This window comes from Saccoglossus kowalevskii, chromosome 20 (assembly GCF_978046115.1).
Source record: "Saccoglossus kowalevskii chromosome 20, keSacKowa6.1, whole genome shotgun sequence".
In the NCBI taxonomy this organism is placed as follows: domain Eukaryota; kingdom Metazoa; phylum Hemichordata; class Enteropneusta; family Harrimaniidae; genus Saccoglossus; species Saccoglossus kowalevskii.
Window position 1 is genome coordinate 14,215,557 of NC_140660.1, and position 121,750 is coordinate 14,337,306.

Genomic DNA, 121,750 nt, shown 5'->3' on the forward strand with positions numbered 1-121,750 from the left:
CCTTACAAATAGCGAGACAACAATTAGAGATCCAGGAGTCATTTTAGCTTCTGATTTATAATTTAAGAGACATTTAGAAGTAACACGAAAAAAAATGCGTTTAGAGAGATTACGAGATTGTACAACGCACACCGAACGCATTTCTTTCCCAAGAGGTCGCTATAAGTTTAATTGGGGAGGAGTGCGGTGGAGTATAACTTGAAATAAATAAATAAATAAATAAATAAATAAATAAATAAATAAATAAATAAATAAATAAATAAATAAATAAATAAATAAATAAATAAATAAATAAATAAATAAATAAATAAATAAATAAATAAATATAAGCTCATTCCATTAAACAGACGATTAAATATTCGGCGGTACTGCATTAACCGTATTAAGCAGTCAGAAACAACAATAATATGGCCATTCACAGCAGCATGATGTCACTTCTCTGGTCACTCATTAAACAGGTCACGTGACTAATGAATACGCTCGTGGACCATGCGTATAGACCATGCATACCGAAACCCCTGACACAATTGCACCGTGACTGTCGGTTACTCGGTGATACAGCATTGCCGCAGAAGCTTGTTGGCGAAAACAATAATACTGTAGCCATTGGCAGCAGCGTGACGTCAGATCAATTAGTCACGTGAGCAGTGAATAGACTTGTAAATATTAGGAGGTCATGCATACAGAACCCCCTAACGCAATTTTACCGTGCCTCCAATCATACACACCACCTGTCAGTAACAAAACCACCTCTAGCTTGCAATTCGTTTCAACAAATCTACCAGCCACCCCCATATTGTCAAATGGTCGACCCCTTATTCATGGCTCACGCGACTTGTTCGTGTTCATGCGAATAGACTCGTACTCTGAAGTGTCAATGTGTAGTCATCACCGATGCGGTTTATTTTAGTAGCCGTGCCCCGGTCCGTGTGTACACTGCAAACTCTCGGATGCTCACATAAACACCCTCCTCCACACAACCCCATCACAGAAGTCCATCCAACCCATAATGGTCCTTAACACATGCCCGTGTTGTAATTGAGTGGTAACATAAACATAAACCCACTGAAAAAAAAACAATCATTGTCCAAGCAAGCAGCTGCCAGGTTCGTTTAGTAAAGCCTACGCTCACATCATGGAGCTAAAAACGCTCACACTAAGAGCATGTCGGAGGTTTTACTTTTACTTGAAAGTCGCAGCATGTCGTTTTGGAAAATTAAACACAGTATATAGATTAAATTGTGATAATTGCATGTTTAACTAGTACAGTCCCTCCATAGACAACGCTCATGATATGCACTCTAATCCGCAGGTGTGAATGGTTTATTTACCCACACGACGAGCCCTGTTTTAAAGAAAAACGGTCCGTTTCTAGACCGGTCGAGATAATGTGTTTTAACATATTTACGGGAAAAGGGTAATGCGACCAGAACCTCTATAATTTCGGGCCCAACTGACCAAATTTTTAAATCTGCCACGCCTGGCTGTAAATAATATACAATCATAGAGGTAGTCGGGAAGCGTCGCTAAAACGAGCGAGACATGTCAGGACATAGCAAACACATTGTACCTTGGACACGTGATGTCACGGTGGGGGGGGGGGGGATTTTGTCGACGTTATCTTGATCCACGCCGGGCTACCCCTGTTAGTCTAAAAAAAAACACACAAAGCATTTTAGTATTCAAGTTTAACCATGGAGGTAGAAAAGAGATCTTTTTTCTACTACCATAGTTTAACATATGTCAGTCTTTACAGGGGCGGATACAGTTTTTTTTATGGGGGGACCAAACTTTAAAGATTTTTGTATTATACAAAAACAAATTGAATATTTTTTTCAACGGGGGGGTCCCCGGACTCCAAGCCCCCTAGATCCGCCATTGCTTTAAAAACATCATTGGTAGTCTATGCAGGGAACTGTAATGAGACAGCTCCCTGGTCAATGCAAGTGTTATGAAAAGTCACCCCTCCTACAAATACAATCACTGTGGTTTTGTATATAAAAATAATAAATAATAAAAAAAATGTTGACACAGAAATACAATAAAGAAAGACACGAATATTGAGTTACAATAAACCGATTATGCCGGGGGTCTGTGGTTCAACTTCCGATTCACTCGTATCCTCCGGAGTTTTTCCGGAGTCATGTCTTCGTGGCTCGTGTTGCCGGAATTGTCGAAGGCATATAACGCAGTCAGGGAACACGAGCTGCTCTCGATGGACACAATAAACAAGTGTATGTCCGTGTCAACGGTCGAAATATTACAATATCGAATATCAATATTGCCGCTCCAATATCAGTTATTGGCAAAGCTCTAAAAATAACCCTAACTGCTTCCGTAGTTTACAATTGTATGCAAATTGCGTAAACAAACTAACCACGTGACTGCGCTTTGCCACGTCCATTTCGACATCATCTAATTAGCATAATTGCTATATTGTTCCGCGAAAGTGCTTAGGTACTCGCCAAGAAATCTCTAATATTGCATTATTAGGCTTTATGATTGTAAGCTCTGTTTTCACGTAGATAAACTTGTTTAAAATATGTTATATATTCTACAATCGATGGCTGTGAAATATCCGATATACGCATTTTTTTTCACATTTCCGGTTTATGTTTTTTGCGCATGAATACTACTTACGTGACGGATTGAAGTGTTGTGTGGCAGTCTGAAAATAATCAGTTGACGCTAGGATTCTGTAGAGGACAGAGCACATGTCTGTGAGTACACAGCCTGTTTATCGCCCACTAATTTCACCCACCGTGGATTTTGTGAAATTTTCATTAAGATTACGGTCTACCCATCGTGGGATGCCAAGTCTTGAGCGGCGTATTTCCGGAGAATTTAGTAAAATGGAAGCAGACGATCAGAGAATAGAATCGAGTGAATGTAGCCCCGACGAGACCGAGCGATCAAGAACCAGAAGAGGAGGGGCCACGAACAATAATAATCACCGCACGGAGACGAATGGAAATTTTGTTCCTGGGAAAAAGAAGCATCGCCGTGGAAAAAACAAAACCAAACGAAGATGGAAGCCGTATACCGAAATGACTTGGAAAGAAAAGAAAAATTTGGAAGACAGAGAAGCTAAACGCGCCGAAGAAAAACGTAAACATCGGTTGACACCGTATAACACAACTCAGTTTTTGATGGAAGACCACAAAGTCAACACCCCGGATTTCAATATGGACGGGACTTACTCGCGTCAAACAAGTATGGACTCTTCGGACGAGCTTTGCACGAGCGACGGGGAAGTACAGTTCTTCGAAAAAGATTTTAGTGAAACGTATGAACGCTTGCACGAGGAAGCGCTCCACTCTATGATCAAGACTGATTTAGTGAAGGAATTTATCCGCGTTGAAAACTATGTGACGGAACTAGAGGAATCGCTCAAACTGGAGAAACAGAAGCGACAACGTGATAAAGAAAGTCGTTTAACGGAGAAGAGGAGCTCGGAAAGAAAAGATAGGACGATTGAGGAGTTGAATCAAAAGATTGTGTTATTGACTGCGGAGTTGAATAAGGCAAAAATGGGACGAGAGCGTAAACACAGTACGTGAAAAACATGGACATCGCTGGCAGTCGCGAAAATGCCATTCACAATATTTACTGTGTCGGTAACGTGTGAACTTTAGTTATCAGAGAATTGAAGGGCCCTGGAATATGCTAATGTTTTCGCGCGTGTATTCTTCAAAGAAATTAAATGCCACTGAGATTGTAATGACAGTCTAACGGTTTGTTTGTAAATGAAATCGTTCTGTGGCTGACGTTTAGTCGGACTATGGAGCTCCATAGTTCGATTCGATATCAATGAATAGGCTTGTTTATTTTAATTCCTAAATGGGCAGTGTCCAGGTACTGAGATAAGAAGTCTAAAATTATACTGGTTTTTATTTACATTTCACCATAAAGTCTGTTAACTCTGATTTTTAAGATAACAAAATAAAGACATAAATTTCAGAACTGATGCACAAATATGCATATTTTGTATGAACTTTCATATAAAAAAAAGAAATTTCTAGCGTGTGAAACTAAAAATATAATTCTGCGACTCATCTGGAAAATGTTATTTGGGCCAGTATGATTTTGTACTTCTTCCTTCAAAAAAAGCCCTCAATGCCAGATATATGTTGCATGGAATTTTATTGGCTGTTGGAAGACTTTTATACGAATTCACTGAAAAACTGGAGTTTTAATTTGACTGTATCTGTAGAATTTGAATGAAATTTGTTAAAAGGTGAACTAGGAATTCAGGAAGATGTTTAGTTTAGCAAAATGTTACCAGCTAATGCTTTTTAATATATCTGAAAAAATATCTGAAGACAGAAACAAAAATGTTTGCTGCATTGAGAATGTTAATTATTGTACCTTTTGTTATCACCACTGATGGTGTGTAACTTTTCCCAAAAAATAGAATGATGCAGAAGGCAATACAGGCTATTTTCATCGCCATTTAAAGACTGAACTTGTGAAATCCTCATTAGGTCTGCCATTATGTTATTTTTGCAGTTTTTTTTCTGCTGTGATACAGTATTTTAAAAGCGTACATTTTCATCCAATTTGCGGTTAACATTTTTTTTTTTCAAATTTCACAAATTTCTAAATATTTGCTGCCAACAAACCTTGAAATAAAAACAAGATGACTATAAAATACCAGTGATAGTATAGAAAGCAAACAGCCAATGAAATGTCCTTGCTAGTTTTTCAAGTCGTGTTAAAACGTAGATTTTTCTAAGGTCTGTGGTTAAAGTTATATTGATTGGTCAAGTTCTGCAATGGTCATTGTCTGCAGTGTAAATGTACACCATGTTGATTTCAGAAAATAAAATATTCTGGCCAAAAGAAGATTATAAAGTACAATATTATATTTTTGTATGTTATTTTTTTTTAAAGAAAAAAAAGTCAAGTCAGAAAAATGCAGTATCCCCTAAATCAGGGATGTAAACATGTCCCCTCCTTATATGGGCATGAAAAATATCAGTTCACTTTTGCCACGACACAAATTTAAATACCAGGGGTTTCACAAATGCATTTATTCGCCACAAATAAATAAAAAGGCTCTCTGCAGGGCAACTGGTGTAGACAGTCGGGGTGGGAGACTAGAAAGTAGGCGGCTAATTTGGGCTTATATCAGGCCATATGGCCGGCAGCCGGCTCTTAACGAAACCCCTGAAATACTATTCAATAGAATGACCTAGGTGTTACTAAGTTTGGTTTATTGAACTACCATTCCTGGGTGTTGTTACCCCCCCCCCCCTCCTCCCCTAATAAACACTGCCCTATTACATCCTTGTAACTAAGAAAGCAGATATTGCTTCTTCAAGTTCAAGGTTGAGTTCTGTTGCTTTTCAACATTTTCATGTCATGAATTGGGGGGGGGGGGGCAACCTAAGACTGTATAGAGAAGGGGTTCCCGATTTTAATTTTGGATAAAAAATAGTCAAATGAGTGTGACAATAAAAACAATAGATGTAATAAACGTATTCTATTGTTATGTAAACTATTCTATCTTCTATGCTATTTTTCTGGGGAGAAGACTGATGAATGCACTTTTGCTATTGAACAATAATTCAAGACTTTCCTACTTCTCACATAATTAAATTTAACCTCCCTTCCTATGATCAAAATTGACAAAGGTAACTAACAATTCATGTCTCCTGCCCTACTCTGCCCCTATCAAGTAAATTTAAAACACTCCATAATAGGCGAGTGGATTCACAAGTTTAATGTATTGTAGCATACTACATAAATTAAATTATAAAAGATTTTCAAAAGACATCGCACTGGCGTTTTCCCATTATCCTAACAATCCAGTTTTGAGATGCCCCTACAAATTTTGGATTTTTTTTCCCTCCTTCGGCCGTAATCATTAAAAAGCTGAATTTTTTTTCACTAAATGAATCTGCATAATTCTGTCAATAACTTTGATTAAAAAACTTTAACCAATGGTGAAATTTGGTTCAAGAAATTACAGAAAAAATTGCCAAATGTTAGTATCAAATTAGGGGAAATTAGTAGACTGTAAATCATCTCTCCCGTGAGCACCATAAGTTCTGTTGGAGTACTTGAAGGTACAGAATGCCGAGTATGAAATGTGTGCAGATGCCTGCAGCACTCGGTTTTCGTACCTACTCTACTCAAACAGTACTTTACATCGCTAACAAAGAAACTAGATTTCCGTACAGTAGGTGAGGCGGCTGTCGACTAGTTATCTTAGCAGGTTTTTTTAATTCTTGCGAATCCCATACAATGCACACAAAATACATAATTGAAATAAAATTCAAAATGCATTCCTCTTTCCATTAATGTATTGTAAAATACTTTATTTTCGCTTGGAATACATTTTTGGCTATTTTAGCTGTAGGAACGATTCAGTGAAAATAAAATTCAGCAAATATACATTTTTTCCTACATTTTACATTGAACTTGCCAAAAATCAGTGATAATTAATAAATTCCATACAAATCAATTACAGCTAAAATATATAAAGTGGTAACAGTATATGAATCCATGTGAAAAACTGCTTGGGCCGATAAATAAGACTTTGGAACGTACAGAGGGAGATTTTTGGTGTTTCCAAATAAAACAAATGTTTACAGTAACTCTAAAATGCAAAGGCAGGAATTTTTCTTTTTTTATCTGTTTTGAAAAAAAAAATCCAGTCATAACATAATAATGTTTTAATGACAGATGTAAAAAATAGGTTACAGAATATATTCCTTAGTACTTGTAAAGTGCTTTAAAGTTGTTCACTACATAGAAGAAAGCGAATAAATTAAAAACAAAAAATGAATTTATCGATTTTACCCTAAAAATGAGTAGGTAGAGTTACCAGAAACACAAAATTAATTTTATTTGGCTGAACCTGACAAAATGCATTGAATGTCTGCTACCTAATGGCCACCCCCGCTTATATTATACTGACAACGTGAGGATGGATATTACAGTAATTATTCTCTGTTCAAATCCAAAAATTAATTTTGTGCAGAGCCAATATTTCATTATACATGTATTTAATAATTTTGTATCGATGTAACATAGATTAAACAAGTGACAAAATCATAGCATATGGCCCTTAAAAAAACTAGTATTGTTACCTAATAACAGGCCCTGTAATTAACCATGAACAACACGATTTTCCTCCCACATTTTTGTGCAACATTTTGCAAATTTTTCTGTAAATTTATATTCTTTGTTAAATACCACATGGGCATAATTTGCTATAGGTCGTCAAAATTTTTGAAAAAAAATAGCGAAAATTGATTAGGTTTATTTTATGAAAAGATGACTTTGAACTCAAATGGAAAATATTTCATTACCCTACTAAGCACCAAATTTCTTCCCCACTTACCCGTAAATTTGGTTAAATACATTCACATTTTATGTAATTTTTACTGAATTCATTTTTAATTTTGGACCAAACAGACAAATTATGACATTGTTTCTAGTTTTTGATCAAAAATTTAGAAATTTTTGCAACATTTCTGAAATGGAACTATTTTGTGGATGGTGCCTGAACTCTGATGCTTAAAGTGTTAATTAAATCAGGCTACTGTGAACTACTTTATTTTAGCTGGAATTAATTTTCGTTGAAAAGGCATTTTGGGTGTTTTGTAAGGAATTTATTTTCACTGATTTTTGACGAGTTGAATGTGAAATATAGGGAAAAAAGTATATTTGCTGGATTTTATTTTCACGGAATCATCCTTTCAGTGAAAATAGCGAAAATAAACTCCAAGCGAAAATAAAGTATTCTACAGTATACAAACTGAGTGTTAAAGATGTCAAAAAATGAAACTACTTCGTCCTCCACCCCAGAATATGTCATTAACCTTTAACCTTTTGTATACCAAAGTTCACTTTTTGTTGCATTTCATAAAACCTATCTGCGTGGGTAATTTTGTCAATTTTAAATAAATTTTATCAAGATCTATAAACAATGAGAGATTACGTCCATTCAGTCCAGAATAAAATTATAGAAAAATACCTAAAAATTTGCTGAATTTTGAACCAAATTTTTCCAGGGAAAAACTATACTGTAAAAGGGTTAATTATTCACTGGGTTTTAATTTTGCTCATTTCACTGTCTTCACAATGCGCTAAATTAAAAACCCAGTAAATATGTAAAATTGAGCATAGAACACATTATCTAAATGATAAAACTGTGAATTTTTAATACCCACTGAATATGCCTGAAATGATAAATCAGTGAAATTTAAACCCAGTGAAAATTAGTCATTGTACAGTAGTATTTAAAAAAGTTAAGAATTTCCTGTACTACAATTTGGCATTGAAAGTTTAACTTGACTTATTCTTGCTGTTTGAGTTTGGGGATTATGCAAAAAACTTGTCCTGTGAGAGAAAAAAAGGTGGGAGGAAACCCAAAAAAAAGGGTCTATGCTTAGACTCTGCTTCCACCCATCAAAGCATATTTACAAAAGTGAATTTGATTCGTTGAAAAACCTGTCAACAGACAAGCTTTTTTGTGATTGGTCGACAAGCTTTGCATTGACTCCATATTTTGGGCGACTGAAATTGTTGTAGTGTAGAGCATTAAATACCTATATTTTTACTTGATCAATTCGTCTAAAATAAGCCAATTTATTTAATATTTTCAATGTTTGATCAATTATTGCTGAGTTTGAGGGTGACAATTATACAATGCAATACAATAACACTTTATTATCACCGTAAAGAAATTACAATCTTTTTGGGCTCTGAGTAATAAAATTAAATTAATAAACATGAAAACAAATTATATATAGTATCAAAAAACAAAGAAAGTTACTAAATGCTTCTTTTCAATTAGGGCTAGAAGAATTGTGGAAATTTTTTCCTAATGTACAAGGTTAACACTTTTGAAAATTTTTCCTTCTCAAACTATGTTGCTGGAATTTTTTCATTTCAAATGTGGGTTGTAATTAAATATTTTACATCTTTAATATTCCCTATAGATTTTTTTTCCACAATTTTCTCGGTTCAGAACCTTTCCTCATCCACAAAGTTCTGATTCCCACCTAAGAATGATCCACTTACTGTAATTATTCACTTGGTTTTCAAAGTATGCAAGAAGACAGTACTGCAAGAGTATCGACCAATGGGCAGTGGAGGTCGATGCGCAGTGTACTGTCCTCATGCATACTTTGATGTATCCTCATAATAATCTTATTACTGTAAATGGATTAATTATTCACTGGGTTTTAATTTTGCTTATTTCGCTGACTGGAAAATGCGCTAAATTATAACCCAGTGAATATGTAAAATTCAGCATAGAACGCATAAACTAAATGATAAAACCATGAATTTAAAACCCACTGAATATGCCTGAAATGGTAAATCAGCTAAATTTAAACCCAGCGAAAATTAGTCATTTTACAGTATGTGAGTTCTGCCAAGCTGGTATATTTTTTATTCAGGACAATTCATTGATGCCAATTAAGTTTATTTTAGTAACAAGGGTGTTGATTGGTTCATTTATCATCTATTGTCATCATGCTCTTTTGTCTTCCTACCTTGTTGACAATACATCATTATAAATGAGTAGGAAAGAAAACCAAACCAAGATGGTTGATAAACTGGCCAAATGCCAAACTGGTGACTTATTCTGGGTGTGTCAGTAAATATTGTGGCTACCATGACGTGGATAAAGGCCATTTCAATTTATAGTGCCATATAAACTGAAGCTTCACGTATTGGGCCCTGTCAGAGTAAAAAACTTAATTCCTTTAGTCCCCCCCCCCCCCCAACTAAAAACTTAATTGATAAATATTGACCATGGCGTCAGACTACATTCACCATACAAATTGATAATCGGACAGTAGTATGCCATAGCAGTTGGTTTTCGGGTGGGTGTAAAAAGCCCTGAAATTGACCTCATTTGACGCACATATTTACACTCTGACCAAACCATTTTCTCGTCTTGGATGTGTTTTTTTTTTCATTTTCTGTTATTTTTGTCTATGATTGAGTAGAAAAAAAATGAATTACAAATACTCCAAGATTTTTTTGACTTCATTAAAAAATAAAATCGTTTTTGTAGGATGGAAACTTTTTGAGGTCACCCCCCCCAAAACTAAAGCAAATATCTGACATCGATCTTTTGACGTCATCCCTAACACTCACACACTGGTACCTCAAGTAACAGTATATGTTAATTATGTAAGTGGATTGTCCAAAGCATATATAGAAGGCAGAATTTGATTCGTCAAAAAAATCTCTCAACAAGCTTTTCTCTGATTGGTCTGACTGTTAGGTGTTATGATTTGGTAGCCAATTAGGAAAAACTGGATTGCCGGGATCACCCTATATCTTCCATATACAATACATATCTATAAAAGTCCACACACAAAAAAAAAATCTTTAAACCCCTTGAGCGCCAAAGTCAACTTTGTGACCATCAAAAATTTCGAAATTGAATAATTCTTTTATAATTTTTTTAAACTTTTGACCAAGACTTTTAGTCAATAGGAAATTATGTTGCTTTGGATCAAAATTATTTAAAAAAATATTGAAAAATACATAAAAACAGGAAAAAATGTTTGCTGGGAAATTATAGAGATCAATAAGATATAATAATTTAAACAAAAAAAATGTCCCCGTAATGGCGAATAATGGGAAAAAATAAAAGGTTTTCAATATTTTATTTTTCACTGCCTAAACCAGACACCAGAAAGTAGATTTTTGGCAAAAGTGAACTGAAATACCTGCCCCCCCCTGTAACGTTTCACTTTACTCTGCATTTGACTCTTGCAAAATAATAACCGTCATAGAAATTAATTTATAAATAAATCAATATATATATATATATATATAATATAGGTTGTCATGGTTTCTTCTGTATTAACTGAATTTGTTGCGTTTTTGTGAAAAACTTGTTCATGGATTGGGATGTTTTTGTGTGTGTTGCCATGGTGATAACATAAGAGAAGCAGTTAAAATTATCATCCAAGTGTTTATTAAACATTTCATCATTTGACAAGTGTTTCTCCAGCATTTCATCATTTGCCAAATGTTTTACTCTATGATGATAAGTGTTGTGTAGTTTTTGCCGTAAATATTCATTAATTAGTACATGTGTCTTTTTTAATGCTTCACCGTTATTTTGTCTACTCTCTACTACTGGTCAACACAATACCGCTAAGATATTATTTATTGGGGGGGGGGGATCTGCTTAACAACATTGCGCCAAAGGTGCAACCTTACAAGGGGTCCAAGGGCATGCTCCCTCTTAAAAAATTAGAGATCTACACCCGCTGAAACGCTACTTCCTGCATTTTGAGGGTCAAATTTTGCTGACACAAAGGGTTTCAGGTAAATTTTTTTTTGAGAGGGCGATCACCCCCTCTGTCTCCCCTGTGCCACCGCCACTGGAACAACTTATTTGCTCAAATGTCAACATGGTGACATTAAAATACCAGTGACCTTCAACTCTTTAACCATTTCCCTGCAAAATGTTATTGCAATATTCATCGAGTTCTTATGTATTTTTTTGATAATTTTGGACCAAATGGACATGTGTTTTAATTGACTACAAATATAGATCAAAATTTGGGAAAAAATGTGAAAAAATTATGTATGTTTAAAATTTGTCATTGGTGACAGAAGTTAACTTTGGCGCTCAGAGTGATAATAATAATAACGATTACTAGATCCAGCCACATATAAAGTCCAAATTTGCTGTTTAACCTCATAAAACCCATTGAGTAATACGTTGCCCATCTAAAATAAAGTGCAAATATTTTCACATTTTATAAAATTTTCACTAAATTTCGTCATCATTTTGGATCATATAAACAGTTTCAGATATTGTTTTTATTTATTGATCAAAAGTTTTGTCAATTTATATCAATATTTTATTCGGGAAGGAGCAGACTACAAAATCATTTTGCAGATGGCGCCAAAACGTTAAGGGCTGGCAAATGGCAAGATTCTAGAAAAATTAATTTGATAATTTTACTACAACAATTTTCATCTTTGCCTTGTGCCTTCTGTAAAGTTTTTTTTAGCAATTTTTTCCTGTAGAATTTTTCAGCAAAATTCTCTATGTACAAATTAGCAAATCTACCTTTTAGAGATTTTAATTGGGTTTCAAGAATTTTTTTGAATTTCAAGTCAGAATTTCCCTTCTTGCAGTTAATTTATAAGAAATGGTGACAATTCTATGGCAACGTGCGTAATATGGAAAGAATGCCTATATACTGAAAAACATGTTTAAATAGCTACATGCCATTTTAGCAAATTTGACTCCACGCATGAATGAGGGGAGGCAAGGGGGGTAGCTGGTACAGTTTTGCGGGAAATAAAAAGGGTTTTTTACAATTTACAATGAAAAAATAACATTTTTACAGTTTACAGTGTTAAAAAATGAAACATTGAATGGTCCGAAGAGCTCTCCAACTCAAATTCTCCACCATTGCTGCACCGTGTGTAGAGACGCATGCGCATATTACCTTCGTAATGCTCTTCATTCGGTTAGAGGGCTTTTTACGTCTTGACATTCAATTTTGTAGTGAATTGTATCATCTAGTCGTTTTACAGTTTCTAAAATGTAATTTCCCTGGATTATTTTTTAAGATTTTTTTATTAGGATGTAAATTCTTGTACGAACCGAGAAAAATTACACATTTTTACAGTGTACGAAAAAAATATTTGATTGATTACGTTGTACATCTAGCCGCTGATTACAGAATTACGGAAATTATTTTTTCTATTTACGTTGTACGAACAAAAAAATATTGCAATTACGTTGAACGAAAATAGCCCTTGCCCCCCTCATGAATTAACTGAATCTTAATTTAGCTAAAGTGTCAACAATCTCATTGTGAGATTATATTTTATTTTTACCAGTAGTGACATCTTGAATTAGCCTAATTATGATTACAGTAATATAAATTTATTACAGAATAAAAACAAGTTGGTTATATGAAAGCAATTGAGGTACTGTGAATTACTTTATTTTAGCTGGAATTAATTTTCGCTGAGAAGACTTTTTTTGGGTGTTTTGTATGGAATTTATTTTCACTGATATTTGGCGAGTTGAATGTAAAATATAGGAAAAAAAAGAAAATTCACTGTATTTTATTTTCACTGAATCATCCCTTCAGCAAAAATTAATTCCAAGCAAAAATAAAGTATTCTACAGTAATTGATAAATATATCCACTTTCATTTCATAATGTTCTAAATTGTGCAAACTGGAGCAGTAGCCATGGCAACCATTTAAAGATTTTACAATTCAGGGCAGACCATGACCATGAAGGGGGGGTTTTGAAATAATTAAGATAAACAAAAACAAATCTACAAATTCTGGTGTTTTCTGAGAGTAATGTTGCCCTACAATATCATTTGTTTCTATGATTTTACACATTTTTATACATCTGTCATCATAACGCCATAAGTTACAGCGTGCCGTAATTTTGCGGTATTTTATGGGATATTTTCATCCTACCATATAAGCAAATGGAATAATAAAAACAAACATGGCTGCCACCAGGGTTTGACCAGACTCCACACAAAAAAGTTCGCTGATTCTGGATTTCGGCATTCCCATGATGTATCCTTGGGAAGAAAAGATGTATAATAATAAAATTATTACGAGGATACCTCAAAGTACCCATGAAGACAGTACCCTATCGCATCGACCTCCGCTGCACGTCGGTCGATACTCGAGCAGTACTGTCTTCGTGCATACTTTAAGGTATCCTCATAATAACGTTATATTATGTTTAGCCCCAGCCAGACAAAGATGTGCGGAACGGGTGCTTTGGATTTTCGTGCTTACGTTCATTCATCATAAATTAGACATAAAAACAAAAAGATAGCATAAAAATAGATTGTTTAAAATAATATGAAAATAAAAAATCAATCAAATGTAAATATTAATTATATTAAGCTAGGAATATTTAGCTACTGTGGAATACTTTATTTTCCCTGGAATTAATTTTCGCTGAAAAGACTTTTTGGGCATTTTGTATGGAATTTATTTTCACTGATTTTTTATGTGTTTAATGTGAAATATAGGAAAAAAAGTATATTCGGTGGATTTTATTTTCACGGAATCATCCCTTCAGCAAAAATAGTGAAAATAAATTCCAAGTGAAAATAAAGCATTCTACAGTATTTGATTTTAGATGAGATGGAGGCTGTCTCGCACAAACAAAAAATATGAAGTACAATACAACTACCGGTAATAAATATAATGATAATAAAATAAATATGTAAACTAATTTTGAAAAAAAAAAATATATTACATAATTAAACTATTCTCTTAACATTTCTGGGCGTGTGTATATCTGATCATAACTTGGACATGCATGAATCAATTTCAGTGTAATAGGTGATATACTAGTATTACCCAAATACTTTGTTAGCTTCGCTGTTAACTTTGTCAACTTATTCTTGAAAACTACAAGCCTGATTACTTTGATACTTGGTGTACCATGGGTAGACAGACCTCACATAGATTTGTTCATTTCATGATGATATCTTTAATTCTGGTGAATATTTTTGGTAAAAAGTGATATTTTTGACTTCTTGTAAAAAACTGCATGTCTTATTGCTTTGACATTACATATACATATGTATAGGTACTACAGGTGGTCCACTCTCAGATTTTTTCATTTTGTAATGATATCTTTAGTTCTCTAATTTTGATGAATATTTTTGTCATTTTTGGTAAAAAGTGATCTTTTCGACTTCTTGTTAAAAACCACAAGTCCAATTGCTTTGATATTACATATATAGGTACTACATGTGGACCTCTCTCAGATTTGTTCATTTTGTAATGATATCTTTAATTATCTAATTTTGGTGAATATTTTTGTCATTTTTGGTGAAAAATGATATTTTTGAATTCTTGTTGAAAACAGCAAGTCCCATTGCTTTGATACTATACATAATGTTCATTTTCTAATGATATCTTCTGTTCTTTAATTGCCATGTTGTGCATTGCTAACAGCGGAGCTATCTCAGTCGACAGGCTGCTTGTTTCATTTTGTGATGATATCTTCAATTCTCTAATTTTGTTGAATACTTTTGTCATTTTTGATAAAAAGTAATCTTTTTGACTACTTGTTAAAACCTGCAAGTTTTATTGCTATGATATTATACATATACCCGGTAGGTACTACAGGTGGACCACTCTCAGATTTGTGATATCTTCAATTTTTTTTAATTGAAATGTACATTGCTATCTCTGAAATGTTTTGACAGGAAATTTGCTACAAGGGTGTATCACTAAGCTGTAAATATGCACACCAATTTTTGTTTTGAGATGTTTCCATGGTAACTAAGGTCTTGTTTCTAAATATGTAATTTTTGGCTAAAAATATGTTTTTTCCTTGTTTTCAGCAATGCATTGATCAATTTTCAAACTTTTTTTATAGGTAATACCAGAGTTACATTACTTGGGGTTTGAAACTACGGTGACATGATACCAAGACCCCGTTTCAATCTTGCTCCCGCATAAGCGTTCCAACTCAGAAAAATGCGAATGCGCATGCCCGAGGTTACTATGATACTGGGATGTCCAGGTAGATAAAATAGCTGCTCACGATATGACGAATTACGATAACTATATTTTCTGTACATTTTCAATGTATTACATTTTTTCACTATGAATGTGGTAATACATGTTTTATTATTTTATTACAAACCGCCTATCTCATGTCAGAAGGTCGTAGCATCAGTCTCGCTATCTACGAGATGAGACTTGAATGGGATCTTGGCATGATGTCACCATACAGTACTATGCGTGTTAGATACAATTTCACAATCAAGGGCTATTAAGTGTCTCATTGGACAAAATTATGTTATTTTTATGTTATGCTTTGCTCAGTTTTTTTCAAACTTTGTGTATTCTAAGGGGATGGGCTACATTCTACGTTGCTAAGACGCGCACCACTGTACCATGTATTTCTATGGGCTCTGTGTGAGCTGCTGTGGAAGGCCGGTCGAAGAGCCTGTGAAAATAGCTGAAGTCACGAAAATGGCACAAACTTAACTTGGAGACATGTATGCACATGTAGGGGTGATCTTGGTACACTGCGCAGGAGAGTCAACAACTAGCCCGAAGCAGAGTTTTTTTTCATTTATTTATTTATTTATTACACACAACATCCCCCGGAGGGGATGAAAAGGGTTACAAATCAGATATTAGTAAAAAAAATAACTACATACAAAGTAAAGAAACAAAAAACATAAAGAAAAAAAAAAGATAATAATTTGAATACAAGGAATGTATTACTGGCTTAGTTTATGTAGGTGCTGCTGTCTTGTATTAAAACAGTTTTTTAAATATTGCGCTAAAGGAATAGACATTTTCTCGTCACTTAGTAATGATATGAATTTATTTTCATTACTAAATTTGTCAAAATTTGGTATACGTTTATTAGCTACAATGTAAAGTTTTAATCTTATTTCATTGTAATGAGGACAATTTGTGACAAAATGTTGTTTATCTTCAACATGGTCATTGTTGCACATATTGCAGACTCTTGTCTTAAAAATCCAGTCCCGTTTATAGTCTGTACTTTCCTTCAGAAGATTGGGACAAAAATTGCCAAATTTTTTTGAGTAAAAACTGAAAATTTATCCAAATTTTGTCAGTTAACTCTAAAATTAGGATTCATTTACAGAAATACTTAAAAATATTAGAAAAAAAGTTCAGAAAAATTTGGGCGAGAAGGTCTAGTGGTGAAATGGTTAATATTTTTCCTTAAAAAAAATAACACTTCATTTCAATCTGTATACATCATACGAATCACGGTTACTAAAAAAGAGTAACTAGTAACCGTGTACGGATGGAATATGCAAACAGACAGTGGCGGCACATGGACCCCTGACGTATGCACTGAAAAACAGGGACCGTAAATGCGCGGCTTTTTTACACCCCAACCCATCTGACTCTCTATGGCCTCGCCAGGGGACGGGGTCGAACCGTCCTGTCAAGAAACAAGGCACGATGCTCTGGAACGTTAATTTCGAAGAAGTGTTGTTTCTCTGGTACCCCAGACTCCTCCGTCTGTTTATAGACTTCGCTACCGAAAATATTTCCACTAGTCTGAGCAGTAGTGAAGCGGAGAAACAGACGCCGAGGAGACAGGGTTAACCTTGCAGAAAAGCTTTGTGTACACGTCACGTGTTTTCTCGTTAATAATGCACTAGATTTCGCTTGCAGACTTGTTTTCAAATTTACTCGCACCAAGAAAAACAATCGACCTGTCCCAAAATCAATATTTTTCCCTTGCATGGTTTTCACTTTGGACCATGGCCTGTTTATAATCGTAGGTAAACAAGACATCAGCTCAATATGACCAAACCATTTACGGGAAGGGGGTGAAGGAGGGTGGAGACGTTGGCTGTTTATCGAATCGTCTAAACATGCCTCGGAAACAAAATATTGTATTGTTCTTGATTTTGTATTTATTTATTAATTAATTATTTTTTTTATTTATTTATTTATTTATACGTCCGAATTGCATGACGCGATGTAATGGCGTCTATTGACGTTTTACCTTTCCATAATGGAATATCCCGTGTCTTGTTTATAAGGGAAGCTGGAATTATGCAGGTCAAAGGTCATGGTTGTTTTTGAAACCTTGCCAAAACAATACTAATCCTCACGTGACTAATCCTGAGCTCAATCGCGGTTTAACCGTGGCTCAATCTTGGGTTGACCACTTAAGATGACCGGAGGGGCATATCGTTAGCACATACAATAAATACATACTGGAAAGTCAAAAATGTCGGAAGCGGTGGGATTTGAATAAGAAAAAATGCAATCTAGACACTGAGGGAAAATGCATGCTAAGAAAAACTGTTGACACAATCAAGTAACAGAAAAATGCACAGGTAAAACACCATGAAATACAAAAAAATACACGGGTAACACTCTTCCACCCCTCCATGATTTCATACGGGGATCCCACTGCGTGGTTGTGTAAGGGTTCCCTATTGACAACACCGGGGGGTGTCGACCAATACATTACCAATAAATACCAATAAACTGCGCAATGGCGATACAATGTAAACATAATTGGATAAAAAGAACATATTAATGTACGCAAAATTATAGCAGAAAATTAACTTCCAAACCCCCAAGTTTTTAAATTGGCAAATCCTCACAGGGCACAGACAATGATTGAGAGACTTTGCAGATGTCTCCATGGGCAGCTCCGAAGTCGCGCTCTGACCCCGAAACACGTGACGTATACAGAGTTCAAACAAAGGTATCACATGACACCGTGTTTACAAAATTGTTCTGTTTGTGAATTGCAAAGTGCAAAGTAAAGTTTGATATAATAATTAATGGTACTGTGAAATACTTTATTTCAGCTGGAATTAATTTTCACTGAAAAAGCATTTTGGGCGTTTGAATTTATTTTCACTGATTTTTGACGAGTTGAATGTGAAACATTGGAAAAAAGTATATTCGCTGGATTTTATTGTCACTGAAACATCCAGTCTCTTCAGCGAAAATAAATTATTCTAAAACAAATTTCAAGCGAAAATAAAGTATTCTACAGTATAATGTTCATGAACCTCGGACCTTTACATGTAATTTGTCTAGTTCGTGCCCAATGTTCATAATTATATGTTTTTCACCGTGCACAAAATCATATATATATTCATATTTTTTTTCAACAAAATTGCGAAAAACCTGAAGCCAATAAAAACAGAAATCAATTCGGGTCAAAATTAAGAACGAAATTATTGACAAACGCATAAAAAATGTGCAAAATGTTGTATTGCCATTTTGGCGGAAAAAATATGCACATATTTGCAATGTCGTTGAATGGTAGTTCGTTCACCTCCCAGTACGTTCATTATTGACTATGTTTTACTAATACACAGTCCCTTTATGAATAATATCAGAACACAGTCCCTCAACTTGAAGGTTACGGAGGGACTATGAGCAGATTTAACTCGTACGCCTCCCCCCGGGGGTTGTTTCCAGAGGAGCGCTTCATTTCCCTGGAATCGTACCTTAGGTTGTGGGATACATTCATCCCTGGTTTCTCATCTGTAAATTAATCATGTATATTTTCTCTCAAAGACCAACCTTAAAAAGGTATGTTTTGTAACAAAGATTGGTCACAATACGGCTTCCACAGGGACCCCCTCTAAATCCGCACTTCTTCAAGCATTGCAGTCCAGATATTAATCGCTTTTCCATCAGACGTTAAACACAAGATTCAGTTATGCTGGTCATATTGTCTGAAGTTGATTGGTGACGGTTCATGAATTATTCACACGCATCCGAGAGTTGAGTTGAGTTCGTTACAATGCCATGTTAAACTAGGTCGGGTAAGATTCAGGTCAGTAGTTCGACTTTTACATATTTTGACATATTTTTTTTTATTGGTGCCCGGCCGAATACAACAGTTGTTGAATAGCGACGAGAACTTGAAAGGGTTGGCCATCATGATTAAACAAAATGGATGTGGATGGAAGATTTGGTAAAAAAAATACAAGTAAGACACCGAGAGAAAACAATGCATACAATGTGTTTCTGGAACAAAATGTTGACACGTTAAAGAAAAATAAAGACACAATACATCGCGAAAAAAATGCACTAAGTACAGACCTCCACCCCCCCAACCCCCATGATTTGAAATGTTTGAATACACTGATGTGTTAATAAAGTGGACATCACAGATCTCTGATTTTGACTTTGTCTCATGAAAGTCTGTTCTACGTCTCTACACAACACAACCCTATCTCACCAGCACATAATACGCTGATTGTATGCTCCTCTGATTCACATTCAGTATGATATCACGTGACTTTTTAATAAGTGGAACTCAAAGATGTATTAGTATTTTAATTTGTAAAAAAATAGTTGGATTAAAAAGAAGATCGATTTATTTCCCGTATTGTTTATAATAAACACCCAATTCAATGTGATTTAAAAAAAATTATATTTTATTTTATTTAGATTATATTTCTATTATTTTGTGATGTTTGTAATGTCTTGTCTGCATTTAGACTTTATACTGCCTCTTCACGGGAATGTGTAAATAGCGAAATCCGGGATATCGCAAAAAAAAAAAAAAAAAAAAAAAAAAAAAAACGGTTACCACGATAACCCGGTATTCGCCATTTATTCACTCCCATATTTTATTTTATTGGAAAAACAAACAAAAACAAAACAATTAAGAGTCTGTATGCAAGTCTAGTCAGCATTGAAAATTGAGCACATTCTGTGGGCATAGTCTGGGACTGTACGCCTCGACTGCCACTAGTAGTTGTTCAGTAATTCAGTTTATCTGTTCTTTCCTTAACGGTACTGGTTTGACCTCCCCACACCCCCCCCCCCCCCCATGGCGAGTCTGGGACCGGGTTACATCAGCATGTTAGCAATGGACTGGAACGGCGTCTACAGTTTCTCAGGCTGACAATAGATGGCACTGATCATGATTTTAAGCACGACTGACTGAATTGAAGAGGTTTCGACCAATCAAATTGTCACCGTGAATCCGGGGGTGGCAGTTGATACATAGCTGAGTAGGGAGGTGTCCCTGAGTGCTCAAAAGTGTAATCATTTTTATACCAGGATAGTGGCAAAATCTATACCCATATTTATACTAAAGTACCATTTCTGTCAACACTGTTTATTTCAAATAAAATAGTTACCGTAATACGGACCCATAAGTATGCCAAATCGGAAAAATATTATTTATACCTATCTTGACCAGAAATAAGACCGATACAAAAAAACAAGACCCATTTCAAGTTATATGTACCCCCGGGCCGTGAATACGCGTTTGGTCAATTTGTCGCATATTCGGAGTTGCCGGTACCTTGATACAGCCATCGTCGCAAACTGCGACCCTTTTACGGCAACTGATTAGACTATGGGAAGTTTTTAGTCGAGCGGGAATAACTGCGGACAAACAAACAAGATACCCTGTCAAATCAGGTTCATAGCATATAACCACAGAAATTACAGAACGCCTCAGAGAAAAGGAATTGTATTCATTGTAATACCGGAACTATCGATAATAAAATACTTGTACATGCATTACTTGAATTTAACATCAAGTAATATCAGATACACGTTCTCAGTTCTACAAAAAACAAGACAAACTTGAAAAATTATTAGGTTCAAATGATATCTTCATTATGAACATCCTTACTAATTTTGTGAATTACATTTTTATGTTTTGTAAAACTTACGTTTTATCTGTCAGTGTCAATTTTATTTTGTTTATATACTTGACCTTAGATGTTATATTGCGTATATTTTTTATTTTATGTCAAATAAAATATTCTTTTCTGGTCTATTCTATTCTACGCCCACCCATAAATGCTCACCCTATGTCGTGTCTCACGCCCACTCGCGGATATTGAAATAAACGCCCTCAAGCGGTGATGCGCAAATGTTTTTATTATTCAAAATGGCGGCGCACATCGAGCGAGCATGTTTATTTTGATATTTTCACATTTTCGAAGTTTTTACCACTTTAAGACAGTATTAACTGAACTATTTTTTAACACATCGTGTTTAATGTGGAATGATCATGTGTACTGACGATGTTGACGATTGTCAGAAAATTTCCATTCAAATACGACGATGTAAACAACAAACGGATGATGTTTCTCGAGTGACAGCGAAATTTACAAGACTGCATGTGATCACGTGTGTCATCTCGGAAATCAGTTCAGAAACATGCACGGAGAAGTTGGTAAGCTGTTCGTTTATTAAATAACGTTCTTCGATTTTTTTTAGTTTCGACTTTTTAGGCTGAAGTTTAGTTGTAAAACGGTATTTAATAAATGTTCATGGTAAAGGTTACACAGCAAGGATCTCAAGGATTAATAAATCTCCCTGTTTTATTTTAAGTAAATAGAGATCACCGATACCGAGAAAGGGTGTTCTTGCTTAGAATCGCCAACAACTTTAAGGGTGAAGTATTTCTGTATCATAAACCACAATACTGTGGAATACTTTATTTTCGCTGGAATAAATTTTCGCTGAACAGGCTTTTTGGGCGTTTTGCTTGGAATTTATTTTCACTGATTTTTGATGAGTTTAATGTGAAATATAAGGAAAAAAAGTATATTCGCTGGATTTTATTTTCACGGAATCATCCCTTCAGCGAAAATAAATTCTAAGCGAAAATAAAGTATTCTACAGTATTACTTGGATTATTCTCAGTTTTCAACAACTGCACTAATGTATAAAAACAGCACAAAACATTGAACATGAACAAGAACTATGGGCAATGAGTTATTATTTCATGTGTGAACTAAACAGAATTCAAGATGTAGTGACGTCAAAACGTTGCGTGGGATTCAACAAATGCAAAATTATTTTTTGAGTTTTTCCACGTTTTAATAATAATATGCTAGACTCATTCGATGATGTTCATTTTGATAAAGTAAGAATATCTCATCACTGTATTTCCACCCGATTGACATTGAACTATGGGAAAAAGAAATTCAAGTTCAAAATAAAATCATTTGATTTTTGTGACAGACGTTCTGTCCACGGATTATGCGAGATCTTGCATTGAGTGGAAAATTTTATGTGTGAGTTGAGTGAGATTCAAAATGGCGTCATGTATGACTTAAATTAATATTGGATTGCTGCATTAACTGAATCAGCTAATTAAATTTTTGATATTTTCAAATTATCATCACAAATTCTACAAAACACTTAACTTTTCCATTTACTATTGACACAGTCCTTTAATTATATAAATATTTATAAATTTGAAATTGAACCAGAGTTTACTACTGACTGATGTGAACCGACATTGGAATATTTACAAATGAAATCATTCACACTGCACTCATTGATTGGCTGATTGGAATCAACTGACATTGAAATTTATAAATATTTATAAAAATGAAGTGAGTGGGATTGTTGTATTTCAGATGTTCTCAATTACTGAATGTACACTTCTTTCATGGGTATCTTGATTTACGGAAAAATATAAAAATCACTAGAAATATTACTACATTCATTGTCGGAATCGCACAGTTTCACTAAAGCCGGCCATTCATAACCAGCCCACGAACTCGTGCGTATCGTGTTAGGAAAAGCTGTATTTCACTGCAGCTAAATTGAGTCATTTGATTGGGCACGCCAAGGAGCTGGCGCCACCAATCAGAGTTACTGTATCATAAATGTGAAGACCGAGGAGCTCATCACAGATTAAAACAATGGCGGCATGTAGGCTTTGCACTGATTCACCCGGAATCAAGAACAGAAGGTCTATATTCATTTACACGTTTTAAAAATTTCTTATTCCAACTTTGAAAATTATTTGTGGAAAAGTGAATGAATGTGTTTGCTACAAATACGTCATTTGTTTCCTTTATAGCATCCCTATCTTAGTGGCTATTTAGATGGAATATTTCAACCACCATTGCTGTTCCTTGATGACTTCCTAACTCACTGACAATTCTTGTTTCCTTTATAGCATCTCCCCTATCTTAGTGGCTATTTGGATGGAATATTTCAACCACCATTGCTGTTCCTTGATGACTTCCTAACTCACTGACAATTCTTGTTTCCTTTATAGCATCTCCCCTATCTTAGTGGCTATTTGGATGGAATATTTCAACCACCATTGCTGTTCCTTGATGACTTCCTAACTCACTGACAATTCTTGTTTCCTTCATAGCATCTCTCCTATCTTAGTGGCTATTTGGATGGAATATTTCAACCACCATTGCTGTTCCTTGATGACTACCTAACTCACTGACAATTCTTGTTTCCTTAATACCATCTCCCCTATCTTAGTGGCTATTTGGATGGAATATTTCAACCAGCATTGCTGTTCCATGATGACTACCTAATTCACTGACAATTTATGTTTCCTTTTTAGCATCTCCCCTATCTTAGTGGCTATTTGGATGAAATATTTCAACCAGCATTGCTGTTCCTTGATGACTTCCTAACTCACTGACAATTCGTGTTTCTTTTATAGCATCTCCCCTATCTTAGTGGCTATTTGGATGGAATATTTCAACCACCATTGCTGTTCCATGATGACTACCTAACTCACTGACAATTTTTGTTTCCTTTATAGCATCCCTATCTTAGTGGCTATTTAAATGAAATATTTTCCACAGTATTTGTTACGTTTACACAATAACATTTCATCGGAGCTGAACTACTGCTCCTCCCACTGATTAACAGGAGATCTTATCTAATGCGTTTACACGTTTTTGGTTGAACGAGAGCCGAGAACTGCCCAAGTTTAATCCAGTTTGTTCAGAGCCGAATGTAACAGCGTTTTAAATTACTTATAAAAACAACATGACTGAAAACTATTTTGGTGTCATGTTTGGTGTCATGCATGTCAGTGTATTATCCTGTTGAGCTGAGAGAAAAAAGAAACAGTTATGAGTCTGAGACAATGTACTGATGTTATGATTTAGGTATCTCGAATAAACAGGATACACGGCAATCTGATTAAAATCTGATGTAGTGTATGGGCTTTAATTATTTTAGCTATATACTTATTTTAATTTTATTATTTTACTTTGATTTTGTGATTTTTTTTTAAATTCCGCCCTACATACATCTGAGCCTCTGCCTATGTAACGAGATTACAACGAGACCCACTATCGACGATTTTAGTCAGTGAATCACAGACCTCCTTTTATAGCGCACCTGATGACGTCACTGGGCAGAGTCAGGTCGCAAACACACTCAAATAAAATGCCAGATTATACCGACGTTAACGACGAAAACAATCGGGAAAAACACGACTTTTCGGTACATTTATCATTGTCAAATGCAACGAAAGTAATTTTTTATTTTTAAGTTTATATTGTGGCTTGAATGGTTCCAGTTTAGCTCGTTATTTTACGTAGTTATTCCGGGAGTGATGATTTTTTTCCACTGGTTCGACCGGAATCTCTCTTGTAAATAAGAAATATACTTGTAATTTTCTATTAATGGTTTATTCAAGTTGGCAAAATATAATGTACAGAAAGATTGCCCGTAGAGTATCTATCTCTACACTGAAAAGTAAGCAACCAACTATCTGTATAAAAGGAAGGGCTGTGATTGGCTGTTACTTACGTGAGATTTGAACAGGATTTACATAGGCATTGGATCAGATCTTTGTTGGCTTTCGCAATTACCCAAACTTCAAAAAATAAATACTAGATCAAAACAAAATAAAATAAATATACAAAAAAAAAATCAAAACTAGGATCTTATTTTAATCAGATTGGATACATGGCAGCTAAAATATGCTGAATGTGTTGCAGACTATTTGCATAAGTGATTATCATGCAAATTTCCCATTTTTCAATTGTTCAACTGTTGTGATATGTGTAACAATTGTCAGCCTAAACCTAGTAGGGACATGTCCCCTTCCCTAACAGCTTCTACTTGGTGTCTTTAAAAAGTTTCTTCAATTTCCATTGCATCTGTTCAGTCGTCCTTTCATGTTTTTTGTCACAATTTCTACATCATTTTTCTGTTTCTCGTTGAGCTATCAATCTATCACAGTATTTCTTTACTCAAATGAAAATAGATATCAGGACACGTACCTTTCCGTCAAGCCAGAAATTACACAAAATTACAAATGATGTTTCTGACTTAATTGAAATGAGATTGGGGTCATGATTTCGTTCCAGTGATTTTACATGGTAAGAGCCATGTCAGACCCAACTCTGTCTGAGCCTAACCCCAAGGGTTTATTGGAACCAAACTTGGCTCAAGCCAAACACATAAACACAGCCATTTGTGCCTTGATGACTCCTTAACTCACTGACAATTCTTTTTTTCTTTTTATAGCTTCCCTATATTTCTGACTATTTTGATGGAACATTTCGACCAGCATTGCTGTTCCTGGATAACTCCCTAACTTGCTGACAATTCTTGTTGCCTTTTAAGCATCTCTATCTTGGTGATTATTTTGATGGAATATTTTCACCAGCATTGCTGTTTCTTAATGACTCTCTATCTCACTGAAAATTCTTGTTTTGTTTTTTTAGCATCCCTATCTTGGTGGATATTTAGATGGAATATTTCCACCAGCATTGCTGTTTCTTGATGACTCTCTATCTCACTGAAAATTCTTATTGTTTTTTTAGCATCCCTATCTTGGTGAATATTTAGATGGAATATTTCCACCAGCGTTGCTGTTCCTGGATGACTCTATCTTACTGACAATTCTTGTTGTCTTTTTAGCATCCCTATCTTGGTGATTATTTAGATGGAATATTTTCACCAGCATTGCTGTTGCTGGATGACTCTCTATCTTACTGACAATTCTGGTTGTCTTTTTAGCATCCCTATCTTGGTGATTATTTAGATGGAATATTTCCACCAGCATTGCTGTTTCTTGATGACTATCAGGTAAATTATAGAAACCATTCTTGTCCAGAATGTGTTTAAAATATTCCTGAACTACCATATTTGTTGTATTAGAAGTGCATGCAATAAATGACCTGTTATGAACAAGTGTGATGAGTATGAGTTGCCAAAACAAACATTTTGGGCTTTGCCCTCATTTGGAGTGCATTGCTAATATGGTACCTTTGTCTTGGTTGGTTTTGATGGGATGGGTGGTGTGGGGTGTAGACAGTACATTTCTATTGATTGGATGGGTGGTGTGGGGTGTAGACAGTACACTTCTATTGATGGGATGGGTGGTGTGAGGTGTAGACAGTACACTTCTATTGATGGGATGGGTGGTGTGGGGTGTAGACAGTACATTTCTATTGATGGGATGGGTGGTGTGGGGTGTAGACAGTACACTTCTATTGATTGGATGGGTGGTGTGGGGTGTAGACAGTACACTTCTATTGATGGGATGGGTGGTGTGGGGTGTAGACAGTATACTTCTATTGATGGGATGGGTGGTGTGGGATGTAGACAGTACATTTCTATTGATTGGATGGGTGGTGTGGGGTGTAGACAGTACACTTCTATTGATGGGATGGGTGGTGTGGGGTGTAGACAGTACACTTCTATTGATGGGATGGGTGGTGTGGGGTGTAGACAGTACATTTCTATTGATGGGATGGGTGGTGTGGGGTTCTCATGGTGCAGACAGTACACTTCTATTGTTGGGATGGGTGATGTGGGGTTCTCATGGTGCAGACAGTACACTTATATTGTTGGGATGGGTGGTGTGGGGTTCTCATGGTGCAGACAGTACACTTCTATTGATAGGATGGGTGGTGTGGGGTGTAGACAGTACACTTCTATTGATGGGATGGGTGGTGTGGGGTGTAGACAGTACACTTCTATTGATGGGATGAGTGGTGTGGGGTGTAGACAGTACACATCTATTGATGGGATGGGTGGTGTGGGGTGTAGACAGTACACTTCTATTGTTGGGATGGGTGGTGTGGGGTGTAGACAGTACACTTCTATTGATGGGATGGGTGGTGTGGGGTGTAGACAGTACACTTCTATTGATGGGATGGGTGGTGTGGGGTGTAGACAGTACACTTCTATTGATAGGATGGGTGGTGTGGGGTGTAGACAGTACACTTCTATTGATGGGATGGGTGGTGTGGGGTGTAGACAGTACACTTCTATTGATGGGATGAGTGGTGTGGGGTTCTCATGGTGCAGACAGTACACTTATATTGTTGGGATGGGTGGTGTGGGGTTCTCATGGTGCAGACAATACACTTATATTGTTGGGATGGGTGGTGTGGGGTTCTCATGGTGCAGACAGTGAATTTCTATTGATGGGATGGGTGATGTGGGGTGTAGACAGTACACTTCTATTGATGGGATGGGTGGTGTGGGGTTCTCATGGTGCAGACAGTACACTTCTATTGTTGGGATGGGTGGTGTGGGGTTCTCATGGTGCAGACAGTACACTTCTATTGTTGGGATGGGTGGTGTGGGGTTCTCATGGTGCAGACAGTACACTTCTATTGTTGGGATGGGTGGTGTGGGGTTCTCATGGTGCAGACAGTACACTTCTATTGTTGGGATGGGTGGTGTGGGGTTCTCATGGTGCAGACAGTACACTTCTATTGATGGGATGGGTGGTGTGGGGTTCTCATGGTGCAGACAGTACACTTCTATTGTTGGGATGGGTGGTGTGGGGTTCTCATGGTGCAGACAGTACACTTCTATTGATGGGATGGGTGGGTTCTCATGGTGCAGACTGCACTTCTATTGATGGGATGGGTGGTGTGGGGTTCTCATGGTGCAGACATAACACTTCTATTGATGGGATGGGTGATGTGGGGTTCTCATGGTGCAGACAGTACACTTCTGTTGATGGGATGGGTGATGTGGGGTTCTCATGGTGCAGACAGTACACTTCTGTTGATGGGATGGGTGATGTGGGGTTCTCATGGTGCAGACAGTACACTTCTGTTGATGGGATGGGTGATGTGGGGTTCTCATGGTGCAGACAGTACACTTCTGTTGAAGGGATGGGTGGTGTGGGGTTCTCATGGTGCAGACAGTACACTTCTATTGATGGGATGGGTGGTGTGGGGTTCTCATGGTGCAGACAGTAGATTTCTATTGATGGGATGGGTGGTGTGGGGTTTTCATGGTGCAGACTGTACACTTCTATTGATGGGATGGGTGGTGTGGGGTTCTCATGGTGCAGACAGTGCACTTCTGTTGATGGGATGGGTGGTGTGGGGTTCTCATGGTGCAGACAGTACACTTCTATTGATGGGATGGGTGGTGTGGGGTTCTCATGGTGCAGACAGTACACTTCTATTGATGGGATGGGTGGTGTGGGGTTCTCTTGGTGCAGACAGTGCACTTCTATTGATGGGATGGGTGGGTTCTCATGGTGCAGACAGTACACTTCTATTGATAAGATGGGTGGTGTGGGGTTCTTTTGGTGCAGACAGTGCACTTCTATTGATGGGATAGGTGGGTTCTCATGGTGCAGACAGTACACTTCTATTGATGGGATGGGTGGTGTGGGGTTTTCATGGTACAGACAGTACACTTCTATTGATGGGATGGGTGGTGTGGGGTTCTCATGGTGCAGACAGTACACTTCTATTGATGGGATGGGTGGTGTGGGGTTCTCTTGGTGTAGACAGTGCACTTCTATTGATGGGATGGGTGGTGTGGGGTGTAGACAGTACACTTCTATTGATGGCATGGGTGGTGTGGGGTTCTCATGGTGCAGGCAGTACACTTATATTGTTGGGATGGGTGGTGTGGGGTTCTCATGGTGCAGACAGTACACTTATATTGATGGGATGGGATGGGTGATGTGGGGTTCTCATGGTGCAGACAATACACTTCTATTGATGGGATGGGTGGTGTGGGGTTCTCTTGGTGCGGACAGTGCACTTCTATTGATGGGATGGGTGGGTTCTCATGGTGCAGACAGTACACTTCTATTGATGGGATGGGTGGGTTCTCATGGTGCAGACAGTGCACTTCTATTGATAAGATGGGTGGTGTGGGGTTCTCATGGTGCAGACAGTACACTTCTATTGATGGGATGGGTGGGTTCTCATGGTGCAGACACTGCACTTCTATTGATGGGATGGGTGGTGTGGGGTTCTCATGGTGCAGACAGTTCACTTCTATTGATGGGATGGGTGGTGTGGGGTTCTCTTGGTGCAGACAGTGCACTTCTATTGATGGGATGGGTGGGTTCTCATGGTGCAGACAGTACACTTCTATTGATAAGATGGGTGGTGTGGGGTTCTTTTGGTGCAGACAGTGCACTTCTATTGATGGGATGGGTGGGTTCTCATGGTGCAGACAGTACACTTCTATTGATGGGATGGGTGGTGTGGGGTTTTCATGGTACAGACAGTACACTTCTATTGATGGGATGGGTGGTGTTGGGTTCTCATGGTGCAGACAGTACACTTATATTGTTGGGATGGGTGGTGTGGGGTTCTCATGGTGCAGACAGTACACTTCTATTGATGGGATGGGTGGTGTGGGGTTCTCATGGTGCAGACAGTACACTTCTATTGATGGGATGGGTGGTGTGGGGTTCTCATGGTGCAGACAGTACACTTATATTGTTGGGATGGGATGGGTGGTGTGGGGTTCTCATGGTGCAGACAGTACACTTCTATTGTTGGGATGGGTGGGTTCTCTTGGTGCGTACATCAGACAGCATGGGGGGGATCTCAATGTACAGATGACATAGATGAGCAACAGAAAACTGACAAGCTTAATTTATTGATTGTTTAAATTAATTTCTTTTCTTTATTTCGTTACATGTGTAATTAATACTTTTCTGATTTTGCATTTTTTTTAGATTGAAAATAAAATTCTTGGAATACAGTGTTTACATCATATCATTAATAATGTGGTAAGTATAATTAAACAGGACCTGATTAATTCATATATAGTGTATTAATCCAACAGATCCTAATTCATGGTCTATACAATTTTATGTATTCCCCTTGGCAACCAACGATGCGGTTTCATTAGCTCTATACTGATTGGTTCCTTACTGCTTCTGCTAATGATGGGTGTGAAATGTGACAAAATATATTTAAACAATTACATCATATGAGTTCATGTGGTGTTTCATATTTCATATACAGAGAAACACTTCTCACTGTGTGTATTACATCACATCATATGAATTCATGTGGTGTTTCACATACAGAGAAACACTTCTCACTGTGCGTATTACATCACATCATATGAATTCATGTGGTGTTTCACATACATAGAAACACTTCTCACTGTGTGTATTACATCACATCATATGAATTCATGTGGTGTTTCACATACAGAGAAACACTTCTCACTGTGTATTACATCACATCATATGAATTCATGTGGTGTCTCATATACAGAGAAATACTTCTCACTGTGTGTATTACATCACATCATATGAATTCATGTGGTGTTTCACATACATAGAAATACTTCTCACTGTGTGTATTACATCACATCATATGAATTCATGTGGTGTTTCACATACAGAGAAACACTTCTCACTGTGTGTATTACATCACATCATATGAGTTCATGTGGTGTTTCATATACAGAGAAACACTTCTCACTGTGTGTATTACATCACATCATATGAGTTCATGTGGTGTTTCATATACAGAGAAACACTTCTCACTGTGTGTATTACATCACATCATATGAGTTCATGTGGTGTTTCATATACAGAGAAACACTTCTCACTGTGTGTATTACATCACATCATATGAATTCATGTGGTGTTTCATATACAGAGAAAAACTTCTCACTGTGTGTATTACATCACATATGAATTCATGTGGTGTTTCATATACAGAGAAATACTTCTCACTGTGTGTATTACATCACATCATATGAATTCATGTGGTGTTTCACATACAGAGAAACACTTCTCACTGTGTGTATTACATCACATCATAAGAATTCATGTGGTGTTTCATATACAGAGAAATACTTCTCACTGTGTGTATTACATCACATCATAAGAATTCATGTGGTGTTTCATATACAGAGAACTACTTCTCACTGTGTGTATTACATCATATATGAATTCATATGGTGTTTCACATACAGAGAAACACTTCTCACTGTGTGTATTACATCACATCATAAGAATTCATGTGGTGTTTCATATACAGAGACATACTTCTCACTGTGTATTACATCACATCATAAGAATTCATGTGGTGTTTCACATACAGAGAAATACTCACTGTGTGTATTACATCACATATGAATTCATGTGGTGTTTCATATACAGAGAAACACTTCTCACTGTGTGTATTACATCACATCATAAGAATTCATGTGGTGTTTCATATACAGAGAAACACTTCTCACTGTGTATTAAATCACATATGAATTCATGTGGTGTTTCATATACAGAGAAACACTTCTCACTGTGTGTATTACATCACATCATAAGAATTCATGTGGTGTTTCACATACAGAGAAACACTTCCCACTGTGTGTATTACATCACATCATATTAATTCATATGGTGTTTCATATACAGAGAAAAACTTCTCACTGTGTTTTGCATCACATATGAATTCATGTGGTGTTTCACATACAAATACTTCTCACTGTGTATTTAATACTTCATATCACAAGATTTTAATGTCATCTCTCAGAATGTTACCCACCCTTACTTTTATTTACCCTTGACATGTTAGTACATCTAGTGTGAATCTTCTTTGTTGGCAGTAGATTTACTCCAACTATAAAAATTAGCTTCACTCTACAAACACTTTGATGCATTTTTTGTGATGATCCACTACAGCTATTCTACCATCATTACACACTGCTACACCATAGGGACCACTCAGTCCATCCTTGTCACTATCAATCCTGCAAATAAACTGACCATTGCTGTCATGCTTAGTGACTTTATTCACACTGCTTACATATACATAATCATTCTTATCTACAGCCACTCCCCTGGGACAACTCATTGTACTGTCACCAGTGGAAGAGAATTCAAACATAAACTGGTCATCAGAATTGAATACCTGAATACGGTGGTTGTAACAATCTGGCACATATACCATCCCTTTACTGTTAATAGCTAACAAGTAAGGTATATTGAACTCTCCTTGCTTATCTCCACTTTTCCCAAATGACTTAATATACACACCATCCTGGGTATACTTTCTAATACAATCCTTACTATGCTCACTCACATACACATTCTTAGTAACAGGATTAATTGCAATTCCCCATGGATCATCAATTTCAGAACTTCCAAACATTCTAATCAACTTTCCGTATTCATCACTCACAACTACTTGTTTGTTATTGTTATCTGTCATAAAGTATTCATTATCATCTGATATTGCTACATCCCGTGGATTGAATGGCGTTGCAAACTGACCAGTGAATGTAAATGATTGTTTGTAATTTCCATCTCTGTCATGTATAGTCACTCTATTGTTACTGGTATCAGCTGTGACAAAGTCACCATGTTTATTTATGGTTATTCCCACAGGATAGCTGAGCTGTCCTTCACTTCCTGAATTTCCCACCGTCTGTACCAATCCTCTGATAACAGGAATATGGAATGGTGATCCTGGTATAGGATTGCTGAGCTGTCCTTCACTTCCTGCATTTCCCACTGTCTGTACTAATCCTATGATAACAGGAATATGGAATGGTGATCCTGGTATATGTTGGTTACCAATCATCATGGCAACTTGCTGTTTTCCTTCCATTTTTCCTGTTATCATCACATGAAAAGTCCCATTTTTATTGTCTGTAATGTTTTTCCATGATGCACCAGGGGCACTCACCAGGACAGCTTGTCGGGGAATGATTTGTTTTCCTTTGGAATCTCTGGTTGTGATGAGCAGCTTGACAGATTCACCTTTCACAAGTTGTTTTGGGATGTTTTCAACTGTACATTTGGATGGACAGACATCAGATTTGATCACTCCTATCAATGCATGTGCAGCAAAGTCACTACTGGGCTGGAACTCAATGATATCATGACTGATTGGTGGTATTGTTTTCATAGCAACCATCTCTTTTATGCGCTTTGTAGTTTCTGGCTTGGTAGATAGTAGATGTACAGCATTCCCATGATGCACCAGTGTTTCTAGATAATGATGTGTGCTGACTATGTCGATATGGTGAAATTCTCTCTCATCAATGTTCATTGCTGCATCTTTCAGTTCGATCCTAGCACTTTCATCCAAGGTATCTATCAGCATCTTTTCTTCTCTCTTCACTCTCTCTATCACTTCCTTTGCCCTTCTCTTAACTTTCTCTTTCTCTGCCTCACACTGGTTTCTGATTTCTTCTCTTGTAGATTCAGCTGCTGCTTTTTCTTCTTTCACTTGCTTCTCTTTCACTTTTAACTGTCCTAACATTTCCTTCAGTTTTGTTTTATACTCATCTGCTACCTCCTGTAAATCTCCATGTACGTGTTCAGGAACTCTGTGTTTAACTATTGTACATTTGTAACATACAGGTACCTGGCATGTGTCACAGTAGAATTCTAAGTGGCTGTCTTTATGTACACTGCAGAAAACTTTGGACTGTACCTTGAGATGACCCCTAGATTGTATCTCTCTGTACTTGTCAATTGTAAGCACTTCATGAGAACACAGTGCTGGAATGCGTTCATGGATAGTAACACATACATCACAGCAAAACAGAGGACAATCTACACACCTGTGAGTTGCTGTCTTCTCTTGACATGTTTCACACACTGGTGGATGGTCAGTACTCAGCTGCCTCTGTCTCTGGAATGTGTCAAGTAGGCTTGTTAAGAAGAAATTAGACTTCAGTTCCTGGATGGGTGTGTCACATTGAATTCTACATGTTGCACACTTCAAAACACCCCCAGATTTAGCCTTAAAAGTTACCAAACATTGCTGACAGAATGTATGAAGACATGGTAGAACTTTAGGATTCTTGTAGATCTCCAAACAGATGGAACAGCTGAGGAAATCCTCAGTAACTTCGTCTAGGAGAGACTTGTTGGGTGCAGCCATAGCCATTGTGGTAACGTTAGTTGTATTGATTTTACTCCCTAGTATAGTGAAAATTCACAATATGTATTTTCCTCATTATTGATATTCACAACGGCTGCATGGGTTCAATGCTTTTCAAATCACTGCCAGCTTAAGGGGTCTTCTGTATACTCGGTGTCATGTGACTTTTAATACTTGTAGATCTCCAAATAGATAGAACAGCCAAGGAAATCCTAATTAATTTCATTTGGGAGGGAAGTGTTGAATGCAGCCATTTTAAATGGCTGAAATAATTGTAGTACTCTCTAGTGAAGTGAAAATTAACAATATAATGCATTTCCTTATTGCTGTTTACAATGGCTGCATAACAAGCTGGTTTTACTGCTTTTCAAATCATTGTCAGCCTAAGGGGTCTTTTGTATACATACAATTGTATTCAACCTTTGGATTTATGCCAAACACGAGATATCACGTAACTTTGTTAAAGTTGACCCTGTTTGACCCACATTTAAGGTCGTTTACAGGTATTTCAGGTATTGGATAGGATGGAAATTTTATCACAAAATTTTGTTTTAAAAGCGCTGTTTAATTAATTATTCACTGTATTTCTAAGTGTCATGGGGTTTTCTTTGATCACCCAATCTCTTTATAGTCTTTTATTTTTGTATATAGCTTTGCATTTTGTAGTTAATTATACTGCAGTTTTTTATTCAGTTTTATTTTCTTTCTCGCTAGATTTGCAATAAAATGTGTTTCTTCTTCTCTACTAATGTTGTGGTGTGCATTTACTAACTACATATTATTTTTTCTTACATCCTCAAATGAATGTTGAGATATGACATAGGAAATAATGGTAAATAACCATACATTTCTAAATTTTGTAAACAATAACATAAAATAAAACCATATTTAAAAAGTTAATTAAATCTGTTGATAAGTTTTATTGGTAACCTTTTGGAGAGCCAGAAATTTTTCCAGCCCAAAATTCCAAATATTTTCTCGTTTTGAGAAAATTTTTTAGAAAAATATTTCTATCAGTGTACAGCAATAAAGTGTAATATAAAATATAGAGTTGTTTTGTCACCCTTTCTCTATTTCTAATTTATGAATACTTATTCTAAAACTTGTCATTGTGTTTATTTCTTTGATATTGAATATAAATAAATAACACTCAAAAGTTTACAACTTCTTAAATTTGGCAAATGTCTTTAGTTTGCTATTTTCATTTTTTGATGTTTAATTTCCAGAATTTAACATTTTGTTTAAAATTTGTGGGCGATAAGTTTTAATTCTGTATTTAAAGAATCCATTGAAAAATGTGTATCATTTTCTCTTTTTTTTCCAACTTTTTTTTTTTTTTCAACTGCCTTAACCATAATAAATTCAAATCATGTTGTTTATAAAATGCCTGTTTTGTTACAGTGTTTTCTGGAATTCTTTTTTTTAGCCGAAACCAATATTTCACAAGAGCTTCTTTATTACCTACCAATAATGGGTACACACTGAGTTCTGATCTGCAAGATAGATTTGGTGATAATTTGTTTACCCCTAATAATTGTGTACAGAATTTGATATACAATTGTTTAACTGGTGTTTTATCCCATTTCATGTTGTCATAGTAATGTCAAAACTTTGTGTGGCATTTCACAAATACTAAAGTATTATTTGGATATTTCCACGCTTCATAACGTGCTTATACGTATATGATAATGGTCAATTTTGATGAAGTAAGGAAATCTAAACACAATATTCCTCTCTGAAAGGTTGACATTTTGACAGTCTGATTTATCCCAACCATATTACACATGGTATTTTAGTTAATTTAGCTAATCTGTAATTAGGCTAATTCAAGATGTCGCTAATTTAAAATAAATTATATTCCCACTCTGAGAGTGTTGTCATTTTAACTAATGTGAGATTATATGGTATTTTAGTTAATTTAGCTAATCTGTAATTTTGCTAATTAAAGATGTCGCTAATTTAAAATAAATTATATTCCCACACTGAGAGTGTTGACATTTTAACTAAATTGAGATTATATGGTATTTTAGTTAATTTAGCTAATCTGTAATTTTGCTAATTCAAGATGTTGCTAATTTAAAATAAATTATATTCCCACACTGAGAGTGTTGGCACATTAGCCAAATTGAGATTATAAATATTGAAAACAAACAGGGACTATGTCATCAATTGATAATCATAAATTGAGATACTTTTCAAATCATAGTTTGAATCAAGTTTGCTAAAATGGAATGTTGATATTTATTCATGTTTTCACAGTAGTTTGAATTTTATTTTATTAATATTTATTCCTGACAGAATGCTTCAGAACTGAAATGGTACGGCAGAGCTATGGTGATATATGAAGCACTGTACAAACAACTTTATTCACAGGAAGTAGTGATGTTGGAAGTACTACTGCCATGTCTAGTAGACTTTCTGGGTGTAATAGAGAGGTCACCACGAAAGGCTGATGAACCACGCGAGGTAGCGTTAATATCAGTTATCTCTAGTTAATATTAGTCAGATGAGTTAATATATTGGTACTGTAGGCTGGTATCAGTCAGGGGAGGTTAATATTAGTCAGCTCTGAGTAACATCAGTCAGCTCTGGGTAATATTAGTCACATGGGTTAATATATTGGTTCTGTTAGGTTGGTATCAGTCAGGGGAGGTTAATATTGGTGAGGTCAGGTTAATATCAGTCAGCTCTGGGTTATATCAATCAGCTCTGGGTAATATTAGTCACATGGGTTAATATATTGGTACTGTTAGGTTGGTATCAGTCAGGGGAGGTTAATATTGGTGAGGTCAGGTTAATATCAGTCAGGTCAGGTTAATATCAGTCAGCTCTGGGTAATATTAGTCACATGGGTTAATATATTGGTACTGTTAGGTTGGTATCAGTCAGGGGAGGTTAATATTGGTGAGGTCAGGTTAATATCAGGCAAGTCAGGTTAATATCAGTCCGCTCTGGGTAATATCTGTCAGGTCAGTTAATATATTGGTAGTGTTAGGTTGGTATCAGTCAAGGGAGGTTACTAGTGGTGAGTGGTTAATATCAGTCAGATGGGTTAATATATTTGTATTTTCTAGTTTGTATCAGTCACAGAAGGTTAAAATAGTGAGATCAGGTTAATATCAGTCAGCTCTGGGTAATATTATTCAGATGGGTTAATATATTGGTACTGTTAGGTTGGTATTAGTCATGGGAGGTTAATATTGGTGAGGTCAGGTTAATTTCAGTCAGGTCAGGTTAATGTCAGTCAGCTCTAGGTAATATTAGTCAGATTGGTTAATATTTGGTACTGTTAAGTTGGTATCAGTCAGGGAAGGTTACTAGTTGTGACTTCAGGTTAATATCAGTCAGATGAGTTAATATATTAGTACTGTTAGACTGGTATCCGTCAGGGGAGGTTAATTTGGTGAGGCCTGGTTAATATCAGTCAGGTCAGGTCATCAGTCAGGTTAACTCAATATCAGTCACATGGGTTAATATATTGGTACTGTCAGGTTGGTATCTGTCAGGGAAGGTTAATATTAGTGAGATCAGGTTAATATCAGTCAGGTCAGGTCAGGTCATCAGTCAGATCAGGTCAATATCAGTCAGATGGGGAATATACTGTTACTGTCAGGTTGGTATCAGTTAGGGAAGGTTAATATTGGTGAGATCAGGTTAATATCAGTCAGGTCAGGTCATCAGTCAGATCAGGTCAATATCAGTCACATGGGTTAATATATTGGTACTGTCAGGTTATTATCAGTCATGGGAGGTTAATATTAGTGAGGTCAGGTTAATATCAGCCAGGTCAAGTTAATATCAGTTAAGTCAGATTAATATTAATGAGATCAAGTTAAAATTGGTCAGGTCAATTTAATATCAATCTAGTCAAGTCAAATTCATGTCAAGTCAGGTTATTATCTGTCAGATTAGGTTTTTATCAGCCAGGTCAAGTCAATATCAGTTATGTCAATTTTAGGTCAATATGAATGAGGTCAAGTCATTACCAGTCAAATCGGTTTAATATTCGTCTGGTGAGGTAGTTAACTGTCAATACAAGGTCTGATTTTTGAATACTAGCCAGAATGCTAATTTTGACCCTGTATAAACTGGTCTGACTCAGTGTTAACTGAAACCCTGTGTGAACTGGTCCAACACAGTGTAAACTGGAAACTGGTATATACTGGTTTGACCGGTGAACCTTTATGTCTTCTAAGAATGTATTCAGATGCATTCCTCTTACAGCCATGCTGGAACAATGTGAGCCAAAAAATATTGAAATATTTTTACCTCAAAATGCATTTTATTACATTTTAGACCATAGCTGACCACATTTCTATTTCACGGTTTTAGAAATTCAACACACACATTAACCTATGGTTGGAGTGATATGTTAGTTTTAATGTTATACTCTGAAATCAATTCCAAAAATGTATATGGGTGTTTGGACTTTTATTTGAAATATTAATATGCGTGACTATGATTTGCTCAATGCTCTTAATTTTTGTGAACGGAGTAATTCACAACACTGGCCAAGTCAAATTGTTGTAAATCCATAGAAATTATTGAAAAGTGCTACAAATATTATTTGAATATACAATCATACAAAAAGTCGAAATGTTTACTGATGGTTGGTCACACTGAAAATTCTTGAAAATAAACAAATTTTGAGTTGTGTACTTACCATAGAAACTTGTGCCCTCTGGTGTAAAAAACATTCTAATTTAGTGTGCGTAGGTAGGTTGATTTGCTGCGTAAACAGTTGATAGCTCATCAGAACGCCGGAAACCATGGAAACCAGTGAATTAATTACATGAGCTAGAATCCCCCCATTCTCAAACAGAAACTGACTGAGGGCGCTATAACTCAAAACTTGTATATTATTTACAAAGTCAAACATTCAGATTATTTTATTTTAGTCACACGATCTTATAAGTATGAATAATCTCTGAGTGAAACGTTAAAGTCTAAATCATCAACAAAAAGAAGAAATTCAAAACATTAAACCTTTCTCTTTGAATCTTACCAGAATATCCTGTCACATTTATGAATTATTGAAATCATTATTAAAATTGATATATGACATCACTGTGGATGAGACTACGACACCAGACACAGGTGAGTTATTCAGTAATATCAAGGGTGGATAAATGTAAGGGCAGGCATGTAGGATGACATGTGATGAATTATTGAAATTATTATTAAAATTGATATATGACATCACTGTGGATGAGACTACAACACCAGACACAGGTGAGTTATTCAGTAATATCAAGGGTGGATAAATGTAAGGGCAGGCATGTTCAGTGATTTCCATTCGGGTTGACATATCTGAGATTCAGAGTTGATTTTGAATGTATATCCTAAAACTTTACTCCACAAGTGTTTTCATTTGCTACCAAAAAGGTCATTTGCGGTCATTATTACATTGATAAAAAATAATTAAAAATGAAAGATATTTTGCCTTTAATCTGTCATTAGAAATATTTAGCATATAATATGTCATCTAGCATGTGTCAAGTTCAATTTTGTTTACAATTTTTTTTTCTGATCAATTTTTAATTTTACTACAGTGAATCTAGCAATTCTGGATAGTTGCAGTGAATGTTTAGTGTTGTTATGGCGATGTTGTCCTGAGGTTGAACAGAAGTTAAAAGAAGTTATGAAAGTCACTGATAATGAAACTGTGTTAAGACTCATTGGTTTTGTGCTATCCGATCGTAACCATGGAAACCAATAAGCAGATACTCTTGTGATTTATTCATGAATGAGTAAAAGAAATATATTTTGGAATGGGTGATGACTGCATCAACAGTTGTGGAATTATTTAAATTAGATTAATGACATCACCAATAGTTGTGTAGTTATGCAAATGAGAATGATATTCTCAACTGTTATCTGATTGATAACAGAACGACTGTGAAGTTATGTATATATGAGAGACAACATCATTAACCATGTTCACCTTAAGTGAATATTTCAAAAATCTCTCACAATTTTGTGTTCTAACCCTTAATTGATTGTGTATGTGTGTCTCAAAATCATGTAAATGTCAAATCTCATGGTTTGTATGTAAACTACTGTTTGTATGTTAGCTACTGAAATTTAATAAAATGGTAACGGAAACCAAAATGTGTAATCTTTTTTGTATAATTTCAAATTCTCATTAATTTTGTATTTTTAAAAAAAAATATTTTTTTCGATTATTTTCAGTTGTGAAATCCCGGGTAATCATTATTTAGGTTTCTCAAACAAAAGTGAATCAAAATTATTGTGGTCACATATGACAGTGGTCTTGGAGATGAGTGAATGGGTCACTATAAGCAGATGGTCTTTATAAACAGGTTGTCAATATGTTATGCCTTGGGACTGTAAAAGTGGTCACTATAGGCAGGTGGTCTTTATACACCGGTTGTTCACATGTGCCTTGGGACTGTAAAAGTGGTCACTATTGGCAGGTGTCTTTATACACAGGTTTGCCCATATATTATGCCCTGGGACTGTAAAAGTGGTCACTATAGGCAGGTGGTCTTTATACACCGGTTGTTCACATGTGCCTTGGGACTGTAAAAGTGGTCACAATAGGCAGGTGGTCTTTATACACAGGTTGCCCATATATTATGCCTTGGGACTGTAAAAGTGGTCACTATAGGCAGGTGGTCTTTATACACAGATTGCACTTATGTTATGCCTTGGGACTGTAAAAGTGGTCACTATAGGCAGGTGGTCTTTATACACAGGTTTGCCCATATGTTATGCCTTGGGACTGTAAAAGTGGTCACTATAGACAGGTGGTCTTTATACACAGGTTTGTCTATATGTTATGCCTTGGGACTGTGTAAATGTGGTCACTATAGGCAGGTTGTCTTTATATACAGGTTGCTCATATGTTATGCCCTGGGACTGTCTAAAAGTGGTCACTATAGGCAGGTTGTCTTTATACACAGGTTTGTCCATAAGTTGGGACTAAGTGAAAGTGGTCACTGTGGTCAGGCGGTCTTTATACACAGGGTTGTCCATATGTTATGCCTTGGGACTGTGTGAAAGTGGTCACTATAGGCAGGTGGTCTTTATACACAGGTTTGCCCATATGTTATGCTCTGAGACTGTCTAAAAGGGGTCAATATAGGTAGGTGGTCTTTATACACAGGTTTGTCCATAAGTTGGGACTGAGTGAAAGTGGTCACTGTGGTCAGGCGGTTTTTATACACAGGGTTGTCCTTATGTTATGCCTTGGGACTGTGTAAAAGTGGTCACTATAGGCAGGTGGTCTTTATACACAGGTTGCCCATATGTTATGCCTTGGGACTGTAAAAGTGGTCACTATAGGCAGGTGGTCTGTATACACAGGGTTGTCCATATGTTATGCCTAGGGACTGTGTAAATGTGGTCACTATAGGCAGATGGTCTTTATACACAGGTTTGTCCATAAGTTGGGACTGAGTGAAAGTGGTCACTGTGATCAGGCGGTTTTTATACACAGGGTTGTCCATATGTTATGCCTTGGGACTGTGTAAAAGTGGTCACTATAGGCAGGTGGTCTTTATACACAGGTTGTCCATATGTTATGCCTTGGGACTGTGTAAAAGTGGTCACTATAGACAGGTGTTCTTTATATACACAGGTTGTTCATATGTTATGCCTTGGGACTGTGTAAAAGTGGTCACTATAGACAGGTGGTCTTTATACACAGGTTGTTCATATGTTACGCTTATTATTGTAATTCTTATATAACTCATTATATAAAACATATCTCAATGTGCTTTACATAAAAATAATATTTACTTTACAAAGTGGGTGCAAGGGAAAGAGTTTTGGGAAGTGCGTTCCAGAGCTTGGGGGTAGCAGCCGAAATTGCCCTCTTTCCGTACTGCCCTTTTGTATAACGGGGTTCAAATAATCTTATATTGGACGAAGAACGAGTTTGCCTGGAACTGGAATACAGTGGGGGATGCAGCGGGGGGGGGGGTGTCCCCCCAAACGCATGAAAATGCATTTGGATTACGCATAGCATCGTCCGAATTGCGGTCCGCGTCTTTGACCTATAGGCCTAGACACCCCCCCCCCCCTCCTATACATTTTGCTGGATCCGCCCCTGCTGGAATAGTAATGAAGTCCGATAGATAAGATGGCGCTTCATTGTGTAAAATCTTATATACAAACATTAAAACCTTAAAAACAATACGCTGAAAAACAGGTAATCAGGTAACCAGTGAAGATTTTGAAGAACAGGAGTTATGTGCTCATGTTTACGTGAAAGGGTAACCAATCGAGCTGCGGAATGTTGAGTACGTTGAAGGCGGTTAATCAGATAATCAGGAAGATGGATATATAGACTATTATAATAATCCAATCTAGAGATTATGAAAGCGTGAATTAACTGCTCAGTACTACTACGATTTAAAACATTTCTAATACGACCAATACGACTTAATTCATCAGAGACTGATTTACATACATTTAAAACTTGTTTATGGGATAAAGCAAAACTATCAATGTGAAACCCAAGATTCCTCACTAGATCAGAAAGATTGATTTCATCAGAACCGATGCAAAGGCATGATAAATGACCATGCTTACCATATTTTGAGTATATGTGTACCACTGCAGTTTATCTGTCATTCAAAACCAACCTGTTTAACACCATCCATTTCTGAATTTCATCAATGCACGCCTCAATCACAGGTTTCTTTTCAGCGTTTTTACACGTGATGTACAATTGTGTATCATTTGCATAGATCATGAAATTCAACAAATGTTTCCTCATGATATCTTCCAAGGGAGCAGAATAGAGAATGTTTACAGTAGCAGAAAATGTGACTGGGTGTTGGATGTTATCAAAGAAACTTTGTTTGCCATCAAAAAAGTCAAGAGGTCAAATGGCCATTTCAATCTAATTCGTAAAGTTTTAATTTTTGTAGTTGAGAAATTTTCTTTTTTGCATTTCAATCCGTCGAAAATATTATACATTCATGTTTAGGGGAGCTGAGGTGTATATTCCAACATGAATTAAATTCTTTTTGTTTCAACGAGTTCTCAATGGCAGCTAATTTACATATGCATTTCAAGGTTTCGCTGTGCGGGCGCGTACTCCCAGTGGGGTTGTTTTTTGCTATTTACAGAAGCGTAACAATGGAAAATTTGCATTCGAAAAAGTTTCTGAATTACGTCAGTTTCTACAAGAACGAGGAATAACTTGTTGTAATACACAAAAAGTCAGGCTGATTGAACTCGTGGAACTTGCAAATGAGTTAAAAGTTCGCCCTTTAGAGCCTGACGATCGCGAAACCTCGAGCAAGCGTCAACGTACAGCCCAGGACAAGAAATCTACCCCGACATTAGAAGATCCATATACTATCAAAACCTGGGAGAAAAACCTCCATTACATGCCATCATTCGAAACTGCAGATATATTTGCGTACTCAATACATCGATGTGACTGGACACTGTCCAGGTTAAATGAATATCGACTGACAATGATTTTCTTCTGTACAAAGATTGACATAATTTTTCCGTCAAGCTTCACCATGTTATAGAAACTGAACTTATTTACATCATGGCTGAGTGTGTTAGAGAAACATCCCCCCAAAAACCTTACCAATGCTGGTTTCTGGTTAAAACAAGTTCAGAAATAATTTCCGGTGGCTGTATTTGCGTTGCATAAGTCAGTTTTTTTATTAAGAACTAGACGCAACTACAAGCGTCACTGACTGAACATATGTTACACTTCCGCTCCTTGTCGACGTGACTTGAAATACATGCTATTAATAATCGCTTTAATGATTGTAACTAAAATAATTTCCATTGAAAATATAATAGAAAACATGGTTTATGCAAACTCTGTGTGGCACTACTATTTAGTATCCAGGATTTTGACTCGCGCCACAAAGTTCGCGCAACACAGGTCGGCACAGATGTTGCATGTATATGGGACATGCCGAGAAAGGAATCCACCCCCTGCAAATTGATAATATCGATATGAGATGAAATAAATCGCGTCCAGCCACGGCTAAACCAACATTGTCATCTTACAACCTAGGAAGAAAATCATGCCATGAAAACAACGAAGATTTAATCAAAGCTATTTACGATATTTCCTCTGTGAACTCATCATGGTACAACCACATGTTGGATCCAATGTTAAACTCAGTGACAGAACCATCAACAATTCCGGATTTAGGCAATAAATTCAAATCTGCAAGTGTTACTAATTTTATACAGTACATATGGCAAATGAACTCACTGTGTCCGACACTGAACTAATGACATCACTTTCACTAAATCAGCAAAATTCGTCACGTCGCATTGGTTTAAATATCGACATGGCCGTGTAACAGCCAGTATAGCTCACTGCGTGCTTCATATGCGAGAAACTAATAATCCAGACAACTACATCGCGAAAACAATACTAAGTACTCGCAATCAGCAAGTGCAGTCTCCGCACACCTAGATTTTGGCATCGAGAATGAACCTGTCGCACGCCAGTTATTATTTTGAGAAGTACCAGACGAGGCATAAAAACGCCGTTACGTTGGAAAGCACCGGATATTTTGTCAGATTTTTCTTTATGGCACTGGAAGAACAGCCAGGAGCGTTGCAATACCAATTTACCATTGTGATTATTGCGTCCTCGAAAATAAGTAAAGAAATTTTGCGTGCGTCAGCAATTAAACACCAAAGCTGTGGTTATTTTAACCCCACTCAGAGCCGTGACGTGCCGTGTTAAAACAAGCAAGCATTATAAATAAGTTTTGAATTATTATTGATCAGTACAATATATACAATGACGTCAGATTACCCGTGGACGTGGTTACGGTTAATTTATACATTTATACAACATATCTTACAAAATATGAAAGTTTTAAACCATCTTACCAATCACAACGACTTTATCATCGACACTAGTCCAGGGTACGTAAAGGCGGGTATTGAAACGCGCTCCTAAATCGGCCGTCACCAGAGACAAATCCCTACGCCTTGAATTTGAATCTAAAAATATTGATAAAAACGTGCTGTAAACACATTCATAGGTAATCGATATCTATTGTAGTATTTTTTAGTATTTCTGTTGTGTCACTGTACTTTTTTAAAGTATTGGAATATTCTGTACTAGAAACATCTTAATCGCCCACCTAAAATAAATGTAATCGTCTGTGAATACTTGAAACTGTTATTTATATGAATGACGCATGTTTAAACGCTATCACGTGATGCGTCCGTTGTCACGTGATATCACGTGATATACTGCTGAGTTTTATTGTCGGTGATTTCACTGACAGTAAAATGTAAATATGCAAAATTAACAAAAAGATATTTTGATTTCTTCTGAGGCTCATTATTATACGAAATAAATAAATTCAATTTAAATCGAGCTTTTGGGTATGTAGCAGACTACCCCTGATTCAACCGTCTGTATTAGCAGACGGCATTTTGTTTTTGATCATTTTTTGTAAACAAACATCTGCGCATGCGCAAAAATCGAGGTTACGAGAATGAGACACTAAGTTTTATTCTCCAACATGTTACCGCGTTCTGACCAATGACGATCTTGAACAAGAGATATAAAAACTAGTATTTCTCCCTCAAGTTATCAGGTCATTCAAATAGAGTGAGTGTGCTCGATATATGACGTCATTGTCTCTATGTCGGTTGCTGGCAGTGATAGTGCATTGCAATTAATGACGTAGTTTTTTCAGGTACCATTTACTTCAGATAAACAAACGTCTATATTTTGTAAATCAAATTCTATCGTAGAAAATACCTAGGATACCCAGGAAAAAATAAACTGTATTTTGTAAATCGAATTCTATCGTAGAAAATACCCAGGATACCCAGTAAAAAATAAACTGTATTTTGTTGTAAGGTCTGTTTTGTATCTCAGACAACTATATTATTTTAGTCTTTACATGAATTTACACACTGGTAGACTGAGAGACATTTCATTTATTGAGAACAAACAACAACCTTCGGAAAAGATGAAAAAGGTTACATTTCTTATGATATTCATTTTCAATCTGGTTATTAATACAGAAATTACAAATTCTCTTTTCTACTGCAGTGTGAGTATGTCTGCCTGTTTCTATTTTAAAGCGGGAGGGTCGTCGCCTGCGCACGCGCGGGAATTGAGTCCAAAGCGACGATAACAACACACGCTAAAAACGCAAAGGCTCATGGGTAGACGCTTGTTTGTAAACAATGACACGCTATGGCTATCTGACGCATGCGCAGGTGACGACTCCCCCGCTTTAAGGCAATGGTTCCCCTATCTGAATTTTGTCAGTTTGTCGCAGTTCAGTATTTTAGAGTTCAGTTAGGTAGCTTTCTAATTTAAACTCTGTTTTAAATAAGTTTATTTTTTGAGTGAGCATTTGGTCTGGAGTCATTATGAATTTCCTTTTTCCAAAAAAAGTGAAATGATTTTTTTATTTCATCATTGCTGTTTTGTAATTTTTGTGTTGTTATGATTTCATCCTTGTTCATTAACGATAAGTTATCTATATCTTTTAAATTTGATTCCATATTTTTAAACCATTCGCTTATCAGGTCTTTGTTGACTGTAAATACAGACAGTACGTCTGCTTCTTCAGCAGGGGACCAGGAGGTTGCATGGATTATGTTATTTACATGATCGATTGAATTCCTGATTGATAGATTGATTAATCGATCAATTTTTGGCTGATTTCCTCATCAGTAGGCTAAAATTATCGGATGATACGAGCACTGTAAACAAAGCACGGTTTCGCGAACTCGATATAAACATAAAACTAACTCACGCGTGACTATACCGTGAGGTGATGCACCTTTAGAACGGCATGTCAAATTTCCAGAGAGGGCGCTTTAAAAACGTCATTCTAAACAAGATCCGCCCACCAACTTGGTTTACTTGTGAGGCGATGGCTGAATAAATATAACAGAATTATACTTTGTTAATAAAAATAACTAATAGGGATAGGAAAAAACCGATAGAATAATTGAAACTTACATCACATGGATTATAATTTATGCCAATTTTATTCATAGTAAAATAAAATTTACGTATTATAGAAACGGCACTGAGGGAAATGTCAGTTTTCTAAAGCTGCAATTAAATGTTACTGTTATTGTATAGATGAGCTCTGAATAAAAAAAAAAAAAAAAAAAACTTTTCTAAAGTGTCTGTCGAGTTGACGGGTGAAAAAGACTGTATTTCATATGCCGGTATGTATTATTCACGTGAATGATTAATGTGCCATGAAGGGATCGACCATTTTACATCGTGGTGACTATAATATTTGTTTTCAAAAAGAATGAGAGATGTTGCAGAGAAAATATTTGACACAATCAAGAAAATGTAATAAGACACGGTGACAACATATTTCAGTGGTTACACTCTATCAGTCATACCCCCCCCCCCCCATGATTTCAAATGCTTGACCCCTAACCACCAAGTGATCATGATCACGATTTAACCAATTTTAACCACGACTGACATTAATCGAAGAGGTTTCGACCAATCAAATTGTCACCGTGAATCCGGGGGGAGTTGATACATAGGTGAGTAGGGAGGTGCCCCTGAGTGCTCAAAAATGTAATCATTTTTTATACCTGGATAGTGGCAAAATCTATACCCATATTTATACTAAAGTACCATTTCTGTCATCACTGTTTATTCCAAATAAAACAATTACCGTAATACGAACCCATAAGTATACCAAATCGGAAAAATATTGCCGATATTTATACCTATCTTGACCAGAAATAAGACCGATACAAAAAAACAAGACCCATTTCAAGTTCTATGTACCCCCCGGACCGTGAATACGCGTTTGGTCAGTTTGTCGCATATTCGGAGTTGCCGGTACCTTGATACAGCCATCGTCGCAAACTGCGACCCTTTTACGGCAACTGATTAGACTATGGGAAGTTTTTAGTCAAGCAGAAATAACTGCGGACAAAAAACAAGATACCCTGCCAAATCAGGTTCATAGCATATAACCACAGAAATTACAGAACGCCTCAGAGGCAAGGAATTGTATTCATTGTAATACCGGAACTATCGATAATGAAATACTAGTACATGCATTACTAGAATTTAACATCAAGTAATATCAGATACACGTTTTCATTTCTAAGATATAATCTCACAATATGATGAGAGCATTCTGAGATTACAAAAAAAAAAAAAGACAAATTTGAAAAAAATTATTAGATTCAAATGATATCTACATTATGAATATTCTTGCTAATTTTGTGAAATAAAATTTTCTGTTTTACAAAACATACGTCAGTGTCCATTTTATGTTGTTTGCGTAATTGACCTTTGATGTTATATTGCGTATATTTTCATTTTATGTCAAATAAAATATTCTTTTCTGGTTTATTCTATTCTACGCTCACCCATAAATGCTCACCCTTTGTCGTGTCTCACGCCCACTCGCGGATATTGAATAAACGCCCTCAAGTGGTGATGTGCAAATATTTTTATTATTCAAAATGGCGGCGCACATCGAGCGAGCATGTTTATTTTGATATTTTCACACTTCCGAGGTTTTTACCACTTTAAGACAGTATCAACTGAACTATTTTTAACACATCGTGCCTAATGTAGTATGATCATGTCTACTGACGATGTTGACGATTGTCAGCAAATTTCCATTGAAATACGACGATGTAAACAACAAACGGATGATGTTTCTCGAGTGACTGCGGGATTCACAAGACTGCAAGTGATCACGTTAGCCCTGAGTACAGTCCTGTAGGTTGGCCTTCTTCCGCTGATCATTCGGTCCCCACAGTCCTGAGAAGTCGCATAGACTGAGGATTCGACACCCGCCTACAAATTTATGGCGGCGAGCCTTTCTGCAGTTTTCATGATTGTAATCAGCCAAAACTTAGATCGATCAATCTAGCGAGCATAAATACCTTTTTTGTAGCGGAAAAATGAACCTACAGTACTGCAACCTTGACGAAAGCTAGTTTTACGCAACGAAACGACTTTTTGTTTACAAATGCGTCGCCATTTTGTTGTTCGAGATTACCAACAATGCTTTGCGTGACAACTCATTGAACAAAAGCGCATCGGCGTCAAAGTTGTGTCGTTTGGATTTTTTTGTAGGCCAACAAACATTGTATTTCTTAATTTTGTTGTTATTGTATGCCAATAAATGATAATTTAATATATTTAATGTCTTTTTCATGTACACAAATTACATTTAAAATTTCTATTTATAATTTAATTTTATAATAAGCATGTCATAATTTCCCAGCATTCCCTGGTTGCTAAGAGTTTATAATCATGGACGAGTTAAAATGCATTCATTGTAACTCAGAATTTCAAAAAAAGCTTAAAGGCTATAAACGGCAATCGATAGATGCCAAATTGCCTTCATTAGAAGATACTGCTGGTGATGTTTTGAAAAGAGAATACAATGTCATTGTCACACCAGGTAAAAAAAAATATCTGTGTTTGAATTGTTCTTTGAATTTGAAAAAAATTCAAAGTGCCAAAACACTCTACCAAAATTCTACAGGAATGTTTTTAAAAACTAAAAATAAGGAGGGCTATATTGCCCACAAAATCCTTTCACCACAGACACCTAGCACACCCCGGCCAGCGAAGAGAACCAAGATAAGCACACCAGTAAAGAAAAAAAGTGTTTCGGTTCGTAGATCAAATAATGTGGTAAGTTATTATTTATTACTATGTTTATTTTTATTGTCAACATGAAAGTTAATTATTTACAGATATAAATAAACTAGATATTATATATTGGCACAACATATATATGTATAGATGAAAATATTTTAAGTTTCTCAGTTCCTAAGTTAATAATTGTGATTTTATTTTTGCTTTGCAGTATTCATTCAGATCAACAGCAATCAAAGCCATTAAGCAATCAAAATATAAGTGGGCATTTAATGCCTTGATTAACAACAGTAAGGTAGCAAAAAATGCTTTCCATTCTGTCGTTTATGATTTAGTGAAGCGAGAAGTTTGGCGTTATTGCAAGGGAGAAAGGCTAACTTCCAGATTGGTAACGCTTGAAAATCTGGAAAAATTTGATTGGAAAGATGTGGTAAATGAAGTCAAAAACCTACTTCCAACTGTCTACCACACATTATCATCTTTGTTGACAACACGAAAATCAGAGCAACACGGAATTTTGTAAGTATCATTTTTTATTTAAGTGTCAAAATGTAGTGTATTATAATTTCAGTGTAATTATATAACATAATTTTCTAGAATAGTCTCCTATAGCTTCATTCACTTCAGATTTTATGGTACACTATGGGATGTATAAACAATACCATATTACAAGAGCATGGTGCGTATTAAACTCCTTTACATAATATGGAGTTACATGATGTAATGCTGTGATTTGCTGTTTTTGTTTTCACCCTATGAAATATTAGTGTTGTTTTTTAGGAAGAGGGCAAGTTTCCTGTTATAAATTCTTTTGTTAAATTTTTATTCAATTCTGTTTTTTTATGGTCAATTCCTAAATGCTCCAATGTTTCTAACATTCCACTATATTTTATATTTTAACTTATCTGAATTAATTTCATAATATTCTTCATTTGCCAAAAGGAAAGCCAATGGAAAATCTGGTCCATTAGCAGCGCAGTTTGGATCTATGGTATCTATAGGATTGCATATCAGAAAACCAAGAAAATTTAAATTCCTTGCTTCCGTAAATGCAGTGGAGATGTGGCGATGTGGATGTAGTGAAAGGGTATGTTTTACAAGTGGATGATATTGATATCATTGTTGACAAAGAGTAGCCCAACATAATGGTTTGAGTGAGACCATGTTGAGGTGATTTTCCATGGTAATTGGTATTCAGGTATTTTCTATAAATATAATATTAAATACTACCAAATCTTTTTTCATGCACAATTGATACTATAATGATAACAAATTTATACACTTTCAGCTTTTCCAGTGTTTCAGCAATATGGGGATAAGCTTGACAAAGGCTGGAGGCAGGGGAGTTGTTGACAGGCTAAGGGCCGGTTATGATAGGGAAATTCTTCTTTGGAAAGAAGAATAAGCATCAAAGGTAATACAACCCAAAGTACAAAAGTATAGGAGTGATGCTAAGGCACACAGACTATGAGTTGCAATTACTATACTATACTTCATTTCATGTTGATGCATTTTAGGCCAATAAAAACTATTCCTAGTCTTTTTAACCATTTATATATTTCATGTTAAATGTTCCCTTATAGATGTTTGTTATTTAATATATACATATTCAGTGTATTTAGATACATTTTTATTAATCTTACAGTTACAGCCAGCTCAAAATGCAGTATCAAATGTAGCCCGTCAACTATTCAGTGATACATGCAACATACAATTTGACAGTGACAGTTGGAGTTCTGATGCTGATACCAGCTTTGAAGAAATGACATTACAGTGTGGGCTAGATGTTGACACTGGTCATGGTGGTAGAAGTGGTGATACTGGTTATGGTACTACAGCTGGTTACACTGGTCCAAGTGGTGACATTGGTCACGGTTCCACAGTTGGTTACACTGGTCCAAGTGGTGACATTGATCACGGTTCTACAGTTGGTTACACTGGGCCAAGTGGTGACATTGGTCACGGTTCCACAGTTGGTTACGCTGGTCCAAGTGGTGACATTGGTCACGGTTCTACAGTTGGTTACACTGGTCCAAGTGGTGACATTGGTCACGGTTCTACAGTTGGTTACACTGGTCCAAGTGGTGACATTGGTCACGGTTCCACAGTTGGTTACACTGGTCCAAGTGGTGACATTGGTCACGGTTCCACAGTTGGTTACACTGGTCCAAGTGGTGACATTGGTCACGGTTCCACAGTTGGTTACACTGGTCCAAGTGGTGACATTGGTCACGGTTCTACAGTTGGTTACACTGGTCCAAGTGGTGACATTGGTCACGGTTCCACAGTTAGTTACACTGGTCCAAGTGGTGACATTAGTCACGGTTACACAGTTGGTTACACTGGTCCAAGTGGTGACATTAGTCACGGTTCCACAGTTGGTTACACTGGTCCAAGTGGTGACATTGGTCACGGTTCCACAGTTGGTTACACTGGTCCAAGTGGTGACATTGGTCACGGTTCCACAGTTGGTTACACTGGTCCAAGTGGTGACATTGGTCACGGTTCCACAGTTGGTTACACTGGTCCAAGTGGTGACATTGGTCACGGTTCTACAGTTGGTTACACTGGTCCAAGTGGTGACATTGGTCACGGTTCCACAGTTAGTTACACTGGTCCAAGTGGTGACATTAGTCACGGTTACACAGTTGGTTACACTGGTCCAAGTGGTGACATTAGTCACGGTTCCACAGTTGGTTACACTGGTCCAAGTGGTGACATTGGTCATGGTTCCACAGTTGGTTACACTGGTCCAAGTGGTGACATTGGTCACGGTTCTACAGTTGGTTACACTGGTCCAAGTGGTGACATCGGTCACGGTTCTACAGTTAGTTACACTGGTCCAAGTGGTGACATTGGTCACGGTTCTACAGTTAGTTACACTGATCCAAGTGGTGACATTGGTCACGGTTCTACAGTTGGTTACACTGGTCCAAGTTGTGACATTGGTCACGGTTCCACAGTTGGTTACACTGGTCCAAGTGGTGACATTGGTCACGGTTCCACAGTTGGTTACACTGGTACAAGTGGTGACATTGGTCACGGTTCTACAGTTGGTTACACTGGTCCAAGTGGTGACATTGGTCACGGTTCCACAGTTGGTTACACTGGTCCAAGTGGTGATATTGGTCACGGTTCTACAGCTGGTTACACTGGTCCAAGTGGTACAGGGTGTGATATTGATATAATTGAAATGGAAATATCTGAAACATCTCAAGTTAGGAAAAGTAAGTTATGATGCTGATTAATAACTGTACCTTTTAATAGTAATTAAAGTTAGTGGTTGTATCCCCACACATGTGTGAAATATGTTTGACAAACACTGAATTTTCTACAACAGAATGTGTTTTCTAAATTAATAGCATTTGTAACTGAGATTTTTTGAATTTGTTGCAAATACTGACTTTCACTCCTTGGCATCCAGTCATTTGAGAAATTGTCTATAGTGTAATATCGGTAGTGTTATTTTTTTTCTCATGTGTAAACAAACATCACCCTTTAAATTTGTATGTGCTCATTTTTTAATAACAGTCTTCTGAAATAATATTTTTTTTCTAGATCCAGGTTATTCACTGGCATGGGATAATGTTCAGATACAGAGTACTGCTCATTATCAATCCACTACTAATCAGAACAAAATGCTGATGTGGGCTAATGCCTATGCTGCAAAAAATAGAATATCTTACTCTCATGAAGAAGATAAAACCACAGTCAGTGCAAAAGACCTTTCATTCCAGATCTATATTCCATCACAGAGAATGATAGATTCACACAGAAAAAGAATGAAAACTATTGTTTCCAGAATAATTTGTGAAAACCTTTCTCACTTCAATAAATATTATTCTGACTGCGTAGAAGTCCATATTGAACATGAATATTCTGAGGAATCAGCTAAAAGAAGTGAACTGGTAAGTATAGTACAAAGTTTTGTGTGAATCAACTGTGTTTATACTGCTATGACAGCATTTTACCAAGTTACACAAATACATCAAATATGAATTGTACATAATTTGTTTTATCAAATTTCAAGGTAAACCTGGGAGTGATTCAAGAAAATCCTTCTTCTCTATCTGGTGTAATAGCCATATTGGACCATCTTTATACATATGTTCCTGTTAATGGTGATCAAACACATGTTTTAATGTGTCATGGTGATGGATTGAGTGTGGAAAGGCACATTGATGCTCATAGAACCCGGGCTGGATGCACAACAACAAAGGGAAGACTACAAGGACTGGAACCTGTTTCACAGGAGTTCCACAAAAGGGGTATTATCTTGCAAGTAAGTGTAATATTCTAGTGTTTGTCATATCAATATGTTTATGTAAATATTAAAATATTGGTCAACATCTATATAATTATAATTATATAACATCTATATAATCTATAATTATAGTTAAGGGTGTATAGGTAAAACACAGTGACACCAATTAATTATTACTCAAACTTTGTAATTTGTCTTTAATTACAGGACATCATGAATGAGTTTTTCCTTGGGAAAAGTGCGTCAAATAGAGGGACCTTGACTCACATCAAAAACAAATTTAGACATCGAAATGTCAAGAAGAAAGTAATGGATTCCTTCAACCATGTAGCAAACTTCCTATCATTTGTGACATCTGGCTTGGTTTGCCTTCTTGTTATGAAGAAACTTGATTTGTCTTCATTAAAAGGAAAGCCAGGAAATTCTGTATACAATGGCACCATTGAGGAGAGAACAGAGTTTCTTGACCAACTCGCCAATGAAGTTGTTGATGAAGTGTGGTTAATGAAAGACACGTCAGTACTAGAAGATATTGTTACAGGTACAGGTAGTGATGCAGGTGGTGATGGTTGTTTTAATGCAACTGGTGATAATGATGTAGGTGATGATTCTGGTATACATGAAGAGGAGGAGGAAGAGGAAGAGGACTACCCATACTGTTTATGTGGAGAAGGTAATAATACAAGTACTAATAATATTAAGCTTCATGGATAGAATACAATAAAAAAATACTACAAACTCACTAAATTATATTAGGTAATTTTTTTTGGATTACAATATTAGAATCCATATCTTGTTTGATCCATATGTCACAGAGCAAAATTTTGAGTAGTAGTGAGTAAATAATCTCGCCATAACAAACTGAAATTGCCAATTTTGACCTGATATTATTGTATCTCAAATAATTATCCGGTAACCATAATTATTTTTGGTATCCTGATTGTGTGAACTCATGCTAATGAAAATGTGACATAAACGTTCTGCTCATGTCTTTTTGAGTCTTTTTTGTCAACAAATCTATTGTTACTTCATGCTTCCAATATCATGTATTATAATACATACCCTGTTGGTTTCCTATATCTATATGTGTCTACATGTACTTTGATAAAAATGCATATTATTACATATTTTAAATGTTCAAGATATTGGAGGTATGATGGTTGAATGCTGTAATGGTGTAGGACTGACTGAAGACACAGTGCCTGTAGATGATGCAGATTGGTTTTGTTCAGAGACATGTTCAGGTACTTACACATATCATACATTGATCAAATTGATCTATTTGACATCTGCATCTTGGACATACATGGACAAATAATGTTCTCACATTTTGGTGTATATTTATGCACTTACAATGTATATTCTAATCATCAAAAGCAAGTATGGATCTCAGTCATGTATGGACAGTTTTCATTTAAACTTGGTTGATTGAATGGACATTTAAATCTTGTGCACATACGTTACTATGTTTTGCAGATCACATTTAAAATGGAACAATAGTGGCCGTGCCCTGTTTGGACTTACATATGTACTCCGAAAACAGGGATTTGTTCTTTGTGTGTCTGTCTGTGTATCCTCACATATATCCCAGCCTTGGCCAATAACATTTAACACACAGCTCAAAAAATTCTCACATATATGTACATATGAAATTCTGTATAAAAGTCAATTTTTATTTTCATGTTTTTTCATAGCACAAAAACTACCACGTACAACAGCATCCTGCTGTTGCAAGAACAGAAATCATGATCATGTACAGACTTATACTTGCGCCTTGTTGTGGCGTTGCCTTAGTGATTTGACAAGGAGGGATGCAATCAGAGAAAATGATGGGGAAGCAATGCTAGACCACTGGACATTTGACATGTTAGATTTCTGGGAAAGAAATCATAATAAATACATGATTCTAGGGCACAGGCTAATTGCAGGTGACATAACCCTTCTTAGTACAAATAAGATACCTAATAATGATACAAATACTGTAAAATCACACACTTTTGATCCGTTTACCAAGATCATAAATGTAAATTTATTACAAATTACAACTTTATTCCAAAAGCATTTAATTGTTACACAGGCGTTCATGGATGGCTACCAAAGAGATTGGCACATGACCTTGTTTGGAATCGCACAATTAATATACATGGAGGCGCAGGCAGAAACATTGGGATGGACCTGGGAACTGAGTTTCTCAATAATGAATTCAAAGGTGATAATATAACACTAACAGAGGCTGATTAAGTGTGTAGATCTCAAGATGTAAAAAAACAAAAATTATTATATTAAAACAGCAAATTCACATAAAATATCTGTATTCTACATATGTGCACCTCGTTCATGTTTCTCACAACAAAATTCTGGATATATGTCAGTTTTCAGTACTAATGTATTTTATTTACATATTGCACATTGCTCTATACATACAGATACATTGAAGAATTCACGAGGCCGCTATACAGACAAGCAGGTAGCCAGAATGAGCCAGATGGTTGGTAGCTTGGGTCAAGCACTTGGTAATCTATATCAGCACAAAGTAGCCAATACACATGTTGCCACATCTCAAGGTGGGAAATCAAGTTATAAAGCTGATATAAAAAAATTTGTGAAAGAATATAAAGCAGATAAATTATTTGATGTGATACCGGGCAGACAGCATGCCGCATTTCCTGGATATCACCTAGATACCACAGTAAAAAGGCCACAAGCTTTCATCAAACGCTTAACAAAGTATACAACTAAGCTGGAAAATTATAGGGAAAATTTGCCTCAACAATAAAACAGTTAGAGGTAAGTATAAAATATAGTCATATTTTGAGAGAAAACAAAAATAATTCCATGCTGTATTTGGTCAATGTACAGTCACACTCTGTATTATCTGTAGAAAACTTTTCACTGACCCCTGTAAACTTAGATTGTGTACAATTCATGAGAATTGTTATCCAATAGACTAATATCATAAGGAGAGAACTTAAAAATTGGGTATTTGGTTTAATGATTACCGTTACACATCATAACCTTCAGTGCTGGTATAGCTGCAGTGCTTCGATTTTTCATGATTTGCGGCCAGACTAGGGGATTTTACAATTTTTTATAGTGATCACAATAATTAATGTACTGTAGAATACTTTATTTTAGCTTGGAATTTATTTTCGCTATTTTCGCTGAAGGGATGATTCCGTGAAAATAAAATCCTATATTTCACATTAAACTCATCAAAAATCAGTGAAAATAAATTCCAAGCAAAACGCCCAAAAAGCCTTTTCAGCGAAAATTAATTCCAGTGAAAATAAAGTATTCTACAGTATTCTGCATATAATACAAAGTGTGAATGCAACTTTATCTAATTTAACACTGCTTTTGTTGTTGGCAGGTAGCCAGAATGAGCCAGATGGTTGGTAGCTTGGGTCAGGCACTTGGTAATCTATATCAGCACAAAGTAGCCGATACACATGTTGCCACATCTCAAGGTGGGAAATCAAGTTATAAAGCTGATATAAAAAAATTTGTGAAAGAATATAAAGCAGATAAATTATTTGATGTGATATCGGGCAGACAGCATGCCGCATTTCCTGGATATCACCTAGATACCACAGTAAAAAGGCCACAAGCTTTCATCAAACGCTTGACAAAGTATACAACTAAGCTGGAAAATTATAGGGAAAATTTGCCTCAACAATAAAACAGTTAGAGGTAAGTATAAAATATAGTCATATTTTGAGAGAAAACAAAAATAATTCCATGCTGTATTTGGTCAGTGTACAGTCACACTCTGTATTATCTGTAGAAAACTTTTCACTGATCCCTGTAAACTTAGATTGTGTACAATTCATGAGAATTGTTATCCAATAGACTAATATCATAAGGAGAGAACTTAAAAAATGGGTATTTGGTTTAATGATTACACATCATAACCTTCAGTGCTGGTATAGCTGCAGTGCTTCGATTTTTCATGATTTGCGGCCAGACTAGGGGATTTTACAATTTTTTATAGTGATCACAATAATTAATGTACTGTAGAATACTTTATTTTAGCTTGGAATTTATTTTCGCTATTTTCGCTGAAGGGATGATTCCGTGAAAATAAAATCCTATATTTCACATTAAACTCATCAAAAATCAGTGAAAATAAATTCCAAGCAAAACGCCCAAAAAGCCTTTTCAGCGAAAATTAATTCCAGTGAAAATAAAGTATTCTACAGTATTCTGCATATAATACAAAGTGTGAATGCAACTTTATCTAATTTAACACTGCTTTTGTTGTTGATAAAAACAGGCTTTTCTCATAATAGCACCAATAAGACATGTTTCAGGTGACAGGTAATGCTCAAGTGTGAAATATTTGTCCTATCTAATGGCTATAAAATGCTTTACATAACAAACAATTCTACTACACTAGAAAATTCTTCACATCGAATATTGATTTGGTAATTTAGTCCATTGTCAATAGACACCTGAAGATGCTACGGATCTACTTGATGATGTTCCAGTTGCTCATATGATAATACTTAACAAGTCAAAACACAATTTTGTTGACAACTTTAATTACAACTTTAATTATTTTATTTATAAAACTAACATGTGCTTCTAATATTGTACTATCATTTTCCCTTTCAAACAAAATCAGTGGTCATCTTGTTTATTTCAACGAGAAAATTGGTAACTTAAAGCATCTTGCATCTTTTCATATTTGACTTAAAATACATTTTTTTTGGCAATTGCTACAGCATGTAGAAAATTCACAAGTACAACTACCATCATTAATAGCCCCTACGCAGGGATCTCGCTGGGCCATCACATCTAATGAATGAAGGTCCATCCCACTTACCACGAGCTGTTTCAAAATACTGTGACGTATGCAGGCTCCTGAATTAAGGCTTTTACACAGTGACAGCATGTCATCACTAATACGTCTTTTATTTAGACTCACCTTGGTAGCATAGAGGTGTGCTTGACCAATTCTGCCATCTCTGGCACATCTGCCAACTTGCTGCCAGTAAGCTAGTACAGTTTTACTAGCACCCCAATGAATAATATGATCTACATCATTGATTTGAACTCCCATGCCAAAAGCAATTGTGGTAATTAAACATCGAATTATACTATCTGTTTGTGGAAAAACACTGACTATTTTTTTTTCTGTATCGGCATCAATGGATGAGTGGAACATGTCAACAAGACGATTATCTATGATGTGACTGTCACCAGACCAAGCTTTATCACCTAATTCAGTCATGACAAATTCGTAGATGTCTGCCACTTGTGTCATGGTCCTATGAGTAAAGAACCAAAGAGAACATGGAAAATTAGTATCAGACAAGCTATGAGTGTGTTTATAATTGTGTTTATAATCATTCATTAGCCGTATTTATGGATGCTTATGATTGTCCTATATTTTTACTGAATGTTAATCTGTGGTCTTATTTCCTGTTAAATAGGGGGGGGGGTGGTTATTAAGTAATCATATATTTCATGTAATGCTAAATAGAGTGAAACTTAATGCTATTTTTTCTGAATAGTTATGGGGTTTCAATCAGCAGTAATATAATTTTTTAATAGATAAGGTGTCCCATGTTATTTTTCTGGATAGTTGAGTGTCACATTCAATGCTCAGTCAAATTTCAGGTAGCATTTTGTGATAATTACAGTGAAGCTAATCATATTACTGTCATTGTCCTTTCTCTTAAAAAGGCTATAAGCCATAAGGCTATGAATACTCAACAGTCAGGGACCTTGTGTGGTACATTATATTCTTTACCAAAATTGTTCATGGAAATAACTTAGTGAATAGTTTTGACCTTTTTGATAAAAATAATTTTGGCTTTTTATTGAAAATGGCTAGATAATGTGCTTTCAATAATTCAAACAGCTGTAGCTGATTCATAACAACCACCAGATTTACCCTTAATTTATAAAACCTTGGTGATATGTATGCTGGCCATGTCATGCAACTACTGTATTTTCTCTATTAGTACCACATCAACATGATTATAATGTAAATTCTATTAACCATTTATCACTGGTTTATGGCTGCATGGTTTTGATTGATTAGAAGCCGATCAGAGATTGTGTTGCAGGTTTTATTAAGGCACTGCAGGATGATTAGAGAAGACAAAAGGCATGTATACCATATATGTCTGGTCAAAGTAGGTGATCTATAAAGTAACAAATACTAATTTTGGATTCTTTGCACTTCCAGTGTCAATGTGCATCTAATGGGAGCAATACGGTATCTAAAATCTATTTCATGACTTAAATTTCTATTAAAATGGAAAAAGGAAGGCTGACCTGCAGTATATTATAGCTTTTTTTGCCTTTGATCCAAAAGTAGCAATATGCTGTGTATACCAAAGAAGCTCTTCATGTATTTTCATACCTGATTGTGACTTATAATATAGCTTTATATTAGGCCTGAAAAACACATTGGAGAGAGTGGATTATTCATGTCATATTGGTGTCATATTAATTAACATGATCATAACTTGTGTTATAGGTTTTACAGCTTGGATGAATAATATTTGGGCCAACAGATCATTTTCCATATCAGCAACAGATAATTACAATGTGATTGGTGTCACTGTATTAAAGCATTGATTGTTCTCATAAAGTTGTATGATTAGAAAAGTTAATGTTGTCTGTAACATTTAACATTTATGTCTGTATGAATATTATGCTACAAATTTGACAATAATTTTCTGCATTGATGAAATGGCCAAAGTTATTCCAAATTCAAACACATGTAAATTCTCACCTGTCAGGAACAATGGCAACAGTCTTCACCTCCTCCTCATCCAACAGTAAAGTTGACAAAATATTCTGTCTCATAGACTCTGTTGCAGTTGCTGTCAAGACTAGTATTGGGCAAGTTGTAAGGCTACGAAGCACAGTAACTTGCTTGTAACTAGGCCTGAAATCATCACCCCTATTTATGAGAATTGAAAAGCGAATACAGTTCAGCCACATATTAGGAACCACAGTTGATTTATTTTATTGTTAATTTACTTATTAAAAATGTAAATCAACCAACTCACCATTCCACAATACAATGTGCCTCATCACATGCCAAAAGACATAATCTTTCTTTGTAATGGGCATTGCCCAACATTGTCCTCCAGGGATCTCGTACAATTGACTCCGGGGAGCAAAATACCACACTGTACTGTCCTTCAATGATATCTGTTTAAGAATTAATTTTGTTAAAGAAAATCCATTTAAAACAAACTTATGGCATTGTATATGTTGCTCATTTTATGTTCAGGAATTAAATTAATAAAGATAATGATTTGATAGTTCATATTAAGTTTGAAATAAAATATTAATTACTAGTTTTGAAAAGAACATAAATTGTAAATATTCAATTTATTGGAGATGGTACAAAGAATGTTTTTCTATTTACTTTTTATGTCTATGGATGACATTTCAGCCAGTTGCATTATACTGACAGCCTTCACTCCCCGCTCTCTCCATATTGTCATCTGATTGAGCATTAGACTCCTCAATGGGGAAATCACCAAACCGATGTGTGGATTTTTTTCTGGGTACATCTAATAAATTCAATAAAGAAGAATTATCCTTTGTTGATATTAAATATAATGTTACTATTATAAATTTCATGGATGTTTTTTATATGAAATGAAAAATGGTTGAAACAATCTGACCAATCGCAACTCATTAAAGGATTTGGGAAGGTCAATCGGCCAATGATTGCAGGTAGCATGCAGAAGATTGTGGTTATTTTTATGTGTGTTACAAAATTGATCCTACAGCCATTTAAAGCCATGCATCTTCAATGGGTAACCATTCCATATTTTATAAATTCATTCCATGAAATTCACTGTATTAATCTCCTTGAAATTGACATGCCTTAATATATTATAATAATTATATATGAGAATTTAATTAAACAAAATCTTACCTCATCCACTAATAGCTGAGGTACAACAAAGCAGTCGCTTTTCCCAAAACCAGTTGGTAGAACACCAAATGTGTGCATATTTTCAAGAGCAACACTATTAAAAATAATTTTTTGCTCTTCTTTAAATTCATAATTGAATTTATATTTGCTTTTTACCAGGTTAAGGTTATCCATGGTGAAAAAACGAAAGTAAAATTGAAAGTGCTTGTTGGCCAGAGGGATGCTGGGAAAATTGTAATTTTTTAATTTTTTTTTATTAAATAAAGTAAATTCTTAAGGCAATTTATTTATTTATATATTGTATGTTTATTATTATAAAAGTTGCATGAAATTGGCTGATACAATAATTTTCCGAAGAAAAAAAAATCTACGCACATGCGTTTGATAAGTTGATGCTCTTTTGTTTCAACGGGATTTGGCGCAAAGGCTTGTTGGTAATCTCGAAGAACAAGATGGCGGCGTACATTTTCTGTTGATAGATAGAGTTTCGTTGGAAAATTTCGGTTTGATCGACACTTGCAGGAAATCGTCTGTAATTTCGCTTTCAGATGAGGTATTTGTAATAGTTTGACGTATCGGCCTACTTATTTTTTGGTTGCAAAGCTAAATACCTCTTAAATCGCCCAAAACAGCCCTTCACATAGTGTCGAATCCCCGGTCTATGCGACTTCTCAGGACTGTGGGGACCGAATGATCAGCGGAAGAAGGCCAACCTACAGGACTGTACTCAGGGCTAGTGATCACGTGTGTCATCTCGGAAATCAGTTCAGAAACATGCACGGAGAAGTTGGTAAGCTGTTCGTTTATTAAATAGCATTCTGCGATTTTTTTAGTTTCGACTTTTTTAGGCTGAAGTTTAGTTGTAAAACGGTATTTAATAAATGTTCATGAGTCAAAGGTTACACAGCCAGGATCTCAAGGATTAATAAATCTTCCTGTTTTAGTTTAAGTAAATAGAGATCACCGATACCGAGGAAGGGTGTTCTTGCTTAGAATCGCCAACAACTTTAAGGGTGAAGTGTTTCTGTATCATAAACCACAAAATTACTTGAATTATTCTCACAGTTTTCAACAACTGCACTAATGTATAAAAACAGAACAAAACATTGAACATGAACAAGAACTGGGTGATGAGTTTGTGGGGAGATTCATTTCAATTATTGATCTTCGTATTTCATTTTTTGCATGTAATGCTATGAGAAACTAGCACACCCAATATGTGTTCCGAACGTCGGAGTAAACACCGTATTCGTAATCGGGCAATGAGAACGCCTCCCGCCCTACAAATTGTTACTTGACGCGATATTGGCAATTGGCAACATTGTATGTTTTTGCGCTCGTTTTGAGCAGTTGCTTTCCAGTTGTTTACGAGTTAATATCTGTATTACGTGTTGTTGAAGAATAAACGAGATTGAGTTCCAGTTTACATGACGTGTCCGTTTCAGTGTTCACTTCCTTGACTGAGAAGACCCGAACCTTCCCTTCCCCCACAGAGTTTGATAAAGTAAGAATATCTCATCACGGTATTTCCACCCGATTGACATTGAACTATGGGAAAAAGAAATTCAGGTTTAAAATCAAATCATTTGATTTTTGAAACAGACGTTCTGTCCACGGATTACGCGAGATCTCCCATTGAATGGAAAATCACCTGATGTGAGCATCATTTTAATTTTATGCGTGAGTTGAGTGAGATTCAAAATGGCGTCATGTATGACTTAAATTAATATTGGATTGCTGCATTAACTGAATCAGCTAATTACATTTTTGATATTTTCAAATTATCATCACAAATTCTACAAAACAATTAATTTTTCTATTTACTATTGACACAGTCCTTCAATTATATAAATATTTATATAAATATTTATAAATTTGAAATTGAACCACAGTTTACTACTGGCTGATGTTAACTGACATTGGAATATTTACAAATGAAATCATTCACACTGCACTCATTGATTGGCTGATTGGAATCAACTGACATTGAAATTTATAAATATTTATAAAAATGAAGTGAGTGGGATTGTTGTATTTCAGATGTTCTCAATTACTGAATGTACACTTCTTTCATGGGTCACTAGAAATATTACTACATTCGTTGTCCGAATCGCACAGTTTCACTAAAGCCGGCCATTCATAACCAGTCCACGAACCCGTGCGTGATCGTGTTAGGAAAAGCTGTATTTCACTGCAGCTAAATTGAGTCATTTGATTGGGCACGCCAAGAAGCTGGCGCCACCAATCAGAGTTACTGTATCATAAATGTGAAGACCGAGGAGCTCATCACAGATTAAAACAATGGCGGCATGTAGGCTTTGCACTGATTCACCTGGAATCAAAAACAGAAGGTCTATATTCGTTGACACGTTTTCAAAATTTCTTATCCCGAAAATTATTTGTGGAATAGTGAATGACTGTGTTTCGGCTGATCTGCACTGGCTCGGAAGATGAATTCTGATTGGCTAAAAAAACAAAAAAACTTGTGGCGTTGAATGCACGTTCATTGTCAGTATTGTTATGCAAATTCAAACTAGCTAATCATTTACAACCTTCTGAGCCAGTGCAGATTAGCCCCTGTGTTTGCTACAAACTCGTCATTTTCCTCAGATACAGCACTAAGCGCTTTCCTTTGATGATAAGTAAGCTCGTTCAGAGAAAAAGCTAGCAACACGTTTATTTGATTCCAGAAGTTTAATTTTACCAAGTAATATGTGCTTCAATTTTCAGAAATCTGCACCTAAACTCTTTTTTTTTGAAGGTTTTTGTTCTATTCTGGCAACCAGCCAACAATATTGGTTACAATATACAGAGGAATCTGATAGGTTGCTGGAAGCCTACAATGACCTGGTGATCACACTCATTAATTATGCTAATTTACCAACTGAAAGGACCAATGAAGATGAAGGTATGTAATAGTTACCTTATATGGCAGTTGTGTAAACTAATTTACCAACAGAAAAGACCAATTAAGATGAAGGTTTGTAATAATTACCTTATATGGCAGTCGTCTATGCTAATTTACCAACAGAAAAGACCAATAAAAATAAAGGTATGTAATAATTACCTTATATGGCAGTAGTGTATGCTAATTTACCAACAGAGAAGACCAATGAAGATGAAGGTATGTAATAATTACCTTATATGGTAGTAGTGTATGCTAATTTACCAACAGAGAAGACCAATGAAGATGAAGGTATGTAATAATTACCTTATATGGTAGTAGTGTCTGCTAATTTACCAACAGAAAAGACCAATGAAGATGAAGGTATGTAATAGTTACCTTATATGGCAGCAGTATATGCTAATTTATCAACTGAAAAGACCAATGAAGATGAAGGTATGTAATAATTACCTTATATAGCAGTAGTGTATGCTAATTTACCAACAGAAAAGACCAATGAAGATGAAGGTATGTAATAATTACCTTATATGGCAGTAGTGTATGCTAATTTACCAACAGAGAAGACCAATGAAGATGAAGGTATGTAATAATTACCATATATGGTAGTAGTGTCTGCTAATTTACCAACAGAGAAGACCAATGAAGATGAAGGTATGTAATAATTACCTTATATGGCAGTAGTGTATGCTAATTTACCAACAGAGAAGACCAATGAAGATGAAGGTATGTAATAATTACCTTATATGGTAGTAGTGTATGCTAATTTACCAACAGAGAAGACCAATGAAGATGAAGGTATGTAATAATTACCTTATATGGTAGTAGTGTCTGCTAATTTACCAACAGAAAAGACCAATGAAGATGAAGGTATGTAATAATTACCTTATATGGCACTAGTGTATGCTAATTTACCACCAGAGAAGACCAATGAAGATGAAGGTATGTAATAATTACCTTATATGGCAGTAGTGTATGCTAATTTACCAATTGAAAAGACCAATGAAGATGAAGGTATGTAATAATTACCTTATATGGTAGTAGTGTATGCTAATTTACCAACTGAAAAGACCAATGAAGATGTAGGTATGTAATAATTACCTTATATGGTAGTAGTGTATGCTAATTTACCAACAGAGAAGACCAATGAAGATGAAGGTATGTAATAATTACCTTATATGGCAGTAGTGTATGCTAATTTACCACCAGAGAAGACCAATGATGATGAAGGTATGTAATAATTATCTTATATGGCAGTAGTGTATGCTAATTTACCAATTGAAAAGACCAATGAAGATGAAGGTATGTAATAATTACCTTATATGGTAGTAGTGTATGCTAATTTACCAACTGAAAAGACCAATGAAGATGTAGGTATGTAATAATTACCTTATATGGTAGTAGTGTATGCTAATTTACCAACAGAGAAGACCAATGAAGATGTAGGTATGTAATAATTACCTTATATGGTAGTAGTGTATGCTAATTTACCAACTGAAAAGACCAATGAAGATGTAGGTATGTAATAATTACCTTATATGGTAGTAGTGTATGCTAATTTATCAACAGAGAAGACCAATGAAGATGAAGGTATGTAATAATTACCTTATATGGCAGTAGTGTATGCTAATTTACCACCAGAGAAGACCAATGAAGATGAAGGTATGTAATAATTACCTTATATGGCAGTAGTGTATGCTAATTTACCAATTGAAAAGACCAATGAAGATGAAGGTATGTAATAATTACCTTATATGGTAGTAGTGTATGCTAATTTACCAACTGAAAAGACCAATGAAGATGTAGGTATGTAATAATTACCTTATATGGTAGTAGTGTATGCTAATTTACCAACAGAGAAGACCAATGAAGATGAAGGTATGTAATAATTACCTTATATGGCAGTAGTGTATGCTAATTTACCACCAGAGAAGACCAATGATGATGAAGGTATGTAATAATTATCTTATATGGCAGTAGTGTATGCTAATTTACCAATTGAAAAGACCAATGAAGATGAAGGTATGTAATAATTACCTTATATGGCAGTAGTGTATGCTAATTTACCACCAGAGAAGACCAATGATGATGAAGGTATGTAATAATTACCTTATATGGCAGTAGTGTATGCTAATTTACCAATTGAAAAGACCAATTAAGATGAAGGTATGTAATAATTACCTTATATGGCAGTAGTATATAGATATACAAATAATTACTTTGTATGATAATGATGTATAAATATTCAGATGATTACCTCATATGGTAGTGCTGTATAGATATGCAAATTATTACCGTATATGGTAGGTGTATGTAGATATGCAAATGATTACCTTATATGGTAGTGGTATGTAGATATTCAAATGATTACCTTATAAGGCAGTGGTATGTAGATATGCAATGATTACCTTATATGGTAGTGGTATGTAGATATGCAAATGATTACCTTATAAGGTAGTGGCATGTAGATATGCAAATTATTACCTTATAAGGTAGTGGTATATAAAAATGTTACTCTTAATTTATGTTAATATTTTTTTCTTTCCCAGTTGATACCGAGGATCTCATGAAACGTGTTCCAAATAAAGCATCCTTTGTTTTCAAGACGTTTACTGCCGTACTCAATCACCTTTGTGCGCTCTCTGATGATGATGAACAGTTACATTTTAATAAGAATTTTATTCGTACAAATGCTGCTGACTTTATGATACTGAGTGCCAGACATGCTGAAATTCATCACTGGAGTAATGAAATCACAATCATTAGGTAAAGACTACACCAAAAGAATGAGAATAAAATGAGCCTCTCTTTCAAACTTTTATTTGGGTTTATTTTAGACTAAGATGGGATTATATATTCATTACTGGAGTGATGAAATCACAAGACAACAATCATTAGGTACAGACTGCATCAAAAGAATGAGAATAAAATGAGCCTCTCTTTTAAACTTTTATTTGGGTTTATTTTAGACTAAGATGGGATTATATATTCATCACTGGAGTAATGAAATCACAAGACAACAATCATTAGGTAAAAGACTGCACCAAAAGAATGAGAATAAAATGAGCCTCTCTTTCAAACTTTTATTTGGGTTTATTTTAGACTAAGATGGGATTATATATTCATTACTGGAGTGATGAAATCACAAGACAACAATCATTAGGTAAATACTGCACCAAAAGAATGAAAATAAAATGAGCCTCTCTTTCAAACTTTTATTTGGGTTTATTTTAGACTAAGATGGGATTATATATTCATTACTGGAGTAATGAAACCACAAGACAACAATCATTAGGTAAAAGACTACACCAAAAGAATGAGAATAAAATGAGCCTCTCTTTCAAACTTTTATTTGGGTTTATTTTAGACTTAGATGGGATTATATATTCATCACTGGAGTAATGAAATCACAAGACAACAATCATTAGGTAAATACTGCACCAAAAGAATGAGAATAAAATGAGCCTCTCTTTCAAACTTTTATTTGGGTTTATTTTAGACTTAGATGGGATTATATATTCATCACTGGAGTAATGAAATCACAAGACAACAATCATTAGGTACAGACTGCACCAAAAGAATGAAAATAAAATGAGCCTCTCTTTCAAACTTTTATTTGGGTTTATTTTAGACTAAGATGGGATTATATATTCATTACTGGAGTGATGAAATCACAAGACAACAATCATTAGGTAAATACTGCACCAAAAGAATGAAAATAAAATGAGCCTCTCTTTCAAACTTTTATTTGGGTTTATTTTAGACTAAGATGGGATTATATATTCATTACTGGAGTGATGAAATCACAAGACAACAATCATTAGGTACAGACTGCATCAAAAGAATGAGAATAAAATGAGCCTCTCTTTTAAACTTTTATTTGGGTTTATTTTAGACTAAGATGGGATTATATATTCATTACTGGAGTGATGAAATCACAAGACAACAATCATTAGGTAAATACTGCACCAAAAGAATGAAAATAAAATGAGCCTCTCTTTCAAACTTTTATTTGGGTTTATTTTAGACTAAGATGGGATTATATATTCATTACTGGAGTGATGAAATCACAAGACAACAATCATTAGGTACAGACTGCATCAAAAGAATGAGAATAAAATGAGCCTCTCTTTTAAACTTTTATTTTGGTTTATTTTAGACTAAGATGGGATTATATATTCATCACTGGAGTAATGAAATCACAAGACAACAATCATTAGGTAAAAGACTGCACCAAAAGAATGAGAATAAAATGAGCCTCTCTTTCAAACTTTTATTTGGGTTTATTTTAGACTAAGATGGGATTATATATTCATCACTGGAGTAATGAAATCACAAGACAACAATTATTAGGTACAGACTGCATCAAAAGAATGAGAATAAAATGAGCCTCTCTTTCAAACTTTTATTTGGGTTTATTTTAGACTAAGATGGGATTATATATTCATCACTGGAGTAATGAAATCACAAGACAACAATCATTAGGTAAATACTGCACCAAAAGAATGAAAATAAAATGAGCCTCTCTTTCAAACTTTTATTTGGGTTTATTTTAGACTAAGATGGGATTATATATTCATTACTGGAGTGATGAAATCACAAGACAACAATCATTAGGTAAAGACTACACCAAAAGAATGAGAATAAAATGAGCCTCTCTTTCAAACTTTTATTTGGGTTTATTTTAGACTGAGATGGGATTATATATTCATTACTGGAGTAATGAAATCACAAGACAACAATCATTAGGTAAAAGACTACACCAAAAGAATGAGAATAAAATGAGCCTCTCTTTCAAACTTTTATTTGGGTTTATTTTAGACTTAGATGGGATTATATATTCATTACTGGAGTAATGAAACCACAAGACAACAATCATTAGGTAATGACTGCACCAAAAGAATGAGAATAAAATGAGCCTCTCTTTCAAACTTTAATTTGGGTTTATTTTAGACTAAGATGGGATTATATATTCATTACTGGAGTAATGAAATCACAAGACAACAATCATTAGGTACAGACTGCATCAAAAGAATGAGAATAAAATGAGCCTCTCTTTCAAACTTTGATTTGGGTTTATTTTAGACTTAGATGGGATTATATATTCATCACTGGAGTAATGAAATCACAAGACAACAATCATTAGGTAAAAGACTACACCAAAAGAATGAAAATAAAATGAGCCTCTCTTTCAAACTTTTATTTGGGTTTATTTCAGACTTAGATGGGATTATATATTCATCACTGGAGTAATGAAACCACAAGACAACAATCATTAGGTACAGACTGCACCAAAAGAATGAGAATAAAATGAGCCTCTCTTTCAAACTTTGATTTGGGTTTATTTTAGACTTAGATGGGATTATATGTTCATTACTGGAGTAATGCAACCACAAGACAACAATCATTAGGTACAGACTGCACCAAAAGAATGAGAATAAAATGAGCCTCTCTTTCAAACTTTTATTTGGGTTTATTTTAGACTTAGATGGGATTATATATTCATTACTGGAGTGATGAAATCATAAGACAACAATCATTAGGTAAATACTGCACCAAAAGAATGAGGATAAAATGAGCCTCTCTTTCAAACTTTTATTTGGGTTTATTTTAGACTTAGATGGGATTATATATTCATTACTGGAGTAATGAAATCACAAGACAACAATCATTAGGTAAAGACTGCACCAAAAGAATGAGAATAAAATGAGCCTCTCTTTCAAACTTTTATTTGGGTTTATTTTAGACTTAGATGGGATTATATATTCATTACTGGAGTAATGAAATCACAAGACAACAATCATTAGGTAAAGACTGCACCAAAAGAATGAGAATAAAATGAGCCTCTCTTTCAAACTTTTATTTGGGTTTATTTTAGACTTAGATGGAATTATATATTCATTACTGGAGTAATGAAATCACAAGACAACAATCATTAGGTAAAGACTGCACCAAAAGAATGAGAATAAAATGAGCCTCTCTTTCAAACTTTTATTTGGGTTTATTTTAGACTTAGATGGGATTATATATTCATTACTGGAGTAATGAAATCACAAGACAACAATCATTAGGTAAAGACTGCACCAAAAGAATGAGAATAAAATGAGCCTCTCTTTCAAACTTTTATTTGGGTTTATTTTAGACTTAGATGGGATTATATATTCATTACTGGAGTAATGAAATCACAAGACAACAATCATTAGGTAAAGACTGCACCAAAAGAATGAGAATAAAATGAGCCTCTCTTTCAAACTTTTATTTGGGTTTATTTTAGACTTAGATGGGATTATATATTCATTACTGGAGTAATGAAACCACAAGACAACATTCATTAGGTTAAGACTGCACCAAAAGAATGAGAATAAAATGAGTCTCTCTTTCAAACTTTGATTTGAGTTTATTTTAGACTTAGATGGGATTATATATTCATCACTGGAGTAATGAAACCACAAGACAACAATCATTAGGTAAAAATTACACCAAAAGAATGAGAATAAAATGAGCCTCTCATTCAAACTTTGATTTGGGTTTATTTTAGACTTAGATGGGATTATATATTCATCACTGGAGTAATGAAACCACAAGACAACAATCATTAGGTACAGACTGCACCAAAAGAATGAGAATAAAATGAGCCTCTCTTTCAAATTTTGATTTGGGTTTATTTTAGACTTAGATGGGATTATATATTCATTACATGTTTATTTCCAAAGGCATAAAATGTTAAAAAGTTGAGTGTTGAATGTAGAACTATTGCCGCTGTACGGAGTGCAATAGTTTGTACAGTTTAAAACATTTTTTGTTGACATTTGGGAATGACAACTATTACTTCAATCAGGACATAGATAAATCATAATAAGGTTGTAACAAGACTACTTACTGCCTTCATACATACTTTGTGATATTCTCGTCATATTTTTTTGGGGGTTTGGGTTTAAATTTGATATATATTTTTATATATTTAAACTATTTTTTAGCTCCTTTGTCTTCGAAGTCAAGCGGAGCTTATAGTATTACTGATTGTCCGTCGGCGTCCGTCGTCGCTGTCGCCGTCGTTAACTTTACATTTTTGACTTCTTCTTAAAAACCACAAACTGTATAGCTGTGAAACTTTCTAGGAAGGTACCTTGGGTGGTTCTCTCTCAGATTTGTTCATTTCGTGTGAATATGTTCAATTGTCTTATTTATAGTGAATATTTTTGTCATTTTTGGTCAAAAATGCTATTTTCGACTCCTTCTTGAAAACCGCTAGCTCAGATTTGTCCATTTTGTGATGCTATCTTTAATTCTTTAATTTTGATGAATATTTTTGTCATTTTTGGTAAAAAGTGATATTTTTGACTTCTTGTTAAAAACCGCAAATCTGATTACTTTGATATTACATATATGGGTACTACATGTGGACCTCTCTCAAATTTGTTCATTTTGTAATGATATCTTTAATTCTCTAATTTTTATTGAATATTTTTGTCATTTTTAGTAAAAAGTGATATTTTTGACTTCTTGTTGAAAACCGTAAGTCTGATTGCTTCGATATTAAATATATAGGTACTATATGTGGACTTTCCTCAGATTTGTTTATTTTGTGATGATATCTTCAATTCTCTATTTTTTGTGAATATTTTTGTTATCTTTGGTAAAAAGTGATATTTTCGACCTCCTGTTAAAAACCGCAAGTCTGATTGCTCTAATATTACATATATGGGTACTACATGTGGATCTATCTCAGATTTGTTCATTTCGTGATGATATCTTCAATTATCTAATTTTAATGAATTCATTTTGTAATTTTTGCTAAAAAGTGATATTTTCCACTTCTTGTCAAAAACAAAAAAATTTACATATTGTTAATTTTTTAATGATATCTTCTGTTCTTTAATTGAAATGTGCATTGCTAACAGCGGAGCTATCTCACAAGACAGGCTGCTTGTTTTAATTATGAGGCAGTTGGTAATTTGAATTTAACGAATTTAGAAGCCTTGGTAGACAAATTTGCATAAATTAATTAACATATTTTTGTTTTAAGTATATTTACTAATTTTTCTTCTTTGTTTTGATTGGTTGGTGTTGCAAGATATTTGTTTAGTCAGTCTTTTCCTACTGCATCATAGTGTGAACACGTTAGGAGGAAATGTTTTTCATCCTCAATCTCTCCATTCTGGCAAATTTTACATTTTTTTTATAGTAAGACGTGGTTTGTGTATCTGCCAAAATCAAACATATTTAAATATGTTTTAACAGGGATATTAATGTCACTGTGTAAAAGTTGTTTTACTTTAAAACATGCTTTCAAAGCCCTATTTGCTAAATCATCTTGTGCTTTATGGAGCTTGCCTGAACTCCTTAATTTAAATCCCAGGTACGAATAATTAGAAACTTTTTCAAACTCAACATTATTAATATGAAATTTATGCTTGGTGAGTTTTTTTTTTTTTCAGTTTTATTGAATATAATAACTTTGGTTTTTGATATTTTGATATGATATGATGCGCACATCAGACAGAATACCCATATCATGAGGGGGTTCTCTTAGTACATACATCAGACAGCATTGGGGGGGGGTATCAAGGTACAGGTGACATAGATGAGCAACAGAAAACTGACAAGCTTAATTTTTTGATCGTTTAAATAATTTTTCTTTTCTTTATTCGTTACATGTGTAATTAATACTTTTCTGATTTTGCATTTTTTTTAGATTGAAAATAAAATTCTTGGTATACAGTGTTTACATCATATCATTAATAATGTGGTAAGTATAATTAAACAGGACCTGATTAATTCATATACACTAGACCTTATTAATCCAACAGGTTCTAAATCATGGTCTATACAATTTTATGTATTCCCCTCTGCAACCAACGATGCGGTTTCATTAGCTCTATACTGATTGGTTCCTTACTACAGTCAAACCTGTGTTAACGGCCACCTGGATATAGCGGCCACCTGCCTATAGCGGTCACAACCGAACAGTCCCTACGAATTTTACATGTAAAGTGATTTCTTTAGTAGGAAATGAGACTCAAACTGCTGCTGAACATCAACTTTACTGTACAAATCTTCAAATAATTTTCATACTACTCATTATTGTGCAATGATCGATTTTTTGTGAAATGATTTTAGTTTACATAATACAATTTAAAATCAACATTTTTATTTGTAATAAAGTGTTTGAATACTGTGTACAGTAGTGTAATAGTGTTTCAAATGGGGTTGCGAGATCCGTTTTAATACATTCAGTGCCTAATTAATATTCATGAATAAATTAGTGAACCTGTATAGAAAGGCCACCTGTCTATAAAGGCCAAAATTTCAAAGTCCCTTGTGTGGCCGCTATAGACAGGTTTGATTGTACTTCATATGAATTCATGTGGTGTTTCATATACAAACACTTCTCACTGTGTGTATTACTTCATATCACAAGATTTGAATGTCATCTCTCAGAATGTTACCAACCCTTACTTTTATCTGCCCTTGACATGTTAGTACATCTAGTGTGAAGCTTCTTTGTTGGCAGTAGATTCCAATTTACTCCAACTTTAAAATTAGCTTCACTCTACAAACACTTTGATGCATTTATTGCCACAATCCACTACAGCTATTCTACCATCATTACACACTGCTACACCACAGGGACCACTCAGTCTATCCTTGTCACTATCAATCCTGCAAATAAACTGACCATTGCTGTCATGCTTAGTGACTTTACGATTACTGCTTACATATACATAATCATTCTTATCTACAGCCACTCCCTTGGGATTACTCATTCTACTGTCACCAGTGGAAGAGAATTCAAACATAAACTGGTCATCAGAATTGAATACCTGAATACGGTGGTTCCAATATTCTGCCACATATACCATCCCTTTACTGTTAATAGCTAACATGTAAGGTCTATTGAATTCTTGCTTATCTCCACTTTTACCAAATGACTTAATATACACACCACCCTGGGTATACTTTCTAATAAAATGCTTACTACACTCACTCACATACACATTCTTAGTAACAGGATTAATTGCAATTCCCCATGGATCATCAATTTCAGAACTTCCAAACATTCTAATCAACTTTCCGTATTCATCACTCACAACTACTTGTTTGTTATTGTTATCTGTCATAAAGTATTCATTATCATCTGATATTGCTACATCCCGTGGATTGAATGGCGTTGCAAACTGACCAGTGAATGTAAATGATTGTTTGTAATTTCCATCGCTGTCATGCATAGTCACTCTATTGTTCCCTCTATCAGCTGTGACAAAGTCACCATGTTTATTTATGGTTATTCCCACAGGATAGCTGAGCTGTCCTTCACTTCCTGAATTTCCCACCGTCTGTACCAATCCTCTGATAACAGGAATATGGAATGGTGATCCTGGTATAGGATTGCTGAGCTGTCCTTCACTTCCTGCATTTCCCACTGTCTATACTAATCCTATGATAACAGGAATATGGAATGGTGATCCTGGTATATGTTGGTTACCAATCATCATGGCAACTTGCTGTTTTCCTTCCATTTTTCCTGTTATCATCACATGAAAAGTCCCATTTTTATTGTCTGTAATGTTTTTCCATGATGCACCAGGGGCACTCACCAGGACAGCTTGTCGGGGAATGATTTGTTTTCCTTTGGAATCTCTGGTTGTGATGAGCAGTTTGACAGGTACACCTTTCACAAGTTGTTTTGGGATGTTTTCAACTGTACATTTGGATGGACAGACATCAGATTCGATCACTCCTATCAATGCATGTGCAGCAAAGTCACTACTGGGCTGGAACTCAATGATATCATGACTGATTGGTGGTATTGTTTTCATAGCAACCATCTCTTTTATGCGCTTTGTAGTTTCTGGCTTGGTAGATAGTAGATGTACAGCATTCCCATGATGCACCAGTGTTTCTAGATAATGATGTGTGCTGACTATGTCGATATGGTGAAATTCTCTCTCATCAATGTTCATTGCTGCATCTTTCAGTTCGATCCTAGCACTTTCATCCAAGGTATCTATCAGCATCTTTTCTTCTCTCTTCACTCTCTCTATCACTTCCTTTGCCCTTCTCTTAACTTTCTCTTTCTCTGCCTCACACTGGTTTCTGATTTCTTCTCTTGTAAATTCAGCTGCTGCTTTTTCTTCTTTCACTTGCTTCTCTTTCACTTTTAACTGTCCTAACATTTCCTTCAGTTTTGTTTTATACTCATCTGCTACCTCCTGTAAATCTCCATGTACGTGTTCAGGAACTCTGTGTTTAACTATTGTACATTTGTAACATACAGGTACCTGGCATGTGTCACAGTAGAATTCTAAGTGGCTGTCTTTATGTACACTGCAGAAAACTTTGGACTGTACCTTGAGATGACCCCTAGATTGTATCTCTCTGTACTTGTCAATTGTAAGCACTTCATGAGAACGCAGTGCTGGAATGCGTTCATGGATAGTAACACATACATCACAGCAAAACAGAGGACAATCTACACACCTGTGAGTTGCTGTCTTCTCTTGACATGTTTCACACACTGGTGGATGGTCAGTACTCAGCTGCCTCTGTCTCTGGAATGTGTCAAGTAGGCTTGTTAAGAAGAAATTAGACTTCAGTTCCTGGATGGGTGTGTCACATTGAATTCTACATGTTGCACACTTCAAAACACCCCCAGATTTAGCCTTAAAAGTTACCAAACATTGCTGACAGAATGTATGAAGACATGGTAGAACTTTAGGATTCTTGTAGATCTCCAAACAGATGGAACAGCTGAGGAAATCCTCAGTAACTTCGTCTAGGAGAGACTTGTTGGGTGCAGCCATAGCCATTGTAGTAACATTAGTTGTATTGATTTTACTCCCTAGTATAGTGAAAATTCACAATATGTATTTTCCTCATTATTGATATTCACAACGGCTGCAAGGGTTCAATGCTTTTCAAATCACTGCCAGCTTAAGGGGTCTTCTGTATACTCGGTGTCATGTGACTTTTAATACTTGTAGATCTCCAAATAGATAGAACAGCCAAGGAAATCCTAATTAATTTCATTTGGGAGCGAAGTGTTGAATGCAGCCATATTAAATGGCTGAAATAATTGTAGTACTCTCTAGTGAAGTGAAAATTAACAATATAATGCATTTCCTTATTGCTGTTTACAATGGCTGCATAACAAGCTGGTTTTACTGCTTTTCAAATCATTGTCAGCCTAAGGGGTCTTTTGTATACATACAATTGTATTCAACCCTTGGATTTATGCCAAACAGGAGATATCACGTAACTTTGTTAAAGTTGACCTTTGACCCTGTTTGACCCACATTTAAGGTCGTTTACAGGTATTTCAGGTATTGGATAGGATGGAAATTTTATCACAAAATTTTGTTTTAAAAGCGCTGTTTAATTAATTATTCACTGTATTTCTAAGTGTCATGGGGTTTTCTTTGATCACTTCATTCTGTAGCACCCAATCTCTTTATAGTCTTTTATTTTTGTATATAGCTTTGCATTTTGTAGTTAATTATACTGCAGTTTTTTATTCAGTTTTATTTTCTTTCTCGCTAGATTTGCAATAAAATGTATTTCTTCTTCTCTACTAATGTTGTGGTGTGCATTTACTAACTACATATTATTTTTTCTTACATCCTCAAATGAATGTTGAGATATGACATAGGAAATAATGGTAAATAACCATATATTTCTAAATTTTGTAAACAATACTATAAAATAAAACCATATTTAAAAAGTTAATTAAATCTGTTGATAAGTTTTATTGGTAACCTTTTGGAGAGCCAGAAATTTTTCCAGCCCAAAATTCCAAATATTTTCTCGTTTTGAGAAAATTTTTTAGAAAAATATTTCTATCAGTGTACAGCAATAAAGTGTAATATAAAATATAGAGTTGTTTTGTCACCCTTTCTCTATTTCTAATTTATGAATACTTATTCTAAAACTTGTCATTGTGTTTATTTCTTTGATATTGAATATAGATAAATAACACTCAAAAGTTTACAACTTCTTAAATTTGGCAAATGTCTTTAGTTTGCTATTTTCATTTTTTGATGTTTAATTTCCAGAATTTAACATTTTGTTTAAAATTTGTGGGTGATAAGTTTTAATTCTGTATTTAAAGAATCCATTGAAAAATGTGTATCATTTTCTCTTTTTTTTCCAACTTTTTTTTTTTTTTTCAACTGCCTTAACCATAATAAATTCAAATCATGTTGTTTATAAAATTCCTGTTTTGTTACAGTGTTTTCTGGAATTCTTTTTTTTAGTTGAAACCAATATTTCACAAGAGCTTCTTTATTACCTACCAATAATGGGTACACACTGAGTTCTGATCTGCAAGATAGATTTGGTGATAATTTGTTTACCCCTAATAATTGTGTACATAATTTGATATACAATTGTTTAACTGGTGTTTTATCCCATTTCATGTTGTCATAGTAATGTCAAAACTTTGTGTGGCATTTCACAAATACTAAAGTATTATTTGGATATTTCCACGCTTCATAACGTGCTTATACGTATATGATAATGGTCAATTTTGATGAAGTAAGGAAATCTAAACACAATATTCCTCTCTGAAAGCTTGGCATTTTGACAATCTGATTTATCTCAACCATATTACACATGGTATTTTAGTTAATTTAGCTAATCTGTAATTTTGCTAATTAAAGATGTTGCTAATTTAAAATAAATTATATTCCCACACTGAGAGTGTTGGCACTTTAGCTAAATTGAGATTATATGGTATTTTAGTTAATTTAGCTAATCTGTAATTTTGCTAATTAAAGATGTTGCTAATTTAAAATAAATTATATTCCCACACTGAGAGTGTTGGCACTTTAGCTAAATTGAGATTATATGGTATTTTAGTTAATTTAGCTAATCTGTAATTTTGCTAATTAAAGATGTTGCTAATTTAAAATAAATTATATTCCCACACTGAGAGTGTTGGCACTTTAGCTAAATTGAGATTATATGGTATTTTAGTTAATTTAGCTAATCTGTAATTTTGCTAATTAAAGATGTTGCTAATTTAAAATAAATTATATTCCCACACTGAGAGTGTTGGCACTTTAGCTAAATTGAGATTATATGGTATTTTAGTTAACTTAGCTAATCTGTAATTTTGCTAATTCAAGATGTCGCTAATTTAAAATAAATTATATTCCCACACTGAGAGTGTTGGTATTTTAGCTAAATTGAGATTATATGGTATTTTAGTTAATTTAGCTAATCTGTAATTTTGCTAATTCAAGATGTCGCTAATTTAAAATAAATTATATTCCCACACTGAGAGTGTTGGCACTTTAGCTAAATTGAGATTATATGGTATTTTAGTTAACTTAGCTAATCTGTAATTTTGCTAATTCAAGATGTCGCTAATTTAAAATAAATTATATTCCCACACTGAGAGTGTTAGCACTTTAGCTAAATTGAGATTATATGGTATTTTAGTTAATTTAGCTAATCTGTAATTTTGCTAATTCAAGATGTCGCTAATTTAAAATAAATTATATTCCCACACTGAGAGTGTTGGCACTTTAGCTAAATTGAGATTATATGGTATTTTAGTTAACTTAGCTAATCTGTAATTTTGCTAATTCAAGATGTCGCTAATTTAAAATAAATTATATTCCCACACTGAGAGTGTTAGCACTTTAGCTAAATTGAGATTATATGGTATTTTAGTTAATTTAGCTAATCTGTAATTTTGCTAATTCAAGATGTAGGTAATTTAAAATAAATTATATTCCCACACTGAGAGTGTTAGCATTTTAGCTAAATTGAGATTATATGGTATTTTAGTTAATTTAGCTAATCTGTAAATTCACTAATTAGATATCGCTAATTTAAAATAAATTATATTCCCACACTGAGAGTGTTAGCACTTTAGCTAAATTGAGATTATATGGTATTTTAGTTAATTTAGCTAATCTGTAAATTCACTAATTAGATATCGCTAATTTAAAATAAATTATATTCCCACACTGAGAGTGTTAGCACTTTAGCTAAATTGAGATTATATGGTATTTTAGTTAACTTAGCTAATCTGTAATTTTGCTAATTCAAGATGTCGCTAATTTAAAATAAATTATATTCCCACACTGAGAGTGTTGGCATTTTAGCTAAATTGAGATTATATGGTATTTTAGTTAATTTAGCTAATCTGTAATTTTGCTAATTCAAGATGTAGGTAATTTAAAATAAATTATATTCCCACACTGAGAGTGTTAGCACTTTAGCTAAATTGAGATTATATGGTATTTTAGTTAATTTAGCTAATCTGTAAATTCACTAATTAGATATCGCTAATTTAAAATAAATTATATTCCCACACTGAGAGTGTTAGCACTTTAGCTAAATTGAGATTATATGGTATTTTAGTTAATTTAGCTAATCTGTAATTTCGCTAATTCAAGATGTCCCTAATTTAAATTATATTCCCACACTGAGAGCGTAGGCACTTTAGCTAAATTGAGATTATATGGTATTTTAGTTAATTTAGCTAATCTGTAAATTCACTAATTAGATATCGCTAATTTAAAATAAATTATATTCCCACACTGAGAGTGTTGGCACTTTAGCTAAATTGAGATTATATGGTATTTTAGTTAATTGAGCTAATCTGTAATTAGGCTAATTCAAGATGTAGATAATTTAAAATAAATTATATTCCCACACTGAGAGTGTTAGCACTTTAGCTAAATTGAGATTATATGGTATTTTAGTTAATTTAGCTAATCTGTAATTTTGCTAATTCAAGATGTCGCTAATTTAAAATAAATTATATTCCCACACTGAGAGTGTTGGCACTTTAGCTAAATTGAGATTATATGGTATTTTAGTTAATTTAGCTAATCTGTAATTTTGCTAATTAAAGTTGTCGCTATTTTAAAATATATTATATTCCCACACTGAGAGTGTTAGCACTTTAGCTAAATTGAGATTATATGTTATTTTAGTTAATTTAGCTAATCTGTAATTTTGCTAATTCAAGATGTCGCTAATTTAAAATAAATTATATTCCCACACTGAGAGTGTTGACATTTTAGCTAAATTGAGATTATATGGTATTTTTGTTAATTTAGCTAATCTGTAATTTTGCTAATTGAAGATGTCGCTAATTTAAAATAAATTATATTCCCACACTGTGAATGTTGGTACTTTTAGATAAATTGAGATTATATGGTATTTTAGTTAATTTAGCTAATCTGTAATTTTGCTAATTCAAGATGTCGCTAATTTAAAATAAATTATATTCCCACACTGAGAGTGTTGGCACTTTAGCTAAATTGAGATTATATGGTATTTTAGTTAATTTAGCTAATCTGTAAATAAAGATTGAATTTTATTTTATTAATATTTATTCCTGACAGAATGCTACAGAACTGAAATGGTACGACAGAGCTATGGTGATATATGAAGCACTTTACAAACAACTTTATTCACAGGAAGTAGTGATGTTGGAAGTACTACTACCATGTCTAGTAGACTTGCTGGGTGTAATAGAGAGGTCACCACGAAAGGCTGATGAACCACGCAAGGTATGGTGCAAGGTAGTGTTAGGTTGGTATCAGTCAGGGGAGGTTAATATTGGTGAGGTCAGGTTAATATCAGTCATGTCAGGTTAATATCAGTCAGCTCTGGGTAATATCAGTCAGCTCTGGGTAATATTAGTCAGATTGGTTAATATATTGGTACTGTTAGGCTGTTATCAGTCAGAGGAGGTTAATATTGGTGACTTCAGGTTATATCAGTCAGCTCTGGGTAATATTAGTCAGATTGGTTAATATATTGGTACTGTTAGGTTAGTATCAGTCAGGGGAGGTTAATATTGGTGAGGTCAGGTTAATATCAGTCAGGTCAGGTTAATATCAGTCAGCTCTGGGTAATATTAGTCAGATTGGTTAATATATTGGTACTGTTAGGCTGGTATCAGTCAGAGGAGGTTAATATTGGTGACTTCAGGTTATATCAGTCAGGTCAGGTTAATATCAGTCAGGTCAACTCAATATCAGTCAGATGCTATGGGTTAATATATTGGTACTGTTAGGTTGGTATCAGTCAGGGACGGTTAATATTGGTTAGATCAGGTTAATATCAGTCAAGTCAAGTCATCAATCAGATCAGGTCAATATCAGTCACATGGGTTAATATATTGGTACTGTCAGGTTGGTATCAGTCAGGGGACGTTAATATTAGTGAGGCCAAGTTAATATCAGCCAGGTCAAATTAATATCAGTTAAGTCAGATTAATATTAATGAGATCAAGTTAAAATTGGTGAGGTCAATTTAATATCAATCCAGTCAAGTCAAATTAATTCAGGTCAATATATGTCAAGTCAGGTTATTATCTCTCAGGTTAGGTTTTCATCAGCCAGTTCAGGTCAAGTCAATATCAGTCATGTCAATGTTATGTTAATATGAATGAGGTCAAGTCAATACAAGGTCAGATTATTGAATACCAGCCAGAATGCTAATCACTGACAAACATTCCCTTTTCACGTTTCTGGTCAATAAATATGATGATGTGTTTCAGATCTTACTGTCCAATATGGAGTTTGAACAGAAGATAATGCTCAGAAGGGTGTATACAAAATATTTACATTTATTTGTACAGAGAATGGGCATTACTGTGGTTAAACACTTCAAGGTATTAAAACATGCTTGTCCTATAATACATACTTATATGAATAATGATCTATTGATAGGTCATTAATACTCTCCATTACACACTATAAACACCTCTATATAAAACCTGTACATAATTTATTGTTCAGTGCAGTTTAAATAATGTCCTGCATGGGGGTTATTATTGCGTTGTGTTGTACAGTATTTTAAGCATACTTCAAATGTTATACCAAACGTTATAAAATTAGTCACCTCCAAAGAGATCATTATCGCATTTAATCACCCTGGCAACAAGACACAAAAGTTTTTAGAAAATCATGTGTTGATGTTCACTGTGAGATATTTTGGAAATTTTTTTTTTTTTTTAATTTCAGAGATTATAGCACAATACTTAGAAGTATATGACGGCCCTGATGAGGTTGCTAGGTTACACATATTAAAGTTATTGAATATGCTAATTAGAGAAACATGGCCAAGGTATAGTAATACTGATCCAATGTAGACTGGAAACCTGTATAAACCAGTTTGAACGGTGAACCTTTTTGTCTTCTAAGAATGTATTCAGATGCATTTCTCTTTCAGCCATGCTGGAACAATGTGAGCAAAAAATATTGAAAATTTTTTACCTCAAAATGGATTTTATTACATTTTAGACCATAGCTGACCACATTTCTATTTCATCGTTTTAGAAATTCAACACACACATTAACCTATGGTTGGAGTGATATGTTAGTTTTAATGTTATACTCTGAAATAAATTTCAAAAATGTATATGGGTGTTTGGACTTTTATTTGAAATATTAATGTGTGTGACTATGATTTGCTCAATGCTCTTAATTTTTGTGAACGCAGTAATTCACAACACTGGTCAAGTCAAATTGTTGTAAATCCATAGAAATTATTGAAAAGTGCTACAAATATTATTTGAATATACAATCATACAAAAAGTCGAAATGTTTACTGATGGTTGGTCACACTGAAAATTCTTGAAAATAAACAAATTTTGAGTTCTGTTCTTACCATAGAAACTTGTGCCCTCTGGTGTAAAAACATTCTAATTTAGTGTGCGTAGGTGGGTTTATTTGCTGCATAAACAGTTGATGGCTCATCAGAACGCCGGAAACCATGGAAACCAGTGAATTAATTACAAGAGCTAGAATCCCCCCATTCTGAAACAGAAACCGACTGAGGGCGCTGTAACTCTAAACTTGTATATTGATAATTATTTACAAAGTCAAACATTCAGATTATTTTATTTTAGTCACATGATCTTATAAGTATGAATGATCTCTGAGTGCAACGTTAAAGTCTAAATCATCAACAACAAGAAGAAATTCAAAACATTAAACCTTTCTCTTTGAATCTTACCAGAATATCCTGTCACATTGATGAATTATTGAAATTATTATTAAAATTGATATATGACATCACTGTGGATGAGACTACGACACCAGACACAGGTGAGTTATTCAGTAATATCAAGGGTGGATAAATGTAAGGGAAGGTATGTAGGGTGACATGTGATGAATTATTGAAATTATTATTAAAATTGATATATGACATCACTGTGGATGAGACTACGACACCAGACACAGGTGAGTTATTCAGTAATATCAAGGGTGGATAAATGGAAGGGCAGACATGTAGGGTGACATGTGATGAATTATTGAAATTATTATTAAAATTGATATATGACATCACTGTGGATGAGACTACGACACCAGACACAGGTGAGTTATTCAGTAATATCAAGGGTGGATAAATGTAAGGGAAGGTATGTAGGGTGACATGTGATGAATTATTGAAATTATTATTAAAATTGATATATGACATCACTGTGGATGAGACTACGACACCAGACACAGGTGAGTTATTCAGTAATATCAAGGGTGGATAAATGGAAGGGCAGACATGTAGGGTGTCATGTGATGAATTTATGTGATGAAACTTTACTCCACAAGTGTTTTCATTTGCTATCAGAAAGGTCATTTGAGGTCATTATTCATTGATAAAAAATAAAAGATAATATAATATTTTGCCCTTAATCTGTCATCAGACATTTTTAGCATGTAATATGTCATCTAGCAAGTGTCAAGTTCAATTTTGTTTACAATTTTTTTTTTCTGATCAATTTTTTATTTTATTACAGTGAATCTAGCAATTCTGGATAGTTGCAGTGAATGTTTAGTGTTGCTATGGCGATGTTGCCCTGAGGTTGAACAGAAATTAACAGAAGTTATGAAAGTCACTGATAATAAAACTGTATTAAGACTCATTGGTTTTGTGCTATCGGATCGTAACCATGGAAACCAATAAGCAGATACTCGTGTGATTTATTCATGAATGAGTAAAAGAAATATATTTTGGAATGGGTGATGACTGCATCAACAGTTGTGGAATTATTTAAATTAGATTAATGACATCACTAATAGTTGTGTAGTTATGCAAATGAGAATGATATTCTCAACTGTTATCTGATTAATAACAGAACGGCTGTGAAGTTATGCATATATGAGAGACAACATCATTAAATATGTTCACCTTAAGTGAATATTTCAAAAATCTCTCACAATTTTGTGTTCTAACTCTTGATTGTGTATGTGTGTCTCAAAATCATGTAAATCTCAAATCTCATGGTTTGTATGTAAACTACTGTTTGTATGTTAGCTACTGAAATTTAATAAAATGGTGAAAAAAACCAAAATGTGTAATCTTTTTTGTATAATTTCAAATTCTCATTAATTTTGTATTTTTAAAAAATAATTTTTTTCGATTATTTTCAGTTGTGAAATCCCTGTAGGGAAAATAGCAGACCCATGGAATACAAAGGGAAAGATGTGTCCTAAATGAAATGTACAAAACATTGTCAGAAAACAACGTTTTTTAATGGGCATATTTTTTTTTGTCTATTTAAATCTGTGTACATTGACCACCCAAGGGACTTCATTAAAATGGTCCTTATATGGAGACTGGATTATTGTTTATATCTCGCCAACTCATACATTTGAAATATTTGTCTAGAAAATAATGTACTGTTGCAATTTTAAAATTAAAAAGTTGTTTTATAAACACAATGCTGCCAGGTAATTATTATTTAGGTTTCTCAAACAAAAGTAAATCTGCAAAATTATTGTGGTCACATATGACAGTGGTCTTGGAGATGAGTGAATGGGTCACTATAAGCAAATGGTCTTTATAAACAGGTTGTCGATATGTTGCGCTTGGGACTGTAAATGTGGTCACTATAGGCAGGTGGTCTTTGTACACAGGTTTGCCCATATGTTATGCTTTGGATTGTGTAAAAGTTGTCACTATAGGCAGGTGGTCTTTATACACAGGTTTGCCATATGTTATGCCCTGGGACTGTCTAAAAGTTGTCACTATAGGCAGATGGTCTTTATACACAGGTTTGCCCATATGTTATGCCCTGGAACTGTGTAAAAGTGGTCACTATAGGCAGGTGGTCTTTATACACAGGTTGTCCATATGTTATGCCCTGGGACTGTGTAAAAGTGGTCACTATAGTTAGGTGGTCTTTATACACAGGTTTGCCCATATGTTATGCCTTGGGACTGTGTAAAAGTTGTCACTATAGGCAGGTGGTCTTTATACACAGGTTGCTCACACGTTATGATGGTTGTCATGCGGTGCAAATGCCCGGATGTCCGCCCGAGAATAGATAGAAACAGCACTGAGAGAAATGTCATTTTTCTAAAAATGCAATTAAATGTTATTGTTATTGCAAAGATGAGCTCTGAATAAAAAAAACTTTTCTGACGGGTGAAAACGAATCAATATTATGAATATAATAAACTGTTTTTCATATGCTAGTATGTATTATGCTCACGTGACTGATTAACGCCTCAGAGGCAAGGAATTGTATTCATTGTAATACCGAAACTATCGATAATGAAATACTAGTACATGCATTACTAGAATTTAACATCAAGTAATATCACATACACGTTCTCAGTTCCACAAAAAAACAAAAAAACAAGACAAACTTGAAAAATTATTAGGTTCAAATGATATCTTCATTATGAATATATCCTTGCCAATTTTGTGAATTACATTTTTATGTTTTGTAAAACTTACGTTTTATCTGTCAGTGTCAATTTTATTTTGTTTATGTACTTGACCTTAGATGTTATATTGCGTATATTTTCATTTTATGTCAAATAAAATATTCTTTTCTGGTCTATTCTATTCTACGCTCACCCTATGTCGTGTCTCACGCCCACTCGCGGATATTGAAATAAACGCCCTCAAGCGGTGATGTGCAAATGTTTTTATTATTCAAAATGGCGGCGCACATCGAGCGAGCATGTTTATTGATATTTTCACATTTCCGAAATTTTTACCACTTTAAGACAGTATCAACTGAACTATTTTTTTTAACACATCGTGTTTAATGTAGTATGATCATGTCTACTGACGATGTTGACGATTGTCAGAAAATTTCTATTGAAATACGACGATGTAAACAACAAACGGATGATGTTTCTCGAGTGACAGCGGAATTTACAAGACTGCAAGTGATCACGTGTGTCATCTCGGAAATCAGTTCAGAAACATGCACGGAGAACTTGGTAAGCTGTTCCTTTATTAAATAGCATTTTCGATTCTTTTAGTTTCGACTTTTTTAGGCTGAAGTTTAGTTGTAAAACGGTATTTACTAAATGTTCATGGGTCAAAGGTTACACAGCCAGGATCTCAAGGATTAATAAATCTCCCCGTTTTAGTTTAGGTAAATAGACATCACCGATACCGAGGAAGGGTGTTCTTGCTTAGAATCGCCAGCAACTTTAAGGGTGAAGTGTTTCTGTATCAAAAACCACAATATTACTTGAATTATTCTCACAGTTTTCAACAACTGCACTAATGTATAAAAACAGCACAAAACATTGAACATGAACAAAAACTATGGACGATGAGTTATTATTTCATGTGTGAATTGAACAGAATTCAAGATGTAGTCATGTCAAAATATTGCGTGGGATTCAACAAATGCAAAATTATTTTTTGAGTTTTTCCACGTTTTAATAATAATATGCTAGACTCATTCGATGATTTTCATTTTGATAAAGTAAGAATATCTCATCACGGTATTTCCACCTGATTGACATTGAACTATGGGAAAAAGAAATGCAAGTTCAAAATCAAATCATTTGGTTTTTGCGACAGACGTTCTGTCCACGGATTACGCGAGATCTCGCATTGAATGGAAAATCACCTGATGTGTGCATCATTTTAATTTTATGCGTGAGTTGAGTGAGATTCAAAATGACGTCATGTATGACTTAAATTAATATTGGATTGCTGCATTAACTGAATCAGCTAATTAAATTTTTGATATTTTCAAATTATCATCACAAATTCTACAAAACAATTAACTTTTCTATTTACTTTTGACAAAGTCCTTCAATTATATAAATATTTATAAATTTGAAATTGAATCAGAGTTTACTACTGGCTGATGTTAACTGACATTGGAATATTTATAAATGAAATCATTCACACTGCACTCATTGATTGGCTGATTGGAATCAACTGACATTGAAATTTATAAATATTTATAAAAATGAAGTGAGTGGGATTGTTGTATTTCAGATGTTCTCAATTACTGAATGTGCACTTGTTCCATGGGTCACTAGAAATATTACTCCATTCGTCGTCCGAATTGCACAGTTTCACTAAAGCCTGCCATTCATAACCAGTCCACGAACCCGTGGGTATCGTGTTAGGAAAAGCTGTATTTCACTGCAGCTAAATTGAGTCATTTGATTGGACACGCCAAGAAGTTGCGCCACCAATCAGAGTTACTGTATCATAAATGTGAAGACCGAGGAGCTCATCACAGATTAAAACAATGGCGGCATGTAGGCTTTGCGCTGATAGGCTTTCCTTTGATGATATGTCAGCTCGTTCAGAGAAAAAGCTAGCAACACGTTTATTCGATTCCACAAGTTTAATTTTACCAAGTAATATGTGCTTCAATTTTCAGAAATCAGCTCCTAAACTCTTTTTATTTGAAGGTTTTTGTTCTATTCTGGCAACCAGCCAACAATATTGGTTACAATATACAGAGGAATCTGATAGGTTGCTGGAAGCCTACAATGACCTGGTGATCACACTCATGCACTTATGCTAATTTACCAACTGAAAAGACCAATGAAAATGAAAGTTTGTAATAATTACCTTATATGGTAGTAGTGTATGCTAATTTACCAACTGAAAAGACCAATGAGGATGAAGGTATGTAATAATTACCTTATAGGGCAGTAGTGTATGCTAATTTACCAACAGAAAAGACCAATGAAGATGAAGATATGTAATAATTACCTTATATGGTAGTAGTGTATGCTAATTTACCAATTGAAAAGACCAATGAAGATGAAGGTATGTAATAATTACCTTATATGGTAGTAGTGTAAGCTAATTTACCAACAGAAAAGACCAATGAAGATGAAGATATGTAATAATTACCTTATATGGCAGTAGTGTATGCTAATTTACCAACAGAAAAGACCAATTAAGATGAAGGTATGTAATAATTTCCTTATATGGCAGTAGTGTCTGCTAATTTACCACCAGAGAAGACTAATGAAGATGAAGGTATGTAATAATTACCTTATATGGCAGTCGTGTAGAGATATACAAATGATTACTTTGTATGATAATGATGTATAAATATTCAGATGATTACCTCATATGGTAGTGCTGTATAGATATGCAAATTATTACCTTATATGGTAATGCAGTGAAATGGTGTATTATTCTTGATTTACGCGATGGATGACCTCATATGGCAGGGGTGTATATATAAGCAAATGATTACCTTATAAGGTAGTGGTATGTAAATATGCAAATGATTACCCTATAAGGTAGTGGTATGTAGATATGCAAATGATTACTTTATAAGGTAGTGATATGTAAATATGCAAATGATACCTTATATGGGAGGTGTATGTAGATATGCAAATGATTACCTTATAAGGTAGTGGCATGTATATATTCAAATGATTACCTTATATGGTAGTGGTATGTAGATATGCAAATGATTACCATATAAGGTAGTGGTATGTAAATATGCAAATGATTACCTTATAAGGTAGTGGCATGTAGGTATGCAAATGATTACCTTATAAAGTAGTGGTATGTAGATATGCAAATGATTACCTTATACGGCAGTGGTATGTAAATATGCAAATGATTACCTGATAAATTAGTTGCATGTAGATATGCAAATGATTACCTTATATGGTAGTGGTATGTAGATATGCAAATGATTACCTTATAAGTTAGTATATGTTGATATGCAAATAATTACCTTATAACGTAGTGGTATGTAGATATGCAAATGATTACCTTATAAGGTAGTGGTATGTAGATAGGCAAATTATTACCTTATAAGGTAGTATATGTAGATATGCAAATGATTACCTTATAAGGTAGTGGTATGTAGATATGCAAATGATTACCTTATAAGGTAGTATATGTAGATATGCAAATGATTACCTTATAAGGTAGTGGTATGTAGATATGCAAATTATTACCTTATAAGGTAGTGGTATGTAGATATGCAAATGATTACCTTATAAGGTAGTATATGTAGATATGCAAATGATTACCTTATAAGGTAGTGGTATGTAGATATGCAAATTATTACCTTATAAGGTAGTGGCATGTACGTATGCAAATGATTACCTTATACAGTAGTGGTATGTAGATATGCAAATTATTACCTTATAAGGTAGTGGCATGTAGGTATGCAAATGATTACCTTATATGGTAGTGGTATGTAGACATGCAAATGATTACCTTATAAGGTAGTGGTATGTAAATATTGCAAATGATTACCTGATAAATTAGTTGCATGTAGATATGCAAATGATTACCTTATACGGTAGTGGTATGTAGATATGCAAATGATTACCTTATAAGGTAGTGGTATGTAAATATGCAAATGATTACCTGATAAATTAGTTGCATGTAGATATGCAAATGATTACCTTATACGGTAGTGGTATGTAAATATGCGAATGATTACCTTATAAGGTAGTGGTATGTAAATATGCAAATGATTACCTGATAAATTAGTTGCATGTAGATATGCAAATGATTACCTTATACGGTAGTGGTATGTAGATAAGCAAATGATTACCTTATAAGGTAGTGATATGTAGATATGCAAATGATTACCTTATAAGGTAGTGGTATGTAGATATGCAAATGATTACCTTATAAGGTAGTGGTATGTAGATATGCAAATGATTACCTTATACGGTAGTGGTATGTAGATATGCAAATGATTACCATATAAGGTAGTGGTATGTAAATATGCAAATGATTACCTGATAAATTAGTTGCATGTAGATATGCAAATGATTACCTTATACAGTAGTGGTATGTAGATATGCAAATGATTACCTTATAAGGTAAACGGTAGTGGTATGTAGATATGCAAATGATTACCTTATAAGGTAGTGGCATGTAGATATGCAAATGATTACCTTATAAGGTAATGGTATATAAATATGTTACTCTTAATTTATGTTAATATTTTTTTCTTTCCCAGTTGATACCGAGGATCTCATGAAACGTGTTCCAAATAAAGCATCCTTTGTTTTCAAGACATTTACTTCCGGACTCAATCACCTTTGTGCGCTTTCTGATGATGATGAACAGTTAGATTTTAATAAGAATTTTATTCGTACAAATGCTGTCTACTTTATGATACTGAGTGTCAGACATGCTGAAATTCATCACTGGAGTAATGAAATCACAAGACAACAATCATTAGGTAAAAGACTACACCAAAAGAATGAGAATAAAATGAGCCTCTCTTTCAAACTTTGATTTGGGTTTATTTTAGACTTAGATGGGATTATATATTCATCACTGGAGTAATGAAATCACAAGACAACAATCATTAGGTAAAAGACTACACCAAAAGAATGAGAATAAAATGAGCCTCTCTTTCAAACTTTGATTTGGGTTTATTTTAGACTTAGATGGGATTATATATTCATCACTGGAGTAATGAAACCACGAGACAACAATCATTAGGTAAAGACTGCACCAAAAGAATGAAAATAAAATGAGCCTCTCTTTCAAACTTTGATTTGGGTTTATTTTAGACTTAGATGGGATTATATATTCATCACTGGAGTAATGAAATCACAAGACAACAATCATTAGGTAAAAGACTACACCAAAAGAATGAGAATAAAATGAGCCTCTCTTTCAAACTTTGATTTGGGTTTATTTTAGACTTAGATGGGATTATATATTCATCACTGGAGTAATGAAACCACGAGACAACAATCATTAGGTAAAGACTGCACCAAAAGAATGAAAATAAAATGAGCCTCTCTTTCAAACTTTGATTTGGGTTTATTTTAGACTTAGATGGGATTATATATTCATCACTGGAGTAATGAAATAACAAGACAACAATCATTAGGTAAAGACTACACCAAAAGAATGAGAATATAATGAGCCTCTCTTTCAAACTTTTATTTGGGTTTATTTTAGACTAAGATGGGATTATATATTCATTACTGGAGTAATGAAACCACAAGACAACAATCATTTGGTAAAGACTGCACCAAAAGAATGAGGATAAAATGAGCCTCTCTTTCAAACTTTTATTTGGGTTTATTTTAGACTTAGATGGGATTATATATTCATTACTGGAGTAATGAAACCACAAGACAACAATCATTAGGTAAAGACTACACCAAAAGAATGAGAATAAAATGAGCCTCTCTTTCAAACTTTTATTTGGGTTTATTTTAGACTAAGATGGGATTATATATTCATTACTGGAGTAATGAAACCACAAGACAACAATCATTTGGTAAAGACTGCACCAAAAGAATGAGAATAAAATGAGCCGCACTTTCAAACTTTTATTTGGGTTTATTTTAGACTTAGATGGGATTATATATTCATTACTGGAGTAATGAAACCATAAGACAACAATCATTAGGTAAAGACTGCACCAAAAGAATGAGAATAAAATGAGCCTCTCTTTCAAACTTTTATTTGGGTTTATTTTAGACTAAGATGGGATTATATATTCATTACTGGAGTAATGAAACCACAAGACAACAATCATTTGGTAAAGACTGCACCAAAAGAATGAGAATAAAATGAGCCGCTCTTTCAAACTTTTATTTGGGTTTATTTTAGACTTAGATGGGATTATATATTCATTACATGTTTATTTCCAAAGTCAGAAAATGTTAAAAAGTTGAGTGTTGAATGTAGAACTATTGCCGCTGTACGGAGTGCAATAGTTTGTACAGTTCAAAACATTTTTTGTTGACATTTTGAAATGACAACTATTATTTCAAACAGGACATAGATAAATCATAATAAGATTGTAACAAGACTACTGCCTTCATACGTACTTTGTGATATTCTCGTCATATTTTTGGGGGGGTTCAGATTTGAATCATATTTTTATATATTTAAACTATTTTTTTAAATTTATTTTTTTATAGAATTATTTTTATTAAAGTTCAATTATCATTTTAGATTTTTTTTTTTAGATTTAACTTATTTTTTTCTACTAAATTTTTTTCTTTGATATTGTACATATAGGCAGTACAGGTGGACCTCTTTTAGATTTGCTCATTTTGTGATGATATCTTCAATTCTTTAATTGAAATGTGCATTGCTAACAGTAGACCTCTCTCAGATTTGCTCATTTTGTGATGATATCTTCAATTCTTTAATTGAAATGTGCATTGCTAACAGTAGAGCTATCTCAGCTGAGGGGCTGCTTGTTCAATATTTAAACTATTTTTTTAGATTTAGTTTTTTTATGAGATTAAATTATTTATTTTAAATAATATTTTTTTTTCGAATTTAACTTATTTTTTTCTTATAGATTTTCAGGATCTGCATAGTTCAGAGGAACTGCGGAAGATGAAGATTTTGAAGGCTATTTTTAAAAAGGAATTTTTGGTAGAATTCGTATCAAATTACGACTACATCTAACAAGAAACACCTGGAAAGCAGAACCTTCAAGTCGTCACATCTTTAAATGGTGTCTTTTCCATGTTAAGGTAATTTTCAACTTTATCACATATCACCACCAGAGGGGGCTTTTTTCTACAACTGTTTTTTTATCACTTCGCTCTTGTCAGTCAGTTTCAAATTATGTCCATTTTGACCAAAATTAACAAAAATTGTAGAAAAATGCAAAAAGTTGCAAAATTTTGTGCCACAAATTTTAAAGGGACGATCCCCAAAAGGTCACACATCCTGGTATGTCTGGGGGTATAGATTCACTATCAAAGTGAGTTTCTCAACTATTTCTTTCTATAATGCAAGTAGTTGTGATTGTTTGAAAGTTCAAAAACAGTTGAAAATATTGGACAACAATACCCCATAAAATGCCAGGATGTGTGACCTTTAGGGGTCATGCATAAGTTTTTAGAGCTATTGGGTTTGACCATCTTGGCAATCATCCAAAATTTCAACCACATTGAAGTGTTTTAGAATACAAAATTTTTGAATTATCAGTGTAGAAATCCATTATCACAAACATGCTTTGTCATTTCCATGGAAACACCATTACTTGTGATCTTTCTTCGCCTAACTCACTGACAATTCTTCTTCCCATTGAGCATCCCTATCTTAGTGACTTTCAGATCGAATATTTCCAACAGAATTGCTGTTCCTGGATGACTCTCTATCTCACTGACAATTCTTGTTGTCTTTTTAGCATCCCTATCTTGGTGATTATTTAGATGGAATATTTCCACCAGCATTGCTGTTTCTTGATGACTATCAGGTAAATTGTAGAAACCATATTTCTGTTCAAAATGTGTTTAAAATATTCCTGAACTACCATATTTGTTGTATTAGAAGTGCATGCAATAAATGACCTGTTGTGAACAAGTGTGATGGGTATGAGTTTGTTGTAACCAAAATAATTTAGGGCTTTGCCCTCATTCGGGGTGCATTGCTAATAGAGCAAATATGGTACTTTTGCCTCTGATGTTTTTTTTAATCACCAGGGGGCTTTTCGTACACACATCAGACAGCATGGGGGGGGGGGGATCTCAATGTACAGATGACATAGATGAGCAACAGAAAACTGACAAGCTTAATTTATTGATTGTTTAAATTAATTTCTTTTCTTTATTTCGTTACATGTGTAATTAATACTTTTCTGATTTTGCATTTTTTTTTAGATTGAAAATAAAATTCTTGGGATACAGTGTTTACATCATATCATTAATAATGTGGTAAGTATAATTAAACAGGACCTGATCAATTCATATACACTGTATTAATCCAACAGGTCCTAATTCATGGACTATATTTTTATGTATTTCCCTCGGCAACCAACATTGTGGTTTCATTAGCTCTGTACTGGTTGGTTCCTTATTGCTTCTGCTAAGATTGGTGTGAAATGTAACAAAATATATTTAAACAATCACATCATATGAATTCATGTGGTGTTTCATATACAGAGAAATGCTTATCACTGTTTGTATTACATCACATCATATGAATTCATGTGGTGTTTCATATACAGAGAAATACTTCTCACTGTGTGTATTACATCACATATGAATTAATGTGGTGTTTCATTTACAGAGAAACATTTCTCACTGTGTATTACATCACATCATATGAATTCATGTGGTTTCATATGCAGAGAAACACTTCTCACTGTGTATTACATCACATATGAATTCATGTGGTGTTTCACATACAGAGAAACACTTCTCACTGTGTGTATTACATCACATCATATGAATTCATGTGGTATTTCATATACAGAGAAACACTTCTCACTGTGTGTATTACATCACATTATATGAATTCATGTGGTGTTTCATATACAGAAAAACATTTCTCACTGTGTGTATTACATCACATTATATGAATTCATGTGGTGTTTCATATACAGAAAAACATTTCTCATTGTGTGTATTACATCACATATGAATTCATGTGGTGTTTCATATACAGAAAAACATTTCTCACTGTGTGTATTACATCACATCATATGAATTCATGTGGTGTTTCATATACAGAGAAATACTTCTCACTGTGTATTACATCACATATGAATTCATATGGTGTTTCACATACAAACACTTCTCACTGTGTATTACATCACATCATATGAATTCATGTGGTATTTCACATACAAACACTTCTCACTGTGTATTACATCACATCATATGGATTCATATGGTGTATCATATACAGAGAAACATTTCTCACTGTGTGTATTACATCACATCATATGGATTCATATGGTGTTTCATATACAGAGAAAAACTTCTCTCTGTGTTTTACATCACATATGAATTAATGTGGTGTTTCATATACAGAGAAATACTTCTCGCTGTGTATTACATCACATCATATGAATTCATATGATGTTTCACATACAAACACTTCTCACTGTGTATTACATCACATCATATGAATTCATGTGGTGTTTCATATACAGAGAAAAACTTCTCACTGTGTTTTGCATCACATACAAACACTTCTCACTGTGTATTTAATACTTCATATCACAAGATTTGAATGTCATCTCTCAGAATGTTACCCACCCTTACTTTTATTTACCCTTGAATTGTTAGTACATCTAGTGTGAATCTTCTTTGTTGGCAGTAGATTCCAATTTACTCCAACTTTAAAATTAGCTTCACTCTACAAACACTTTGATGCATTTATTGCTGTAATCCGCTACAGCTATTCTACCATCATTACACACTGCTACACCATAGGGATTCCTCAGTCCATCCTTGTCACTATCAATCCTGCAAATAAACTGACCATTGCTGTCATGCTTAGTGACTTTATGATTACTGCTTACATATACATAATCATTCTTATCTACAGCCACTCCCTTGGGATAACTCATTCTACTGACACCAGTGGAAGAGAATTCAAACATAAACTGGTCATCAGAATTGAATACCTGAATACGGTGGTTCCAACAATCTGGCACATATACGATCCCTTTACTGTTAATAGCTAACAAGTAAGGTATATTGAACTCTCCTTGCTCATTTCCACTTTTCCCAAATGACTTAATATACACACCACCCTGGGTATGCTTTCTAATACAATGCTTATAATACTCACTCACATACACATTCTTAGTAACAGGATTAATTGCAATTCCACGTGGACTATCAATTTCAGAACTTCCAAACTTTCTAATCAACTTTCCGTATTCATCACTCACAACTACTTGTTTGTTATTTATATCTGTCATAAAGTATTCATTATCATCTGATATTGCTACATCCCATGGTGTGAATGGCTTTGCAAACTGACCAGTGAATGTAAATGATTGTTTGTAATTTCCATCTCTGTCATGTATAGTCACTCTATTGTTTCTGGTATCAGCTGTGACAAAGTCACCATGTTTATTTATGGTTATTCCCACAGGATTGCTGAGCTGTCCTTCACTTCCTGCGTTTCCCACTGTCTGTACTAATCGTGTGATAACTGGAATATGGAATGGTGATCCTAGTATATGTTGGTTACCAATCGTCATGGCAACTTGATGTTTTCCTTCCGTCTTTCCTGTTATCATCACATGATATGTCCCATTGTTATTGTCTGTAATGTCAATGTTTTCCCATGATGCACCAGGGGTCTTTGTTTTCACCTGAACATCTTGACGGGGAATGATTTGTTTTCCTTTGGAATCTCTGGTTGTGATGAGCAGTTTGACAGGTACACCTTTCACAAGTTGTTCTGGAATGTTTTCAACTGTACATTTGGATGGACAGACATCAGATTTGATCCCTCCTATCAATGCATGTGCAGCAAAGTCACTACTGGACTGGAACTCAATGATATCATGACTGATTGGTGGTATTGTTTCCATAGCAACCATCTCTTTTATGCGCTTTGTAGTTTCTGGCTTGGTAGATAGTAGGTGTACAGAATTCCCATGATGCACCAGTGTTTCTAGATAATGATGTGTGCTGACTATGTTGCCATGGTGAAATTCCCACTCATTGATATTCATTGTTGCATCTTTCAGTCCCATCCTAGCATTTTCATCCAAGGCATCTATCAGCATCTTTTCTTCTCTCTTTACTCTCTCTATCACTTCCTTTGCCTTTCTCTTAACTTTCTCTTTCTCTGCCTCACACTGTTTTCTGATTTCTTCTCTTGTAGATTCAGCTGCTGTTTTTTCTTCCTTCACTTGCTTCTCTTTCACTTTTAACTGTCCTAACATTTCCTTCAGTTGTGTTTTATACTCATCTGCTACCTCCTGTAAGTTTCTATGTACGTGTTCAGGAACTCTGTGTTCAACTATGGTGCACTCAACACATACAGGTACTTGACAAGTGTCACAGTAAAATTTCAGCTGGCTTTCTTTATGTACACTGCAGAAAACTTTGGACTGTACCTTTAGATGACCCCTAGATTGTATCTCTCTGTACTTGTCAATTGTAAGCACTTCATGAGAACGCAGTGCTGGAATGCGTTCATGGACAGTAACACATGCATCACAGCAAAACTGAGGGCAATCTACACACCTGTGAGTTGCTGTCTTCTCTTGACATGTTTCACACACTGGTGGATGGTCAGTACTCAGCTGTCTCTGTCTCTGGAATGTGTCAAGTAGGCTTGTTAAAAAGAAATTAGACTTCAGATCCTGGATGGGTGTGTCACACCGAATTCTACATGTTGCACACTTCAAAACACCCCCAGATTTAGCCTTAAAAGTTACCAAACATTGCTGACAGAATGTATGAAGACATGGTAGAACTTTAGGATTTTTGTAGATCTCCAAACAGATGGAACAGCTGAGGAAATCCTCAGTAACTTCGTCTAGGAGAGACTTGTTGGATGCAGCCATAGCCATTGTAGTAACATTCGTTGTATTGATTTTACTCCCTAGCATAGTGAAAATTCATAATATGTATTTTCCTCGTTATTGGTATTCACAATGGCTGCATGGGTTCAATGCTTTTCAAATCACTGTCAACTTAAGGGGTCTTCTGTAGACTCAGTGTCATGTGACTTTTAATTCTTGTAGATTTCCAAATAGATAGAACAGCCAAGAAAATCCTAATTAATTTCATTTCAGAGGGAAATGTTGAATGCAGCCATATTAAATGGCGGAAGAAACTGTTAGTAGTGCTCTCCAGGAAAGCGAAAATTAACAATATAATATATGCATTTCCTTATTGCTGTTTACAATGGCTGCATAACAAGCTGGTTTTACTGCTTTTCAAATCATTGTCAGCCTAAGGGTTCTTTTGTATACATACAATTGTATTCAACCCTTGGATTTATGCCAAACACATGATATCATGTAACTTTGTTAAAGTTGACCCTGTTTGACCCACATTTAAGGTCGTTTATAGGTATTTCAACCTATTGAATACGATGGGCACTTTATCACATCACAATATTTTGTTTTAAAAGTGCTTAATTATAGATTTGGATGTATGTTATTTTTAATTATTCACTGTATTTAGTGTCATGGGGTTTTCTTTGATCACTTCATTTTTCAATGCCCTTTCATTCTGTCTTCCATTCCAGGGCATGACAGCCATTATCCATGACCACCCTCTTCATTTTGGCTTAGCAGGAAGTCCTTGACCTTGTGTGACCTTAGCTTTGTGTGATCTTGGTACCCACTAATAAAGGAGCAGCACCCAGCCTTTCTATAGTTTTGTATTTTTGTATATAGTTTTACATTTTGTAGTTAAATATACTGCAAGTTTTTTATTCAGTTTTATTACTATACTAGCTCCTCTGTCGACTTTGTCAAGCGGAGCTTATCATATGAGTGATTGTCCGTCGTCGTTCGTGTCAATGTTTTACTTTTTCGACTTCTTCTTGAAAACTACAAGCCTGAATGCTTTGATACTTGAATCCAGGCTGGAATCTAAACCGGAATCTGGACCTGAATTCAGGCTGGAATCTAAACCGGAATCTGGACCTGATTTTAAGGCAGGAATCTAAACTGGAATCTGGACCTGAATCCAGGCTGGAATCTGGACCTGAATCCAGGCTGGAATCTAAACCGGAATCTGGACCTGAATCCAGGCTGGAATCTAAACCGGAATCTGGACCTGAATCCAGGCTGGAATCTAAACCGGGATCTGGGCCTGAATCCAGGCTGGAATCTAAACCGGAATCTGGACCTGAATCCAGGCTGGAATCTAAACCGGAATCTGGACCTGAATCCAGGCCGGAATCTGGACCTGAATCCAGGCCCGAATCTGGACCTGAATCCAGACTGGAATCTAAACTGGAATCTGGACCTGAATCCAGGCTGGAATCTAAACTGGAATCTGGACCCGAATCCAGGCTGGAATCTAAACTGGAATCTGGACCCGAATCCAGGCTGGAATCTGAATCTAAATTGCAGCTGGAATTTAAATCTGAATCTGAAACCTGGATCAAGAGTCTGAGGCCAGAATTTACTTTTCCATGTATAATTTCTTAAAAAAAACTCAGTCTAATGGTTATAATGCTTTGTTTAGAATCACAATTGCATCAACAATTTGTCTGATTTGATCTGGCTTTGATTAAACCATCCCATTGTGCCACAAGAAATGTGATTTGTAATTTTGAGGATAACAATTTTAAATGTCGCTAGTACTCCCTGGTTTAAACCTTTGAATTAAAATAAGAATCCCCAATTCTAAAATTATGGTGCAACATTTTCGGACATTTTAATTTATTTTGTTGTTAATTTCCAATCAAATGAATGAAAAGGGGAAGTCGTCACCTGCGCATGCGTCAATTGGCCGTAGCGTGTCGTTGTTTACAAACAAGCCTCTACCTATCAGCCTTTGCGTTTTTAGCGTGTGTTGTTATCGTCGCTTGGGACTCAATTCCCACGCGTGCGCAGGTGACAACCCTCCCTCTTTAAAGGGGAAGTCAAGGCAAACAACATAATGCAACATAATATATAATACAAGAGCTCTACAAATGTAAGAGAATGCAATTTACAGTTTTTTTATATCACTTTTCATTCTCTAGATATTCAACTTTTAATCAGTATTTTGTAGTCTGCCATCTTGTTTTTCCAGCAAAGGATTGTGGGTAAAGTGTGACATCATTTCCACTGTTGTGAAATATTGAGAAAATGCTTTCATCTGGAAGTATTATGTTGTTAGCCTTGACTTTTTCTTTAATTTTTCATTACCTACATTTGATCTTGATAAAACAAAACAAAAAATGGTGTGGCTTAATAAACCAATTGACCAATCAAGTCAGCTGTAACAGTTTCTATTAGGGCCTATAAGTGTAGAAAATTGTCAGTTTTCTCAAACGACTCAAAACATTTTGTTCTCGTGTTAACGGGTGCTTGAGAGCAGGTACACAGTTGATCACATGACACAAAAAAGACAGAAATAATATAATATGAGCACATTTATTTTGAATGTATTGCTTATACATGCATTCACACATTTAGAGCTAACAGAAAATATATAATACGTCTCGTAAAATGACATCTTCATTATGAACATACGTGATCTTGAACTTGGGTCTTGTCATTTAAATACAATTTTTGGAAAATTATTTTACAGAACACACTCAAAGTTATGGATTTGTCATAATAAATAATTCAATCATTAAAACTATAATAGCTAATAACAAAATTAGGGACTAAAAGTCGTTAAAATGGCATTCTGAGTTTGAGTGACATACCCTGTTCGTAAATATAAATTATATATACAATACACACAGGTGTACAACATGTAACTCTTTGCATAACACTGTATCAAGCATTTTCATTGGCTCTTTACATAACACTGTATGCATCAAGCATTTTCATTGGCTCTTTACATAACACTGTATGCATCAAGCATTTTCATTGGCTCTTTACATAACACTGTATGCATCAAGCATTTTCATTGGCTCTTTACATAACACTGTATGCATCAACCATTTTCATTGGCTCTTTACATAACACTGTATGCATCAAGCATTTTCATTGGCTCTTTACATAACACTGTATGCATCAAGCATTTTCATTGGCTCTTTACATAACACTGTATGCATCAAGCATTTTCATTGGCTCTTTACATAACACTGTATGCATCAAGCATTTTCATTGGCTCTTTACATAACACTGTATGCATCAAGCATTTTCATTGGCTCTTTACATAACACTGTATGCATCAAGCATTTTCATTGGCTCTTTATATAACACTGTGTGCATTTTCATTGGCTCTTTACATAACACTGTATGCATCAAGCATTTTCATTGGCTCTTTATATAACACTATGCATCAAGTATTTTCATTGGCATTTTACATACCACAGTCAACTTCATGCATATTTGTACCAAGGATTTTAAAAATTCTACCGTGGCTGGGACAATTAGGGTTGAACAGCATCACATGAGGTTTTCTCAGGTTAAAATTTAAAAATGAAACAAACAACAAATAATCCAACAGCCTCAAAAACGTTTTCTTTGGTAAAATCTTAAATGACTGCTTCTTGTTAAGCATACGTGTGTGTGTAGTACATATGTATAAACACAAATATTAATTATTAATTAATATTAATAAAACCAAAGAACTGCAAGTATGTAAAAAAATACATATACAATAATAAAAATAATGTTATCACATATGTCTGAAAGATCTGTTCATACCAGTATGGTGAAGAGAAAATAAAGACACTAAAATAACAAACTGTGAAAAAAAAAAAAATAGAAAAAATGTATTTGGTTCTCCCTGCAGGTTAACAAATAATTAAGTTGCATACTTTGAAAAGAAAGATGATTTATGTTCATATCCATTGTCATCACATTTAAATAAAATACAATTATAGTTGATCTAGCTAAGTAATTACTGGTTTGTTTATTTGAGGTTATTTTGTTCTTGATTTGTTTAATTTTGGGAAGAAAACCTTTAAACCTTCCAAGCACTAAAGTAAACTTTTGTCAACATCCACAAAATAAAAATTAATTTTATCCACATCTTTACCAAACTTTTGATCAGGACATTTTGTCTATTTGGTCCAAAATTGATAAAAAACTGATAGAAAAATAGATAAAATTAAGCTTCAAAATTTTAGGAGAAAACAAAATGGCGTTCAAACTTTAAATATATATTTTAAATATTTACATATAAGTTAATACAGACACACTCAGGTAACTTCATTTTATCACCAGCTATGGTTGCCATGGTTACAGACACTAAGGTGACTTCATTTCATCACCAGCTATAGTTTTCATGGTGTTCATTTTTTATAGACCATCGCACTTGGTTACATTTTGCAGGTGTGCATCTGCACAGTAACTGGTTTTAGTTCACACCACTAAAAACAAATATTTACTCCTCTGACCACACAAGGATGTATTGGTTTACTGTCCAGGGCCGTATGGATTTTTGGCATCCTTATCCAGGGATCCCAGCGTATGGTTGACTACGCGGTGATGAGCCTCATCCGCTCGTATCACTTCTATCACATCCCGCATCATTGCATCCTCCTATTAAATGAAAGAATTAATATGCAAATTGAGACAATATGAAAATTGAGACAATATGCAAATTGCGACAATATGCAAATTAAGACAATATGAAAATAGGTGATTGTCCGTACAATTGCGAGATCTCGCGAGATGCATGAAAGACGCACGTCGAACGTCTGCCGCAAAAATCGAACGATTTGATTTTGAACTAGAATTTCTTTATTTCACAGCTTACATTGACCAGCCGATCTTTGACAGAGGAATATTGCTTCCGAATACCCTTACTTAATCGAAATTGCCTATCATCAAATGTGGACAGCACATTATTAAGCATGGAAATGTCCCCGAAATACTTTCGCGTTTGTCAAATCCCACGCGATGTTTGACGCGACTACGACGCTATGACCTTTGTTTGTCCTGTTTTTACGTTCGATTTCACGCATAACGCGTGATTCTCGCAGTGAACGGAAAATGGTCTATTGCTACAATATGAAAATTTAGACATTATGCGAACAGAGATGATATGTAAATTGAGACATTATGCGAACAGAGATAATATGTAAATTGAGACAATATGCGAACAGAGATAATATGTAAATTGAGACAATATGCGAACAGAGATAATATGTAAATTGAGACAATATGCGAACAGAGATAATATGTAAATTGAGACAATGATCAACATTAAAAGTGCACTCCACAATTATTTCACTTTATTGTGAAATATTTAATGGAACAAAAATAAATTGCACATGGATATGCCATTTTCTCAAGTTACTTAATTCTAAACAGAAATAAATCCCAGTGAATTCTGAGTTACCAGTCAGTGCGAAGCTGCTTAAAAGATTGTTCCTGATTGGCTACCCAACCTTAACACCTAACAGTCAGACCAATCACAGAGCAGTTTTTTTGTTGACATTATTTTCTGATGTATCAAATTCTTCCTTGTATACTATAAAACCGCTTAATTTCACTATATCAATGTTTTTAACAATTTCACAGTGGTTTACGAACATTGCAGAGAAACAATCAGTTCCATTGTTATTCTTCATGTTCAAATGCATTAAATTTAAATTATTTTATTTCACATATCGGCGAAAGGGTCAAAGTTAAAAACCAACGAATAATTAATGAATTTACATATGATATAGATATAAACACACGATATAGATATAAACACACGATATAGATATAAACACACGATATAGATATAAACACACGATATAGATTTTACTCGTGAAAATTTAGCCCTCAATGAACGATTTGTCCCTGTACTGTGAGATCTCTCGTAATGTGTGAAATCTGCAGATCGAATGGTCACCGCAAATATAAAATTATGATCTGAAAAATGCTTCGAAAATACTTTTCCGTTTGTCAAATCTCACGCGTTGCTTAGATGTAACTACAACGCTACAACAATTGTTTGTTCAGTTGTTCGTGGGAGTAATGAGTCACGCGGGATCTCACAGTAAGCGGTAAAAGGTCCATCTTGTATGTCGCTCACGTTGACTCCAAATATATTGGAACCCTAACTCGTTTACATACTTACCGGGAGCTTCCAGTACTGAATAGCTAGCGGTGGTGCTGGCATATTAGACCAGGCTGGCAGTAATCCATTGTCTATGTCCTGAGAAAAAAGAAAAACATAAAAAAAATGGAAGTGAACTTTTATGTTAATTACCATTGATTTACTGCATAGAGCTTTAATTATTTGCTTGGTTTTATTTTTGCTTATTTCACTGTTTGCACTAAATTAAAACCCAGTGATTATGCACATTTACAGAATAGAATGTATTGTTGGATTGGTATGTATAAATAAATATTCAAGGAAGTCGAGTCAGTGTTTAGTGCACTCTCCCTTGCAGAGTCTTTGAGATTATGACCTGGCTTAGGGAGCCACATAGAGCTGCAACTAGTGGGGCGTTCTCTGGTGACTACCTAGCTTAGTGATAAAAGACCCATAGTCTCTGCGAAGGAGAATGTGTTTAGTGCTCATCCAGATCATTACTGTAGAATACTTTATTTTCGCTTGGAATTAATTTACGCTATTTTTGCTGAAGGAATGATTCAGCGAAAATTAAATCCAGCGAATGTACCTTTTTTCCTATATTTGACATTCAACTTGTCAAAAATCAGTGAAAATAAATTCCATACAAAACACCCAAAAAGTCTTTTCAGTGAAAATAAAGTATTTTACAGTACTAGCATTCGCACTTCTGATAGGCAGAGTGCATTGGATTGTGGGAAAAATCAATATTTATACTAATCTTACGTATGCATGTCTCAATGATATTGATCTTCATCATCAAATAAACAAACACAACTCACTTGAAGACATTTTGTGTACGTGATTACAGCCTCTTCTTCTAAGTATCCAACAAATCGATGGCAAAAACTGGGACTCAGGAGGTAGGCAACAGAAAACGCACTCACGAATACACCTGTAAATAACATGTAAAACTTTTTCAATAATAGTCAACATCGCCCTCTAGAGTTCAACTTTTACACTTTGTTCGTAAATATAAATAGCGAGTTTTTTTTACATCATCATGAAAGAGATATGGGTCTCATATAAACCAAAATGGCAACTTCGAATTTTGCGCAGACCAACGACTACAAACTGAGACGTTACCAAGGTTTAATTGAGTAATTTTGTTGGTGATTGGAAGCTGGTATCGAAGGCAGTAATTAATGCAAGTCGCGCCCAGGTCAAAACTCATACTTGTGATTTCTATTAGAAAAGGGCATTAGATTGTGGGGAAATATCAAATGTTGCACCTTCCTGGCACAACGACTACTACTGCGCTTCAACAGAAACACCCCTTTTTATATGACCTAAATTGCATTATGGAATGTTTTCGCTATCCAAATGATGTAAACATACCAATATGCAATGTTTACGCTATTCAAATGATGTAAACATACCAATATGCAATGTTTACGCAATCCAAATGATGTAAACATACCAATATGAAATGTTTACGCTATCCAAATGATGTAAACATACCAATATGCAATGTTTACGCTATCCAAATGATGTAAACATACCAATATGAAATGTTTTCGCTATCCAAATGATGTAAACATACCAATATGCAATGTTTACGCTATACAAATGATGTAAACATACCAATATGCAATGTTTACGCAATCCAAATGATGTAAACATACCAATATGAAATGTTTACGCTATCCAAATGATGTAAACATACCAATATGCAATGTTTACGCTATCCAAATGATGTAAACATACCAATATGCAATGTTTACGCTATCCAAATGATGTAAACATACCAATATGAAATGTTTTCGCTATCCAAATGATGTAAACATACCAATATGCAATGTTTTCGCTATCCAAATGATGTAAACATACCAATATGCAATGTTTACGCTATCCAAATGATGTAAACATACCAATATGCAATGTTTACGCAATCCAAATGATGTAAACATACCAATATGCAATGTTTACGCTATCCAAATGATGTAAACATACCAATATGAAATGTTTTCGCTATCCAAATGATGTAAACATACCAATATGCAATGTTTTCGCTATCCAAATGATGTAAACATACCAATATGCAATGTTTACGCTATCCAAATGATGTAAACATACCAATATGAAATGTTTTCGCTATCCAAATGATGTAAACATACCAATATGCAATGTTTACACTATCCAAATGATGTAAACATACCAATATGCAATGTTTACACTATCCAAATGATGTAAACATACCAATATGCAATGTTTACGCAATCCAAATGATGTAAACATACCAATATGCAATGTTTACGCAATCCAAATGATGTAAACATACCAATATGCAATGTTTACACTATCCAAATGATGTAAACATACCAATATGCAATGTTTACGCAATCCAAATGATGTAAACATACCAATATGCAATGTTTACGCTATACAAATGATGTAAACATACCTTGCGCACCAAGTACAGTCCATCTGAATAAGAAACTTGGTTTTCTTACTTGTAATGCTGTCATTAAATGCATTCTTTCATTCTCAGCTTCCTCTGAAAAATACAAATGTATCAAGTATTTTCATTGGCTCTTCATGGAACACGTTATGCATCAAGCATTTTCATTGGCTCTTTATGTAACACTGTATGCATCAAGCATTTTCATTGGCTCTTCACATAACACTCACTGTATGCATCAAGCATTTTCATTGGTTCTTTATGTTACACTGTATGCATTAAGCATTTTCATTGGCTCTTCACATAACACTCACTGTATGCATCAAGCATTTTCATTGGCTCTTTATGTAACACTGTGTGCATCAAGCATTTTCATTGGCTCTTCACATAACACTGTATGCATCAGGCATTTAATTAATTTACATTAATTTGTGTTCGGTTTATATTTACCCAATAAAGTATGTATCCATCCATGGTCACGCTTCATTCTCCTCAGTGAATTCAAATGCCTCACCATGGCAGCCACCATACCTGGTACCCCGGCAACTGTCTCTAAAAAGATAATTCTCCTGAAACAAAAATTTACAAATTGTAAAATAAATTAGTTTATCCAGCTAGATATGGTGCTAGTATCGTACTCAACCATGTTAGCGCCCATGCCCGGGCAAGCGCCCACCCCCCACTTTTGCGGAATTTTTATATTTGGGGTCACATTCGGCAAAGTGCCCACCCCTTAAAAATGCAGCTAATTTAAAACTTGGTCTTGAGTAATGAATCTTGGTAATTGTTTTTATATGATACAGCGTGGATATCGTGCATAAACTACGCTACGACAATGACCCGTTAATACAAGTAAAATGCGGTAAATATTTCATGCCATATTCAGTTTACCTCTCAAAAATGGCTAGTTACTAGTTTTTTGGAAAAACCATGTCGTTCCAGATTGCGTTACTGGAAAGTCTTCGGGAATTTCCGAAGAATTGCGTCAGTGCAACACAGCATTCTGATTGGTAAATAACCAACTTAGCCCATTAGGTCAAAGGACGCCGCTGCAGGTCAAATATGCAAATGCATCATGGCGGAAAGTGATTTTCATCGAGAGTTTGCGTACGATCCAACACCTTCGTCAGTGGAGATAATATGATAATTTTGACTTTGACTGTGTTCCAACAGATTCAAATGTTTTTAATTTCGTAAATTCTGGTGATACGTAATTAATATTGTAATAAAATGTGCACATTTTTTGTGATCATTTCTGTTTCTTCATTGTGAAAATCAATGACGACTCAACTAATTTCGTAATTTGATTTTCCCTCAAAAACGTAATCTGTCACTTGATGAATAAAATTTTTCATTTGCACTCTTTTTCGAGGGGGGTTCTCGGGTAAGCGCCCACCCCTAAAAAATCATGATTTTCTGAGTTGAGGCCCCTGGGCGCTAACGCGGTTGATTACGGTAATATCATAGCGATATATACACACTAAAATATAGTGTTTGTTTACATGAATTTTAAAAATGCACGGTGCGATGACTATATGCCCTTTCAAATAGCATGACGATACACTGTGAGCATTGGTGATTGTCTACATCTGCGAGATCTCGCGAGTTGTGTGAAAGACACATGCTGAATGTCTGTGGCAAAAATCAAATGAATTGATTTTGAACTTAAATTACTATATTTCGTAGCTCACATCAAAATACCGATCTTTAACAGGAGGATATTGCGTTTGAACACCCTTACGTCATCGAAATTGACCATCATCAAATGTGTACAGCACAATATTAAGCGTGGAAATATCTCCCAAAACATTTTTGCGTTCGTCAAATCCCATGCGATGTTTGTCACCACTACGACGCTATGACCTTTGTTTGTCCCGTTTTTACGTTTGATTTCACACATAACACGTGATTCTCGCAGTGAATTTATTCCAAATTATTAAAACATAATCATGGAGAATTCATTGCATGAACTTCCAAACTGCCCGATAAATATGGAGAGTATTTTTTTTTCTGCCAAAACTGCTTATGATATGTTGTTTGGTGCCATTAGCATAAATATGAAATAGATATTTCTAGCAATGTATCTAGGCATTGGTGGAATATCATCTAACACTGCAATGTAACACTGCAATAGATTCAAGGCTATTCTAAACACTGCCCTCAGTCTACTGTGGAATAAAAACGCTTTACTTTCCTTTTTATTCCTCAACCCATAAGCTGAACTATATACTGCCCTCTGTTTACATAGGAATAAATACACTTTGCTTTCCTTTTTACTCCTCAAAGTACTGTAAAATGACTAATTTTCACTGGGTTTAAATTTCGCTGAGTTACCATTTCAGGCATATTCAGTGGGTTTCAAATTCACGGTTTTATCATTTAGATAATGTGTTCTATGCTAAATTTTACATATTCACTGGATTTTAATTTAGCGCATTTCCCAGTCAGTGAAAGGAGCAAAATTAAAACCCAGTGAATAATTAATCCTTTTACAGTACAAGCTTTAATACATACTGCCCTCTGTGGAATAACTATGTTTTACTTTCTTTTTATTCCTTAATGTATGTAATGTATACTTACACAAGCCATTTTTTCTCCGATGGTTTCCCTCGCTTGTATCCAGACAGCACATCAAAGGATTTTCGGAGAGCCTGAACAGATTTATACGCTGCCTAAACGTAACAAAAAAAACCACAATGAGCAACTTGGAAACATACCCCCTAATTAAAATCAATGATATGAATGTGAGAAACTATTTGACGACTTGCAATTGTTTGGAACTATTGAGAATCGCAGTTAATTAGATCTGAAAAGGCAAAAGACCACTTTCTGGCCACTGCATTATACATGAAATCCATCATACGAAAAACAAAGCTCATAGCGTTGTTGGTGCATAAAAACTTTGTGCAAGATTCAATTTGGGGGGGGGGGGGTACTTTTCACATTTAATAATGTGCTATACACATTTGGTGATGAGCAATATTGATGAAGTTAAGGAGTCTCAATGTCTAGTTCATCTTTGACAGATTGGCATTTTAACCTTGAACTATAAATAAAAAATTAAATTCAAGTAAAATCCATTCATTCAATTGTTGTGATTAGATCTTATAGAAGTATACCCAATTCACCTATTATTTGCAAATATATGTACTCCCTAAGTCATTTGTATTTATCGCATGCTCCCCAAGTAGAATTTGAAAAGCATTGCATGACAAGTTTTATAGCATCAGATTTCAATCATTACAACTCACGAAAGCCATAACTTTCAGATTTGATTTTTGACCAAGTTAATCAAAATTAAAAAATTAGCTGACAATAACATTTGAACACACAATCAATTGACTTTCCCAGAAAATCGTATTTTTAGATAAAAGCTGAGCACATATTTTCCCACAATTCATGTAAATTCAGATCATCCAACATTTCAAATAATTGTCGGCGATAACACTTTAGGAATGATCTCAGAGTGCAACTTAAAGCGGGGGAGTCGTCACCTGCACATGCGTCAGATGGCCATAGCGTGTCGTTGTTTACAAACAAGCATTCACCCATGAGCCTTTGCATTTTAGTGTGTGTTGTTATCGTCCCTTGGGACTCAATTGTCGAGCGTGCGCAGGTGAACCCCCTTCTGCTTTAATTATATGATATTGACAAATATTAAAATTAATATCAAAAACTAACTGTATTCTTGAATCTTTTCAAATTTTAATAATACTGGAAACAAAAGAATTCTACTTTTATACTACTGTAAAATACTTTATTTTAGGTGAAATTGCATATTGATATCAAAACTTTCAGTTCCCTTTCTAAATTTGTCCGAGTTTTGGAAAACATGGAACACTGTGTTTGCCTGAATTATTCACAACATATTTATGGTAATCTCACACTTACCTTGTCAACAAAACCCTTTGGTTCTCGATGTGTGATCTTGACTTTGAGACGTTCCTCCTCAGACCTGGAAATAAATTTAAAAATAAAATAGAAATATAAGCCAAAAAAAAACAAGCAGCCTATCGGCTGAGATAGCTCCGCTGTTAGCAATGCACATTTCAATTAAAGAACTGAAGACATCATTAGAAAATGAACAATATGAATAGTATCAAAGCAATCGGACTTACAGTTTTTAACAAGAAGTCGAAAATATCACTTTTTACCAAAAATTACAAAAATATTCACCAAAATGAATTAATTAGAGAATTGAAGATATCATCACAAAACGAACAAATCTGAGAGAGGTCCACATGTAGTACCTATATATGTAATATCAAAGCAATCGGACTTACAGTTTTCAACAAGAAGTCGAAAATATCACTTTTTACCAAAAATGACAAAAATATTCACCAAAATTAGAGAATTGAAGATATCATCACAAAATGAACAAATCTGAGAGAGGTCCACATGTAGTACCTATATATGTAATATCAAAGCAATTGCACTTGCGGTTTTTAACAAGAAGTCGAAAATATCACTTTTCACCAAAAAATGACAAAAATATTCACCAAAATTAGAGAATTAAAGATATCATTACAAAATGAACAAATCTGAGAGAGGTCCACATGTAGTACCTATATATGTAATATCAAAGCAATTGCACTTGCGGTTTTTAACAAGAAGTCGAAAATATCAGTTTTTACCAAAAATGACAAAAATATTCACCAAAATTAAAAAATTAAAGATATCATTACAAAATTAACAAATCTGAGAGAGGTCCACATGTAGTACCTATAGATGTAGTATCAAAGCAATTGCACTTGCGGTTTTTAACAAGAAGTCGAAAATATCAGTTTTTACCAAAAATGACAAAAATATTCATCAAAATTAGAGAATTAAAGATATCAACATGAAATGAACAAACCTAAGAGAGGTCTACCCAAGGTACATATACACCAAGTATCAAAGCATTTAGGCTTGTAGTTTTCAAGAAGAAGTCGAAAAAGTAAAACATTGACACGGACGACGACGACGGACGACGACGGACAATCACTCATATGATAAGCTCCGCTTGACAAAGTCGACAGCGGAGCTAAAAAAAAAAAATGGTTGGTTATAGAAAAATACACAAAAATGTGCAAAATATTGAGTTAACAAAATGACAAGAATAAATGATGGTGTTCAAACAAAATTTACAGATTTGTTGAGCAAAATTACCTCCATGTTAATTTTAATTATTGATTTGTTGAACAGTGTGAAAGTTCATAAACCATAAATTTCGAAACAGACTTTTAAAAACAACAAAAATTAGAACATGAAAATAATAAGAGCCAGCTCACCAACCAGCAATAGAGGTAATAACAAATTTCCATACATAAAATAAAAACAAAAGAGATTTTAAAATTGACTAAAAGAGGGTGCTCAAACAACTCTAGAGGGTGCTATTTCCTTGTTACATCATGCCCAAATAGATTACTTTTCTCCATTTTTTCAAGAAAAAAAAATCATAGATTTTGAAAAATTAAAACAGTGAAAGTGATTTCATTGAGAAAAATTTTACAAAAATTTTTTAGTAATTTTTAGACAACAAAATCTCTAGAATATGGTTGGTTTCTTGAACTTGGACCACAAACCTATATCAATAACAATTTTACTGTAGCTAGGGGTCAGGCATTTTCAATCATTGAGTGTGTTTGAAAAAAAATCTAGGTGTTGCAGAAACAAATTGTTGGCACTTTCATGAAAAAGAAAAATTTACGACACTGTAGAAAAACAAGCAGCCTGTCGGCTGAGATAGCTCCACTGTTAGCAATGCACATTTCATTTCAAGAAGTCGAAATATCACTTTTCACCAAAAATGAAGATATCATCATGAAATGAACAAATCTGAGAGAGATCCACATGTAGTACCTATATATGTAATATCAAAGCAATTTAACTTGTGGTTTTTAACAAGAAGTCAAAAATATCACTTTTTACCAAAAATTACAAAAATATTCACCAAAATTAGAGAATTAAAGACATCATTACAAAATGAACAAATCTGAGAGAGGTCCAGATGTAGTATCTATATATGTAGTATCAAAGCAATTGGACTTGCAGTATTCAACAAGAAGTCGAAAATATCACTTTTCACCAAAAATGACAAAAATATTCATCAAAATTATAGAATTGAAGATATCATCATGAAACGAACAAATCTGAGAGAGGTCCACATGTAGTACCTATATGTATATTATCAAAGCAATTGAACTTGTGGTTTTTAACAAGAATTCGAAAATATCACTTTTTACCAAAAATTACAAAAATATTCACCAAAATTAGAGAATTAAAGACATCATTACAAAATGTACAAATCTGAGAGAGGTCCAGATGTAGTATCTATATATGTAGTATCAAAGCAATTGGACTTGCAGTATTCAACAAGAAGTCGAAAATATCACTTTTTACCAAAAATTACAAAAATATTCACCAAAATTAGAGAATTAAAGACATCATTACAAAATGAACAAATCTGAGAGAGGACAATCACTCATATGATAAGCTCTGCTCAACAAAGTCGACAGCAGAGCTAAAAAATTGCACAGGTCACATTCTTCAAGCCATCCCACCATTAATTCAAATAGTTGAACCCTTATAATTTTATGTGCTCACCAAATAGGGTGTGGTAAATTCCAATGCAATTGCTCTGTCTTGACTCCTTCATTCTTCTTAGTGGCAGTTCTAGAGTGAAGACAAAAAACAATTTATTTAGTTGAAAGCAAATTCAATAATTTACAAAAGATGCTAAATGTGAGTGATAATTATTTTCATGGATGCAAAATATGAGCAACAATTTGTATGGAATGCCAAATAGTTTACATTGGATGCCAAATATGGGCAAATACCAAATATGGAAACATAATTTACATTGGATGCCAAATATGGGCATTCATTTACATGATATACCAAATATGGGCAATAATGTGTATGGACTGCCAAATATGGACAGATAATTTACATGGATGCCAAATATGAGAAATGATTTACATGGGATGCCGAATATGGGCAATCATTTACATGACATACCAAATATGGGCAATGATATGTATGGAATGCCAAATATGGACAAATAATTTACATTGGATGCCAAATATGGGCAATCATTTACATGATATACCAAATAGGGGCAATAATATGTATGGAATGCCAAATATAGACAAATAATTTTCATGGGATGCCAAATATGGGAAATAATTTACATGGGATGCCAAATACCAAATAGGGGCAATAATATGTATGAAATGCCAAATATAAGCAAATAATTTATTAGTACATGGATTCCAAATAAGGGCAATAATTTGTATGGAATGCCAAATATAGGCTAATAATTTACATGGGTTGCCAAATATTAACAATTATTTGTATGTTTAAAAATCCTCGTAAACTATCAAAATTTAAAAGAACTGACCGAAAATGTTGGAAGTCAGCATCACTGAGCTTCTTTTGTAGGTCTTTCTTTTCCTCATCAGTCAAGCCATTTTGGTTTTCAGCTTGCAAGGGCTTTGCAGACGAGCTTAGTTCTCTTGACTGTGGAAACAAATTTTATAGGTTATTATTACATCACTTTTATCACTATGGCAACTAACAGTGGATAACTTAGTAAGTTCTAAACTGGCTTTTCAATTTCACTAGTTAGTATATCATCGCATTAATACTTTTAACTCATTGTTTTCAGTATTTACCAATGTTACTAATGTGAGAAATATTACCACATGTATTACATGTGGTAAACGTAAAACTGTCATCCTCTGTTTAGAAAATTTGCATATTCAGATTAGTGGCATGCTATACTGTAAACCAATTAATTTTGAGAAATGTTTTCCAAGCCAAAATTATCAACAATAACCTCTTGTACATTCAAATGATACCGCAAATGTCTTTTCGACACAGTGTTAGAAAATTAAAATTGACAAAAAATGCAGAACATAGTCATTTAAAAATAATAACGTGGATGTCAGGCAACCATGCATAACATAGAACGACAGTTAAAGGCCTGTATGCGACTATCTGTGTCTACCTCACAGAAATGATTACTAATTAGAATGAAAGCTGCAGTCTAAAAAAAAAAAATTAAACAGCACTGCAGGAAATTTTATTACGATGATCCCCATCTTAGAAAGCAAATCAATTTGTATAATGACTATCTGAAAAATATAAAAAATTTCAATCCTAGAAAAATGTTAAGTAAATTTATACTCAGTGATCACAATCTAGAGATTAAACTAGGGAGATGGAACAAACCAAAAATTTTATTAGATGACAGAACATGTAAAAGATGTAACATAAATACTCTTGATGATGAGAAGCATTTTATCCTCAAATGTGAAAGGAAAAGACTATTTGAAGATTGTGATCTCAAGTCTAATTTACCAGACGATATTTTTCTTGAGGTAATGAAAAATGCAGAAGCCCTTTCACTATACCTTAAAGATACTATCTATAAATCCCCTGTTTAAAAGTTGCGAAAATAGTGAAGTTTTTATTTTTGATATTTCTTTAGTCTTTATCTTTTAAGTTTTATTGTTTTTTTTTTTATTACATTTGTTTATTTATGTCTTGTTATTCTCTTTACCTTACTAAATCCTCTGATGATTTAGTTGTGTAATAAAGTTATTTAAAACTGACCAATCAGCATTCTAGAATATGTGAGGTTTATGTTTATACGCCATGACTAACCGAATGCATGTACATTGCCCATTAAAGTCATTGAACGGCCATGCCTGCGTGGGCGGAGCATTCACGAGATCTGATTGGTTGATTTTAAAGGTCATTATAATAACAATATTAGGAATCTACGTGCAGGAGGAAATAAAAAATACGTGAAATAAAATGCATATCAGTTTGAGGACATATTGAATAATTTAAATTACACAGTAGAAGGAAGGAAAGAGGATGTGGAAACAAGTAGATATCTACTAGTAGTACAACTGGAGACGATAAGGTTAGACAGATTGGAAAATATTTATTATATAGTTTTTGCTATCAGAAGAAAATACTTCTGCCGTTTTTTGTTTTTTTTATTTCGTTATATTTCAACACTTTATTGCTGTACGCTGATAAAAATTTTATTTCTAAAGATGCAATAAAAAATTATCATATATTAATAACGCATATGTTATTGTTTTTTTCAAAAGATAGGAGTGCTGGCTCAACAGAGGAGATTGGCAACAAATATGTACATACCCAGTATTTTGATGAAAAAGTAAAATTTTCTCAATATGTTTTATAGCCTGTGATTGGGAAACTGCTGATGATCGATGTAAATACCCCCCCCCCCCCCTCAGGATTAATATAATCTCCTTATTGTAAAGTACTGTGGAATATTTTATTTTCGCTGGAATTAATTTTCACTGAAAAAGCTTTATGGGTGTTTTGTATGGAATTTATTTTCACTGATTTTTTGATGAGTTGAATGTGAGACATAGAAAAAAAAGTATATTCGCTGGATTTTAGTTTCACTGAAGCAGCCCTTCAGCGGAAATAAATTCCAAGCGAAAATAAAGTATTCTACTACAGTATATTGTATTCACGAGAATACCAGAACATATAAAATTCTGAATGGACTAGACGCACTCAATTAATGAACACAATCAATTGTAACACAAAAGCAATAAGCACATGTGATGTTGCTCCACTTTCCAGGCAGTGGGTTAAAACGCCAGCCGCGTCGTGGAAATAATGGGAATTATTTCCGGCTGAAAATCACCAGGTTTCGACTCGCTCGGATTGTGGAACGCAAATCAGATTATTTCTTCAACTATTTGTTTTTAGCTTCTGAATTACGCAGAATCGGTTATTCCGTATGAAATGTCACACAGTTGCCCCCCCCCCCCCCGATGAAAAGGCTGCTATTTATAACATCCTCACTGTAAAGTTAATACTGTGGAATACTTTATTTTCGCTGGAATTAATTTTCGCTGAAAAGACTTTTTGGGCGTTTTGCTTGGAATTTATTTTTACTGGTTTTGAGGAGTTTAATGTGAAATATCGGAAAAAAAAGTATATTCGCTGGATTTTATTTTCACGGAATCATTCTTTCAGCGAAAATAGCGAAAATAAATTCCAAGCGAAAATAAAGTATTCTACAGTATTCACAAAAATACCGGGACATATGAAATTCCGAGTGTACGAATGTTGAATTTACTCAACGAACTCAACCAACGGCACGGTCACGATCACAAAAGCAATAAGCACTGCTGATGCTGCCCCACTTTCCAGGCAGTGGGTAAAATGCCGGCTGTCATGGATAACAGGAATTTCGAGCGAAAATCGCCGGGTTTCGACTCGCTCGGCTTGTGGAAAGTAGCACAATGACAAATTCCACGGACGACGTTATTTCTTTAACTGCTCTTCCAAATTTCACGCAATAGATTGAGGCGTATGAATATAACAAATCCCCCGTCAGTTGTCCCTCGATGAAAACGGCTACATAATTCTGTTACAGATTTAAAATACCGACACATATGACATTCTGAGTGAATACGCACCGAACACCGTCAAGGAACAGTCACTAACACTAAAAGCGAACAGTTAGTATACGGCCGGCCACTCTCTATACAGCCGGCCGGTACCGGGGGGCATTCACACATGTCTGATTCGTATATCAGTTCTATTTTGCGATCAACGCATGAGCGTGTACGAGTCAAGGGATGGAAATTGTTCGTAGTTCTGCGGTCAGCGGTAATTAATATTTAACCAAAAACAGCCATTGAAAAAAATCCCCGTCAGGACATTGTCATAGAATGCAAAAAAAAAAAAAATCGACTCACCAAAATTCTCGGAGACATAAAATCAATCTGTGCAAATTGACGTTGTACCACTTTCCTGACACTAGGCGAAACGCTGACTGTCACGGAGAAATAGGGATTCCGACAGAAAATCGCCGGGTTTCGACTCGCTCGGCCAGCGGAACGTAATACAAATCCCACGGACGACATTATCCCGTCAAGTACTTGTTCTTCTCTTTCAAATTACACGGAATCGATTATTGCGTAGGTTAAAATTCACAGTACGACTCGGAGCTTGTTTGCTTGTCTAAGTTTCGCCGGTAAATGTCGCAATACCACACACAGTATACTTACTAAACACAGGGATTCCCTTTCGCAATCAGCTTGACGTCATATTTGGCGCATGCGTACCGAGTATAAGTCACGCGAAACAGACCTCTTAACTCAACGATGGTTTACTACTACCATCTGACCTTATAACTCTCATTTCAAGGGCATTCAACTCACTAAAATGGAAAGATAACATTCTCAAGATTTTGTTTTGTACACTTTAATTAATTTTTAATTTGTACAAAATTCACCAACAGGTGTATTTTTTTTCTATTCTGTGTGATAATTAGAGAAAATTCAGGAAAAATGTAAATATATATACATTTTTACCATACAGAAGTTAAGATGAAGTACTGAATATTTTACAAGGTCAAACAAATTAAACATGGTATAACAGTACTGATTAGTGAATCCATAACATTTTACAATAAATTATACCAGAGGTACATTACTTGGGGTTTGCAACGCGCATAGTACTGTATGGTGACATCATGCCAAGATCCCATTCAAGTCTCATCTCGTAGATAGCGAGACTGGTGCTACGACCTTCTGACATGACATAGGCGGTTTGTAATAAAACAATAAAACATGTATTACCACATTCATAGTGAAAAAATGTAGTACATCGAAAATGTACAGAAAATATAGTTACTGTAATCCGTCATATCGTGAGCAGCCATTTTGATCCACCTGGACATCCCAGTATCCTAGTTACCCCGGGCATGCGCATTTGCATTTTTCTGAGTTGGAACGCTTATGCGAGAGCGAGATTGAAACGGGGTCTTGGTATCATGTCACCGTAGTTTCAAACCCCAAGTAACTCTGATTATACTCATTATAAAGATATTCAAGTTGACTTTGATTAAGTTTGGTGGGAGCAGCTCATTTTTGAGGAAATGCTGGTTGTATTTTAGTGAATGGTGGCCATTGTGTCAGTATTATAACGCTATTGCCATATGTTTTTATGGCAGAGATATTATGATATCATATATCTTGCATAGCCCGGCCTCGTAACGATATGGGAAGTGCGCCCTCACATCAGGGCATTAATTTCCTGTATCAGCGCGCCCGGCTTTCATCATTCAAAACAGAACGCGTCATTCTAAATTACGTCATGTGTTTGAGGTCACTTGTTAAAATTGTAATAGGGGATTTTCCGTACAATTGCGAGATCTCGCGAGATGTATGAAAAACGCGCGTCGAACGTCTGCCGCAAAAATCGAACGATTTGATTTTAAACTAGAATTTCTTTATTTCGTAACTCACATCGACCGGCCGATCTTCGACAGAGGAATATTGCGTCCGAATACCCTTACTTAATCAAAATTGTCTATCATCAAATGTGGACAGCACATTATTAAGCATGGAAATGTCCCCCAAAATACTTCGCGTTTGTCGAATCCCACGCGATGTTTGACGCCACTACGACCATTGACGCTGCAGGTCGGCGTCTTCTACACCGATCTGACGCATATCGCGCTAGGTGTGTCGGGAGTTTGTTCGAAATTTCGAACGTTTCGAAGTCAATCGTCGATTGCCACGTAATTTACGGATACATTAAATCGTTTCAGATACCTGTTTACTAAATAATGATAAATGAAACTTAGAAAACTTGTAAGAACAAACTGGGCCAAAATTGCAATAAGTTTACGCTGCTAGAGTCTGGTTCGGATGGAGTTCTACGCGTGATTTTATTGCGCTCAAGGAAACGTTCTATTTTCGAACTAGTTGAAACCGGAAATAACGCAACTACTTTCGAACTTCAAACACAAATTTGATTATCGTTATTATGTGTTAGTTTATGTTGTTTCAAAGATTGAATTATGTATGACAATAATATTTTCACTCTATAAACAATATTTCATTAAAATATGTGATTCAAAGGCAACCCAAATTGTAAAAAGCAATATCAAGTTCCGCGTATAAACACTGTTGTAAAGAGGCGGCGGAGCGGAATTTTAGCCAAAATCGGCTAGTAAGGCGTCATATTACATTTCGCTGGTTCCCGGCGTCCTTTGCGAATGGCAGGTAGGACGCAGGTAACTAGTAATCGCCATATATTGTTCCATTTGGGCCGGTTTTCAGGCCGGAAGGAACGCGACTGGGTGACGTAATTTGAAAATATTCCAAGTTCCGTTTTGCGTAAACGTGTCTGTAATGCTACATGCTCATACATACTGCCTGCTTAGATTTACAGATTTGATATGTTCTGTGCAAATTTATAACAAAAGAAACAATTCTTTTTATTCGCCCAACTTTCGAAAGCAAAAGGAAACCCCTGAACGGCCACGAGCGTAAGCGCTGACGTCAGGTAACTAAGGGAAATGGAACAAGCAACGAGAAAGTGATGTACCAATCAGAATGCCGGAACCGTTACTAGTTACCGGCCTCTTGTGGCTTGGTACGCCATGACACTTGAGGCGGGAACCAGCCAACATATTACATTGATATATTGAAGATAATATTTGGTAATCGTAGTCCTAAATAACTATTAAAAATAGCTAGACGTTTCGAGCAATGGCTCTTTATCGATAGCATAGAAGCAAGTGTGATAACGTACAGGTAGAACATAGGAACGTAAGAACGCGCATGAACTATAAGTTAGAATCACAAAAAATTCCACAATAGAACAAATAACGCGCCCTAGGTAGTGAGCTCAACAAATGAGTTGAACTGTTTGTTAATACCATGGGGTTCTTTATTTATTTATTTATAAACATATTACATTGGCTGGTTCGCTGGTTCCCGGCGTCCTTTGCGAATGGTAGGTAGGACGCAGGTAACTAGTAATCGCCATATTGTTCCATTTGGGCCGGTTTTCCAGCCGGAAGGCACGTGACTGAGTGACGTAATTTGAAAACATTCCAAGTTCCGTTCTGCGTAAACATGTCTATAATACTACAATAAAGCCATGCTCAAACATACTGCCTGCTTAGATTTACACATTTGAGATGTTTCTGACATTCCTCGCTGTTTCTGTGAAAATTTATAACAAAAGAAACAGTTTTTTATTCACCCAACTTTCGAAAGTAAAAGGAAACCCCTGAACGGCCACGAGCGTAAGCGCTGCCGTCAGGTAACCAAGGGAAATAGAACAAGCAACGAGAAAGTGACGGACCAATCAGAATGCCGGATTCATTACTAGTTACTGGCCTCTTGTGGCTTGGTACGCCATGACACTTGAGGCGGGAACCAGCCAACATTGGCTGGTTCCCGCCTCAAGTGTCATGGCGTACCATTCGCAAAGAACGCCGGGAACCAGCGAACATATTACACAGGTTTGTGCTGGGACAGCGCTTCCGGTGACGACACAACGCACTACGACGCTATGACCTTTGTTTGTCCTGTTTTTACGTTCGATTTCACGCATAACGCGTGATTCTCGCAGTGAACGGAAAATGGTCTATTACACCTATCAGATATATGGTAAAAACTTTTACGTGCGAACGTGAAGTCGCTATCATTACAGGGTCGTGCGCCAGGAGCGCCCGAGCTTGCGAGGACGCATATCCGGTTCATAAAGAGTAATATCTCAAATTGTAGGCTGGTGACATAGACTGGTAAAAAAATATATATCGTGACTGATTGCCTTATGAATTATTTAAAAAAAAAAAAAAATCATTTTTTAAAATCGTGTT

The 121,750-nt window shown here is 34.9% G+C and overlaps 8 protein-coding genes and 2 long non-coding RNA genes across 11 annotated transcripts; 6 read left to right on the plus strand and 4 right to left on the minus strand.

Annotated features, from left to right (window-relative positions):
* Nucleotides 1-2,637: 2,637 nt before the first annotated feature.
* Nucleotides 2,638-4,860, plus strand: LOC100371966 (uncharacterized). Its single transcript, XM_006815233.3, has one exon. It carries the CDS (start codon nucleotides 2,715-2,717, stop codon nucleotides 3,558-3,560), a length of 846 nt encoding a protein of 281 aa, XP_006815296.1. The 5' UTR covers nucleotides 2,638-2,714; the 3' UTR covers nucleotides 3,561-4,860.
* Nucleotides 4,861-26,282: 21,422 nt separating this feature from the next.
* On the plus strand, nucleotides 26,283-35,121 carry LOC146730033 (uncharacterized). The gene is made up of 3 exons (XR_014927812.1): nucleotides 26,283-26,328; nucleotides 30,197-30,250; nucleotides 34,557-35,121. It is a non-coding gene; the product is annotated as an uncharacterized LOC146730033 (long non-coding RNA).
* LOC146730034 (E3 ubiquitin-protein ligase TRIM45-like) lies at nucleotides 31,997-34,402 on the minus strand. Its single transcript, XM_085494269.1, has one exon. The coding sequence runs from the start codon at nucleotides 34,380-34,382 to the stop codon at nucleotides 32,118-32,120; it is 2,265 nt and encodes a 754-aa protein (XP_085350395.1). The 5' UTR covers nucleotides 34,383-34,402; the 3' UTR covers nucleotides 31,997-32,117.
* A 2,843-nt stretch (nucleotides 35,122-37,964) lies between the features above and the next one.
* Nucleotides 37,965-40,487, plus strand: LOC146730035 (TELO2-interacting protein 2-like). The gene is made up of 3 exons (XM_085494389.1): nucleotides 37,965-38,044; nucleotides 39,385-39,473; nucleotides 39,929-40,487. The coding sequence occupies exons 1-3, from the start codon at nucleotides 37,965-37,967 to the stop codon at nucleotides 40,093-40,095; spliced, it is 336 nt and encodes a 111-aa protein (XP_085350515.1). The 3' UTR covers nucleotides 40,096-40,487.
* Nucleotides 40,488-49,629: 9,142 nt separating this feature from the next.
* Nucleotides 49,630-57,984, plus strand: LOC102803909 (uncharacterized). Its single transcript, XM_085494390.1, has 15 exons — nucleotides 49,630-50,016; nucleotides 50,192-50,499; nucleotides 50,923-51,067; nucleotides 51,269-51,343; nucleotides 51,626-51,839; nucleotides 52,584-52,717; nucleotides 53,024-53,207; nucleotides 53,539-53,888; nucleotides 54,011-54,262; nucleotides 54,452-54,917; nucleotides 55,387-55,488; nucleotides 55,939-56,172; nucleotides 56,322-56,453; nucleotides 56,671-57,031; nucleotides 57,615-57,984. The coding sequence occupies exons 1-14, from the start codon at nucleotides 49,630-49,632 to the stop codon at nucleotides 57,018-57,020; spliced, it is 3,333 nt and encodes a 1,110-aa protein (XP_085350516.1). The 3' UTR covers nucleotides 57,021-57,031; nucleotides 57,615-57,984.
* A 778-nt stretch (nucleotides 57,985-58,762) lies between these two features.
* Nucleotides 58,763-62,366, minus strand: LOC102803786 (bifunctional 3'-5' exonuclease/ATP-dependent helicase WRN-like). The gene is made up of 6 exons (XM_078006664.2): nucleotides 62,157-62,366; nucleotides 61,638-61,785; nucleotides 61,273-61,417; nucleotides 60,993-61,163; nucleotides 60,530-60,652; nucleotides 58,763-59,514 (listed from the first exon to the last, which is right to left on the minus strand). The coding sequence occupies exons 1-6, from the start codon at nucleotides 62,328-62,330 to the stop codon at nucleotides 58,926-58,928; spliced, it is 1,350 nt and encodes a 449-aa protein (XP_077862790.1). The 5' UTR covers nucleotides 62,331-62,366; the 3' UTR covers nucleotides 58,763-58,925.
* Nucleotides 60,120-62,438, plus strand: LOC144344883 (uncharacterized). Its single transcript, XR_013419285.1, has 2 exons — nucleotides 60,120-60,359; nucleotides 62,316-62,438. It is a non-coding gene; the product is annotated as an uncharacterized LOC144344883 (long non-coding RNA).
* Nucleotides 62,439-62,925: 487 nt separating this feature from the next.
* On the plus strand, nucleotides 62,926-81,547 carry LOC146730036 (uncharacterized). Of its 2 annotated transcripts, XM_085494278.1 has the most exons (5): nucleotides 62,926-62,946; nucleotides 64,918-65,064; nucleotides 67,608-67,824; nucleotides 73,754-73,807; nucleotides 81,423-81,547. In XM_085494278.1, coding segments are annotated over exons 1-5 (435 nt in total). In that variant the 5' UTR covers nucleotides 62,926-62,930; the 3' UTR covers nucleotides 81,424-81,547. The 2 variants fall into 2 exon arrangements, with proteins under 2 accessions (XP_085350404.1, XP_085350403.1); XM_085494277.1 differs by lacking the exon at nucleotides 81,423-81,547 and having other exon boundaries at nucleotides 73,754-74,340.
* A 14,638-nt stretch (nucleotides 81,548-96,185) lies between these two features.
* Nucleotides 96,186-98,556, minus strand: LOC102805629 (E3 ubiquitin-protein ligase TRIM71-like). The gene has a single exon (XM_006822864.3). It carries the CDS (start codon nucleotides 98,552-98,554, stop codon nucleotides 96,368-96,370), a length of 2,187 nt encoding a protein of 728 aa, XP_006822927.2. The 5' UTR covers nucleotides 98,555-98,556; the 3' UTR covers nucleotides 96,186-96,367.
* A 2,508-nt stretch (nucleotides 98,557-101,064) lies between these two features.
* LOC144364565 (uncharacterized) lies at nucleotides 101,065-118,123 on the minus strand. Its single transcript, XM_085494274.1, has 10 exons — nucleotides 117,825-118,123; nucleotides 114,464-114,582; nucleotides 113,668-113,736; nucleotides 110,974-111,037; nucleotides 109,663-109,754; nucleotides 107,533-107,651; nucleotides 107,086-107,178; nucleotides 105,464-105,576; nucleotides 104,685-104,762; nucleotides 101,065-103,153 (listed from the first exon to the last, which is right to left on the minus strand). Exons 1-10 carry the CDS (start codon nucleotides 117,990-117,992, stop codon nucleotides 103,028-103,030), a joined length of 1,041 nt encoding a protein of 346 aa, XP_085350400.1. The 5' UTR covers nucleotides 117,993-118,123; the 3' UTR covers nucleotides 101,065-103,027.
* Between the last annotated feature and the right edge of the window lie 3,627 nt (nucleotides 118,124-121,750).

What these genes read in the sequence shown, in the direction of transcription:
- LOC102803786 (XM_078006664.2), bottom strand. Translation starts at nt 62,330, where the DNA reads ATGGATAACCTTAACCTGGTAAAAAGCAAATATAAATTCAATTATGAA. An exon ending in GCACATTGTATTGTGGAATG is followed by an intron (nt 61,164 to 61,272) that starts GTGAGTTGGTTG and finishes TCTCATAAATAG; the next exon opens with GGGTGATGATTTCAGGCCTA. An exon ending in GTTGCCATTGTTCCTGACAG is followed by an intron (nt 60,653 to 60,992) that starts GTGAGAATTTAC and finishes TGTGTTTTTCAG; the next exon opens with GCCTAATATAAAGCTATATT.
- LOC100371966 (XM_006815233.3), top strand. Translation starts at nt 2,715, where the DNA reads ATGTCTGTGAGTACACAGCCTGTTTATCGCCCACTAATTTCACCCACC.
- LOC102805629 (XM_006822864.3), bottom strand. Translation starts at nt 98,554, where the DNA reads ATGGCTATGGCTGCATCCAACAAGTCTCTCCTAGACGAAGTTACTGAG.
- LOC146730034 (XM_085494269.1), bottom strand. Translation starts at nt 34,382, where the DNA reads ATGGCTATGGCTGCACCCAACAAGTCTCTCCTAGACGAAGTTACTGAG.
- LOC102803909 (XM_085494390.1), top strand. Translation starts at nt 49,630, where the DNA reads ATGGACGAGTTAAAATGCATTCATTGTAACTCAGAATTTCAAAAAAAG. An exon ending in TCAGAGCAACACGGAATTTT is followed by an intron (nt 50,500 to 50,922) that starts GTAAGTATCATT and finishes ATTTGCCAAAAG; the next exon opens with GAAAGCCAATGGAAAATCTG. An exon ending in TGGTTACACTGGTCCAAGTG is followed by an intron (nt 51,840 to 52,583) that starts GTGACATTGGTC and finishes ACGGTTCCACAG; the next exon opens with TTAGTTACACTGGTCCAAGT.
- LOC146730036 (XM_085494277.1), top strand. An exon ending in AAGGACCAATGAAGATGAAG is followed by an intron (nt 65,065 to 67,607) that starts GTATGTAATAGT and finishes TTTCTTTCCCAG; the next exon opens with TTGATACCGAGGATCTCATG. An exon ending in AATGAAATCACAATCATTAG is followed by an intron (nt 67,825 to 73,753) that starts GTAAAGACTACA and finishes CATTTTTTTTAG; the next exon opens with ATTGAAAATAAAATTCTTGG.
- LOC144364565 (XM_085494274.1), bottom strand. Translation starts at nt 117,992, where the DNA reads ATGTCGTCCGTGGGATTTGTATTACGTTCCGCTGGCCGAGCGAGTCGA. An exon ending in TTATGTCTCCGAGAATTTTG is followed by an intron (nt 114,583 to 117,824) that starts GTGAGTCGATTT and finishes TTGTTTCCACAG; the next exon opens with TCAAGAGAACTAAGCTCGTC. An exon ending in GACTGTACTTGGTGCGCAAG is followed by an intron (nt 105,577 to 107,085) that starts GTATGTTTACAT and finishes TGTTATTTACAG; the next exon opens with GTGTATTCGTGAGTGCGTTT.
- LOC146730035 (XM_085494389.1), top strand. Translation starts at nt 37,965, where the DNA reads ATGGGGAATATACTGTTACTGTCAGGTTGGTATCAGTTAGGGAAGGTT. An exon ending in ATCAGGTTAATATCAGTCAG is followed by an intron (nt 38,045 to 39,384) that starts GTCAGGTCATCA and finishes GAATCTTACCAG; the next exon opens with AATATCCTGTCACATTTATG. An exon ending in GACTACGACACCAGACACAG is followed by an intron (nt 39,474 to 39,928) that starts GTGAGTTATTCA and finishes ATTTTACTACAG; the next exon opens with TGAATCTAGCAATTCTGGAT.